The sequence below is a fragment of the Perca fluviatilis genome, chromosome 13 (assembly GCF_010015445.1).
Source record: "Perca fluviatilis chromosome 13, GENO_Pfluv_1.0, whole genome shotgun sequence".
Lineage (NCBI taxonomy): Eukaryota > Metazoa > Chordata > Actinopteri > Perciformes > Percidae > Perca > Perca fluviatilis.
Genome location: NC_053124.1, coordinates 32290145 through 32410144, shown reverse-complemented (window position 1 = coordinate 32410144; position 120000 = coordinate 32290145). Strand labels below are relative to the sequence as shown.

At 41.9% G+C, this 120000-nt stretch overlaps 2 protein-coding genes across 2 annotated transcripts in view; both read right to left on the bottom strand.

Moving 5' to 3' along the window:
- LOC120570932 (LIM/homeobox protein Awh-like) overlaps positions 1 to 1762 on the bottom strand; it is a 7280-nt gene extending 5518 nt beyond the window's left edge. The window contains exon 1 of the mRNA XM_039819629.1: positions 1637 to 1762. Coding sequence (XP_039675563.1) covers positions 1637 to 1762 — 126 coding nt within the window. The remainder of the gene's footprint in view (positions 1 to 1636) is intronic.
- Positions 1763 to 11402: 9640 nt separating this feature from the next.
- LOC120571106 (tenascin-like) lies at positions 11403 to 61862 on the bottom strand. The gene is given in 21 exon segments (XM_039819789.1): positions 11403 to 12664; positions 13025 to 13188; positions 14724 to 14879; positions 15425 to 15521; positions 16627 to 16778; positions 17997 to 18129; positions 20321 to 20463; positions 21250 to 21399; positions 22798 to 22917; positions 24459 to 24602; positions 27081 to 27203; positions 31524 to 34757; positions 35415 to 35684; positions 37105 to 37258; positions 46344 to 46459; positions 50351 to 50802; positions 50804 to 51530; positions 55384 to 55596; positions 55694 to 55751; positions 57673 to 57841; positions 61675 to 61862. Coding segments are annotated over 20 exon segments (6849 nt in total). The 5' UTR covers positions 57817 to 57841; positions 61675 to 61862; the 3' UTR covers positions 11403 to 12565.
- Positions 61863 to 120000: the final 58138 nt, after the last annotated feature.

Below are 120000 nucleotides of genomic sequence, written 5' to 3'. Positions count from 1 at the left end.
TTGAAATAACGGCTTCATTCCCCGTTATAAAGGGCTGTCTGACAGCTACGGTAAAGTGCTGAAAATATGAATAAAAAATAAATATGGCGTTCACTTAAACTGATATAGATGTTTTTTTGCACGACTGCATGTTAACGGGAATATTAGTGGAATATTCACTTTAATTAGCCATGTAAACAGCTTAGTCGGAATATCGTCTTTTTCGGGAATAAGGGCAAAAAACTGAATATTATGTGCATGTGAACGTAGTCGCTGACTATGGAGAAGTAGCTCAGACAACCACACTGAACAAACATCTGAACTATCCCTTTGTCCTGGAACAAAAGACACACAGTTCAACTTCAGTGAGATCGTTTATAATAAATGTTACAAATGGAGGCAAATCAATCTAAAGACAAAACCAAAAAAAATAACGCAAAACAAAGATTGTCAGTCTTAAAAATGAAATACATTTTTCACTCCTAGGGCCCTATTTTAACGATCTAATCCAAATATCTTCAACAGGGGCCCTGTGACCCCTAGGGGGTCCTTGGAGTTACTGCAGGGGGGGTCACCAAATTATTTTTGTTTGAAAGTTTCCGAGAAAATAAAAAATTTGTTAACATGAATCTAACATGTTACTGGTCAATATATATCTGCCTATATGTGAAACCCATTGATGATAAGTGTTCTGGCCTATAGATTAGGTATTCACTAAGATAGCCATCCACAGATATTAACATTTAATATGATTAATGAAATCATGTCAACAATTATTATTTTAATAGCTTAGTATTCTATATAAAATCGTATACATGTTATTGTAGGCCCAGTTTAATATACAACTTCATTTTTATACAATTTAATAAATTTTTTGGCGATGTATGGAGGTGGTCCCTGCTCCGTCTCTCTTTCAGTTAAGGGGTCCTTGGCTTAAAAAACGTTGAAGGCCCCTGATCTAAACATTAACGCAGCAGGAAGATTAACCCAAAAACATCAGCTGGAAGAGGAAAACACTGACAGGTGACATTTTACTGCACTATTACTTTTACTTTTCATACTTTAAGTACTTGTAATACTTATATACTTTTACTTCATTAAGGTTTCGAATGTACTTCACTTGCAGGGGATTATTCTCACAGTGTGGCATTAGTACTTTTACTCCAGTAAATGATCTGAATACTTCGGTGTTGCTCATGCTACGTTTACACGTGGCCGGCTATTTTCATAAACGGACATTTCAACCTCTCCGTTTTCAAAAATAACATCGTGCACATCTGTCAGTTTTCAGAAAAGTGTTCGTTTACAAGTACCGGTGTGTATATATATATATGCCGTCAATGCAGCCAAGAGCACACCAGACCTGTAGGTGGCGGTGTAAACAAGAAGCTCAAGCCCACGTTAGCCAATCAGAAACCCGAATATAGCAACAGCAGCAACAAATCACTTCCTCTTTCTCTCTCTCGGCTGCCCAAATCTCTGTTTGTCTCAGTTTACGTGCAAACGAAGATTTCAAAAATCTCCACTCTGGCCGAGGTTTTTAGAAAGACTCTGTTTCAGAGGAGAATTCTCCGTTTGCGTGTAAACGAAGGGCGCAAACGAAGGGAAATGTCTCCGTTTGTAAAAAATAACCATGTACGTGTAAACAGGGTCTCACATTGTCTGCAGCAGCACTTTCCTCCGTCCCCGCTGGGCCTCGGCTGCCTGGCCCCGCCCCCTCCCCCTCGTCACCAAGGTCACCGGCGTACAGCAGGTCCTCCAGGGCTCGGGCGTCTGGCGACATCATAATTGTCCTGAGGAGGTAGAGGGGAGATAATTATCAGGCCACTCGGTAATCACGGGCCTCATTAGAGAGCTAAAAACAGACTCACTTAATTACAGGTAGAGTAGGTGATGAGGATCGCTTACTGGTCAAAGTTAGCCCCGCCTCCCGAGAGAGAGAACGAGAGAGGGAGAGAGAGGGAGATAAAGAGAGAGAGAGACAGAGGGAGAAAGGGAGGGAGAGGGAGAAAGGGAGAAAGGGAGAAAGAGAGAAAGGGAGAGAGAGAAAGAAAGGGAGAGAGGTAGACAGAGAGAGAGAGGGAGAGAGGGAGAAAGGGAGAGGGAGAGAGGTAGACACAAAGAGAGAGAGGGAGGGAGAAAGGGAGAGAGGGAGAGAAAGAGAGAGAGGGAGGGAGAGAGAGGAAGAAAAAAAAAAAAAAAAAAAAAAAAAAAAAAAAAAAGGAACAGAAAAAAAAAAAAAAAAAAAAAAAAAAAAAAAAAAAAAAAAAAAAAAAAAAAAAAAAAAAAAAAAAAAAAAAAAAAAAAAAAAAAAAAAAAAAAAAAAAAAAAAAAAAAAAAAAAAAAAAAAAAAAAAAAAAAAAAAAAAAAAAAAAAAAAAAAAAAAAAAAAAAAAAAAAAAAAAAAAAAAAAAAAAAAAAAAAAAAAAAAAAAAAAAAAAAAAGAAAAAAAAAAAAAAAAAAAAAAAAAAAAAAAGAAAAGGGGGAGAAAGAAAAAAAAATAAAAGGAAAAAAAAAAAAAAAGAAAAAGAAAGAGTTATTTTTTATTTAAAAAAAATTTTTTTTTATTTTAAAAAAAAAAAAAGCATGAGTTGTCTTTCAAACAAAAAAAAAAAAAAAAAAAAAAAAAATTTTTTTTTTTTTTTCCAAACCCCCCCCAAACCCCCAAAATTTTTTTAAATATTATACCAAAAAAATTATATTATTTTTAAAAATAAAAAAAAAAATAAAAAAAAAAAAAAAAAAAAACAATTATGTTCCAAAGCACAGATAAACACACCTCTGTGGGGAAGGTGCCACGTTATCGGATTACGAGTGAGTGCAGAGCTTCACTCTGTGCGTTTTGTGTCAATCGGACTTGTACTTGATATGAGATGATGACGGTCAAAGCAACGGGCTGCACACCCTGAGCTTTGGCTGGGGGTTACGCACCCACGTTGGCCCTGAAAGACTCTTTGTTACCGCCCAGAAACATCCCGCTTAAAGGGATACGCACCCGTTTGTTAAAATAGGGCTTATCACGGTCTACCCTGGCTGTAGATAGGTGGGCCAACGCATTTTTTGTCTCAGTGCAAGTAATTAGGTTTTTTTGTCTTTTGTTGGCTCACTTTTACTCACAACATGCTAACCGGCAACATAGGATTCCATTCACTACGCTAAGCTAACTAGCGGCGGCGCTGCCGGTGTTGCACCGGACTAAAACGATGCATGCACAAAAAATGCGTTGGCCCACCTATCTACAGCTAGAGGAGACCCCCCCCTATCTACAGCTAGAGGAGACCCCACCTATCTACAGCTAGAGGAGACCCCCCCCTATCTACAGCTAGGGGAGACCTCACCTGTCTACAGCTAGGGGAGACCCCACCTATCTACAGCTAGGGGAGACCCCACCTATCTACAGCTAGGGGAGACCCACCTATCTACAGCTAGAGGAGAACCCACCTATCTACAGCTAGAGGAGACCCCACCTATCTACAGCTAGAGGAGACCCCACCTATCTACAGCTAGGGGAGACCGTGATGAGCCCTATTTCAACAAACGCTGGCGTATCCCTTTAAGGCGCTGACACACTAACCCGATTATCGGCCGTCGGACAGTCTGGCAAGGTCGGTGACTCGAGTCTGTTCGGTGCCGTTGTCAGTCCTTCATTTGGGCCGATTTGACTTGTTGAATCGACCAGTGGGCAGTCGGACTCAATGACCAATCTGATTGGTGGAGTGCTAGCCCTTGACTAGCGAATCAGTGCCCGAGAGCTGACAACGCCAGTATCTTCTTATTACTCGCCATCGTATTTTCTTCCGTTCAGCGAGCAATTACAACAACAATCCTTCTTGACTACCATAGGCGCCGGTAACGTGGGTGCTCTGGAGCTCGAGCACCCATGTGTGCCAGACTGCCAGTAGGCTACGTTCATTTAAAATGAAACATTGCCGTTGGCGCTAAATGGAGCGTCTGTCATAGTGGGATTGTTTATGTCGGTGGCATTGATTCTTAATTCCCCACGAAGTTGCTCGCGGTTACGTGTCAGTTAAACTTCTCATCTCCAATCCTATCTGTATTTGTGAGAAGTGGCGCTGTCCTGAGTTGAAAGCCTACTTTACGGCTTTATTATCGAGTTAATAGGCGTGTGTGTTCGTGTCGGCTGCTGTCCTGTTTTTGAAAACATAAATTGGCGCCTATGTTGACTACTATCAACCCTCTCTGATGAAAACGACTGACGACAGCGTGCTCTGTGTTTACTAGGTCATTTCTGGTTTTCATTTTGTTGGGCGACAATACAGATTAGCGCCGCCTGCTGTTATGGAGACGTATTACGTCTCGCGCACGCGCAGAACGTACGCTCAAGTCGGCGTCGCTTCGATGTGTTCCGAGGCACTTTTTTGAGGGACGGGAGCCAAGGGATCAGTCCGACAGCCTTTTTCTGCCGACGGTCGGCCGTCGGGTTGGTGTGTCTGAGCCTTTACAGCCAAATAAAAAGAAAAGAGAGAATCCAGGCAGAAGACAGGAGTCCCTGCAGATACAGACACCGCCACACACTTCTAGTGGGTCGTAATAAGTGATGATTGAGAGGGACTACTTTTGTATGAGTCTATACATTGTATTTTTTTGTTGTTGAGGAAAGCACTGCATATTATACTTTTAATGTCTCTAACTTGGTTTTTTCTGGGTCAAAATTTTAAACTAAAATTGGTCGACACTTTTTTTTTGCACTTTTTTATGTTTTTGTTCTTTTTTTCCCACTTTTTAATTATTTTGTCAATTTTTTTCAATGTTCAATGGTATAAAATTGAATAAAACACCCAAATTCAATGAAAGTAGTGAACTGATCGTTTATTTTACGGAACCATGCACGTTATTTTTTTTGAAAATGTGGTTGATAAATTTTCTGATATATAAACTTTTTGAAAACAGGTCAAATTTACCAAAACAGGAGGGTTTATTAACAACAACACAGATATGTTTAACACTCATTTTTCACAAGAATAATAATACGAATACTAGTAAAAATAAGAAAATAAAGGATACAAATTAAAAACATATGTGTAATGTAAGTATAAAAATGCTAAACTGTATATTGGCCCATGTGTGGGTGGACTGCAATTATTCAGTACATGACTATGTGAGATTTAACGATTCGTCAACTGTCCGATAATCAGCCACTATTTTGGCAATTGATGAATCATTGCGTCATTTTGTAAAAGAAAGAAATGTCCCCAAAAATATGATCTGGAACCAGTTTTCTATAATGTTAACATGTTCTTTTTTTCTGTGTTTTTATATTATTATAAATGGAATATCTTTGGGTTTTGGACGGTCAAACATAAGACATTTTGAAGATGGACTCTGGGAAACAGGGCTGTAGTCAAGTCCACCTTTGTTGAGTCCAAGACCAGGACTAGTCGAGGCCAAGTCAAGACCGAGTCAAAAGAAGTCCAAGTGCAATAAAACACTATGGGATCAAATTAAGCCACATTATTATTTACTTAAAATATAAAATGGAAATGTTCCCATTCTTGAACTTATTCCCATTCTTGTCCTGAAGAATCCATCCGGTACAAAGTGCTCGCTGACATCGTGTCTGTGGCCCAAATGAAAATGATTGATGATGCCTGATGATTGAGGTATATGATGCAGCCCGGCTGATCCAGGCGACCAATCACGATGCCCGTCCTAGATGGATTTTGTAATTAAACTAATACCTGTTTTTCTGAACGAGCGCGCTTCATCAACGGTTTTGTTTTGAAGGAAGAAGTTACTTTAGAACAAAAGCATAGTCGAGACCAACTAGAATATTTGGGGACTCCAACGGCCGAGACAAGTCCAAGTCCAAATACCAATGGGTCCGAGTCCGGACTCAAGTCCTACAGCCCAGCAGGGGAACGGCAACTTTTGTAATCATTTTGTAAGTAATAAGTCAATAATGAGTCATATCTTTCACCTGTTTTCATCCAGGTAGAAGTTTTTTTACTGTAGAAGTTTTTTAACTGCTCCCTACTCTCTTTTTGAAAATGGAAATCCTTATTTACAATAAGTTTGCTGAGGATTTAATTTGTGTTGATTTTCGTGCCTGTACTCAAATGTTTTAATGCTCTTGTAGATCTTTTATTCTGTTTATAACATGTTCAAAATAAAAATAAATAGCATAAAGGCAGACTAAGGAAGGAGGAGATTAATACATCTTACCTGGTTTCCTACTGAGCGCGCTCCGTACGAATCCTCCCCAGAAGATCTCACCTGCTCCGTGAGAAAAACCAACTTCTCCTAAACGCCTCTTTAATTGTCTGGATCTTTTGACAGATTTTCGTCCGTGACACTCGACCTCCCCTCTCGCTCCTGCAGGTTGTCTCCTCGGCCTCCGAGTCTTGTGGCTTTTGGGATCAGTTTCCACTCTTCCCTGGCAGCTCTGACCTGAGATCTGCTTCCCACCAATCACGTTCGCAGCACCTGTCCCTCTGCCGCCCCGTCCCATGAGACTCCGCAGGCACACACCTGTAAACAAGAGGTGGCTCAGAGAGCAGGTGATCTGATTGGCTGCCCGCCGAGCAGATGGGTGGGGGGGGGGTAGGGGCTGCACCCCAGGGGACCAATTAAAAAACATAACAAAGGGTGTTTAAAAAGGACGTCTGGGATCTGCACTCGAGCATGAAAAGACAACGGAGAGGAGTCAACTTTTCCCTCGATCCCTTGGCTGCGTTTCTTCCCCCCCGTTTAACTCAGCAAAGAGGCTTCAGGTACAGAACTAAACAGATCAGCCTTTTCATTCACGAAATAACTAAGACTTGAGTCCCATTGAAATAGGGCACAATGGCGTGCTGCGGGAGTTTAAGAAGAAGGGTAAAAACAGAAGCCAACCAAAGAAATAAAGACAAACAAATGGAGATAAAATAAGGATTTACGCGAAAGCTTGCTTCTAAAAAGAAAGGTTTTTAGTGCCCTTCTTGAACGAAACAGTGGATTGTGGAGCCCCCAGGTGGTCTGGGAGGGGAACTCCACAGGCGAGGAGCAGCTGAGCAGAAAGCCCGATCCCCCCAGGTGTTTGGGGGTTTTAAGCCCCCAACGTCATCTTCTAGGCAGCGCTGCCTGGAAGGCAGTAGGATTAGGCTATGGTTAGGGTTAGGGTTATGGTTAAGGCATACCTGCCAACACTCCCGTTTTACCTGGGTTTCTCACGTTTTTTTTTTTAGCCCTATCTCCCGGACCCCTCCCGCTTAGTTATTTCTCCCGGGAAACTCCCGTAATTGGCCCAATATGTTTGTCTAATGTTGACCAGTTGCCAGATTTTATATGAAACGCATCATATTCACACAATCCACACACCATATAAAATTTTCAACCTGTTTGTCACCTCAACCTGGCAACCTATAACCCAGTTGCGCAGTTGATCTCTGCGCAAGCGTAGCGGAAAGTTCAGACCCGAAAGCTAGCAGACAAAAATGGCAGGTGAAGGCGGGCGGTGTTCCCGCAAAGAAATCGAAATATAGCTGTAAATTTGTGCATCTTATGCATGCATCTTACCGTGTCATATCGACAACCTCCATGCTTTTTGTAAGTTGTATTGATTTGATTTGGTTGATTTTAATGTAGCGCACGGTGGGAAAAATGACATATAAACACAGCGGGTCTTACAGTACACTACACAACAGTAGCCCGCCCCCCCACCCATGTACTAAAAAGGTATGTGTAAAGGCTTTAAGCCGCCACACGATATTGTAGGCCCAGCTTAATATCCAACTTAATATGTAGTAGGGGGTCCCAGCTCTCTCTCTCTCTCTCTCAGTTAAGGGGTCCTTGGCTTAAAGTGCTCATATTATGCTCATTTTTAGGGTCATAATTGTATTTAGAGGTTATATCAGAATAGGTTTACATGGTTTAATTTTCAGAAAACCCCATATTTTTGCTGTACTGCACATTACTGCAGCTCCTCTTTTCACCCTGTGTGTTGAGCTCTCTGTTTTAGCTACAGACTGAGACATCTCACTTCTGTTCCATCTTTGTTGGGAGTCGCACATGCTCAGTACCTAGGTAAGGACTACTAGCCAGTCAGAAGCAGAGTATGAGGGCGTGCCCTGACAGTACCTAGGTAAGGATTACTAGCCAGTCATAAGCAGAGTATGAGGGCATGCCCTGACAGTAGCTAAGTAAGGACTACTAGCCAGTCAGAAGCAGAGTATGAGGGCGTGCCCTGACAGTAGCTAAGTAAGGACTACTAGCCAGTCAGAAGCAGAGTATGAGGGCGTGCCCTGACAGTAGCTAGGTAAGGACTACTAGCCAGCCAAAAATCACACTACAGGCTGTAGGTGGAGCCAGAGGAGCTGGATTTTTTTAAATGACCTGCTTCATGTAGTTCTACTGGAACATAGGGTCAGTTTCAGCAAATTTATGACAGAAAGTTAGTTTTAAGTCTTACCTACTGCATCTTTAAGTAGAATTTTCCCATATCTGTACTTTTCTTTATTTATATTTCCGGAAACTTTTACTCCACTACATTTCCCCCTCAACATAGTTACTCGTTTCTACAAAATAAAAATCAGAAGAAATTTGTCACACTGGAAAAAAGCAGGTTTGGTGAATCACTGCTCCTAGATTGCCAAGTTAATGCTGCCTCCATTCCAGTTGGTGACGTGATGCCTGTTTGTTGCCAAGCAGCAAAAACAAGCCAAAACTAAAGAAGAAGAGGAGGAAGCATAATGACTGCTAGTGTCATGGGAGCCCCCGGTGCAGGCTCTGCTGCCATGGTAACAGACAATGACCACCTCGACGACAGTGTTGATGAAGATAACGTTGCACACATTTATTCCATAAAGTTCATAATTACTGTTTACTTCTAATACGTCAGTAGATTTAATATCAGAACATTACTTTTGATACTTTAAGTACAGTAAATATCAGATACTTTCAGACTGGTACTCCAGTAGTATTCTAAAAAGTGATTTTAACTTCTACCAAATTCATGTTCTGGTCAGATACAAGTACTTTTACTCAAGTATTACTTTAAAGTACTTTATACAAGGCTGCATGTAGGCCTACAGCTCACTGATGTAAATAAACTAATAAAAAACTGTTTTAATCTTTTGTGTTGTCTTCCCCGTCGAGCGAGAAAACTTAATTTTTCTGGCTCACAATTTAAAATGTAAACTTTTTCAGCGTCTTTTTCTTAATTTTTTTCGACGTTCACATGAATTTTTTTCGAAGTTTTTGTAACATTTCTCGACGTTTTTAAAGATTTTTTTACCCGATGTTTGTCCCTTTTGTTTTCGATGTGCTTCTCACTTTTTTAAAAAGTTTTTTCTACGTTTTTGTCTCTTTTTTTTTTTAAAGTTTGTTTCTGCTTTTAAGTACTTCATACAAGACTGCCCGGTACATAGTCAGCAGAATTCTTTTGTTCATTTCTGCCCATCTCTATTTTGTAGGACAGAGATCTTAAACCCCTAGGGACCCCTAGGTAAGTAAGGATTTTAAATGCAGGACTTTTACTTGTAACAGAGTATTTTTCACAGTGGTATTGTTATTTTTACTTGAAAAAGATATAAGATAAAACAGTGTTTCTCAAATGGGGGTACTGCAGGGGTAACGTGTCCCCCTTAGGGGTACTTTGGAGGACTGCAGGGGGTACGTGTCCCTCTAGGGGTACTCTGGAGGACTGCAGGGGCTACATGTCATTTTTTGCAAAATGTTTTTCAGTAACCAGGCTTTAGTTACTTCTAAGGTCTTTTTTTTCTCCAAGTTTGTCGCTTTTTTTGAAGTTTGTCACCTTTTTTTGAAGGTTTTCTCATTTGTTTTGACCTCTCCTTGCCTTTCTTCCTTAGTCTTTACTGAAGTTTTTGTCACTTTTTGGAATTTTGTGTCCCTTTTGTCGCCCTAGTGTTGCCTTCCTTCTTTCTACTCAGTTTTTTTTCAAAGTTTTTATTACTATTTTCGACCTATTCTTGCCTTACTTCCTTCTTTCTACCGTCTTTTTCAAAGTTTTTGTCTCCTTTTCTCATCAGCATCTAAATGTTTTCCAGGTCCAAGGCTGTTGTTTAGTATTTATCGCTGACATCGCTGTATTCTTCCTCTTTATAGAGACTTTTTTTTTTCTACCAAAAATTATTCGCGCTGGTTAAGGGGTACATGGCTTAAAAACATTATTGAAAAAAGCTTGAGAACCGCTGAGATAAAAGATATAGTGTAACTAATTTGAATAACACCACACACAATCTTAAGTCTTCCACAAAGCTAAGGGGAAAAACAAATTAAACTCTCCATCACTCACCTGCTTGTTTCCATGGTTGCACCATCTGGTAAATCTTTTAGCGGACGACAGGTGGCGGTGTCGAGCTGTACAGCACAGCGTCATGAGTCATGATGAAGGGCCTCTCGTTTTGGTTTCATTTCAGGACGGATCAGACATAGCAAAGATAACTTTTGGAGAACTAACTTGTTTTCGTCCCACAGGATGAAGTCAGACATACATCAAGCTCAAAACAATCATTTATTTCCTGAATAGTAAACATTTGACAGAGGTTGTTGTTTTGCAACAAACGATACTAATGACTTTGTATTGTACTGCATGTATAACTCTTTGGCAACTATTTATTTACATCAAAAACAATGAAAAGTGGCAGTTTTGGATCCATTATAAAATGGTTAACCCTTGTGTTGTCTTCCCCGTTGACCGTTTTTGTTCATTTTGGGTCAAAATTTAAAATTAAAACTTTTTTTGGGTCATCTTTTTTAGACACTTTTGTCATTTTATTCCAAGTTTTTGGTCAATTTTTCCAATGTTTGCTGATTTTTTCTGCGATTTTTGTCGCCTTTTTCAACGTACTTTAAATTATTTTTTTTTAAATGCTACATCTAAATTCAATCAAAGTAATGATCATTTATTTTACTTGTGAAGAGCATTTTTTCAATTTGATTGAAAGAAACCCAAATTTCTGAGATAGGAACTTTTTTGAAAAGACAACAGTAGGGTTAAAGTGCTGCAACCATCAGCTACATTTCCACCTGTAAAAGCGAAGTTTCTGATGTCTCAACAACATCTCGGCACACGGAACCAAAACTACCGGCATGGGACGACGGTGTCGGAAACACACAACCGTTCACAGTTGTTTGCTATGAGCTATTTCTGCATTTTGATGCTTTTTCCTTCAAATAAAAACAGAGAGAAAAACAGTGTAATTTAGACACCAAATGAATTATTTACTTTTCAGGCGAGAGATGCTTAGGATTGGGTACCGGAAACTATGTAACCGGTTCCTACGCAACCAGTAGGAATTGGACCGTCTTAGAACACAAATTTCGGTTCCACTTAATGTATCGACTGAAATAGTTTCCCTCTGTCGCTCCGAAATGGACGTAAAAATATCACACTTTCTCTGTATTCTACCGTTAGCTAGCTACCGTGAATGTAGGCTACTTTTAAAATGCCATATTTCCCCTCTGGGCTCAACAAAACGGACGCAAAAGCATATTAACCATTCACTGCACGTGATCGCTAGTAAACATAGTCTAGTCTATTGTTAGCTAGCTAGCTTTTAGTGCATTTTAAATGCCTTAAGCCAAGTGGTTGAAAGTGTGGCTGTATTTCACAGCCAAGGATTCCGACATCGCAAAATGCAAAATGCAAAATGCAAAATGCAAAATGCAAAATGCAAAATGCAAAAATGTTTCAAAACAAATTTATTGAAAGATGCGGCGACACACATGTTGAAGCAGAGGGATGCACGGTGTTCGACGTCTTGCGGACATCAGTCGGTGACAGCGGGGAAAAGAGCCTTTCTTTGATGTCATTTTTCTGTTTTTCAAGAATCGGTTTAGGAATCGGAATCGTTTTCAAAGTACCGGTTCGGCATCGGAATCGTAAAAATCCAAACGGTACCCAACCCTAGAGAGCCAAAAAAACATTTTTCATGCAACTGGTCAATTTCGAGATTGTGGGCTAAACAGAAGGAACTTTGTCTCTTCCTGCCCTTTCAGTTGTCAGTGTGGTTGAACCATTGATTAGCATTTTGTCTCGTGTACAAACAGGGGCGTCAGGGGGTTGGGGGGGAAGGGGACTGAGTACCCAGGGCCATCATATGAGGAGGGACCAAAAAGATGCTAGAATGAATAGCTGTGGATGCGGGGAGGGGCCCATAGAAAATGCCTTTCTACAGGGCCCAGAATTTTGTGCTACGCCCCTGTGTACAAAACTACATAACATCTATTTGTAAAGAGGAAATTCTACAACCTAAAAGCATCAAAGAGCATTCAGACATATAGATATATATATATATTACTGACTGTAATCAGACTCTTTGGCAGCAGATTACAAAACCTTTGAACGGTTGTGTGTGTTTTTGTAATTAAGGTAAAGTGATCCTTTAAATATAGAGACAGTGGGAGCAGCTGAGAGAAGATAAAAACTGTACAATCTACAGTAACATACTGACATAACTGACCTCTATACAAGTGAAGAAATACGTCTTCATCTCCGCTGAAGTGAAAGTGAGGCTCCCTGTTAAAATGTGTGTGTGTGTGTGTGTGTGTTTGTTTGCACATGTATGTACACACTGCTGTCCATCATGCTTAATGTGTTAAGCAGTTCATTATCCTCTTTCTCGTCCTCATCCACTGGATGGAGGTCTGAAGGCGGCTGGCCTCAGCTTCATCTCAGTGAACGGGATGGAAACCTCTTTTCCTTTCCAGGAGGTCCAGATCACACCCTGAAACACACACACACACACACACACACACACACACACACACACACACACACACACACACACACACACACACACACACACACACACACACACTTAATCAGGTGACTGACAGCCGGTCCAGATGTGTTGATTTATGTTTTCTGGTGCCACAAAGAAATAACTGATCATTTGGTATTTGGTATTTATGCGTTCCTTTAACTTTAAAGTGCAGTGAGATCATGTTTAACGGTGATTTTACACTTTAAATATTTTTTTTTCCCCAAGAACTTAAATCCTGTCAAAGTGGCTGACAGAACCATGAAGTCCTGACACCCATCCCTTCACCTGTGACCTACCACAACCCCAGAACGGGTCTGGTACCTGGTGATGGACTTCGATGCCGTAGACGCCGTTGAGGTTGGCCTCGTGGCAGTTCTTGTACCACCAGCCTCCTCGGTACGATATGGCACAGCGGGTGATGAAGGGCGCCAGGTCGCGGTCTTTGGTGGAGAAGACCTGCTGGTTGTGGTAACTGAAGGAGTCACCTGAGACCAGGAACGGGAGAGGAGACAAGAAGGAATTAAAAAGTTCCTAAGCCTCGTGTTGTCTTCCCGTCGCCCATGCAACTTTTTGTTTTTCTACGCTTTCCGACGTTTTTGTTGCGTTTTAAAAGCTTTTGGTCGCTTTTTCAACGTTTTAGAAGCTTTTTAGACATTTTTGTCAATTTATTTTCAACATTCTTTTACAATTTTGTTTTTTTCAAATGCTATAAAATTGAATAAAACACCCAAATCCAATGAGAACAGTGAACTGACCATTTATTTTACTTGTAAAGAGCGTTGTATGGAACCACCCACGTTATATTTTTGACAATTTGGTTGAAAGTAACCCACATTTCTATATAGAAAACTTTGAAAATGGGTCATAATTGACCCGAGGACAGTTAAGAAGAACAAAAATAATGGGTAACTGTGGAATTTTTCAACCTGGACCCTATTAGCCCATGCATTGATGTCTACGTGACTAATGTAAACAACAACCGTTGAAATTGGTCAAGTATTGAGCGAGAACGCTCTAACCGGCAGCCATGAAACGGGCTGTGATGTAACCCTACGGGACAAATGTTCACCGTCAATTTCGTCGACTTAAAGGTGCTGTAGGTAGGATTGTGAAGATCCAGGACTTAGCCAAAAAAAATTTAACATTGAAAACTTCTCAGTCTCTCCCCCCTTACCGCTAAAGCCCCAAAACGGTCTCCTAAGCCCCTCCCCCCACAAGGGAGAATGAACGCGTGTGCATGAACAGTGATTGACATGCAGTTTGACACTCCCCCTGGCCCTGCAAATCACACTACAGGCTGTAGGTGGAGCCAGAAGAGCCGGATTTTTATTTTAAATTGCCTGTTTCATGTAGTTCTACTGGAACATAGGGTCAGTTTCACCAAATATAACAGAAAGTTAGTTTTATAAGGCTTACCTACTGTACCTTTAATGTGCTGTTTTTGCCGCTGACAGGCTCAGATTATTATTCTCTGTCTGACAACATTATAGGAAGGATCCCTACAGAGATAGACCTTTTAGTCAAGAGTAAGATCCTTTTTGTTTACCATGAAACAGTCCCGAAATCACCATTGCCAAACCCACCAGACTCCATGTAAATAATCAGGACTTTTAGCGTTTATAGAGCCATCATTTTTTCAATGTAAATGGGGGAATTAAGGATTTATTTCAACCAAACCAGAGTGGTGATTGTTTGAACACTGTAAGGACAAACCATGGTGGCTTTTTAAAGTTTTTTTTGTTTCTGTCGACTTTGAATGAAGTGTGTTTTATGATGATAAAATGACAGTTTATTTAAATGAAGTCTGGTGGGTTTGGCGATGGCGATGGCGGGTCTGTCTCCGCTGTAGGGATCCTTTCCATAATGTTGTCAGACACTTAGAATAATAACCTGAGACCTGAGAGAAAAACAGAACTTTGTACTATATGTGTATACATATTTTATACTAACACCTACCTGTAAGTTAGTTTGTATTCAGCACATTTTAATCAACGGCAGTCGACCCTTCGTTTCCTCTTACCTGCAGTGCCGCTGTATCCGCCCACATTCAGTTTGTAGTTCCTCTTCAACAGCTCAAACGTGGAGTATTTGGCGAACACCGCCTCGCCTTTGTCTCGCAGGTCCACACGCAGGCTCATCCTGGTCATCGCTGTCAGGTTGTACAGGCTCTCCAGGCCTGAAGCAGCCGGAGATAAAACCAGTTTAGTATTAGATAAAAATGACTTCCTGGTTGCATTTATGTTTAAATCAGGGGAACACTGTAGATGCATAGACTGTATAAGGGAAGCCAAAATATCTGAATCACATTGTGTCAGCGGTTTGAACATGGGCCAAACTAAACTAACTCAAAGTACACGTCAAATACAATTCCCCCAAAGATGTTTTCTGTCATTTTAGGTAGTTCTGATCAAGCTCAGGTTTTTATTAGTTATTTGATGTTATAAAAACAGGGTGTAACGTCATAATTGACAGCTGGGATTGACTCGTGATTGGTCGGGCTGGTGTATGGGCGGACAGAAGACCGCTGTCCGTGTGCCGCGTGAAACTAAAAGTCAATGTTGACTTGTGTAACCTAAATTTACGTAACAAACACACTTATTTTAAACCAAACCATCATCTTTTCCTGAACCGAACCAAGAAGTTTAGTTTGAATTCAATACGGTGACTGTGTATTCTTAAACTGTTTCAGTATCATGGGGAGTGTCTCTCTCTCTCTCTCACCCAGCCAAAACTCTCCACTCAGACTCCCAAATCCTTTAGTGTAGTCCTTCCACCCTCTGAAGAAATCCACCGAGCCGTCCTTCCTCCTCTGGAAGACCTGCAGACAGGAAACACACAGACCAGGTTTCTCACAGGAAAAGTTCAATATAACCTGAGACTGAGACTACAGGCTGGGGAAAAGATTTCAATAATAATACCACACCAGGGCTGTAGTCAAGACCAACTTCATCCAGACTAGATTCATGACTAGGTCCAGTTAAGACCAAGTCCAAAGGTAGTCGAGACCAAGTCAAGTCCAAGGGCAGTCAAGTCCAAGCCAAGTCCAAAGGTAGTCGAGACCAAGTCAAGTCCAAGGGCAGTCAAGTCCAAGCCAAGTCCAAAGGTAGTCGAGACCAAGTCAAGAACAAGCCCACAGACAGTCTAGTCCAAGCCAAGTCCAAAGGTAGTCGAGATCAAGTCAAGAACAAGTCCAAAGGTAGTCGAGACCAAGCCAAGTCCACAGACAGTCTAGTCCAAGCCAAGTCCAACGGTAGTTGATACCAAGTCAAGAACAAGTTAAAAGGCATTAAGTCCAAGTCTAGAGGTAGTCGAGACCAAGTCAAGTCCAAGTCCAAAGGCAGTCTAGTCCCCGTCCATAGGTTGTCAATTCCAAGTCTAGAGGTAGTCGAGACCAAGTCAAGTCCAAGTCCAAAGGCAGTCTAGTCCCCGTCCATAGGCAGTCAATTCCAAGTCTAGAGGTAGTCGAGACCCAGTCAAGTCCAATTCCAAAGGCAGTCTAGTCTAAGTCCAAAGGCAGTTGAGTCCAAGTCTAGAGGTAGTCGAGACCACGTCAAAGTCCAAAGGCAGTGGAGCCAAAGTCACGCCACTCCTTCTCTTCAGTCACTCTCTAGCTCGCTCCACCACATACCTTTCTCACAGGCACTCGCTGAGCCTCTGTCTAAAATTCTGCCGTTTCGACCAGTTGACAGTTTGTAACTGACTTTACCAGCTTACTTTGCTACAGGGTGTTAAAACCAGCCTATAGCCAGCCTCAGCTCAACTTAAGCAGGCTGAGTCACAGCGACACCATCAGCCTGCTTCAATCGAGCTGAGGGGCGGGCCGGTTCAGGCCGCTGAAACTTTCAGAAACGGTTACGTTTCATTTCGAATCTTCGGTGTGAACTGGGCTTAGTAAGCGAACTGGCTGAGTGATGTCACCGTACCGTCCAGCCTCCTCCGTCCGTCTCCATGTCGCAATAAACCATCATCGGCGTTCCGAGTTTCCCCTGAGGGAAGATCTCAACCTCGCCGGACGTCCTGATGCCGTTCAGCAGCTCCTGGGAGCAGTCGGAGGGGAAGGGGAACCTCAGGGTGCCTGAGGAGAGGAACACAATGTAACCGAGTACATTTACCCCACCACCAAAACTATTTCTTATTAGAAATATCTTCAGGCAGAAGGTACAGGTTACCAAACTGCAAGCTTAATAGGTAAAGTATAAATTCTCATTTGTGCCGCTTTCAATCAAATTAATGGATAATAAGAGATAAGATATGTGTGTGTGTGTGTGTGTGTGTGTGTGTATTGGCTGCAGTGATGTATGTGTGACTAATACTACTAAATAATATTTGTGGTACTTACCATTATGGTTATAGGATGTGCAATGCCTGATAGGGTAATGGTGCAATATTTGTATATATATATGTTAGATTTTATATGGTATTATGCAATTGGACATTGTGCAATACAGAAGTTATTGACCACAGCGTGAGTTAACAGGAAATGTGCAATCATTATCCAAATTATGAAACCAATAGTACGCGAATTGCAAACAATTTTCGGTAAAATATTACAGTATGCAATAATGTGAACTACGTCAGCATAAGTATCCCACAATGCAATGCGGTAGCAACGACAACATTCATAACAGACAAACGGACAGAGACCGAGGAGCTCTGGGACGTCAATAACGCTAACATTTACATTTCTACATTTTTAAACGACTGTTGGTGTAAGTTATTCACCTCTTTCAGTAATTTAAGCGTTATCTAGCGATTATCTTGCTAGAGCGGAGGATGGGCAGGGGTTACCATGGTTACACGTCTTCAAACGGCAAGGAGGCTCTCAGGAAGTGATGATGAAAATTACAGCTTAGTGCGTCCGAAAAGATACACACTACTGCTTATTTAAACAAAAGTACGTTGAATGATAGTTTACATGTTGAGTATGTAGTGCAGAGTATGAGATTTCGGACGCAACCTTTGCCTTTGTGAACTAGCTGGATGTGAACTCTAAACCCATGTGTCATGTTTGTGTAATAAAGAGTATGACTTGTATGACTATGTGATGTATTGCACTTGTAAATTGATAAATATTATTGCAAATTTGCATAGTTAAGCACAGTTTAGTGGTGTTTAGTAGTCTGATTGCAGCCAGGGAAAAGCTTTTTATCACTTAAAAAGTACATTTTACTTTTACCTGAGTAGATTTTATTCCGGTTTATTGACTCAGACTTGAGTAAAAGTTTATCAAAGTATTAGTACTTTTACTTAAGGAGAATATTTTTGTACTCTTTCCAACTTTGCGAGCTGTTACCGGTGGTGAAGTCGGTGGAGATGGCAGCCGTGTAGCGTCCCCCCTCCTCCGCCTGCAGCTGCACCGTGTACTTCGATCCGGGCTGGAGTCTGGTCAGGTTGAACTCTGATACCGAGGCGTCCACAATCACTTCCTGTGAAGACGAAGAAGCAGGAAGACAAGACAAGGTTGGTGGTCGTCTATTGAATGAGTTTACAGTAAAAAAAAGAAAAAAATAATTAATTTAGCAAACTCAGGGCTAGATTTATCAAACCGTTTGCGCCTGTTTCCAGGCGCTAATTGGTCGCAAAGACGGACGTAACCGATGCGGGCTATTTACAAACAGGGCGCACTTGGGTAAAATCGCAGATTGTCTGCCACATGAGCGAGAAGAGACAAGTTGCGCTTTCAATATGTGTTTGTGGGAGGGTCGTGGGGAAAGTGGGAGTTCCACCCAAAAAGGTGTGAGGATAAGCGCAAAGTGCACCTAATTATATATTCCGTGGTATTTACAAAGACTGTCAGTAAGAGCGCGCCTCTATTCTGCGGGGGAAATTCTCCGCCTCTTTAAACCAGCCGCAATCGAGTTTCCTCGTAGACCTTTGTGCCGCTGGTGGAATGGCAACAGTAATTTGAGCAAGACGAAGACATAGGCGAGGCTGAAAATATTTTTAACAGAAGAATCACACTTTGTCAGTGAACACAACATCATTTAGCGTTACAGATCGAGCAGCCATGCAATATTAGAGTTACTGGAAGAAATCAAAGATGAAATTGAATCTCCCACTCAGCGTTCACATCCCATTCCACCAGTTGTTAAACTCCTCGCTACATTACAAATATTGGCATCAGGATCATTTCAAACAGTCATAGCATCAGCAGTGGGAATATCGCAGTCTGCACTCAGCCGTATCATAGCACATGTACCGCTTTGCTACAGCGCAATTTACGGTATAGTGGGCGGAGAAAGACGCTGATTGCCTGATGGGTGTCAGGGTTGATAAATACTACGCAAAATGTGGAAGCATAGCGTGCGCTATTACCGAACTCGCATAAACGGACGCAGCGCAAACTGCGCTAGTGTTAGTAAATCTAGCCCTATGGGCCCTATCTTGCACCCGGCACAGCGGCAAAGTGTCTTTGCTAGTTTAAGACCGACGCAGTTGTCAATTTCCTGTCCAGCGCCCGCATCGCTAATGCACCTGCGCCCATCTTTGCGCTACAGGCGGAGCTAACTGGTAGATTAAACTCTTATCTACCAGAGGAGCTAACTGGTAGATAAAACTCTTAGCTACCAGAGGAGCTAACTGGTAGATTAAACTCTTATCTACCGGTGGATCTAACCGGTAGCTTAAAGTCTTATCTACCAGAGGAGCTAACTGGTATATTAAACTCTTAGCTACCAGAGGAGCTAACTGGTAGATTAAACTCTTAGCTACCAGAGGAGCTAACTGGTATATTAAACTCTTATCTACCGGTGGAGCTAACCGGTAGCTTAAAGTCTTATCTACCGGCGGAGCTAACTGGTAGATTAAACTCTTAGCCACCAGCGGAGCTAACTGGTATATTAAACTCTTATCTACCAGTGGAGCTAACTGGTATATTAAACTCTTATCTACCAGCGGAGCTAACTGGTATATTAAACTCTTATCTACCAGCGGAGCTAACTGGTATATTAAACTCTTATCTACCAGCGGAGCTAACTGGTATATTAAACTCTTATCTACCAGCGGAGCTAACTGGTATATTAAACTCTTATCTACCAGAGGAGCTAACTGGTAGATTCAATTTTTAGCTCCCAGCGGAGCTAACTGGTAGATTAAACTCTTAGCTACCAGAGGAGCTAACTGGTAGATTAAACTCTTGCCGTATCCGGTCGGCAAAACAGCAAAAATGTCCTTCTTGCAAAGGACCGATTGGAGCGCCATCTTCTGTTCCTCTTTTAGATAAAAAGCCAAGTCTAACTCGTTCACTGTAGCGGCCAAAGCCGTTTCTAACAACCGGCGTTCATCCGTAGCCATCTTGCAATGTTTACTTATGACTTTGACTTTGCAGCGCTGTCGTCATCTGTTTAGCTCGCCTCTGGCCCGCCTATATCAGATACACCGATGTGATTGGTGCAGCTCGGCTAAAAGAGCATAGTTAATGAGCATCATTGCTGAATGCCAGAGTGACTTGCTGAGCAGATTCAGATTGTGCTATGAGAGAAGCGTGGCTCCTTTAAGGAACGTCTCAGTTCTTAACGTGTACGTGGTGAGAGAGAGAGTGACGACCGTGAGGACAACATCTGGGATTTTAAAGTGGCAAACTTCACGTAGAACAAATGGATCAAACACTGTTCTCACCTTCAGTCCCTGACCGTCGGTCTGATAGGTCAGTCTGTAGCTGCCCGCTGGGTTTAAGGGTGGTTTCCATGACAACAGAGCGGTGCGAGGGGTCACGTTGTTGGCCTGGAGATCGCTGGGACCGTCCCCACCCGTCCCAGAGCCTGGAGAGGAGGAGGAGAGGAAGAGATTGGGGAATGACTCCTCTGCAAGTGTGTGTCTGTGTGCGTGTGTTTGTGTGTGTGTCTGCGTATGTGTGTGTGTGTCTGTGTTTTTTGTCTGTTTGTGTGTGTGTCTGCATATGTGTGTGTCTGTGTGTGTGTCTGCGTATATGTGTGTGTGTGTCTGTCTGTGTTTTTTGTCTGTTTGTGTGTGTGTGTCTGCATATGTGTGTGTCTGTGTGTTTGTGTCTGTGTGTGTGTGTGTCTGTCTGTGTTTTAGTCTGTTTGTGTGTGTGTGTATGTGTGTCTGCATCTGTTTTTGTTTGTGTGTCGGTGTATCAGTGTGTGTCTCTGTGTGTGTGTGTGTGTGTGTGTGTGTCTCTGTGTGTGTCAGTGTGTGTCTCTGCGTGTGTGTGTGTGTCTCTGTGTTTGTCTCTGTGTGTCTGTGTCTGTGTGTGTGTCAGTGTGTGTGCGTGTCTGTGTGTCAGTGTGTGCGTGTCTGTGTGTCAGTGTGTTTGTGTCTGCGTATGTACTTGCATGCGTATGTGTATGTGTGTGTATGTGTGTCTGCATCTGTTTTTGTTTGTGCGTGTGTGTCAGTGTGTGTGTGTGTGTGTTTGTGCGTGTGTGTCAGTGTGTGTGTGTGTGTGTGTGTCAGTATGTGTGTGTGTGTCAGTGTGTGTGTCCGTGTGTTTGTGTGTGTGTCTGTGTGTCAGTGTGTGTGTGTGTGTGTTTGTGCGTGTGTGTCAGTGTGTCAGTGTGTTTGTGTCTGTGCGTGTGTGCGCTGACCCCCGGTGGTGGTGAAGCTGGTGGAGGCCACCGAGCTCTCGGCGCTGCCCAGCTGGCTGCTGATGGTGACGGTGTAGGTGGTGGAGCCGTCCAGGCCGCTGAGCTGCTGCTCCGCTGCGTTCCCCGACACCGTGATCCTCAACTCGGAGTCTGAACACACAGTAACAATCAGCCACGCAGTTTCTATGACGACGCGTGTTAGCGACATCGTAGAATTTAAAAAATGTATAAATCACGGAGCCGAAGACACACCAAAGACGCTGTCGCTTGCCGTGTATTATGCCGGCAGCGGATGACCTCATCACATTACTAACAAATACTTTGCTACCATATAATGAGTCATATTCTACTATTTCCACAATTATTTGCAACAAATCCTCCAAACCATCCGGATACAAGGAGTGTCAAACTCAGTTTAAGTAAAGGCCTGACGCGTGTAGTGCTTTGAGAGAGAAGAAAGTCAAATATGTTGACTGTATTATTGCATGTTTCACATGACTTTCTCACTCACAGTTTGGGCCTCATAAAGCCCTAAAAAATTCGGGAAAAATGTCCCTCCGCCATCATAGAAAAAAGCCTCAAAAAAGTTGGAAAAAAGCAACAAAAATGACGGATATGGCGTGAAAATAGCACCAAAAACGGTGTAAAAAGTGACAAAAACACCGGAGAATTTGGCAAAAACATTGGCATAAGCCTCAAAAAACACCTCAAGCGTTGAATAAAGCACCCAAAACGTCGGAAAAAGTGACAAAAACTTTGAAATAATACTCACAATTGTCAAAAGAAGCAACAAAAACATTGAAAAAAGGTTAAAAAATATCGGAAAAAGTGGCCAAAAAATTTGAAATAAGCGCCAGAAACATCAAAATGCCGAAAAACCCGGCAAAAACATAAAAAAACGCCATCGGGAAATATTTACAAAAACTTTATGGGCCAATGGCCAAGTCAATTTTTTTCAAATACGCTGCACTTTCGTCGCATAAATTGCCGATTTCCGCGCAAAATATGCGGGGCTTGCATGATGTCATAATCCCCGCATTTTCGTTGCAAAAAAGTCACATAATATATCTTAGCAGAAAGTTGAAAAATGTTGCGTTTACTTCACACAAGAGCAGCCGTTTTCCCCTGTTGCCATGGGAACGTTATGAAGTGACGTAATTACGCGACGTCGAAAAGCAGGGTGTTGGGAATAACTGTTTTTTCTCTTTTACATCAAACTGCAGTTTTTGCAAGGTCGCCCAATTTTTGCAAGTTGCATAAATATCATATAGCATATTCCATCGCATTTTTTAAGAAAACGTGCCGAATAATCAAGGATTTTTGCACGCAACAATAACAAAATAAACTCCGCATTTTTCTGGAAGGACTGAGCTATTATGACACATGCAATAATACAATACAATCAACACATTTGTCTTTTTCTCTTAAATAAAAGCATGTCAATAAAGTAAACTATAATGACAAAAACCTTTCTACTTAGTGTTTCTTTTTAGCACAGAGACAAACTTCAGATTCTTGTGTGTTTTATGAGCGGAGGGCAGCACTCACCTGTCCCGGCGCCGTAAACGATGGCGTACTTATCGACGGCGGCCAGCGCTGGACGCCACAATAACAAGGCCTTGGTGTCGGTGACGTTCACGGCCCGCAGGTCCGTGGGCGGGTCGGGGACTGAGAGAGACATAAACATAGTGATGACAATGTTCATTTCATTGGTTTTGCACGACCCCAAAAAAAGTTGTTTAAAATAAGAACTAAATGATGACACAATGTTGGGAGAAAAAAAAAAAGGCCAAAAGTCCGCAAAGAAAAGCAGAGAGAGAGTTCCACGCTATGAGACAGATCCAGGTTTGGTTTGTCAGTGTTTTCTTGAAATAACACAGAGCTCGAAAACCAGTCCAGGATCAACCCCCCCTGACACCGCCACCAAGACTTCTGAATTACCAGCCCGGTCTCGTGGCAGTTTGTGATATGGTCACGTTATTGAATCTATTAAGTCGCGGACAGGACACGTAAATGTCATTTTTTTTTTTGGCGATTTACGAATTTTAAAGCAATGTATTTCAATGGGAAGCATATTTCGTGATCACAGAACGATGACGGTAGCGAGTAGTATTGATAAGGAGACCGGGGATGGCGACTAGGGGTGGGGGAAAAAATCGATACAGCATAATATCGCGATATTTTTCGTGGCAATACTGTATCGATACACAGACGCCAAGTATCGATCTTTTATTATATTTTATTATATTGGTCAGTTTGCCTGCTTGACAATCTGATTTTGCACCAATAAAATTGAAGTGAGATGAACAAGCAGAGAAATGTATCTTTTTACATAAAACAGATGTTGACAAAATTGTCCTTTCGGGACATCTGAAAATCTGAAGTTGGAAAAAAGGTAATACATTGCAATATATCGCAGAATATTTTTTTTAAATCGCAATAATATCGTATTGTGACATAAGTATCGGGATGATATCGTATCGTGAGGCCTCTGGTGATTCCCACCCCTAATGGCGACCGGCCTGTTGCAGTTCCTTTCCTAACCCTAACCCAAAATTCCTCGTTATTCTCTTCCTAACCACAACCGTCCCGTTGTTGTGGCGTTTCGTTTCCCCGTTGTTGTGCGCCCCCCGGGGATCGCGCCCCGCGAGTGGCGGCCCGCCCTGTTGTTGTGGCCGGCGCGTGGCGCCTCATTTCCACCATTGTTGTGTCCCCCCCCCCAGAGCAGGTTCGAAAATCGTGACCTGTACACGTTCAAAATTCGTGGCGTGCACACGAAATAAACGTCAAAATCGTCACCTGTAGACAAATTAATAAATCTAAATAACGTGACCTGGCGTGAGACCGTTTTGGAATTATATGTATAGAGGAGAAAAACTTAGATTTTAGAATTTTTTATATATAAATAAAGAAAACGGGACACTTTCTGCAAAGATTAGTTGATTAACTCTTGTGTTCTTGTCTTCTATTCGACCGTGTACTTGTCGTCCTGAAAATCCACACTGTTTGTGACGTTTTCCTCTCTTTTATCGACACTTTTGTCCCTTCTTTCATTGTTTTTGGAAAATTTGGAACCGATGATCGGATATCGAAACCGACATTTCCCCCAAAACGATTTCAAGTTAGAACCGGTTCTCAGTGCCCCCGATCCTACACCAGCTCAGCTGAGACCCAATCAAAAACAAAAGGGGGAAAGCCGCAGTACTCACGTGTCATGACAAAGTCTTTGATTGGATCGCTCTCGTCCAATCCGAGGATGGAGATGACGCTGACCTCGTAGGAAGAACCAGGCGAGAGCTGTGATAGGCCGACGGTGGAGTCGCCCGAGTCCACGGTCACCGACACCGGCTCGCCTGCGCAGACACACGAAAAGGAGATGGAAAAACTACAGATGTGTTTACTTTCCAAGATGAAATGTGCAGGATATTCACAATAATCGGACAAATCTAAATCACAAATTCCACTTCGCATCGACTGTCAGCGACTCTCCCGTCGATAGTGGCTGAACGTCGGTACTAGGGCATATTATATCGCCCGGTGCTGCGAGAGAAAGCAGCGTTTGGGAGCGTTCAAGAGCATCCCAACTGCACTACTGACGACTGGCTGCATCAGTTTGCATCGCCTAAGGCAGACGTTAGGTGCTCAATTCAGTCCTTCCAGAAAAAATTTTTGTGATTGTTGCGGGCAAAAATCCTTGATTATGCGGCACGTTTTCTTAAAAAATGCGACGGAATATGCGGGATATTTATGGAATTTGATGCGATGAAATTGCGGAATTAGCAAAAATTGGGGGAACTTGCAAAAACTGCGGTTTGATGAAAAAGAGAAAAAAAAGTGATTCCCCACCCTACTTTTCGATGATGTTCGCGTAATTACGTCACTTCATAACATCACTTCATAACGTTCCCATGGCAACAGGGGAAACTGGCTGCTCTTGTGTGACGTAAACGCAACATTTTTCAACTTTCTGCTAAGATATATATATGTGACTTTTTTGCAACGAAAATGCGGGGATTATGAAATCATGCAATTTTATATTATTTTATATATATATTTTGCGCGGAAATCTGCAATTTATGCGGCGAAAGTGCGGCGTATTTGAAAAAATGCGGCCCCCGCATAAATATGTGGACTTTGGCTGATTATGCGTTGAATTATGCAATCGCATAATCGCGTTTTTCTGGAGGGACTGATAAATAGCGTGCAAATTCAGAAAAAAAAAAAGGATTTTAATCGAATGCAGTGAACGTTAAGGGTTGTCCGATGGCCCGGGCCAAGTTAAACACCACTACAGGTAAGTACATTTAAGAACCCAGCTGCTTGTTCGGGCATCATCGTATCATCATTACTTGATTTGAATATGCTGTCGGCCAATCAAGAATTGAGGTGGCGCTTGATGCTTTTGACGTTTATTTTATATTTTTTTTTTTTTAAAGATTCTTTTTGGGGCTTTTCTGCCTTTATTTGACAGGACAGCTAGGTGAGAAAGGGGGAGAGAGGGGGGGGGGGACATATGGAGGAAATTGTCGCAGGTCGGATTTCGAACCCTGGACCTCTGTGTCGAGGCATAAACCTCCAAGTCGTCACCTTCCTAAAAATAATGGCCTAAGTCATTTTTTTTGACAAAAATATTTTTTTTTGGACTAAATCATCTCCTCATGGTGCTGGCCACCTCTGGTAGAATTGCCTACATCCTCAGTTGAACAGGTCATGTGATTCTACACCTTTAGTATAATGGCCTATGTCAAGGCCGTTCAGTTTTTTGTGTTTTCTGAAAAAATGACTTAGGCCATTATTAAAGGAAGGTGAAGAAGTAGCCTGCTCTACCCACTGAGCAACACGGCCACGTTTTTATTTTTATACTTTTGATCATTTCAACGTTTGCCTTTTTTTCAAAATCTTTTGTTTATATTGCTTAAAGCTACAGTGCATAGTTTCTGTCGCCCTGTGAGGAATTCTAAGTAATGACAACAAAACTGTCAGTGCGTCCACATGATACAAGCCTCCCGTGATCGTGCACAGCTGCTAGTAGCCAAGGAGGACACGGAGGATTAAAAAAACATGATGGACTCTTCAGAAGAGGTCATTATCTTCACTCGAGTTTCTGTGCGTGAAAGTCGCCAGACGCCACATTCTTCTTAACATAGTCCTACTGAGACATCCAGAGAGAGTTGTGTGGAGCTGATAGTCTTATTTAGCTTTGTAGCAACTCATTTGGCAACGGCTTGAATATAACGGACCTTCATTAATATCAAAAAGTAAAGTGTCAAGCTTTTTGAAATTTTTTTCAACTATTTTGTGACAGGTTTTTTTGACGTTTTTCATCGGAAAATAATTTTTTTTAAAGGTTTAATAAAGAATAGACTGCTACAGCTGAGATTAAAATAGTATTTATATGGCGATACGGTAACCACGTCTGTTTGAACTTCACAGAAAGTGTGTGGTCCGAAAAAAAAAAAATCCTTTTAACCCTTGTGTTGTCTTCCCGTCGACAGTGCAACGTTTTGTTATTCTGGATCAAAATTTAAAATTAAAACTTTATGGTCGTCTTTCGTATTTTTAAGCTTTTCCCGACATTTTATTCACTTTTTTCAATGTTCTTTTTTTTTGTAATCTTTTTTCAAATCCTATAAAATTGAATTAAACACCCAAATTCAATGAAAGTAGACTAGTAGTAACTGATCCTTTATTTTATTGGCAAAAGCATTGTAAGGAACCATCCACGCTATTTTTTTTTTGACAATTTGGTTAAAGAAAACCCCAAAATGCCTCAAATTTGACCCGAGGACAACAGAAGGGTTAATTAATAAAAGGTGGATGTGAGTTCTCACCATCATCTGTGTGGGTGTAGGTGACCTTAAACCCACTGATGGGAGTCTTGGGTTTGGTCCATGACACCGTCAGAGAGTTTTCCGTCACCGCGCTGAAGGCAATATCGGTCGGAGGCTCCGGGCCTGAACGGTACGAAGAATATACCGTGAGAGAGGTGGATGAAAGCGGGGATAAGGGAATAAAGAAGAAGGGAATAAAAGAAAAGGGGGCAGGGGGGAGACATAAAACTAAAACAGGAGGAAAATAAGATGAAATAAAAGGAAAGACACGTAGTAAAGAAGCTAAAAAGGAATAACTTTGGACAGATAGTTTGGTGAAAAGATGAGCAAAGTGGCCACTTAAAGAGTGAAAACAGTGTTTACATTATTATTTATTCATCCACACATTTGCTATTAGTGCTCAGGTGAGTTTCTGTGTATATATGTATGGTGCAAACATATATACAGTATACAAGTCATATACAGACGTCCAGTGATTCATTATAACAATCGAATGCAGACGGTGGATCCTGGACAGCAGCGAAGGAAAGAATGATGATGTGTAATAGTTAGCCGGTCGCTCAAACCTGAAAAAAAAAAAAAAAAAAAGAAGCGTGGTGGCGAGAGTGAAGGATGTCAAAACAAAGGAAGAAAAGTTACACAGGATGAGTGAAAACAAATACATTCAGATATGAATTCAACACAGAAGACTTGAGGCGTCGGAAAAGTATTTTGTGGAGATATTTGTGAATGATTTTCCAGGTGAAAACTACAAGAAGGGCTGAAATACATCCTTCTGTTAATATCGTAAAGGTCCCATATTATGTTCATTTTCAGGTTCATTCTTGTATTTGGGTTTTCTACTAGAACAGGCCCGGACACACAGAGCCGATAATTGTCCGTGGGACAGTCTGGTGAGGTCGGTGACTCGAGTCTGTTCGGTGTGTTCTGTGCCGTCGTCCGTCCGAGGGGCCGTCGGCGTTCATTTTGGCCGATTTCACATGTATAATTGGCGGGGCGGGCACTGCCGTCAGTCGGACTCAAATGACCCATCTGATTGGTGGAGAGCTAACCCGGAAACGGGAAGCAGAATGAGCGTGACTAGAGTCTCTCAAAATCTGAGGAACATCTTTTAAACTGACCTTTGTTGATCTGAAATGAAGACAGATTCAGCAACTGCAACGGCCTATTTCTCGCTTAAAATGTTTTCAGAAACACGTTTTCTGTGAACTATTTTAGTCCAATATGAGATCGTATTCTCAACGAGCCGCCATGACAGCCTGGCTTTGAATTTCCGGAGAAACCAGACCCCACGTGACGCGTTCGTCCAATCAGCTGCCGGTTTTCATTTTTGGGCGACAGTAGCTACAGATTAGCGATGCCTGCTGTTATGGAGACGTATTACGTCTCGTCTCTTCGGTGTGTTCTGATGGACTTTTTTGATCAACTCGGGGAGACTGATCAGTCGGACTGGCTTTACTGCCCGAGGGTCAGCCGTCTGGTCGGTGTGTCTGAGCCTTAAGGGCCACACTGGAAAAAGAGAATCACATCGAGGGCCAGACGTGTAGTTTATTGACATGCTTTGATTTCATCGTAAAAGTCAAATATGCCAAGAATGTCAGAAATCGTGACAAAAACATTGAAAATAGCACCAGAAATGTCAGAAAAAGCATTAATTTTTTTGTAAAAAAGGGCCAAAAATTTCGAAAAAACACGCCTTTTTTTTTTTTTTATCCCCAAAACATCTAAAAAAGCATCAATTAAATTGAACAAAAGCCCCAAAAAATGTCAGCAAATAGCACCAAAAAATGTCAATAAAAGCACCAAGACTGTTGGAAGAAGCGACAAAAACTAGGTGGGCAAACATTTACTGTGAACCTAAACTGATATGTGTGCCGAATCAATATATATATATATATATATATATATATATATATATAGTTGTGACATCACAACCGTACCGTAGTCCTGATGGCTCATTTAAAGGCACAGTTTCTGAATATGGGCTGTGTACATTTCTCTGTGGATTGAGCATTTAGATCCTTTCACAGTATTTCTATAGCACTTCGACCTGCTTTATAATAAAAAAGACAAGTAAATCTTACTTTTTACAATATGGGACCTTTAAAAATGGTGCTACATTTACACACATTTGTATTACAAAGAACTAGACTCTTCTTTGTAATACAATCTGATCCAGTAAAGTTAGATACAAACTGTTGATCTTGTTTTTTTTGACACCCAAACCTGTTGAATTTGAAAATATCTACATTTAAGTTTGATATGTTCTTTTCTTTTCATAGGTTTAAAACTTGAATGTAAGAGGTGAAGACGTACAGAGACCAGCCGTGGTCTTACCCGGGTTTGGGTGAGAGGTGAAGGGGTGTCAGTGAAGCTGGCTGTTAGCTTACCCTGAATGAGAGAAAACCAGAGCAGCAGTGAATGAATTGTGTTATGTTGTTACTGTTGAACTCTCACTTGATGTCAACTCAGTCCCTAAAGAGACACTGGATATAGTTCCCAGTTTTCTGCCATTCTGCAGTCCGGTAAAGTCATTTATCAATGAGTACGTTTACATGCATACATTATTCCGAATATGACAATATTCCCAATTTGATACAGGTCATGTAAACAGCATATTTCGTTTGGATATGCCGAATAAGGCATTTTTTTTTTTTCCAGGTATAGCATTTTCCGAGTAAGACATGTGGGATATGCCGGTATATTATTCTGTTTTTAGAAGCATTCTTTGGACATGTGTACAGCGCATTCAGAATCTACGTCTCAATCAGGGTTTTTACTGCAGTTTGTGACATTTTACGGCCTGTTTACGGCTTACGGTAGCATTATTATGGATCCCACGTAACTTCTAGGCATGTTCCGCCCTACGAAGCAGCTCGATTGGTTGGGGTTTGGCATTGACCTTGACTGGTTAAGGTTAGGATAGCCGATTGGTCAGGGGATAGGACGTGAACAAATCGGGTTACGTTACCTTGCGTGAGCATGGACGTCTGGCCAAGAGTAGTGTGTGAATGGCGGGTCTTGCCTAGAAGTTGCGTGGGTTCCATAATAACACCTTACGGTCAGCTCTGTGCGTTGCTATGATTGTTGTACACAAACCAACCAGCCAACAGTTTGCAGGGCTGTGGTAGAGATGCATGCACAAAAGAAGAGCCCACATCTCTGGTTGGAAGGAGAAACACACCACCTACTTGTATTTGCCTATTTAAAAGAGCTGCACACTATTTTTTGGATTACAAAAATAACTAAGTAAACAAAGTAACTAAAAGATGTCTTCAGCTTAACACATTTAACTGGCAGCTACCACTTTCTCACATACAAATCGACTTCTGCTTAGAATGGTGTAGAATTTACTGATTTAAAGGATCGGAGTAAGGTGATCGGGATGAGTGCCGACTCCTGATCAGTTAAAAAAATGCCCATATCAGCTCCGATCTGATCGGGACATCACTACTTTTAAACATTATGAAAGACTTGAAACACATGGCACTTGTGTATCAACAGGTTTTTGGATATGCACAAACATCGCAACGCTGACGTTTTCAAAAAGGTGGTTGAAGGAATGAAAGTCCAATAAGTCCACCACCGCTGGAAAACTTTGAAAAAATCCTGTTTTGCTGGCCTGAATATGTAAATGGGAATATTAGAAGGAATATTCACTTTCATTAGCCACGTAACCAGCTTAGTTAATATTTCTTTTTCCGAATAAGAGCAAAAACCGGAATATTATGTGGCTTGTAGCTGTTTGTGCGTTTGCTGCCAACATTTTGTTTGCAAGCTAACAAAGTTAGCCAACATGATTAAAGCAACATTTGCTAATGTTAACCTGCAACTACAAGCCACAACAAGCTAGCTAGTGCACAAGTTAGCTAGCCAACAATGTGACAAACTGTGAATGCACATCTGAGGTTTGACATCAAATAACAGTGTGTGTGTTATGGTTGAGAGAGTCATGATAATTATTATAATGCTAATTCATGAATATTTCTAATATATATTCATGGAAGCTGAAGAAAGAGTGCACAAACACAGGATTAACAAAAAACACAATAGACAATTTGGACATTAGGATCCACTGAAAAACAAAAAACATGTTACATCATTACTGACCAGGGATGAAATAAGAAATACATGGGGCAAAACTGTAAATCGAGAGCTTACAGTTTTCAAGAGCACCTCTTGAAATGAACATGGAGGAAGCATTTAGTTGGTGCGCAAACATTTACAGTCATACGTAACACAAGTGAAAATTAGTTAACAAATGAATTTTAAAGACGTGTGGCGCAGTAAAGACATAAGATGTGTGCTTGAGCAGTTTTTCATTCGAAGCTGATGGTGCGAGTTGAAAGAAGCAAGTTTTCTGACTTCAACATTGACATGAATGTTGTCGCATTCATTGTGCAGTAGTAATTAATACTGTTTTACTGTCACAATGGCTGGTACCTGTACTGATGACAAGCTTGTGCAGTCTGGACAGAAGGCCAGGACCCTTTCCAAGCAAAGTCACGGTGTACTCGGTCTGAGGAGGCAGATTCTCAAACTGGAAAGAGCGAGCTGAACCAGGAATAACTTTTTTGAAAGTGTTGTCACTTCCTGTTACAGCTTTGGCTTTTGTGCCACTTTGGATCCTCGGAACTTGTGTAGTGACACTTTCTGGTACTTTATTTTCATCTTCACTGCTTCCATTTTCTGAATGTGTTTCTTTGGTTGGTTGATGCGTAACTTCCTCCTCTTTATTGCCACCCTCTTTCCTTGAATCTTCTTTTTCTTCTTCTTGATCTTTCTTGCTGTCCTGTTTTGGCCCTTCATCTTTCCCAGTGTCTTTGCTTGTCACAACAAAGTTTTTGTACTTGTCTTCGGGTGAGTCCCATACGAGCGTAAATCCATCTGATGTCCGGTTTGTTACTCCCACATAGTCCAGAGGTTCCCTTGTGACTACGGAAGAAGGAACATCTGATCCCGTCTGAGGTTCAGAAACAATACTCTCAGTTTTACTCTCAAACAACCTTTTTGCATTATTATTTGTTTTGTCCTCTCTCCTTTTGCTCCCACCGTTGTAGTGTCTTATCTGGGTGGGATTCTGTGCGGTCATACTTCTTGTTGGTGTAGGTGGTTGTCTCTTTGGAAGTGGGACTGGTCTTGGGGCTCCATGTCTTGATTCAGACGAAGTTTGTTTGGGAGTTGGTCGACCTCGACTTGTAGCTCCGGTATTTTTGCCAGTATTGACTCTATCTTTATGGGTGTCAGAGTCAGAGTTTGAATCTAGGGTACTGGTTTCTTCTTCCCCAGATCTGGTAGTTTGGATTGGAGCACTTTCCCCCTCTTCTAATTTGTTAGTCTGTGGTCTGACGGCAGTGTCTTGGCCATCCATCTTTGCAGTGTCTTGCTCTTCTGATTGTCTAATTTGGACTCCTTGGGTAGGCATGGGGGCATCCTGCCCCCTTGATTGGTCATCTGGGATTTCAAGGGTACTATCCTTTTCTAAATGGCTAATTTGACTTCCAACAGTAATGCCTCCAGTTGGCTCTCTGGCTGGGAAAGGTTTGCGCATGGGACCTCTATGTGGATGTTGAGGTGGTCTTAGGTTTGTACGGGTTTTGTTTTGGGAACGTCCATCAGACAGCGGCGGCCGATGGAAGTAACTCCCCTTTGACCCAATAGCTTTGGTGGTTGGGCGATGGGTGGAAAGTGCTTCACTTCCTCTGAGGGTCTGATTGAACTTGGCGGACAAGCTTGTCACAACTCTGTCTTCATTCTCCCCTTCTTTTGGCCCTGTACCTTCAGCTGAATAGGATTCTTTGGCAACAGGAGAAGATAAAGTGGCTGACAATTCAGTGGAAGATACATGCTCTCTCCTTGTTTCTGATGCAGGATTCAAAGGTCGAGAGGGGGGAGGCAGCGGCCTCAAATTTGGACGGGTCTTGTTCTGTAGTGGTCCAAAGTTTTGACGACGCAGGTATCCCGACTTTGGAGGAAGACGACGAACTGGGACTCGTCCTCTTTCTGTTGGCATCTTCTCCTGGTTTTGTTCAACTCCAGAGGATGAAGGTTTAGTTGCGCCATCTTTGTCTCCACTCGTATCCCTTATGGATGCATTTACATCAACTGAGGAAGAATCCTCTAAATCAGATGAAGACGGTAAAGACGACAATTCATTTGTAGATGTAGGACTGGTCTCCTTCTCTCTTCTAGGGATGAGGTTCAAACGAGGAGTCGAATGGTGAGGAAGTCTCAAATTTAGACGGGTTTTGTTCTGAAATAATCCAAAGTTTGGGTGTGGGCGACGTACGTATCCATGTTTCGCAGGTGTGCGCTGGAAAAGAGGTACGCCACCTTTTTCTGAGGACGTTAGATTTCTGTCTTTAGGTGATTTAATGTCAGTCACACTTTTGCCGTTATTCACATCTGGTTCATTGCTTCCAACTGAACCTGATTTATCTGAGCTGGAAAGGGATGATGACGGAGGGGACGGTGAAGAAGAGGGTGATGCCATTAACAATGTTAGTGATGATGATGGCGCTGTTGATGAAGTTGGAGCAAGTGAAGGTGATGCTAAAGAAGATGGGGATAATGGCACTGAGGAGGATGACGGTGTAGCTGATGAATGTGATGATGATTGTAAGGTTGATGAGGACGATGACCAGGAAAAGGATGGCGACGATGGCTTGAATCCACTTACAATCTGCTTCCTCACTGTTTCTGCATCAAAAGAAAGGTTTGATGGTTCGGACAGGTGAACAGAAAATGTCTTGATATTCAAACTGTCAAAAGTGTCCTTCAGTAGTTTATGTAAAGGATCTGGTGTGTAGTCGAGGTCCGTCTCTGCAGACGAAGGTTTCAAATCATCGGTTTCGGAGGAACCTTGATCTGAACCCGCTGTCTTTCTTACCAGCACTCTTCCATCCCCTTTACACCCGCTGCCTCTGCCCTGATGGGGTAATCTGATGTGTGTCACTTTAACTTTATTCATACATTTCTTCTCTTGGCTTTGAACGGTCCCAGTTGGCTCTGGAGACACTGGAGCAGTGTCGTTTTCTTGGCCTGCCATGCCAACATCTGGTTGCTTTTTGGAGTCAACGGCAACACTTGGTTCTTCGGAGATACTTTGTCTTTTTGTATCTGAATCAGTCCCTGACATTATAGCTGGATTCTTATCATCCCTCCTCTTGGTGCTTGATGCGTCTACACTCGGATCTCTCACATGCAAAGCTATTGTCCTGTCTTCAATGGTGGGGACACCTGGTTTAGGTTTTTCGGGTAACATTTGTTCTTTCTTCTTCTGCCCCACTGGGGGCTTTCTCAAAGATCCTTGGCCAACGTTTCTCCACCCAGGCACAACTCTGGTTTTGTTGAAACGGAAAGGGCCATTTGGTTTCCTATACAATGTGGGCCTTTCAGCAACTTTGGGCTTGGTACCATTCATCGCCATCTTTCTGCTGACCAGAGGTTTAGTTCTTGCAGTCACAGAGGCTGTGGAGTCTCTGTTCGGTCCATCGGAATCTCCGACTTTTACAGAGTAAGCTTCGCTCCCATCCTCTCTCCTCCTCTGTTGGTCAAAGACTTGAACCTCAAGCGATGGTTTAAACTCTTGGTCTCCGTCGCCAATATTTTGTCCAGGTGCTAGTGTGACCTGCATGGTTAAAGCTGCCATGGTACCATCCCTTGGTAGCGTCTTCCCTAAAGATGTGACGGGAGTGAGCATTTGGATTCAATGTTAAATTCATCATATGGTGCTGTTGTTAATAATCCAGAAGAGCTCACGTCTAATAAAAGGACGAAAAGCAGTGTTAATATTCAAGATGATACTTTTCAGGAAACCTGATCAACAGTAGATTGTCAGTTATTATTCAAGAACAAACAACTCAGGCCAGTGGGATCCGTGTAGAACCTGCAAGGAGAAAATTGAAATATAATTAATGTTAAGCCTGGACAGAGGAATTCGACATCATGTTTGTGTCACTGTTGAGAGGGAATTATCATGACAGAGTTCAGGAAAACGGAGCAGTTTAAGGTATATTTTCTTCTGAAACCCATTATTTTTGCTCCTGTAGGCTTGAGGCTGCACCTCGCTTCATTAACTTTTGCTGTGACATTTCTCCGCAGTGTAATGTGTTTTAAATTATGTGTTCTATTGAATAATGAGGTGTCTGGACACAGCTGAAGCAAGTCAGTTCTCCCCGGAATACAATCTGGAAGAGAAACATCATATGCAAGGTCAAAGTATCCGTGAATGTAGCTTGTTTTGGAGATTTTTTTTATCTTGAAAAGGCATTGTACCAAGCTTAATAAAAAGCATTGACCTCAATAGTTCAGATAAACTTTGTTCCTACTCACCTGGAGTAGCCTGAGTGGTTGCCGGTTTGCTCCGACTCGGGCCCTTCTCGGCCACCAGCGTGATGTCGTACAAACGCCCCGCCACCAACTGCTGGATGTGGGCGGAGTCTTGGCCAGCTGGGACCGTCATTTCTTGACTCTTCCCTGCTCCGTCGTTGGGCGTGACGGTCAAACGGTACCTGTCAATCTCACCCTGGGACTGCTCCCATTGGACCACCGCAGACGTCGAGGTCGTCTTGACGACTCGAAGGTTGGCGGGACCAGAGATGACTAAAGAATAAGATGAAGAAGAAATAATACAATTTGAAGTTTTTACAGCCTCTATTCTGCCAGTTAACATATAGCTGTGGGAGTTGTCGTGATCAAAGAAGGTATATTTTTAGGATAAAGCCCGACATCCTGCGTGTCCCTTCACTACAGGAAACAACCTTCGAGCTAGCAAGCTACATGCTGTAAATGCTTGGTTCTTTCAAGGAATGATTGTAAAGATTTACAAAGAATATGTTTAGGGCATTTACTCTCTAACTGGGAGGTTTTGGGCCTGATTAGTGGGATTGCTGTAGACGAAATACACACAGAGATACACTGGTAAGAGCTAATGAGGTTTAACCATGTATCAGCTAATTTAAATAGCTCACGGTACTGTATTGTGTCAACAGTTAACTTAATTTAATATTGTATGTGGAGTTTTCTTTTGCGATGTGCAAATGTTCCACCAAAACAAGTTCCTTCCAGAGAGTATTTAGCAGAGCCAATGTCGCTGCGTCAGGAGCTTAGCGCCGCCCAAGTCGATTGTGATTGGTTTAAAAAAATACAAACAACCCAGAACATATTTGCTCCTATCCCTGAATGTATCTGTGGTGCAGCCAGATCTTACTCCACGCAGGAAAGTAGGTACATACACCTTAAATTTACCATGCAGACTTGGCTTTACGTTCCTAAACTCACAGTTACACTCCTGCAGGGCTTCCTGTTCGCAGCTACCCTGCAGCTGCCACAGATTACATCTTTCACGGGAAAGGCAGCGACAGGGTAATGTTTAAACTCTCCCTGCCAGTTTGGTGATTTGAGACGCTCACATCGGCCAAAATGTTGGTCAGAAGCTCCGTTTTCTAACCAGAAAATGTAGCTGTAAGCATTACTGTCAACTGCAATATATTCATGATTTCAGTTCCTGCCATATTTGACGAATGGGGCTTTTTACAATGCACATATTGTGACCAATGTTCTTGTATTGAGGCTGTAGCGTACATTTTGTACTGTCTATCAATATCCTTCATTTAGAAATTATATAATGCTTTCTATTTTCCTGAAAACTATCTCCTCTGAAAATACATTATTACTGGAAACAAGTTAAGGTAACATTGTGAGATAAATTCAAGACATAAATGATATGTAAGATAATAAATGTTATTAAAAAGGTCATAAAAACATACACAGGAATATATTCTATTCCTTGTTATTTGGGTCATCCAGGTGTTTTAAAACTATTTTTATGTCAGCTTTATTTGCCTTTGGGTCATCCAGGTGTTTTAAAACTATTTTTATGTCTGCTATATTTGCCTTTGGGTCATCCAGGTGTTTTAAAACTATTTTTATGTCTGCTATGTTTGCCTTTTTTAGAAGTAAACAGATTCATATGTTTGACTGTTTTAATTTAATAAAGGACATATAAATATAGACAACTCACGGGTCATGAATTCAGCGGAGGTCTCGGCTCCCCTCTTGCCGCCGATCTCTCCAGTGATGCTGGCAGTGTAATCCTGACCGGCTGCCAGGCCCGTCTGCGTGAAGGTGGTCAGGCTGCCCTCCACCTGCACACTTATCTGCTGGTCACTCTCCTTCTGCTCGGGCCAGACACACAAAAAACACAGATGAGAGTCAGTACAAATCTGAACGAATGAATCACTCTTTGAAGTCCACTGACTTAAAGCTGGTAAGACGTAGACCGAGGTGTGCAGGGGCTCTGCAGCTTTGTGAGACCAACACTGCGGAAACATCGGTCATGAAATATTCTTTATTCTGGTGGTGAATGGGTCAAACCAACACAGGACTTTCACCCCAGGAGACCAGGGCTCGCGTCCTGTTTGGAAAATAAAAGTCAACAGCAAGCCTTTACAGAACAAACGGAGCTACGCCACATTCTGCGTCATGTTTGTTTGGTGGCTGAGCTGGTTTACAGTTTTTTGCCCATTGCTTACACATTGAAAACGAATGCTTAGACCAAAGCCTCAACACCTAAACTTCTTGCGGCATACCTTAAACACAGTGTAACCATAGCTTAAACACATTGTCAACCTTGCACTTTGTTTGAAATTCGGTAACACACTTATTGCGAAACACTACACACGCTTTCTTACATTGGACACTTTGTTCAAAAACGAAATCTCCTAGGCAATTTGTAGGCACTTACTTACACACCTGAAAACACTTAGACAGAAAACAGAACACCAATCGGTCTGAGCCTTGGCACTACAAATAGGCCTCAGGTAAGCCATTTTGAGAACTTTGCAAGCATGGACACAATGAGAGTCAGAGTCAGAGGAGGACAAAGAGAGAGAGAGAGGAATCGGATGTGGCCTGTGATGTTGACGAGGTCTTGTGGCCAGATCTGAACAGAAGGCGGCATCCATAATGAATTTTTTGGGAAAAACTCTTGTTTGATTACTGCACAAATTCTACTTTTGAGTTTTACAGAAGACTGAGTCTGAGAAAATGACAATAAAAATAGAAACACAAAGACTGCAGTGTTTTATAGAAAGCCCATCAGCGTGGTGCTGGTCATATGAAAGACTCATTCAAATGGTGCTTGTGTGTATGGTTTTGTTGCAAGAATTTCATTTTTAGAAAGGAGTGTTAAGTTTTGATTGCAGTGTTTCATTTTGGCATATATGTGAGTTGTTAATCTCCAAGTGCTACGTCTGATTGGCTTGTGTGTAGAGTTTTGACATAATGAGCCAAATTCTGCCAAAAAGTGTATAAGCAAACTGTAATACAAATGCAAAGGCTACAACACCAAAAAAGCCACAACAGAAGTTAGTTTTTTTACCTAAAACAGGAAGTGAACATCTACCGAGCCCGGTGTAGCTTGTGCATTAGTGTTGTGGCTTTTGTATTTGTGTTGTAGCTTTTGTATTTGTGTTGTTGCTTTTGCATTTGTGTTGTAAACTGCAACATGACTGGTTGGCAGAGGCACACAGCCGTGAGAACATAATTAGTTTCTGTTAAGCACTTTTTAACCTTGTTAAGAAAAGTGCTATATAAATAAAGTTTATTATTATTAATATTCTTTTAAGACTTACAAACAGGCCTGTTTCTGGGCTTTTCCGCAGAATTAAAAACATGTTTTTTTCTGCCGTCTAATTAGAAAACTAAATATTCTATGAATGAGTCTTGTATCTCTGATTATTGCTGTGTTGTTAGACTCTGTCGTCATCAGTCAATGTAAATTATTCACATCATTTCAGTTAGGATCATTTCCACAAAGTCCCTTATTATTCAATTTATCTGTTGGAAAGCCCTGAAACTTCCCATGAATTAAAAGCTTACTCACCAGTTACTGAACTGGGAGCGCTGGGCTGGCTGGCGTCTCTAATGAATGGAGACCGTGTTGTAAAGCTAATGGAGCACAGCTGGTTGCCACGCTGGTTGCCTGGCGATGGAGCCTCAGAGGTCGTCCTGGTTCAGGGTCCTCGTGTCAAAAAACGCTTTTCATCCATTTCCATATGAATGAGGGTGACATCATTAAAACTTAGACTCCAATAAATTCACGATACGCTTTAAAACAAGGAGAAGCACTGTGGCGTCTCTGCGGAGCGTTCAGGGGACCGTGGTTCTTACCGGACGACGTAATTACTCCCAGTGGTTGTTGATATGTTGATATATTCTGTTACACATTATCAGGGGCGATTTTAAGATCCGACCTTTAGGGGGGCTCAGCCCCCAAGGAGAATGTGACACGGATGTAGTGCATGCAAAAGTGTTAACACCCCCTGCTAAATAAGTGATTTCATTAGCCAATAATCTCTGACCTCAACCTCACAGGTGCGTAGCATTGGGTACAGCGACAATGGATATTAAACCTGTTACTAGCCCTGTAAACCTGTAATTGTTTGTCCTCTGTCACTACCAGACAAGTTTGCAACTCTAACTTTAAGCACAAAAATAGATTTTTTTTTTATTATTATAATTTTTAGGGGGGCTGAGATGAAACGCTTTTTTCCCCCTTCCTTTTTTTTTTTTTTCTTCTTTTTATTTTTTTTTTTTTTTTTTTTTTTTTTTTTTTTTTTTTTTTTTCTTGATTAAGTTATTATTATTGACCCTAACCCATGCCTAGGCATGCAACGTGTTGTTTTACTAAACCTAACAAATGATTTTCATTGGAAACACTTGAAGTGCCCATATTATTATTATATTATTTCTGGGATTTGGGTTGTTATTTTGTGTCTTTGGTGCTTCCACACGCATACAAACTTTGAAAAAATCCATCCATGGTGTTCTGAGTGAGATACGGTTTCTGAATGTGTCCTGCCTTCAGTCTCCGAGTGAGCTGGTCAAAATCTGCACGGCTTTCTACGTCACTATCCGAAACAAGGGGCCTAGGGGGCTAACCGTTAGCATGCTAGCGCAAGCTACCTGTTCTGCAGGTATTCCACGCAAAGTTGGAAGTGCGCCCTCGTTTAGAAGAAGTCTCCCGGCTAATCCTGCCTTGTACAGGCCGAAGTTGGATAAACAGCTAGCTAGCTCATGTAGTCCTTACCTAGCTACTGAGCATGTGCGACTGACAACAAAGATGTTACAGAAGTTGAGAGGTCTCACTCTGTAGCTAAAACAGAGACCTGACACAGGGTGAAAAGAGGAGCTGCAGCAATGTGCAGTACAACAACAATATGGTGTTTTTGGAGAATTAAACCATGTAAACCTATTCTGATATAACCTCAAAATACAATTATGAACCTGAAAATGAGCATAATATGTCCACTTTAACTAGTTCCATTTCAAAACGTTAACTTTGTGTTTAAAAATGTCCACCGCGGTCGCATGTTACGGTCATATGTTTAAAACAGCCATCGTGCGACCCCCCCCCCCAGCCCCCCTTCCCCTCATTTTTCTTAGGGTCCAATGACAGGGAATGTTCGGTTATTAAAAAAAAAAGTCAAAAAGGAAATGTCAAGATCGATTTTAAGAGTCATCTGAGAACAATATGTCTATTATCAGCCAGATGGTCTCCTCTTTCCTTCTTTCTTATATTCTTTCTGTCTCTTTCCTTCATTCTTTCTTTCTTTCTTCTCTCTTTCTTTCTCTTTCTCTCGCCTCAGAAAACCCCCCCCCCCCCTTCTCAGAGACAAAACTTCACAGCCAAATTCTGCTCTTTGCCATTTAACATCTTCTAACGCATCTTTAAATATCTCTTGTCTCTTTCTTTGTCTCTTCTCTCCTCTCTCTTTTTTTTTTTTTTCTCTCTCTCTCTTTTTTGTTGTGCACAGCTGTGGACCGCTGGTGATGTCATCCCTCTGGCAGCCGCCATGTTTTTGACTGTGTTTACACACTTCCGTAGCAACAAGCATCCCACATCTGCATCTTTTCCTCTCCGCCTCGCAGCGTTCACTGCATTCGCTGACTGCTCGTCTGTTTTCCTCTGATCCGTTCTGACGGTCTGAGCTTCATCTGTTCTCTTCTTTTTGATCTATTGTCTTAGATTTTGTCTCTCTCTCTAACTTAAAGGGATAGTTCAGATGTTTTGAAGTGTGCTTGTATGTTGTGTTAGCTACAGTAGATGGAAAAGCAGGCAGTAGTACCGACACGCTAAGCAATGTCCTGCTGTTGGATGGAGGCAGCAGCTAAACACATTTTTAACACCTAAAAAACATCTATCAGTTTATCAGTGGATGCTATATGTAGAATATTTTCAGCGCTTTACCTTGCTGTTGGACAGCCCTTTACGACCGGGCGACGCATTCTCATGAATGGGTTTTTACGATACAGTACGCACACCGATATGTATGATATCCTACGAGACTAGGCGACCGCCAGCTGGTCACGTGACGCTAGCGTTGGGTACCGAAACCCAGTTCCACTGGGGAACCGGTTCCTACGTAACCAGTAGGAATCGGACCAAATTACAACGCAATTTTTGGTTCCTCATTTCGGTTCCACTTAATGTGTCGACTGAAATATTTTCCCTCTGTCGCTCTGAAATGGACGTAAAAATATCCCCCCTTCTCTGTAGTCTACCGTTAGCTAGCTACCGTAAATGTAGGCTACTTTTAAAATGCCATATTTTCCCCTCTGGGCTCACCAAAACGGACGTAAAAGCCTTTCTTTGATGTCATTTTTCAAGAATCGGTTTAGGAATCGGAATTGTTATAAAAGTACCGGTTCGGCATCGGAATCGTAAAAATCCAAACGGTACCCAACCCTATGTGGCACTGGCTACAGAGGCCGGCTACAGAGCTGCGAGCACAAAGTTGCGAGCGAGCGCATGCTAGACGCAGCGACGTAGGCTAGCTGAGCGAGCGAGCGGCAGTTGCTAGTTTCGTGTAGCAGCAACAGAGCTCCGTCGTATCAGCAGTAGTTGGTAGTTGAGTTCACCCGATAAAAGGTGATGAGGTTTGAGTCAGTTAGAAAGCACGCTGCCGGTTGTTTCGGCGGACATTACAGTTAAATTTAGGCGACAAAAAGTGAGCGTCCTGCAGCAACGACAGTAAGGGTTAGGCTAAAAACGGGTTAGGGTTAGGAAAAAGATTGAGGTTTGGATTAAAACACTCCCGAGGAACGAACACGTGTTTCCTGGGTGAAAGTCCTTTGTTTTCCCTCGGGAAGTGAATTCTGCTCTCAGGCTTGAAAGGGCTTTAATTTATGACCCAAAAACATTCACCCCGACCACAACCCTCCGCGGTCCACAGCAGATTACACACATTATGTGTTTCACGTTATGTGCGGATGGTTGATGAGAATAGGCTTGACGGGGGAACTGAAGCCCTTATTTCTGCTCTCTTCAAAGCCACCGGAGTCTTAGAAGTAAAATTTATGTTTTTTGTCAAAGGAGTCTGGTGCACCGCTTAAATCTTAAAATCGAGGCCTAGTGACGGGACCACCGGTGATCTGTTCCATGCTTTTCTTTTTGTCTTTTTCGTTCTTTGGACGTGGACTCCAGTCAGCGTCGTTTCTCCTCTCTGTGGGTTCGCAAAAGAAAATACATCCTCATGAAGTCGTCTTGATGTTTTCATTACATCCTCTCATTACTTCCTGTCTTATTCCCTCTTCAAGCATCACTTCATCTCTTCATAAATCCATCCATCCTTCCTTCCATCCATCCATCCATCCATCACGTCCATCCATCATGTCTTCTCTCTCCAGTTGTTGGCGGCTGTGGATAATTCCTGGTGTTGTTAGTCCAGTCCAAACCTCTCAGAGTCATTATGAGGCTTAATCCCTCGATGATGTCACCGCGGGGAGATGGATCACTGCTCTGTTTTGTCGAGGTGTGTGTGTGTGTGTGGGAAAACATGTTTTGAGAGGAAGCCAGGACATGTGCGGTGAGGTGATTCCTCCTGTGTGTGACTGTGTATGTGTGTCTGTGAGTGTGTGTGCACGCACGTGTGAGTTGGTTTCTTTTCATCTCAGTGACAGTTTAGATTTTGACTGATTTAGAGAGTGTAGTTGAGAGTGTTTTCTTTGTTTGGCGACCCACTCTCTCTCTCTCTCTCTCTCTGTCTGTCTCTCTCTCTTCAACAGGACTCGCACAAATACCAACGCAATTAGTAATTTTCCACTTCTTTAATGCCTTCTGCTGCTGATTGATCGCACATGTTTGAAGACAAGTGAATCAGAGGTTAGTGGTTTATGGAGCTAAAGGACAAACAACAGTTAATAAATGATGGTGGAATGTAACTAAGGTACTCGGGTACAATGATTGTGAAATGGGCCATTTTTTTCCGTTTCGTACTATTTTAGAGACTGTCCCACGAAAAACGCCCATAAGTTTGTTCAAGCTAGGTTTATGGTCGTAGCGGTGTTCCCGTCGCAGCTGTCGTTGCCAGCGTGAAGTTGTCACGGCGCGTGGTTGTGCGCCTCTGAATTTTTGTAACTGCGGGCACTTTCAGTTCAACATGGTCGGCTGGGAAGACAGGCCGAGCAGCTTCGCTACGAACATCTGTATGATTCTTCATGTACAGACCACAGGGAGTCACACATCTGTATGATTCTTCATGTACAGACCACATTGAGTCAAACATCTGTATGATTCTTCATGTACAGACAGAGAGTCACACATCTGTATGATTCTTCATGTACAGACAACATGGAGTCAAACATCTGTTTGATTCTTCATGTACAGACCACAGGGAGGCAAACATCTGTATGATTCTTCATGTACAGACAGAGAGTCACACATCTGTATGATTCTTCATGCACAGACCACATGGAATCACACATCTGTATGATTCTTCAAGCACAGACCACAGGGAGTCAGACATCTGTATGATTCTTCATGCACAGACCACATGGAATCACACATCTGTATGATTCTTCATGCACAGACCACATGGAGTCACACATCTGTATGATTCTTCATGCACAGACCACAGAGTCACACATCTGTATGATTCTTCATATACAGACCACATGGAGTCACATCTGTATGATTCTTCATGTACAGACCACAGAGTAAAACATCTGTATGATTCTTCATGTACAGACCACAGGGAGTCACACATCTGTATGATTCTTCATGCACAGACCACAGAGTCACACATCTGTATGATTCTTCATGTACAGACCACAGGGAGTCACACATCTGTATGATTCTTCATGTACAGACCACAGAGCAAATCTTCTCGATCAGTATAAATCAAAATGTATATTCTTAATGTACAGACCACAGGAGTCACACATCTGTATGATTCTTCATGTACAGACCACAGGGAGTCACACATCTGTATGATTCTTCCTGTACAGACCACAGGGAGTCACACATCTGTATGATTCATCATGTACAGACCACAGGGAGTCACACATCTGTATGATTCTTCATGTACAGACCACAGGGAGTCACACATCTGTATGATTCTTCATGCACAGACCACATGGAGTCACACATCTGTATGATTCTTCATGTACAGACCACAGGGAGTCAAACATCTGTATGATTCTTCATGTACAGACCACAGGGAGTCACACATCTCTATGATTCTTCATGTACAGACCACAGGGAGTCACACATCTGTATGATTCTTCATGTACAGACCACAGGGAGTCAAACATCTGTATGATTCTTCATGTACAGACCACAGGGACTTTTTCAGTCTGTTCAAAAGATCTCCGGCAGTTTAATATTTATCTATTTAATAATGTAACTGGGAGAAAAAAAAATTTCAATTGGATTTGCAGAAAAGAAATGACTTCAATTCTCGCTGAATAATTCATCACACCTTCTTATTTCCTACCGGGTCCAAAATCCCCCGACATTCCTCCGAACGTACAGATGAAACTTTTGCTTTTCTGACTCAGATTTCGGTGGATGAGAGATACAGTAGATACAGTAAAAAAATTATCCTAAAAAAGGAAAATTATACACTCTAAATGTTACAAAATTACTATTTCCGAATCGTTTAAGAGACCGTGAGCTTCACTTTGCTCTTAAACCAACCTCCAGCGTACGGCTGGAGCCGTATTAATAAATCATGAAGCCGCTTTAGTCTGTTGTTTGAATTCATAGTTTGTCGTCTTCTCAGCGGGTTTTTTTTGTGGTGATCCTCGTCGTCATGGAAAAGATACACGATCTGCACGGAAAGCAGCCACTTTAAACACAGTCATCATCCAAACCCTCACGGAATTCATTACATCTGACCTGGCAATTCAAATCAGATTGTTTCTCTGAATAATTCCTTTCCCAGTCTATGCAGATCCTCAGGTCCCGTTCTCAGATTGCTTCTGTTTCTCTCGTGCAAGAGCTTTAAAGAGCTCTGGTGGTGAGATCTGCAGGTGAAAGGTCAGATGCTTTTGATTGTAATGTTCTCTGACAAGTGGAGGTTGTTTAATGTGATGCTTTATGCCTCCCTGAGGATGGCGAGTCTTTTGTGAGCGAGTGCCAGGACACATCTGCTGTCTGAATTATTTCTACAAGTGTGTGTTTGTGTTCTTTTTTAAATTTGTTTTTTTAGTATTGTTATTGTGAATATTTATTAATTTTGATCCTTTGTTTTTTATTTTCTTCTTCCCCTGTGATCCACCTCAAGCCCATCAACATGTACGCACGCACACACACACAAGACACACGCACACACACACCGACACACACAAACACAGAGACACACGCACACACACACACACACACACACACACACACACACACACACACAGGGACACACACACACAGAAGACACACAGAGAAGACCTGACTGTGAACAAATTAATGAACACACACACACATAAACAGAGACGCACGCGCACGCACACACACACACACACACACACACACACACACACACACACGACACACATGGAAGACCTAACTGTGAACAAATGAATGAAATGTGAAAACTAATCTCCTGTCCCGTAGGCACTGTTCCTTGTTTGTGTTGTTAGGTTTGTGTTGCTCTGTTAATGTTCCGTGTTTGTGTTGTTAGGTTTGTGTTGGTCTGTTAATGTTTTGACGACGGACACAGTTCTGCAGTCTGAATTATTTCAATAAGTGTGTGTTTGTGTTAATCTCTGTTGACTGTGAACCCGGAGCGGGATTTAGACTTCTTCACATGAAGCAAAAAGTCCCGATTCTGGGTGTTAATGTGTGGCACGACTTTTCCAAATGTATGTTTTTTACTTTCATGCATCTCTCCTTACTTTTAGAGTTTCCTACCCTGCCTTCACTTTCATCTAGAGCGGATCAGAACCACGGACAGCATTGGTGCAGGACGGACATGTCGGTACCTGGCTGCTGAAGGTGATGTGGTAGGTGTCGTACTGGACGCCAGGCGGAGTCCAGAGCAGCGTGACGGACGACTCTGTGACGTCCCTGGTGCTCAGCTGGGAAACCCCCGACATGGCTGAGAGAGAGAGAGAGAGGGAGAGAGACAGACAGAGAGAGAAAGAGAGAGAGACAGAGACAGAGATAGAGAGACAAAGAGAGATACAGAAAGACAGAGACAGAGCGAAAGAGAGACAGAGAGAGAGAGAGAGAGAGATACAGAGACAGAGACAGAGAGAGAGAGAGACAGAGAGAGAGAGACAGATAGAGACAGAGAGAGAGACAGGCAGACAGAGACAGAGAGACAGGGAGAGAGACAGAGACAGAAGATCTGAGTACTTCTTCCACCGCTGAGACATTGTTTTTTCTTTAACGTGTGTGGGTGATAAAGTTGTGTTCCAAATTTCTCCAGTCTATCACAGTTTATGATTCTTTACGACCGAGAGAATCATTTTATTTTCTGTCACGTTTTATCTCCGTCTCATTATTTACTCCTCGTCGTGAAGTGCAGTTCCTGAAACCACAGAAACGTGAAACATGTGGCAGTGCGTTCACGACTGCACAGAGTGAACGCGATAATAATTCACAGGTTGGTTTTACTGCACGAGTTTCTCATAAAACGAGGGCTGAAAAATTCACGGCTCAGACCGAGCGGGTCACTCAGAGTCTGACGTCACGGTTCCTGTTACCAAAGAAAACTCAAACATGAGGCACGTGCATTTAGAAACTGTTTCAAACAATTTGACACGAACTCCGTAATAAAGGAAGGTGTGAGAAAAAGCAGATCAGATCAGATCTTTTCCATCAACCCGCTTTTATAGGAAGATTCTCAAGATGTTGAAAAAAAATGGGGTGTCAAACTCAACTTCACTAAGGGCCACACTGGAAAATGAGAATTACATCCAGGGCCAGACAGAGTTTATTGGCATGCTTTTATTTAATTGAAAAAGTACAAATATTTTTGACTGGTGCGATTGCATGTCCCATATATTTTCACTTACAGTTCGGTCGACATTAAAGCCCTTAGTATAGTCAGCAAAAGTCAATGAAAACCATAATTCTGAATGCATTTTTAAAAGCCAGTCATTTCATGGATCCAGGATACTATGCATCCTGATAAAGTTCCCTTGAGAGGTGATCTTATGGAAAGTACCCCACGCCAATCTCCAACACACCATACCTAGAGATTGGCATGGGGTACTTTCCATAAGATCATCTCTCAGTGCAAATCAAACCAGCTATCAGGCTAACTGAAATAAAACCATGCCAATCTCTAGGTATGGTGAAGGGTATGTGATGATGGGGGGCTATTTTAATTCCAAAGGCCAAGGGAACTTGATCAGGATGCATAGTATCCTGGATCCATGAAATAACTTGCCTTTAAAAATAAAAATCTGCCTGCCTCTATGGGAATTTAACATAGGGGTGTGTATACTTAGGCCCCCTGTATTTTAAGGAAGAACATTTATTTATTCACGATACATTATTCATTCACAAAGGAAATTGGTGCCCTTAATGGTTGGTTTTTTTTAATTAAGGCATTAAGATCAATTTCCAAAAGATGACTTTTTTATTCCTCTTTTTAGTCAACTTTAGCATGGGTGTGTAAACGTATGAGTGCCACTGTACAAACTCTCTGCTTCTTGGGGAATTTCTAAGTCTCAAAGTCGACAAATCTGCCAAATTCTGCTTTGAGTGTCGCGTAAACACACGTTTCAAATACGTAATGGACCTTTTTCACAGCAGACATTTTGACTTGTCATAGTAGGAAAAGCACAGCTAAAAACTGATAACCTTAACGATGGCTCAGTTCCATCAAGTGTCCCAGGAAGATTTCAGTGAGTCAGCATGCCGAATACCAGGGCCTCTCCTAAGTGGAATGCAGCCATCAGTAATGGTTTAATACCAGGGTCTCTCCTAAGTGGAATGCAGCCATCATTAATGGTTTAATAACAGGGCCTCTCCTAAGTGGAATGCAGCCATCAGTAATGGTTTAATACCAGGACCTCTCCTAAGTGGAATTCAGCCATCATTAATGGTTTTGAATACACCTGTGCTTTTCCTACTAGGACATGTCAACATGTCTGCCGTGAAAAAGGTTTATACGTATATACGTTTTTTGGCTTGGCGCACAACTAGGTGGGACAAAATTCATTGTGAACCTAAAGTTATATGCGGGCCGGATCAATACGTGCGAGGGGGGGCCGGATTCGGCCCGCGTGCCATTAGTTTGACACATATGGTTAACACTCTCGTACACACATGTCCTGTGTCCGCCGTGGCACAGAAAGCTGTTTATGCAGTAGCGGCCTGAGCGAGTTTTATGGGCAGCAGATCTGGATCCTGTTGCTCTGTTAATGAAACACTTCCGTCACTGGAAGCCGCTTCCAAAACAGACAAGCTAATGCTCTAACGTAGCCGCGGCAACAACAACGACGACAAAAAAAAGGGAAACAAAACAGCAACACGGCTCACTCACACGACGTATCAGATTCAGAGTTATTAATTAATTTTAAATTGTCAAAGAAAGTAACGTGGATGGTTCCATACGACGCTCTTAACAAGTAAGTACACTCTTCATTGAATTTGGGTGTTTTTTTCTATTTTATAGCATTTGAAAAAAAGAAAAAGAAGGTTGAAAAAAATGACAAAAATGTCAGAAAAAGCTTCAAAAATTTGAGGAAAAAAAATTGACAAAACCATTGGGAAAAAAAAGTACAAAAAACTTGGAAAAAAGTGACAAAAAAATTGGACATCAGGAAAAGTGACAAAAACGAAAAAGAAATGTTGAAAAATAGTTTTAATTTAAACGATACAGCATTTAAACAAAGTTTTGTGTCGGAGTTTGTAACATTCGAAAATCTTAATTCTGACTTAAAGATTTTTATTTTCACTGTAAATGCATATCGGTTCCAAATATCGCTTATCGGTTTCATTAACTACTAATAAAAGGTATCGGCCTTGACAAACCAGTATCGGTCGACCCCTACTTTTTAGGCTACTTAAAGTACTCATATTATACTCATTTTCAGGTTCATAATTGTATTTAGAGGTTGTACCAGAATAGGTTTATGTGGTTTAATTTTCAGAAAACACCATATTTTTTGTACTGCACATTGCTGCAGGTCCTGTTTTCACCCTGTGTGTTTAGCTCTCTGTTTTAGCTACAGAGTGAGGCATTGCATTTCTGTCCCATCTTTGTTGGGAGTCGCACATGCTCAGTAAGTACTGCTAGCTAGTCAGAAGCAGAGTATGAGGGCGTGCCCTGACAGTACCTAGGTAAGGACTACTAGCCAGTCAGAAGCAGAGTATGAGGGCGTGCCATGCTAGCAGCTAGGCGAGCATTATAACGTGTGTTACAAAGTGACCCACGTTTGTCTCTGAAGTAAAGGCTGGACTACAATAGATCTGTTTGGAGCAGTTGGTGAACAGTGTTTTCTGTTGGAGATGGTAAGTCCCTTTGGGGTGGACTTTGGGCTTTTTCACTTTGTTAACCTATAACATGCACAAAAAAGATATATAACACAATAAAGGAAAGGGGAAAAGCCAAAAAGCACAATATGAGCACTTTAAGTAAAAGTACTTTGGTTAAAATAATAAATTCTCCATTTAAAAATCCATCTGTTAGAGTGATCTGATATTGATTCAGGAAATCATCGGCGATACCCAGTCCCATTCCAGACACAGTTCAGTTTGTCTTCTTGACAATCCCCATTTTGCAGCAATAAAATTGCAGTGAGATGAACAAACAGAGAAATGCATCTTTTTAGATGAAACAGATGTTGACAAAGTTTCCTTCTGGGGACATCATTTTGAAATTGGGACAAATTTGAAGTTGGAAAAAAGGTAGTATATTGCAATGTATCGCAGAATATTGCAATAATATTGTATCGTGACATAGGTATCATGATGATATCGTATCGTGAGGCCCAACCCTAATAGATAGTGTAATTTGTTGGCTTTGACTCACCGGTGTCACAGTTGGGTCCGGTCATGCCGTCCTCACACTGGCTGCAGTCCGCTCCGGTGAACCCTCGCCGGCAGACGCACCTCCCTTTGACGCACCGCCCCTTGTTGTTGCAGTTACCGGGACAGCCTTTGGCGCCGCAGTCCGGCCCGGCGTAGCCCACGTCACAAACGCACTTCCCGTTCACGCACTTCCCGCGGTTGCTGCAGTTGTTGGGACAAGCTTTGTCAGAGCAGTCCACCCCGGTGAAGCCGTCGTTGCACACGCACTGCCCGTTAATGCAGCGCCCCCTGCTGTTGCAGTTTCCCGGGCACGACTTCTCAGAGCAGTCCGCGCCACTGAAGCCGCTGTCGCACACACATTTACCGTCCACGCACCTGCCGCGGTCGCTGCAGTCGTTGGGGCAAGTTCTTTCAGAGCAATCCGGTCCGCTGAATCCATCATTGCACACACACTCCGTCGATGCAGCGCCCCCTGCTGTTGCAGTTTCCCGGGCACGACTTCTCAGAGCAGTCCGCGCCGGTGAAGCCGCTGTCGCACACACATTTACCGTTCACGCACTTCCCGCGGTTGTTGCAGTCATCTGGACAGGCCTTCTTTGAGCAGTCCGGGCCGGTGAACCCAGGGTTGCACACGCACTCTCCGTTGACGCAGCGCCCCCTGTTGTTGCAGTTTCCCGGGCACGACTTCTCAGAGCAATCGTCGCCGGTGAAGCCGCTGTCGCACACACATTTACCGTCCACACACCTGCCGCGGTCGAAGCAGTCATTTGGGCAAGTTCTTTCAGAGCAGTCAGGACCATTGAATCCATCATCGCAAACACACTCTCCGTTGACGCAGCGCCCCCTGTCGCTGCAGTTTCCTGGACAGGAGTCCTCAGAGCAGTCCGCACCGGTGAAGCCGCTGTCGCACACGCATTTCCCGTCCACACACCTGCCGCGGTTGCTGCAGTTGTCGGGGCAGCCTCTCTGCGAGCAGTCGGGGCTGGTGAAGCCAGGGTCGCACAAACACTGTCCGTTCACGCACCGTCCGCGTTCGTTGCAGTTTCCGGGACAGTTGGACTGGCTGCAGTCGGGTCCGCTAAAACCGGGGAAGCAGACGCACTTTCCGTCCACGCAGCGACCCTGATCACTGCACTCGTTGGGACACTCGCCCATCTCTGGTTTGATGGAGCAGCCTGCACCTGAAGCAGAAGGGACAGACGGGTTAAACGAGGGAGATGACACACAGAGACACATCTTACTGGGGCGTGAATTTCATCCAACAGTTGGGAGAACCAGTAAACATAGAATTTCTCAAGAGCAATTTATGAAGGTGACAAACATAACACAGCCAACGTTGCACTTGTACTTGTACTTGTATAGGAAATGTTTACACAGAGTAAAGCCGTGCCATTAAAATAGGGCCCTGAGTCTTATTCGATGAAAAAGGTGACTAAACTGACCAAAATACTGAAGCGATTCAAACTTTGTTCGTCTTGAGACGACCGGTCACAGGACAGTTAAGTTTAGCCGAGAAAAGGTGAAGTTACGGTAAAGTCAGAGGCTGTTGCAGTTGAGTTCAGCAGACTAAAGGTCAGCGTCATTCGGCGACGACAGTTAAGTTTAGACACCAAAATTACTAAGATCAGAAAATTATTTAGTTTTTTAATTACGTTTTTGTCCATTTTTTCCGCTTTTTCCAACAAATGTCACTTTTTTCAACGTTCTTTTGTCATAGTTCTGATATAGAAAGTTTTTGTAAACGGGTGGGAGGAGGGTTAAACTGGAACTGAACTGCTCTAGAGTTTGTACTAGTATTCTTATAGTAGTAGAGCTAAAGTTCACCCTGAGCTCCACCAGGGCAGGGACAGAAGCTTTGCTTTGCTGCAGTTTCATAATCTACTTTAATTTGAAACATGTCTTGAATTATTTGGGACAGTCTCCTGTTCCTTCTGTAGTATTCAGAGGGGGGTGATGGTTGGAGGTCTAATCCTCTCTCATTAGAGTGTAACGCAGCCTTGTTTCGACTAATTAGACAAGGGTGGAGGGAAGCTGCACTGCACTGGGAGGAGACGGAGACTGAGATCACACTGGCACAGTGAGCTGAGGACACACACACACACACACACACACACACACACACACAACACACACACTTAGCTCATGCTCTGAGCGCTGCCAGTTTCAAATGGGATCAATCCTGAGGTCAGCTCCACTCTGACGGAAGACGTGAGTGGTGGACTGAATCGAACGTAAATCTGTCAAAAGTAATTTAACTGACAGCACAGCAACTAACGATTATTTTCACTGTAGACTAATCTGTAGATTATTTTCTCGATTAACCGGTTAGTTGTTGGTCTCAAAAATGTCAGAAAATGGTGAAAAATGTGGAAAAAGCCAAAGATGACGTCCTCAGATGTCTGTTTTGTCCACAACTCAAAGATATTCAGCTTACTGTCAACAGGGGAGAGAAGAAACTAGAACATACTCACATTTAACACGCTGCAGTCAGAGTATTGAATTATCAAAACAGTTGACAACATCGATTAAATGATTCATCTTTGCCGCATTGGTCCATGTTAAAAGAAAAAAAAAAAAAGGTGAAACAGCCAGTATAAGAGTCTCATTCTGCCCTATTCTCTCAAAAAATAAAAATAATCAGAATGTAAAATTGTCATCTGTCTGCTGCAGCAGGAGGTCACGCTAGTAATGCTGTGTGTGTGTGTGTGTGTGTGTGTGTGTGTGTGTGTGTGTGTGCAGGATGAGTCAGTGGAACAGGGGAAGCAGTGAAGTAATGTGAACTCATGCGATCGGCTGAAACAAAGACATGTGCAGACGATTGGGCAGATTGCGTCTGAATGAGTCGCAGCAGGACAAGATGACAGACGAGAAATAAATGGGCTGCGAACTGTGAGTCAGACCCAACATTATTATATTGATTCATGTTTTTACAATTATTTATCTGAGGGAACGCTCGGCTTCATATTTCATAGAGGTTTTAATGTGGACCGCCGCAGCTTGATGTCTTTAACTCTCCTGTTGTCCTCTGGGTCAAATTTGACCCATTTTTAAAAGGTTTCTATATAAAAACAATTGGGTTTCTTTCAACCAAATTGTCAAAAAAAAGTAACGTGGATGGTTCCCTACAACGCTCTTCACAAGTAAAATAAATGATCGGTGCACTGCTTTCATTGAATTTGGGTGTTTTATTCAATTTTATGAAAATTTGAAAAAATAAATGATAAAAGAACGTTGAAAAAAGCTTCAAAAACATGGGAAAAAAAACCAAAAATTCAAATAAAGTGCAGAAGAAATCGACAGAGACATCGAAAAAAGTGACACAAAACTTGGAAAAAAGCAACAAAAACGCAGGGAAAAGTGACAAATGTCGAAAAACAACCAAAGCTATAGTTACGACCAAAAAAAAAGAAGTTTTAATTTTAAATTTTGACCCAGATAAATTTCAGGTTGCACGGTCGACAGGAAGACAACACAAGGGTTAACTCTCTTTCTGCTCCATCCATCCGTATATCACGAGTCCCGTATGGGTCTTCCTGCTCGTCCTGGTGACCGAGCCTTAGCAGCAGTTGCTCTGCCGCTGTTGAACGCGCTTCCTATTGTCATACGATCTTAAAAAGTGGCGATGACTGTTTAAACTGGCTTTTGTCTTGTGTTTGTAAATGTGTCCGTTTTAAAGTTTAAGTTTAAAAGGACAATTCCGGCGCAAAATGATCCTAGGTGTTAATAACACATGTGTACCGAGTCGACCGTTCTCTGGGATATGTTTTCATGCTAGCTTATAACGCTAGCCGTCGGGGCAGAGGGTAAAGTCGAACGCCGAACGCCCTGCAACCAGTAACACAGCTCAAGCACGGCGTTCTGCGTTCGACTGGTTGCGACTGTTTTCCCAAGATGGCGCATGCCTGTATACGTGAAGGATACCGTCTTTCTAAACTATCTTTTTAATAAACTGTCTGTACACTTACAAAGTTCTCAGTGCTTCGGTTTACATGTAGGGACCCTCGTTATGCTACCGTGGAAGTGTGGCGCTATTTTGAGCCTTGTTAGTGGTATAAAATAGAGATTTCTTTTTAATTTACCCTCTGCCCCGATGACTAGCAATATAAGCTAATTAGCGGTTTGCGCTAAAACTGGTCACATTCGATTAGCATGAAAACTTTACTCGGTAATCATGTGTTATTAACCCCTAGGATCATTTTGCACCGGATTTGTCCTCTAAGTTTTATTTCCATTGTCATTTCATATTCTTTTTTACTTGTTCATTTTACTGTTTAAGGGTTATGTGGGCCCCTTCGCCGGCCAAACATCTGTAGGAATAAGGCAATAGACTACCAGGAGCAGGAACATCTGGATTTTTTAAGTGTCGACAGAAGAAGGGGAGAGGTGGTAGAGGTCTACTCGGTCTTCTCCAGTGTAAAATAAAAAGTCCAATTTCTCTTATGAAGCATTTTGTGACTTTGTCTATAAAATTTGCTATACTAAATACACTTATTATTCCTGTAAATGCTCTTTATCACATTATTTGTTTTTGGCTATGGGAGACTAGGGAGACAGCAATCAGTTGTATGACGGATGACCACTTTTTGGCAGGACACCGGTGAACCACAATCAATGAACCTTCTAGGGATGTATCAACTCCCCACCCCCTGTACACACACACACACACACACACACACACACACACACAGTGCGTTTCACTATCTTTGTGGGGACCCATCATTGACATAATGCATTCCCTAGCCCCTTACCCTAACCTTAACCATCACAACTAAATACCCAACCTTAACCCTTACCCTCAGCCTAACCATAACCTAATTCTATCCCTAATCCTAAAACCAAGTCTTAACCCTCAAACAGCCCTTTAAACTTGTGGGGTCCAGCATTTTGGCCCCACAAAGTTGTCCGGACCCCACAAGTATAGTTAAAGAGGAACACACACACACACACACACACACACACACACACACACACACACACACACACACACACACACACACACACACCTGAGATGATGGTGTGTGTGTGTGGTTTTACCTTTGCTCTCCTTGGAGGTGCAGCAGCCTCCCTCAGCTCCTCCACACTTCTCCCTGAGGGACGACACCTCCCTCTCCAGCCTCTCCAGGCGCTCGCGCAGGGCAGCGAAGTCCGCCTCGCAACCACAAGACCCGGACCCCGAACCCGACGGGACCAGTTTGATCTTATGGGTCAGGATCAGAGGGGAGCCGGGGGTCAGGTCGATCTCTTTACCTGGTGAGACCAACAGGTTGGGTTAAAAAACGTGGGGGGAAGGAGACGGAGACTGAACTTTAGATGCCCCCTCCAAGCCCGACTGAAGTCCTGTTACCTCCCCGGCTGACATCGGATGACTCCCCCTGAGTGACGCAGCCTTCTGAGATAACCACCTGAAACAGAGATAATGTGAAAGGTCAACTCTACTGTGTTATTGTCAGTCCTTCCAGAAAAATCCTTGATTATGCGGCATGTTTTCTTAAAAAATGCGATGGAATATGCAGGATATTTATGCAATTTTATGCGATGAAATTGCGGGAACTTGCAAAAACTGCGGTTTGATAAAAAAAGAGAAAAAAAAAGTGATTTCCCCCCCCCCCCACACCCTGCTTTTCGATGATGTTCATGTCGCGTAATTACGTCACTTCATAACGTTCCCATGGCAACAGGGGAAAATGGCTGCTCTTGTGTGAAGTAAACGCAACATTTTTCAACTTTCTGTTAAGGTATATGTGACTTTTTTTGTAACGAAAATAAGGGGATTATGAAATCATGGAAGCACCGCATATTTTGCACGGAAATCGGCAATTTCTGAGGCGAAAGTGCGGCGTACTTGAAAGAATGCGGCCCCCGCATAAATATGCATACTTTGGCTGATTATGCATTGAATTATGCGATCGCATAATCGCGTTTTTCTGGAGGGACTTTATTGTGCTATCTTTGCTGCATCTGTTAACTATTTGTCTGGATCAATGGAAGTTCATTTCCAAGATGAAGCCCAATCTCTGTGTGCTGCCGTTCTCAAACTCCCTTCGCTATCGGAACCAAAAACAAACTTTGAGCAATTAAGCGACAAGATTTACAAACATATACAGTAAAGTATACCCACTGCAATGCATTAAGACAAAAAAGAAAAAGGCAGTTGGGCTGATCAGTCTCCCCGAGTTGGTCAAAAAAGTGCCTCGGAACACACTGAAGAGACGAGATGTAATACGTCTCCATAAAAGCAGGCGGCCCAAAAAATTAAAACCGGCAGCTGATTGGACGTCACGTGGGGTCTGGTTTCTCCGGAAATTCAAAGCTAGACTGTCATGGCGGCTTGTTCAGAATACGATCTCATATTGGACTAAAATAGTTCACCGAAAACGTGTTTCTGAAAACATTTTAAGCGAGAAATAGGCCGTTGCAGTTGCTGAATCTGTCTTCATTTCAGATCGATAAAGGTCAGTTTAAAAGATTTTCGTCAGATTTTGAGAGACTCTAGTCACGCTCATCCCGCTTCCTCGTTTCCAGGTTAGCTCTCCACCAATCAGATGGGTCGTTTGAGTCCAACTGCCGGCAGTGCCCGCCCCCGCTGATTATACATGTCAAATTGGCCAAAATGAACGCCGACGGCCCCTCGGACGGACGTCAGCACGGGACACACCGAACAGACTCGAGTCACCGACCTCGCCAGACTGTCCCACGGCCGATTATCGGCTCGGTGTGTCCGGGCCTTTAGACCAGCGGTTCTCAAACTTTTCAATAATGTACCCCTTTTGAATCGTACCCCCTGACCAGCGCTAATCATTTTCGGTAGGATAAAAAAAAGTGTATATGAAGAGGAAAGGTACAGCGCTGTATGCCAGCGATAGATTTACTAAACAACAGCCTTGTAACTGAAAAAAACAAACATTTAAATGCTAATAAGAAAAAGAAACAAAAACTGTAAAAAAAAGAAGACAAAAACTTGGATAAAGACGGTAGAAAGAAGGAAGGAAGTAAGGCAAGAATAGGTCAAAATAGTATCAAAAACTTCAAAAACAGTAACCTAAGAAGAAAAAAGCGAAAAAGCGAGAAACTTGTAAAAAGTAGAAGAAAGGTGAGATTAGGTCCAAAGAAGGAGACACAAATGTCACATTTTTGGTAGGAAAAAAAAATGTTCTACATGAAGAGGAACAATGTTCTGGACAACAGCCTCGTAACTATTAAACATTTTGTTAAATATCTCATGTACCCCCTGCAGTCCTCCAAAGTACCCCTAGGGGTACACCTACCCCCATTTGAGAACCACTGCTTTAGACTATACCACTGTTTTCTATGTGTTTGACTCACCTTGATGGAGTCCTGCCTGGTGTCCCTGGGCGCCCTTTGACCTCTGACCTGTAACTGGGAGGCTGACGGAGTCATGAGGGCCGGAGCAGCCAGGACCAGGACCAGGACCAGGACCAGGACCAGGGAGGGGACGGAGGGAAACATCTCAGAGGTCCGAGCGGCGAAAAGTCTTCCTCAGGTTGTTCAGGGAGAACAAAAAAAAGAAAGAGGAAAAGAAGAAGAAATCTAAGCAGATTGAAGCCATTTGTTTGGTGGAGTTGAACAGCAGTGGAATGTAACTAAGTACACTTCCTACTTCTACTCCGCTACATTTCAGAGAGAAATATTGGACTTCTTACTCCACTACATTCATCTGTTACAGCTTTAGTTACTCCACTACATTCATTAGTTACTAGTTACTTTAGTTACTCCACTACATTCATCTGTTACAGCTTTAGTTACTAGTTACTTTAGTTACTCCACTACATTCATTAGTTACTAGTTACTTTAGTTACTCCACTACATTCATCTGTTACAGCTTTAGTTACTAGTTACTTTAGTTACTCCACTACATTCATCTGTTACAGCTTTAGTTACTCCACTACATTCATTAGTTACTAGTTACTTTAGTTACTCCACTACATTCATCTGTTACAGCTTTAGTTACTCCACTACATTCATTAGTTACTAGTTACTTTAGTTACTCCACTACATTCATCTGTTACAGCTTTAGTTACTAGTTACTTTAGTTACTCCACTACATTCATCTGTTACAGCTTTAGTTACTAGTTACTTTAGTTTCTCCGCTACATTCATCTGTTACAGCTTTAGTTACTAGTTACTTTAGTTACTCCGCTACATTCATCTGTTACAGCTTTAGTTACTAGTTTCTTTAGTTACTCCTCTACATTCATCTGTTACATCTTTAGTTACTAGTTACTTTAGTTACTCCATAAAATTACTCCACTCTTTTTTCATCTTTAGTTACTAGTTACTTTAGTTACTCCACTACATTCATCTGTTACAGCTTTAGTTACTAGTTACTTTAGTTACTCCGCTACATTCATCTGTTACAGCTTTAGTTACTAGTTACTTTAGTTACTCCTCTACATTCATCTGTTACAGCTTTAGTTACTAGTTTCTTTAGTTACTCCTCTACATTCATCTGTTACATCTTTAGTTACTAGTTACTTTAGTTACTCCACTACATTCATCTGTTACAGCTTTAGTTACTAGTTACTTTAGTTACTCCTCTACATTGATCTGTTACAGCTTTAGTTACTAGTTACTTTAGTTACTCCGCTAAATTAATCTGTTACAGCTTTAGTTACTAGTTACTTTAGTTACTCCACTACATTCATCTGTTACAGCTTTAGTTACTAGTTACTTTAGTTACTCCTCTACATTCATCTGTTACATCTTTAGTTACTAGTTACTTTAGTTACTCCACTACATTCATCTGTTACAGCTTTAGTTACTAGTTACTTTAGTTACTCCTCTACATTGATCTGTTACAGCTTTAGTTACTAGTTACTTTAGTTACTCCGCTAAATTAATCTGTTACAGCTTTAGTTACTAGTTACTTTAGTTACTCCACTACATTCATCTGTTACAGCTTTAGTTACTAGTTACTTTAGTTACTCCTCTACATTCATATGTTACAGCTTTAGTTACTAGTTACTTTAGTTACTCCACTACATTCATCTGTTACAGCTTTATTTACTAGTTACTTTAGTTACTCCTCTACATTCATCTGTTACAGCTTTAGTTACTAGTTACTTTAGTTACTCCTCTACATTGATCTGTTACAGCTTTAGTTACTAGTTACTTTAGTTACTCCTCTACATTGATCTGTTACAGCTTTAGTTACTAGTTACTTTAGTTACTCCGCTACATTCATCTGTTACAGCTTTAGTTACTAGTTACTTTAGTTACTCCACTACATTCATCTATTACAGCTTTAGTTACTAGTTACTTTAGTTACTCCACTACATTCATCTGTTACAGCTTTAGTTACTCCACTACATTCATTAGTTACTAGTTACTTTAGTTACTCCGCTACATTCATCTGTTACAGCTTTAGTTACTAGTTACTTTAGTTACTCCTCTACATTCATCTATTACAGCTTTAGTTACTAGTTACTTTAGTTACTCCACTACATTCATCTGTTACAGCTTTAGTTACTCCACTACATTCATTAGTTACTAGTTACTTTAGTTACTCCGCTACATTCATCTGTTACAGCTTTAGTTACTAGTTACTTTAGTTACTCCGCTGCATTCATCGGTTACAGCTTTAGTTACTAGTTACTTTAGTTACTCCACTACATTCATCTGTTACATCTTTAGTTACTAGTTACTTTAGTTACTCCACTACATTCATCTGTTCCAGCTTTTGTTACTAGTTACTTTAGTTACTCCTCTACATTCATCTGTTACAGCTTTTGTTACTAGTTACTTTAGTTACTCCACTACATTCATCTGTTACATCTTTAGTTACTCGTTACTTTAGTTACTCCACTACATTCATCTGTTACAGCTTTAGTTACTCCACTACATTCATTAGTTACTAGTTACTTTAGTTACTCCGCTACATTCATCTGTTACAGCTTTAGTTACTAGTTACTTTAGTTACTCCGCTACATTCATCGGTTACAGCTTTAGTTACTAGTTACTTTAGTTACTCCGCTACATTCATCTGTTACATCTTTAGTTACTAGTTACTTTAGTTACTCCACTACATTCATCTGTTCCAGCTTTAGTTACTATTTACTTTAGTTACTCCACTACATTCATCTGTTTACAGCTTTAGTTACTAGTTACTTTAGTTACTCCACTACATTCATCTGTTTACAGCTTTAGTTACTTTAGTTACTCCATTACATTAGCCGACAGTATAACGGACTACAAGTCCAGCTGAGATCATTACATCATTAAACAGACATCCTTTACACTTTCTACAATGGGAGGAATTTTATTTACTTTTAATAATTTAAGTACATTTTCCTGATGATACACAAAAACACTTAATTCTTTCTTTTTTTTTTTTTTTTTTTTACATTTTTGACAAATTTTCTGACATTTTTGTCCCTCTGACGTCTTTGTCACTTTTTTTCCACCGTTTTTCGACGCTATTTTTCAGAAACAACTTATTACAACTAGTTTTACTCTTATTTTTGGAATTCATGGTCAATAAATCTCATTTAGAGGAAATTATACCTAATTTTGAAATGATGAATTATTTTGACTAGTATTCGAGGAACGTATGTCGATGGATAATCACAGACGTGTGTATGGCAAAGTTTAGTCTGGAGACTGTTTTAAGTACTTGCTATTGTACTTAGGCTACTTTTGGGGTAATTTGGTCAAAAATAAACCCATATTTCTGATATAGAAGTTCTGAAAACGGGTCAAATGTGACCCGAGGACAACATGAGGGTTAAATACTTTTACTTATAGTGCTTATGCTTTTTGTCTTTTTCCCATTCCTTTATTGTGTTATATAGTGTGCCATGGCACACCCTCATACTGCTTCTGACTGGCTAGTAGTCCTTACCTAGGTACTTTCAGGGCACGCCCTCATACTCTGCTTCTGACTGGCTAGTAGTCCTTACCTAGCTACTGTCAGGGCAGGCCCTCATACTCGGCTTCTGACTGGCTAGTAGTCCTTACCTAGCTACTGTCAGGGCACGCCCTCATACTCGGCTTCTGACTGGCTAGTAGTCCTTACCTAGCTACCGAGCATGTGCAACTCCCAACAAAGATGGTACAGCAGTGAGATGTCTCACTCTTTAGCTCAAACAGAGAGCTCAACACACAGGGTGAAAAGAGGAGCTGCAGCAATGTGCAGTAAAACTAAAATATGGTGTTTTTTGAAAATTAAACCATGTAAACCTATTCTGGTACAACCTCTAAATACAATTATGAACCTGAAAATGAGCATAATATGAGCACTTTAAGTGACATTTTCCATGTAGGACTTTTAGTTGTAACAGAGTATTTTTTACAGCGTGGTGATAGTACTTTTACTGAAGTAAAAGGATCTGAATCCTTCTTCTTCCACCACTGGAGTTGAAGCTGATTGTTCCCAACGATGAACAGATTAGTAGCACTTGAAGCGAAGGTGAAAGAGAACTCCGTGTTCGGTGAGGACTTGAACAGGACGTTTTTATTTCCCCCTCCCGTCTCTCCTCTGCACTCCAGGGATTTTTCCCCTGTGGAACAAAAAGACAGAAACACAAATTCAATCCAGGGCTGTGCAACGAATCACATTTTGATCGCTATTTCGGTTCCCAACGATCACGATAACAACGTAATGAATAAAAACTCTTATTTTGTCCCGGTGTTCGGATTCTGAATGAAAAACCAAAGTTCAAACGGGACGAGTGTGAAGGGAAATGTCGAGATGAGTTCAAGGTGTTTTCACTGTTTTTTTGAACTTCGATAAATGCGACATCTTTCCAAAAGTCACTGAGGAATCGTGGTAAATAATAGCGATTTCGACATTGACCAAAATATTTGTGATTAGGATTGTTTTCCCGTGATTCATAGCCCACCCTAACGTTTCACGTCCGCTCAGCAGATTCCACTTTGCTCACAATTAGCAGCACTGGGGCCGTTGGCTGTTTACGGGCCCGTCGGTGTAGCGTGTCGGCCAATAAACCACAACGAATAAAGAGTCCTTACAGGAGGGTCTTATTTACTTTACATGTGTGTGCGTGTGTGTATTGAAGGTCCTGGCAGAGGTCCTGGCAGATAGATAAAGAGATGCCAGGATGAAGCCTGGAGGCTGAAATGAGTGTGATTTGGCCGGATGATATCTAATAGCAGACAGATAATGCATTGGAGATGACACGGTTAGCTTATTGGATAAAGGCTTAGGCCATAGACTTTCTGGGGGTTTATGGGGGAAAAATCTAAATAGTTTAATATTTGTGTTAGATACAGAGTTTATTTCTGTTTCCCCTGATTGCCAAAACTTGGGATAACAATTTCCAAGAGCCCAAAGGTTTTGGTTATTATTGTTCTCTGTGTGCTTTCAATGCATTTCTGTGAGATTCCATTTCCGTTTAGGCTTTTCTTTGGTCTTTATAGTCAAATAACAAATAATGTATACAGTCGTGTGACATCCCTGCAGCATATGTATCCTGATAGCCTAGGTTCTCCTGAAAGAAAGGATGTGTATAACTTGATTGAACAGGGTTGAGGTTAGAGCTGGGCAATATATGGATATTGTGATATGAGACTAGATATCGTCTTAGATTTTGGATATCGTAATATGGCATAAGTGTTATCTTTTCCTGGTTTTAAAGGCTGCATTACAGTAAAGTGATGTCATTTTCTCAACTTACCAGACTGTTGTAACTGTTCTATTATTCGCCTTTTACCCACTTAGTTATTATATCCACATTACTGATGATTAATTACCCAAAATCTCATTGAGTAAATATTTTTTGAAAGCACCAATAGTCACCAATCCAATATCGTTGCGGTATGGATATCGAGGTATTTGGTCAAAAATATATCTGATATATTTGGAGGATAGTGCGATTGATACGACCTAAATGAGGCAGGTGTGAAAGCCCTAAAGGCGTTAAACTTTTAAAACATGAGCGGCAGATCACCCCCAACACCTGGAAACACTCGCTGATGTGGAAAATCTGTGGAGTTCCCCTTCAACAACATGAATGTTACGTTAAGCGTGAACGTTGGTCCCCAAAACAATCTTAACTCAAGGTCCACTTACTGGCTTTCTCTGCAGCTTTTGACTCTGGAAGAGCAAACTCAATCGCCAGAAAAGGACAAGTGGAAAGACAAGTGTTGTGCAATCAGATAGTCAGTAGACTTTGAGTTTAGACTTTTCAGTCAAATATAATTTTAGTGGTATGAATGTGTGCGTGTGTGTGTGTGTGTACAGTATGTGTGTGTGTGTGTGTGTGTACAGTATGTGTGTGTGTGTTTGTGTACAGTATGTGTGTATGTGTGCAGTAAGTGTGTGTGTGTACAGTATGTGTGTGTGTGTTTGTGTTCAGTATGTGTGTATGTGTGCAGTAAGTGTGTGTGTACAGTATGTGTATATATGTGTGTACAGTATGTGTGTGTACATAATGTGTGTGTGTGTGTGTACAGTATGTGTGTATGTGTGCAGTAAGTGTGTGTGTGTACAGTATGTGTATGTGTGTGTGTGTGTGTGTGTGTACAGTATGTGTGTGTGTGTACAGTATGTGTATATATGTGTACAGTATGTGTGTATGTGTGTACAGTAAGTGTGTGTGTACAGTATGTGTATATGTGTGTGTGTGTGTGTGTATACAGTGCCTTGCGAAAGTATTCGGCCCCCTTGAACTTTTCGACCTTTTGCCACATTTCAGGCCTCAAACATAAAGATATAAAACTGTAATTTTTTGTGAAGAATCAACAACAAGTGGGACACAATCATGAAGTGGACGAAATTTATTGATATTTCAAACCTTTTAAACAAATAAAAACTGAAATATTGGATCCAAAATTATTACTTAAGTTAATACTTTGGCCCACCTCATTACAGCTGTAAGTTCGGTAGTCTCTATCAGTTTTCACATTGAGAACGCATTGCCATTCTCTTCAAAACACTCGACCAGTGAGGTTGATGGACTTTGTGAACAGCAGTTCAGTTCTTTCCACAGATTGTCGATTGATTCTCTGACTTTGACTTGCCATTCTAACACCTGATATGTTTATTTGTAACCATCCATTGTAATTTTTTATTTTGATATTTCTTGTTGGAAGACAAATCTCTGCCATCAGTCTTTGCAGAATCCATCAGGTTTCTTCCAGAATGGTCTGTATTTGGCTCCATCCATCCCCATCAATTTTACCATCTCCTGTCCCTCTGAAGAAAACAGCAAACCATGATGCTGACCACATGTTTGACAGTGGGATGGTGTGTAGTATGAGTGTGTTGCTCAAACATAACTTTTGCATTGTTGCAAAATTGATTTTGTTTCATCTGACACAGCACCTTCTCCACATTTGGTGTATCCCCAGGTGGCTTTTGGCAAACTTTAACGACACTTTTATGGATATCTTTAAGAAATGGTTCTTCTCCACCTCCATAAACAATTTGTGCAGTATAACTGATTGTTTCCTATACAGACCCACTACTGTAATCTCTGCAGTTCATCCAAGTGATCATGGGCTCTTGCTCATCTCTGATCAGCTCTTTATGAGCTGAAAGTTTAGAGACGGGTTTGTAGTTCTAACCCCATACAATGGAGAAGCTGGGAAATCTTTATACAAACGCAAACTTTCCACAACAGTATCTCACTGCTGTGTGTTCTTGTTCTCATGATGTCTCTCCTACACCTCTGAGACTACAGTGCCTTTGAAAGTATGCTTGACTTTTCCCTCAACAAAAATATAAAACTTTTTTGTAAAAATCAACACAAGTGGGTCAATTATGAAGTGAAAATTATTGGCTATTCAAACTTTTTAACAAATAAAACTGAAAAATAGTGCATTATAGCTTTCACACTCTCAAAGTCAGTTAATCAATGTTATAATCTATGATGATAAATAGAAATGTGTGTAATCAATCTCCGTATAAAGACCTCTCTGTGATAGTCTCAGAGGTCCTGTAACAGAGAGCATCATGAAGAACAAAACACACAGGTCGATACTGTTGTGGAAGTTTAAAAGTTGATACAAAAATCCCAGCTTTAAACACCCAAGCACTGTGCAAGCGATAATATTGAAATGGAAGGAGTATCAGCCACTACAAATCTAAGACCCGGCCTCCTCTAAACTTTCACTCATACAAGGAACTGATCAGAGATGCAGCCAAGATGATCACCTGGATGAACTGCAGAATCTACAGCTGAGGTGGGAGACTCTGTCCATGGGACAACAATTAGTCATTACTGCACAAATCTGGCCTTTATGGAAGAGTGGCAAGAAGAAAGCATTTCTTAAAGATATCCATAAAAGTGTCGTTTAAAGTTTCCAAAAGCCACCTGGGAATACACCAAACATGTGGAAGAAGGTGTGTGGTCAGATGAAACCAAAATCGAACTTTTGGCAACAATGCAAAACGTTATGTTTGGTAAAAGCAACACAGCTCATCACCTGAACACACCATCCCCACTGTCAAACATGGTGGTGGCACATCATGGTTTGCCGCCTTCAGCAGGGACAGGGAAGATGGCTAAAGATTGGAATGAGGAGAGACACTGGAAGAAACCTGATGATTCTGCAACCTGCTACAGTTGCTCACACAATTCCAAACATACAATGAATGTACAAATAAATAAGTGTTATGCAACAAATCACCTAACAATGACAATCTGTGAACGAAAACTGTCACAAACGTTCCCCCTCACTGCTGTGTTTTGCAGGAGGAATGGGCAAAGTTCAATGTGCAAAACGATAGACAACCCCAAACAATGTAATGACAAAAGGTGCCTACAAAGTATAACTAGGCTGAATTTTTTGCCCTATTAGTTTTATTTGTTTAAAATTTAAATATCAATAAATTTTTCACTTCATATTGTGTCCCACTTGTTGTTATTCTTCACAATACATTTTATATCTTTATTTTGGTGAAATGTGGCAAAGTCAAAAGAGGGCAATACTTCAACACTGTATCACAGAGCAGGTGATTTATAGCTGATTAACATATATTAAATTTTTTGTCAAATATAAGAGATCCTCACTCCTGGGGAGTCTGCTACGAAGTAAGGGCTGATTTTTCCCATTTATTTGTTAAAAAGTTATCCATGATTTCGTTCACTTATAATTGGGACCACTTGTTGTATTCTTTACAAAAATTACAGTTTTATATCTTTATGTTTGAGGCCTGAAATGTGGCAAAAGGTCGAAACGTTCAAGGGGGCCGAATACTTTCGCAAGGCACTGTATATACAATATGTGTGTGTAGTGTGTGTACAGTGTGTGTGTACAGTATGTGTATATGTGTGTGTTTGTTTGTGTGTGTGTGTTTGTTTGTGTGTGTGTATGTGTGCAGGTGTGTGTATGTGTGTGTTCGTGGATGATTACTAAAGGGTGACCATACAGATGTTTTTTTTATGTTATCTGTTGATTGTTGGAGCAGACGATGCAAGAAATATTTCTGTATCTGTGTATTTGTATAGCACATTTCAGCAACAAGATGGCGTGCTGCAACGCTTTAAATGGCTCTTAGTGATGTAGTGATTGACACATAGGCGGAGGACCCCCCATACCCCCCGTTTCCCCAGGTTATAATGTAAGTTGAACCATAACCTACGCCCTGGGATCGACAGGCATCCCACGCCTTCGTTAACGAGTATCTGAAGTCTGACCAGCCAGACGGAGACACATTTCAAAAAGCAGGCCGAGGTCCCTGGGACAACACGCAACACTATGAAATCATTTGGAAAAGAAAAAGAAGCTCAGTCACTCACGGAGTTTGTGGTTTTCACATAAATTTGCATCGATTTTCATCCTGACCGCGGGTACAACTCCAACCTGCGACCGTTTTCTGCATGTCATCCCCCTCTCTTTCCCCCCTTTCAAGTCTAAACTGTCCTGTCGGAAATAAAGGCCTAAAATGATTCCAAAAACTAGTTTTAGGAATCTGCAGGCATAATTTTTTGGGGATATTCCTTCAACAATCTGTCTCGTTTCTGTTTAGAATATTTGATCAGGCTGAAATGAACTCAAAACAAACCATCATTACAGCATTACATAAGAATATTCATGTTTTATGACTCACGCTAAAGACAAAATCACATGCAGTCACAAACAAGTGTGCAAAAACGATTACATTTTCATTATATTTTTCGTACCGTGCAGATTAAATATTGTATTCTGCACAGCGGAGAGGAGCGAAGAAACTAAATATTCACATTTCACAAGCTGCAATCACACAAGTTTCTCATAAATAAAATGACTCAAACCGATCAATAGCTAATCAAAATAGTTGGAGATTAGTTGACAACTCATTGATTCATCTTTGAAGTGCGACCTGGGAGTGATTTACTGGAATAGTTTGAAGATACAGTGCATTCACTTTTTTCACATTGCGATGTTGCACATATTTTTTCACATTTGCACACAAAAAACTTACAACTATGAAAACAAACTTTTAAATCTGATAAAATTACTGAAATATTGAGAATATTGAATATATATTAGACAAAGAAAAGCAGAGTGAAACAACACGGCAATAATCAGTTATCAAAATAGCTGAAAATAAATGCTTTTGTGTAATCGTTTCAGCCCTAAATGATTAAATTGCAAGTTAATTTTGTATCTCCGTACACTGTAAAAATCACTCAGCAATACATCATGTTGTGTCAACAAAATAAATATTTTTGTCCAAAGGGACATGAAACATTGCTTTGTTCTGACTTATTATAATTGCAAGTTGCAAGTTGATATTAGTTGTTGGGAAAACTTGATATGAGTTCTTATAAAAACTTGATATCAGTTGTTATCAAAACTTGATATTAGTTGTTATAAAAACTTGATATTAATTGTTATAAAAACTTGATATTAGCTGTTATAAAAACTTGATATCAGTTGTTATAAAATCTTGATATCAGTTGTTATAAAAACTTGATATCAGTTGTTATCAAAACTTGATATTAATTGTTATAAAAACTTGATATTAGCTGTTATAAAAACTTGATATCAGTTGTTATAAAATCTTGATATCAGTTGTTATAAAACTTTGATATTAGCTGTTATAAAAACTTGATATGAGTTGTTATAAAAACTTGATATCAGTTGTTATAAAATCTTGATATCAGTTGTTATAAAAACTTGATATTAATTGTTATCAAAACTTGATATTGTTATAAAAAACTTGATATTAGCTGTTATAAAAACTTGATTTCAGTTGTTATAAAAACTTGATTTCAGTTGTTATCAAAACTTGATATTGTTATAAAAAACATGATATTAGCTGTTATAAAAACTTGATTTCAGTTGTTATAAAAAATTACATGATTGTTGTTATCAAAACTTGATATTGTTATAAAAAACATGATATTAGCTGTTATAAAAACTTGATTTCAGTTGTTATCAAAACTTGATATTGTTATTATAAAAACTTGATATTAGGTGTTATAAAAACTTGAGTTGTTATAAAAACTTGATATCAGTTGTTATAAAATCTTGATTTCAGTTATTATAAAAAGTTGATAGGAGTTGTTATAAAAACTTGACATCAGTTGTTATGAAAACTTGATATTAGCTGTTATAAAAACTTGATGTCAGTTGTTATAAAAATTTGATATTACTTGGAGGGACAAATTATTTTTTGTACCCTCAACTATTATCATATTACAGCGCAATCCAGAAAGAGTTGTTGAAACTCAAAATAATTAATTCAACTAGTTCACTCATTATTTTAAGTTGATTCAACTAAGAACTTTTTGACGGTGATTGCATATTGAATATCCATAACATAAATGCACTTATGTCAACTTCTCTGACCGAAATGAACGGGACATTTTAAGAAAAGGAACTATGAAAACTGATACAATTACTTAAAATCTAATAAAAATACTGGATTATTTAAAATATTAAATATATATAGATACATATATAAGACAAAGGAAAGCAGTGAAACAACACAACAATATTCAGTTATCAAAATAGCTGCAAATAAATGTTTTGCGTAATCTTTTCAGCTCCAATTTATCACTCTGCAAATTGAATTTACATCTCGGTATGCATATTGAATATCCATAACATAAATGCACTAGTCTTAGAATGAAGAAATTAATTATAATGACTTGATCTTCTATTGACTGAACAGCAGGACCGGAGAAGACAGAAAGAGAAGAAAAAAAAAAAAAAAGGAGAGAAAGAAAAAAAAAAAAAAAAAAAAAAAAAAAAAAAAATTCTCTTTCTCTCTGATGTAATTCTGTGTGCTTTACAGGTCCCTGCAGGGCGGAGGACTTGCGATGGAAAACATCTGAATTTTTAACATGTTTTTTAGGGAACGCGGGGGCTCGAAGACGTCTCTGTCCTCGCCTGGACCAGTGGGGGTGTAACTAAGTACTTCTACTCCAGTACTGTACTAAAGAACACTTTTTCATCCCACTTTCTACTTCTACTCCACTACATCTCAGAGAGAAATATTGTACTTTTTTACTCCACTACATTCATCTGTTACAGCTTTAATTACTAGTTACTTTAGTTACTCCGCCACATTCATCTGTTACAGCTTTAGTTACTAGTTACTTTAGTTACTCCGCCACATTCATCTGTTACAGCTTTAGTTACTAGTTACTTTAGTTACTCCGCTACATTCATCTGCTACAGCTTTAATTACTAGTTACTGTAGTTACTCTGCTACATTCATCTGTTCCAGCTTTAGTTACTAGTTACTTTAGTTACTCTGCTACATTAATCTGTTACAGCTTAAGTTACTAGTTACTTTAGTTACTCCGCTACATTCATCTGTTACAGCTTTAGTTACTAGTTACTTTAGTTACTCCGCTACATTCATCTGTTACAGCTTTAGTTACTAGTTACTTTAGTTACTCCGCTACATTCATCTGTTACAGCTTTAGTTACTAGTTACTTTAGTTACTCTGCTACATTCATCTGTTACAGCTTTAGTTACTAGTTACTTTAGTTACTCCGCTACATTCATCTGTTACAGCTTTAGTTACTAGTTACTTTAGTTACTCTGCTACATTCATCTGTTACAGCTTTAGTTACTAGTTACTTTAGTTACTCCGCTACATTCATCTGTTACAGCTTTAGTTACTAGTTACTTTAGTTACTAGTTACTTTACACATTAAGAGTCCTGCACACAGAACACATGTAGTTTATAAAATCTGATATTTTATTATGAATGAAACTAGCCAACGATGTAACAGATACAGATATAGACGGAGCACAAAATACTATCATAGTAATAAGAATAATATTCATTCCGGCTCACAACAGTGTCGGCGAGGCCTGTGTGTGTGACGGCTCTGAGGATTTCATCACGGTGATAATTTATGTCGCATCCCAGCTTCGGGAATTGTTGCTAAAATGACAGCAGAAAGATATTTAGTTATTTTAATTGCGAGGGGGCAGAACAATTCAAACCATGTGTGATGCGTCGGGCGTCACATGAACATTAATCATCGTGTCAACTTCAGTCTCGCTTTGCCAGACCGTCCTCCACGGCGGCGCGGAGGAGGGTCTGGCGAGTCCACACCGCATACCGGGGATGGGAGAGAAACATGCTCTGGTTAATTGGCATCTCTTTAAACCAATCACAATCGTCTTGGGGCGGGGCTAAGCGCCGGACGGAGCCACGGCTAAATACTGTAGTCTCGGGAAGGAACTTGTTTTGGTGGAACGTGTGTGTGTCAGTGTGTGTGTGTGTGTGTGTGTGTGTGTGTGTGTGTGTGTGTGTTTGTGTTTGACTGATGTGTGTTTGTATGTTGTGTGTTGTGTGTGTGTGTGTGTTTGTGTGTGTGTGTGTGTGTGTGTGTGTGTTTGTGTGTGTGAGTGACTGGTGTGTTTGTATGTGTGATTGACTAGTGTGTTTTGTGTGTGTGTGTGTGTGTGTGTGTGTGTGGGTGTGTGTATGAGTGTGTTTGTGTGTGTTTGTGTGTGAGTGTGTGTGAGTGTGTGTTTGTGTGTGTATACTGGTGTGTTTGTATGTGTGATTGACTAGTGTGTTTGTGTGTGTGTGTGTGTGTGTGTGTGAGTGACTAGTGTGTGTGTGTGTGTGTGTGTGTGTCTGTGGGTGTGTGCATGAGTGTGTTTGTGTGTGTGTTTGTGTGTGAGTGTGTGTTTGTGTGTGTGTGAGTGACTAGTGTGTGTTTGTGTGTGTGTTTGTGAGTGTGTCTGTCTGTGCGTGTGTGTCTGTGTGTCTGTGTGCCAAGTCTCTCATTGCCAGACCTTCCTCCACAACGCTGCGGAGGAGGGTCTGGCTAGTCCACACAGCATTCTGGGGATGGGAGAACAACATGCTCTGGTTTATTGCCATTTCTTTAAACCAATCACAATCGTCTTGGGCGGTGCTAAGCGCCAGACGGAGCAAAGTAGCCTCTGGAAGGAACTTGTTTTTGTGGAACATGTGTACGTTCAAATGTTGTTTTATTCGTGCAACAGAAAACTCAGAATGGACAGATAGTCTAGCTAGCTGTCTGGATTTACCCTGCAGAGATCTGAGGAGCCATAGTCCTCACAAATCAGCCGGACGTTAGAACGCCAACACAAGGGATGAGGAAAGTGACAGCCATTTAATGGAAAATCAGTGTGGATTTTACACCCCAGATAAGACATATTTACAAGGTAACATTAGTTAATTGTCCCGTCCCAACCCACAGCAAAACTTAACCTCTGCCATACTACAATCAAAAATCAAAAAGGGGAATGTGACAGTGTCACAGTAGCAGCTCTCCTATGTCGTCTTCTTTGACAAACCGGTCAAATGGCCTCCAGATTTTCTCATACACCCCCCAATTTGCCCCTCAATATATACAGTATGTCAGTTTCTCCAGTCCATGGACATACATTACGCCATATTCTCAGAGGTGTCAAGTAACTAAGTAGAAATTTTGGGTATCTATACTTTAATGGAGTAATTATTTTACAGCAGACTTTTTACTTCTACTCCTTTCATTTTCACGCAATTATCAGTACTTTCCACTCCTTACATTTTAAAAATAGCCTCGTTACTCCTATTTCAGCTCGGCTTGTTTTCATTCCGGCTTGTAATCGTTCAAAAAAACGCAAAAACGTATCCAGATAAATTGCGCTATCCGGATAGAGTGAATTTGATTGTGGTTGGATGAGAAGTATCAACATACAGTTTACCATTCCGACACCCTATTGGGTTTGTACGCGATCCATCGCACGTGCACATGACACAAATCACGTCACATCCCAGCAAGGAGATAGCAGACGTACGTAGCCTAGTACGAAGATGTCCGAGGCAGAGACTCAAAGAGAACTCGAGCGAAATGTCCCAACCGAGCACCAGCGAGGAGGTTGGTAGCCAGGAAGACCAGCCAACCCTTCTACATCCCCTGGCCGCACCTGGAAGAATTTTTCGAAATGGATCGGATGCAAAAACAGCTCCTTTCAAATGCGCTGCAAGCTCTGCGTACCCGAGTACCACGAGCTAATTACAATACTCATAGGCAACTAGTCATCATATCTTCCGCTCCATGAAACATGTTAATGCTCAGTAGTACACATATATGGTTCTTTAATGTATTTGCGTTGTACTAAAACGCGTTCATTTTCAATGGGCATAAATGCGGCTGAAATCGGTGAATCCCAAAATTTTCAACATTAACATCTTAGTCATTATGGCCTTTAGAAAACTTTTTTTTTGTGGAGGTGGGGTAGTGCACTATATGGCGTGGCCTAAGCTTTTGTCCTTAATGGCATTTTTTCCCCTTACATTACTTTTACTTTTATACTTTAAGTAGTTTTGAAACCAGTACTTTTACACTTTTACTTAAGTAAAAAGCTTGAGTTGATACTTCAACTTCTACAGAAGTCTTTTTAAACCGTAGTATCTATACTTCTACTTTAGTAATGAATGTGAATACTTTTGACACCTCTACATATTCTTGATCCAAGCACCAACTGTAGTTGCCTCCATTTTCTTCCCAGATGAGAGCTAAAGTGCTTTTTTGGCCGTAGTATAACAAAACCAATACATTCATATTCTTGAGGTTTCAGATTCAGATTGGTTGGATACAGGTGCACGCTACCTAAATGTATTAAAACATTTTTGTGACGTGTGTTTGTACTCTTATAATGTAAAACGAATGAAATATTTGTCGCATATAGTACCTCGTATGCTACAAAACTAAAAATACAAAATAAAGTAAATTTAAACACACAAAATACTTGTGACCGCATTTATTTTAATCCTACAAAAGGACAAGAAAAGAAGTCCTTTGTGAACGACATTCAAAACTTGTTGAATATTAAATTAAAAACTTTTAAGACCCAGTTATTATTAGCATTACCAAAGACGGACTGGCCACCTGGAATTTGGGCCGCTACTGATAAAAACAATAACTTGTCTATTGGTTCATCTTGAGGAGTTATTTTATGCATGCAGCCACAAATACTCGAGATAGGCCAAAACTATACTGAGTTGCGTTGAAAGATGCACTCGGAAGCCAGATTTACTAATTTCCTAAACTAGGTTACTCACACTCAATGCGTTCGCTACCCAGAGGCCATTAATGATCCCCCAGTGGTGTAGTCTACGTGATATGCAGGTATGCACAGTATACCCACTAAGAAAGCTCCAGGATTTCCATATACCCACTTAAAAATGTGCAATGACATATAACAACATACTTTCCATTATATGTTTAACGTTTTACGCTCCACATTATATATATATATGTGTGTGTCCCATCGTTCGCTCGACACTCTCCGATGTGAAATTGTTGTCGACGTATGTTAACCCTCCTGTTGTCCTCGGCTCAAATCTGACCCATATTCAAAAAGTTTCTACATCAGAAATTTGGGTTTCTTTCAACCAAATTGTCCAAAAAAAATAACGTGGATAGTTCCGTACAACTATCATTGAAGCACTTTCATTGAATTTGGGTGTTTTATTCAATGTTATAGCATGTGGAGAAAAAAATATGGTAAAAGAATGTTAAAAAGAGTGACAAAAATGTCAGAAATAGCTTCACAAAAAAAAAATGTATAAAAAAACTTTGGTGAAAAGCGACAGAAGTGTCAAAAAAGACAACCACAACGTTGCTGCATTCTATGGGATGGGGGTTGAAAATAGGGCTGGGGGGTGTTCCAAACGCCAGGGCCGGTTGTTTGATCCCAGACTGTCACTGAGCATTGCTGATGATTATTGGCAGACCGGTTTCCCCAGGGTCCTGTCAGCGCCTGCTGCACGTTGTGGGGCTGTGAGATGCGGACTGCGGCGGTTTCGGGCTCACTGATCAGAGGTCAGAGGCCGATCGACTTTACGGTCAGGTTTACGGGTCGACCCTAAAGCCTGACAGAACCCTCCGGAGGGCAAAAACACTTAAGCGCTCCCCCGGGGGCGTCAGAAGACAGTAGCTGGCACGCCACGCTGCATTCTTCACTCTCTGAGGCTCTCTCTTTACATACCGCTGCTACACCTGGCCGAGTGGATTCCTAAAAAATAATAAAAAATTGGACGCTTGGGCAACGCAGGAGCAACAATGACAATGTTCATGTTTTCCAAATATCGCCTTTTATGCATTCTGTGTGACGCACTCCAGCAAAAAATAAGAAACTAATATATTAACAAAAATGTTATGTCTTAATACATATGAACTATTTATATTATAATAGCAGTACACTGCACTTTTATTCATGTGTTGGAACATCATTTGTGATTTTCCCCTCCCTTTTTTTTAAATATCTATAGTCTATGTGTTTATTAACACGTTTAGTTTGGTTTATTTTTGATTCCTGCGTCATGCCATGGCCGAGTAGTTATGGCGGGAGCAAAGCAGGAAGTAAGGTGAGGAAGGTTACGAGCGGCAAATGTCCGGGGCAGGTTTGGGGGAGGGGGGAGGGGGGAGGGTGGGTGGAGGGGTCAAACAAGCACAGGACTTTGACCCAGGGGTCCAGAGTTCGTGACCCTAACACTTGAGATCTGCCCCAACCCTGTTGTTCTTTTAAATCGAGGCTTCAAACATTCCTGGTTGCCACTGCTTTCCCTGAAGCCATTTCCTACACTTTTATACTTCTCAGTCCCTCCAGAAAAACACGATCACGCGATCGCATAATTCAACGCATAATCAGCCAAAGTCCGCATATTTATGCGGGTGGGCCGCATTTTTTCAAATACGCCGCACTTTCGGCGCATAAATTAGCGATTTCCGCGCTAAATATGCGGGGCTTGCATGATTTCATTCCCGCATTTTCGTTGCAAAAAAGTCACATATATCTTAGCAGAAAGTTCAAAAAAGTTGCGTTTACTTCACACAAGAGCAGCCATTTTCCCGTGTTGCCATGGGAACATTACATTATGAAGTGACGTAATTACGCGACGTGAACATCATCGAAAAGCAGGGTGTTGGGGGGGGGAGGGAATCACTTTTTTTTCTCTTCTTCATCAAACCACAGTTTTTGTAAGTCCCCTGCAATTTTTGCAAGTTGCCGCAATTTCATCGCATAAAATTGCATAAATATCCCGCAGATTCCATCACATTTTTTAAGTAAACGTGCCGCATAATCATGGATTTTTGCGATCCCAAAAAAACTCTTTTCAGGAAGGACTGGCTTTTAAACAAACGTTGAGGTAGCGAGCTACAAACTGAAAGTTGCAAGTTTTTTGGTGCATTTTAGGCCTTTATTTTATAGGACAGCTGAAGTCATGAAGGGAGAGAGAGGGGGGAATGACATGCAGCAAAAGGGCTGCAGGTCGGAGTCCAACCTGCGGCTGCTGCGTCAAGGAATAAACCTCTATATATGGGCGATATATTTGGCAGCGTGCTCTACCAAGTGAGCTACCCAGGCGCCCGAAAAAGTCAAGTTTTGCAGAACATTTGGATGGTGCATCAAGGCAGACCTGCTCGGTTCTTTCAGGGAATGATTGTAAAGATTTATAAAGAATATGTTCAGGCCATTTCCTCTAACTGGGACGTTTTGGGAGTGATTGGTGGGATTGCTGTGGACCAAGTACACACGGAGATACACTGGTAAGAGCCAATGAGGTTTAACCATGTATCAGCTCATTTAAATAGCTCACGTTACTGTATTGTGTCAACAGTTGACTTCATTTAATATTGTATGGGGCGTTTTCTTCGCGGGGTGCAAATGTTCCACCAAAACAAGTTCCTTCCTGAGACTATTCAGCAGAGCCACCGTCGCTGCGTCCAGAGCTCGGCGCCAATCCAAGACCATTCTGATTGGTTTAAAGCTTTAGTGCGGTAACTTTTTGATATTAATGAACATCCGTTACATTCGAGCCGTTGCCAAATGAGTTGCCACAAAGCTAATTAAGACTATCAGCTCCACACAACTCTCTCTGTGTTTCTCAGTATGACTATGTTCAGAAGATTGGGGCGTCCGGCAACTTTCGCGCGCAGAAACTCAATGTCCAACATGTTTTTTTTTTTAAATCCTCCTGGTTCTCCTTGGCTACTAGCGACTGTGTGGAGGAGGTGTGTGATCACGGAAGGCTTGTATCATGTGGACCCACCGACGGTGTCATCATCATTACTTAGAATTCCTCACGGGGGCGACAGAAACGACGCACTGTACCTTTAAAGGAATGCAGACCACCCAGAGCGCTGTGGAAATGCGAGACTGCTGCTTGTGTAAAGCTCTAATTGCCCGTGTGTCTGAATTGTGCTGTAAAAACAAACTGCCCTGCCTTCCAGTCTTAAACAGAACAATCAGTAAATGATTGCTAATAATAAAAACAACAATGTCCGGTGGCTAAACCAGTCCCCTGTCACCTTTACACCTCTACTTAGCAGCTCTTTGACAGTGTATGAAGCGAGATCTTCACACCTCTGGGAAGATCCCAGCATCCTCCTCCGGGCCTCTCAGAGAACTAATCAGCCGAACTAACTAACTTTAACTGGCGAGCTCTGAAGCCTTTTTACTCTGCCCCTGCGGACTCATCAACGGGACTTATACGGTTTCTCAGGGAGCCCCCCTGAAATGACTGAAATGCCTCAGACGCGCGGACACCACATGCACGGCGAAGCGAAGCCTAATTGCACCATGTGTGCTTTTCAAACCGAGCCAAGCCGAGTCTGTTGGAAAGACGAGAAAAGGCACAACACACACACACACGAAAAAATAACGAATGCATGGACGTTGTAAAGCTGGAAAACGCTAATTGAAGTTGACGCTTACGGCTTGATTGCCCTGTCAATAACTGTGACGGATGGAGTTTGTGTGTGCGACCGGGGGGGAAACAGCCACTTCCAGTGTGGGTCGTTTGTTTTCGTTCTTTCCGACGTGGTTTCGGTCGGCTTTTGACCCGCAAATGGCAAACGTGCGAGGCTGAGAGCCTTTCTGGTTTCACTCAAACTTCAAGCGAAAAAACGACTTAAGAAACAAACAGACGGGCTGCGTGACAGTATCGCTAACATCAGGTGGTTTTTAGTTGTTGGAATTTTAATCACGTCCATTGAAAGAAATTAATCTTTTGTTTTTTGAGTTTATAAAACTGTAAGAGCTGCAAGTTTAGAAATACACAGCTGTGGTTGCCAAAGAGATGACGTCCTCCACAGTAGGTTCCATAAAGCCATTAGTCACTTGTTACGAACGCCGTCTCCTGGGATTGGAAGGGGGAAGGGAGGTGGGAGGTTGCTGGTTCAATTCCAGCTGCTGTCTGACATGTTAAACGGCTGTTTTTCTATCCCGCAGAGTGGCGGCAAAAGTGCTGCTGCAGCCACACGGAGCAGAGTCCTCCTAATGTGAGGAAACAGAGGTGCTGTTGAGGGCTACCAGGAGTCACACACTCACACACACACACACGCACACACACACACACACACACACACACACACACACACACACACACACACACACATAACGTGAGCTATTTAAATTAGCTGGATACATGGTTAAACCTCAAATTCACCATAATGCAGGAAAGGAAGTGTTTAATGCTCAAATCCTCGGACTTTGGGTTGCCAGGCCAGTTACGATTAGGCAACATTTTCAACGTGATATCATGACTTTGCGTTAACTTACACGGCCACTTTCTTAAGCCAAGTGGCGTGTTATCTGTACGCATTTTGAGCTATCCGCGTGGATGTCTACGTTGTATACAGATCCGCGTGTGGATGTAAACATACACGCCACGTGGCGGCGTGTTATCGCGAGAAGAAAGCCACGGTTGAGTTTAGGAACCGTGACACGCGGGACGCGATCCGACGCGAGGCCAAAACGGCGTTGATATACACGCTAAAAAGCGAGTATGTGTCTTGATAACACGCCAACAATGGCATACGAGTTGGCGTGTCCTTTCTCGAGATCAGTCTGAAATTTTGGCGCCATCTAACTAACATCTACAAACCGGGCGGCTAAAATGAACTTGCACCGGCTATTAACAAGCTCGGCAATCGCTGTTTTTCATTGCGTTCAGTTTATTTAAATGAGTCCGGGCTAAGCCCCGAACCTTAAAGGGATATACCACCGTTTGTTGAACTAGGGCTCATCCTGGTCTCCCCTAGCTGTAGATAAGTGGGGTCTCCTCTAGCTGTAGATAGGTGGGGTCTCCCCTAGCTGTAGATAGGTGGGGTCTCCTCTAGCTGTAGATAGGTGGGGTCTCCCCTAGCTGTAGATAGGTGGGGTCTCCCCTAGCTGTAGATAGGTGGGGTCTCCTCTAGCTGTAGATAGGTGGGGTCTCCTCGGGTGCGTAGATAGGTGAGGTCTCCTCTAGCTGTAGATAGGTGGGGTCTCCTCTAGCTGTAGATAGGTGGGGTCTCCTCTAGCTGTAGATAAGTGGGGTCTCCCCTAGCTGTGTTAGGTGGGGTCTCCCCTAGCTGTAGATAGGTGGGGTCTCCTCTAGCTGTAGATAGGTGGGGTCTCCCCTAGCTGTAGATAGGGGGTTCCCTCTAGCTGTAGATAGGTGGGGTCTCCCTAGCTGTAGATAGGTGGGGTCTCCTCTAGCTGTAGATAGGTGGGGTCTCCCCTAGCTGTAGATAGGGGGTTTCCCCCTAGCTGTAGATAGGTGGGCCAACGATTTTTGTGCATGCATCGTTTTAGTCCGTGGCAGCAACGCCCTCCGCTAGTTAGCTTAGCGTAGTGAATGGAATCCTATGTTGCCGGTTAGCATGTTGTGAGTAAATATGCGCCAACAAAAGACAAAAAAACAACCTAATTACTTTCACTGAGACAAAAAATGCGTTGGCCCGCCTATCTACAGCCAGGGGAGACCGTGATAAGAACTATTTCAACAAACGGTGGCGTAGTCCTAGAAACGTCCCTGCTTACAGATCTTGTCAGCTTTTTTTCGGTCTTCTAAATGAATGCGATAGGTCAATAAAGGTCGGCATCTCGCAAACACGCGCAAAGCAGAGAAACTAAATGACGTTTCCATCCCCGCGCGTCCAAACGTTTCCAAACTCAAAAGCTAATCATCGTGCCGTCGTAGTTCCCATTTGTAGAATGAAGTCTCCAGACTTCAATCGGCTTCCTCTGTGGGCTGAGTGCTTTTTAGGAGAGCAATAATGTTACTCCCCCCCCCCCTTTTCTCATCCCCCGCCACTTAATGACTCCGTTCTTTCTATTCCTGCAGCTTGTTTCAAGCCCCGGACCTGATCCCCAGAGTCATCTGTTGGACTCGTTTCATTCTCGGCCAAAAGCACAGACCTCTCGGCTTTTTGACAAATGCTGTGCGAGTGCGAGCAGTCAGCCAAATTTAGCAATCAGGACTTTGTGTGCACGAGTGTACGAGGGTGTGTGCCGTTCGCACACGTTATAAACAGCTCCTTTTTTGGGGGGGGTCCTGCGGGTCATAATAGACACATAAAACGGACTATCACGTCGTGTCCCTCATGTCACTCTGTGTGCAGCGTGTGCAGGTGGGAGGTTGAAGTATTTTGTCAGCCGTCAACCTGTCGAACTCATTCACACGTTCATAAACCACACACAGGCCTCCGCCGGTTTTCGGAGTCGACTGAAACAGACTGGAAACGAGATAAGGACCGCGAAGGAGAAATATTTTTAGGACAGGATTTGCACTCGAAATAGTACGGAGCCCCTAAAGCACGCAGGGCCAAGTCCGGCGCCTCGCAGATTTTGATCCAGCCCCCGCATATGGATTTAGGTTCACAATACATTTTTGACACATCTAGTTTTTGTCGCTTTCTCCAAAGTTTCTGTAATTTTTCACATTTTTTTTTTCCCATGATGGTTGAGGAACATTTTTGCCGACTTTTTCAGGGCTTTGCGTCGACTAAGCTGTAAGTTGAAAGACCGTATAAGCCGTGCAATAACACAATCAAAGATATTTGAGTTTTTTTTTTTAACCATAAACACCACTGGCTCTAGCCGGTTTGCTGCTTCCTGTTTGGTGCTGTAAGCGAGCGCTCCCATTGGTTGTTGAAAATGTTCGCAGGATTTAACTTCACCACCAAGACCCTAACTCTCTCCTGTTGTCTTCAGGTCCAATTTGACCGGTTTTCAAAAGATTCTATAACAGAAATTTGGGTTTCTTTCTACATAATTGCCCCCCAAAAATAACACGGATGGATCATTCCTTAAAACGCTCTTAGGATCAGCTCGGTACTTTCATTGTCTTTTGGGTGTTTTATTCAATTAAAATAAAAAAAATTAAAAATAAATAAGGTTTACTTATTGACCATCAGTTCCAAAAATAAGTGTAAAACTAGTGGTAATAAGTTGGTTATAGGGGTGTATATACGGTACTGGTGGCAGTAAAAAAGTGATTAAAAATAAGCGACAAAAACGGCGTGCGATAAAAACGGCGTGCGTCAAAAACGGCGTTGGTTTTGACCCGGAAGGACAACGCAAGACTTCAAACTTAGGATAATATCAAAGACGGGAGAAAGACCGACTGGGACTGAGTTTTATGACCTCACACCAAACGATGGAGACGACAGGATTACAGTCAGATATTGGACATCAGTCTGCGACAGTGCAATCGCTTCAAAAGTGGTTTGGTGTGAGGTCGGCATTAGACGCCAGAACGTGCATCACATCTTCTCTTCGCGCTTTGCATCGCAGGCTAATTTGCAGCCCAATCACACCTATACATATATACTATATTCTACTGCTCTTCATCCTGCATATATTACTCTTATAATGTTACTGTTTCTGCACTACAGTGGTACTGTTACCACACTGCACATAGCTGTACATATCCGTCTATATGGTTCATACTGAATATCCATATTTATTTAGTTTTTCTTATAATAAAACACTGCATATATCTATATTATTACTACTCTTATAATGTTACTGCTGCTACATTGCACATGTGTACATGTTGTTCATACATTGTTCATATTACATAGCCATATTTATCCTGTTCTTATAAGGTAACTGCTAATACACTGCACATATTTATATTTAATTTATATTACTCTAAACCACCAACTGTACACTACTGTCTACACTGACTGCACTACATTTATTGTCCTGCCTATGCACCACCTGTCTATACTTTGTATATCACATTGCACTTTTCTGCTTTTTTTGCACTTCTGGTTGGACGCCAACTGCATTTCGTTGTCTTTGTACGTAGTCAACGGCAGCTCATCATCCCACTTGAAGTGTACTTTGAAGGAGAGGCGAGGGAACGAGAGAGGAAGCATAGTCAACAGAAGAGGTGAAGTCATTATGACAACAGAGGAAATGGGTCGTTAGCTGAGAGAGAGAGAGAGAGAGAGAGAGCTGGCGCGGCCAAGTCGTTAGAGGCAGAAGAAGAGAAGAGGAGAGAAAGAGGGATCGAAAGAGCCGAGAGGAACCAAAATAAATAAAAAAAAAAAAAAAGGAGAGGGAAAAAGTCATTAGAGAAGGAAAGTGAAGGCTTGTAAAGTGCTCGGTTAGTGTTGGCGAGTGCTGGTTAACGTGCCTCGCTGAGCATCCAACCGGCTACCAGCCGCTCTGCAGAAGCGACATCTCTTTTTCTCTTCATCCTTTCTTTTCCATTCTTCCATTAAAAGGCAACGGAGTTATGTTCTTTGAGTTGTAAGCATCGTCCAGTAGCCTGGAAATCCAGTCCCAAATCTGAATGATTAAGGGCCAAGGGGTACGTGTCCCCCTAAGGGTACTTTGGAGGACTGCAGGGGGTACGTGTCCCCCTAGGGGTACTTTGGAGGATTGCAGGGCGTACGTGTCCCCCCTAGGGGTACTCTGGAGGATTGCAGGTACGTGTCCCCCAAGGGGTACTCTGGAGGATTGCAGGGGGTACGTGTCCCCCTAGGGGTCCTCTGGAGGACTGCAGGGGGTACGTGTCCCCCCTAGGGGGTACTCTGGAGGATTGCAAGGGGTACGTGTCCCCCTAGGGGTACTCTGGAGGATTGCAAGGGGTACGTGTCCCCCTAGGGGTACTCTGGAGGATTGCAGGGGTACGTGTCCCCCTAGGGGTACTCTGGAGGATTGCAAGGGGTACGTGTCCCCCTAGGGGTACTCTGGAGGATTGCAGGGGGTACGTGTCCCCCTAGGGGTACTCTGGAGGATTGCAAGGGGTACGTGTCCCCCTAGGGGTCCTCTGGAGGACTGCAGGGGGTACGTGTCCCCCTAGGGCTACTCTGGAGGACTGCAGGGGGTATGTGTCCCCTTACGGGTCCTCTGGAGGACTGCAGGGGGTACGTGTCCCCCTAGGGGTACTTTGGAGGATTGCAAGGGGTACTTGTCCCCCTAAGGGTACTTTGGAGGACTGCAGGGGGTACGTGTCCCCCTAAGGGTACTTTGGAGGACTGCGGGGGGTATGTGTCCCCCTAAGGGTACTTTGGAGGACTGCAGGGGGTACTGTTGTCTTCCTTCTTTCTACTCTTCTTTTTGATGCTGCCTTTCTTTAAATAATTGTTCATTTCTTATACTGAAGTGGCATCGTTCAAACTGTATGACAATCTATATAAGCATATAAAAAACATTAAAAAGTAAGACCGGTGGGACCGGCCCGTTCTGGGAACGGAGAGGATTGCGGGTGGATTATGTGTATAGAGCAACGGCTTATACATTGCCCCACACTAGCAGCCTAAAATCTCATATTTTATCTGCTTTTACATTTTTAACTGTTTTTAACTGCTCTTTAATGTGTAATTTCTTATACTGCACTGTAACTTTTATTCTCGTATTTTATCTGTTTTAAATTTTTTAGTTTTTATGTAAAGCACTTTGAATTGCCCCGTGTCTGAAATGTGCTATAGAAATAAAGCTACCTTTCCGTGTTTATTTTTTCCAAGATTTTTATTACTATTTTTGACCTACTCTTGCCTTCCTTCCTTCTTTCTACTGTCTTTTTCGCCTTTTTTCATCAGCATTTAAATGTTTTCCAGGTACAAGGCTGTTGGTTTAGTAAATCACTGTATTCTCCCTCTTATAGACTTGTTCTTTTCTACCAAAAATTATTCGTGCTTGTTAGGGGGTACATTATTGAAAATAATAGTAGTATACCCACTACAATGACACCGTGTAGGCTTCCACGGACGGCGACTCTGAGTCAAGGCTTATTGAGGGGAGGTCAGTTTGAAGAGGGATGTGGTGGTGTAGGTGGCCTGATCCTGCTGAGCTGCAGTCGCAGTGATCACTGTGGTTTTCAGGGTTCATGTGAAAACGGAAAAGCCGCCGTGTTGGTTGGTGGTTGAGTGCGCGAGGTTTTCGTTTTCTGTGTTTCCTAACCGCCGGCGGTTGAAATGACTCACAGCCTCTTCTCGCTTCAAACCACAAGAACCACATCTGAGCAGCACGCCGAGAACCTGCGGTGTGTGAACGAGCGTTTGTTTATGAACTTCTCTCAAGTTGTGTGTGTGCTGTGTGTGTGTGTGTGTGTGTGTGTGTGAGTGTGAGAGAGAGAGAGAAGCTCAATGATCTTTGAACAGGATACGATATAATACGATACAACTTTATTGTCAGCCAAGGCTGAAATTCTTTGTGCATCCCTGGGTAGCTCGTATAAAAGAGTGGACATACACATACATAAGATTAATAACACCAACAGACATACATGAAAAATTACCACAAATGACATAAACTTCCAAGTAGGAAAATGAAGAAAACATGTATAACAACAGAACATGACATGAACATACCCACAGACAATGTCTTGGTATTGCACTGGATTTAATGTAGCTGGTTTAACAATAGGATAGATTGATGTATGAAAGTTTGTAAGTCTGATGCCATTAATTAAAGAAACATTGTTTTTGCAGCGGGGGAGTTTTTATATATGATTCAGCATTTCGACCGGACATTAAAACACATCTGAGACAATGCAGTATAGGGCTGCACAATGAATGGTTAATGTTATCAAAAATCAAAATATGGACTGGTAAATATTTGTTAAAGGCAAAATATGTGTCAAACCCCCACCTTAACACAAAGTAAGTATTGTGGTGCTGCAGAGACGTCCCCACCTACAAACCCCTTTCCTACAGACTAAAGAAAAGATCTTTGGCGCAGATACTTCCTCCACAGCGCTGCGGAGGAGGGTCTGGCTAGTCCACATAGCATTCAGGGATGGGAGAACAACGTGCTCTGGTTTATTGGCATTTCTTTAAACCAATCACAATCGTCTTGGGCGGTGCTAAGCTCCGGACGGAGCCACGGTGCCTCTGCTAAATAGTCTCTGGAAGGAACTTGTTTTGGTGGAACATGTACGTTCAAAGGTTGTTTTAGTCGTGCAACAGAAAACTGAGATTGGACAGATAGTCTAGCTAGCTGTCTGGATTTAACCATTTAGCAGTTAACCGTTGTCCTCACAAATCCACCGGAGGTTAGAACGCCAACACAAAGGAAGAGGAAGGTGGACGGACATCCGGCGGCAACGGGGCAATCCGGGGAAGTGGAACGTTCCACCAGCCGCGCCACAGCACGTCCCAGAAGGGTGCGCAAAGCGGTTCACCACTCCGCCAAAGATACGCGCCGGGTATATTTCCACGCGAGCCGAGGGGCGTTCGGGCAGCCGGGCAGGAAGTGAAACAGCGAGAGCATCCAGTCCGTTAAGTAAAACTACTAAAACTACTAAACCACGAGAAAGCGTGCGAGGCAGACAGCCGCGGTAGTGCCGTTTTATTTCTCTCTTGCAATATTTGAATATAAACGTTCATATTCGACTGGTTCTTTTCATAATTCGAATATATATCCGAATATAGAGACATTTGTGGACCGCCCTAGTTGGCACTGGAGGTAAATTGGGCAGAATGACTAACCAACATGACTGCAGTTCCAAGAGGAAAATGGGGGCCGATGCAGCCACATGTTGAGTGCCCTCATACACGTTACACGCATCCACGCACATACATCTGTCTGTGTGTGTGTGTGTGTGTGTGTGTGTGTGTGTGTGTGTGTGTGTGTATATACAAGGGGTCCTCGTTGTGGTCCTCAAACTGCCAGCTGCTGTGAAATACGACGGACCAGACTGAGAATCTATTAGAGACGAGGCGGATCTAGCTCGCTCCCCCCGGTTCTAGGTACGACACCGATGCAAAGTGACTGCAGCATTACCTCAGGAGGGATCGGGTTTTCATTAGCGCGAGTAGATCATGTACAACAAGCCCGTCCGGACCCGTCCGTCCGTCTGTCTGGCTGCAAAAAAACACACGCGTAAGGGGGGAAAATCAGCCCACAGAAACACATATAAACTCATGTGCTCTTACCTGCCAAACCCCTCTGACCTAATGGCGCGTTACGCTGTTGACCGACGCCGCGAGGGTCCGGGCTCTGCGATTTTAAAAGGACACAAGACGACGTTCGTAAATCTCTGCGGCGTGGAACCAGATTTTCTGAGCCGTTAGCGAAGACACAAAATCCTGCAGCTGGTGCTACAGAAAGACGGCGAAGATATAAATTATGTCAAGAGAATGTGGCAGGGGTGTAATAGATGACTGCAGGCCGTGTCCCTCAGCACGCACTCCGGCAGTTTGCTGTTGAATGGGAAGGATGGGGGATGAGATGCGGTGCGTAGAAACCGAAAGCTGCTTCTGCACGGTTTTGGTTCTGACTAAGGTTGGGCATCGTTTGGATTTTAACGATTCTGATTCCAATTCCGATTCTTCCTTTGGATTCCGGTTCTCATCGATTCTAGATTCCGATTCTTTGAGTGGTGGAGCTGAAACGGGTCACGTGCTTATTTCACAAATAAGAGGAAAGTTTTATTTGGATTCAAAGGTGGGTTGCAGTTTGACGGGGCTTTTTCCATGTAAAATAAAGCCCCACTAGAGCGCCGCTTACTGTGCTCCATGGCTGCAACACAACAAGCGCCTGGCCGCTACGGAAACCTAAACTTGCGCATGTTAAATTTGGAACCCGTGATCAGATTTGAAACCAACGATGCCAATAAAGAAACGATTCCGATGGAATCGTAATTTTTGAACCGATTCCAAGTAGGAATCGGTTCTCAATCCCCAACCCTAGTTCTGACCCTGCTGACGGCGACCAGGCCTTTTTCGCGGACGATCTAACCCCCCCGATCTGTGCCGCGTTCTAGCTGCGCCGCAGGTTTTTGTTCCATCCTCCGTCGCGCGCCGTACCACATCGGGAGCGTCTCATGATATGAGTCCAGTGTCGCCGTCATTTCCACTGCTTCCCGTACATTTCTATGGGAGCAGCTGTGCAAAGCATTCTGGGAGCGTCGCGGGGACTTTGGAGAAGCGAGGTGTCGAGTCGCCCAGCTCCTCATTTGCATAAAGTTGCATCCAGCCAACTTTATAAAGCGCTGAGGACTGGGGCGATGTGTTCACATTTCAGCCACATTTTGAATACGCTGCAGTTGTTTAACCCTTGTGCTGTCTTCACCTTCGTCCATGAACGTGTTTTCCGGGTAAAAATTGAAAAATGCGTTTATTTGGGGATTTTTTCACGACTTTTTGGATGCTTTTTTATGCTTTTGGTGCTTTTTTAAACGTTTTTGTCCCTCTTCTCAATGCTGTTTTTTTTTAAATTCATGGTAAATAAATCTAATAAAATGAAATTATACCTAATTATTGACTTTTGAAAAAAAGCAGATATTATGAATAATTTTGACTAATAGAATAGTTAAGATCAGCGGATGTTAAGTGAATCAAAGACTGGTTTATGTCAAGTTTTGATCAGGATGCTGTTTTTTTTAAACCATTTAAAAAAAAAATTTTTTTCAAATGCCATGAAATTAAATAAAACAACCAAAATTCAATACTCTTACCTGCGAAGAACATGGATGCATGGATGTATATGTTGCATTGGTTCCATACAACAAATACATGTTGTATATGATGTATATGTTGCACGTAGGGCTGCTCGATTATGGAAAAAAATATTATCGCGATTATTTCGGTCAATATTGAAATCACGATAATTTAACACGATTAATCGTTGACTTCAGGAAAGATGTTGCAATTATTGAACTTAAAAAAACAATAAACAAAAATAATTTTTTCATTCAGAACACAAGAGAAAATAAGACTTGCAAAAATCATGAGTTAATAATTGTTTTTCTCGATTATTCTGTTTTTGTGATCATTGGGAGGCAAAATCATAATCACGATTACATTTTGATTAATTGCACAGCCCTAGTTGCATGGGTTCCATACAACAAATACATGTTGTATATGATGTATATGTTGTATGGGGCAATTTGGTTGTTAAGAAACCCATATTTCTGATATAAAAAACCCCAGGACAAATCACCTACAAATGTGCGAATCAAAAATGAAGGGGTTCAGTTCAGAGTTCCTTCTACTATGTCAGAGAACCGTCCCTAAAAAATAAAAGAAATGGCTCCAAGAAACACAGCTGAGCTTGACGTCTTCCAGGTGGCGATGGTGACAAGCTTCAGCGCTCCTGCCGACGGGGGGTGAGCCGTCGTCTGAACCGTAAAACTGTCGGTTCGACAGTGTGAGTCATGTGTCAGCTTTATGGGACGTGCACTGTAGCACCTTTAACATCTTTCCAAAACAAACGGCGCTGACATGTTGCTGAAACTAACACAACAGACACACACACACACGTGCTGGAAGGCTGCAGCTGATCCCACACACGACTGAACCGAAGGCTTTAAAGCCTCCATGCTTCACACATGACGTTGACATTTTTACACGTCTATTTATTCTGTTAGTTCAGACGTTTTAAAGTTAGTTTGTTTTCCCCTTCGACCTTGAACTTGTTGTCCATTCAGGTCAAAAGTGAAATTGAATTTCTTTCAGCATTTTTGGCTCTTTTTTTAATGCTTTTGACACTTTTTAAACCGTTTTTGTCCCTTTTTTCAACGTCATGTTTTAAATTCATGGTCAATAAACCTAAGACATTACACCTATTCTTTGAGTTAAAAAGACAGAAATTATATATTATTTTGACTAATAGTTAAGATCAGAGGATGTTGAGTGACTCACAGACTGGTTTATGTCAAAGTTTAGTCACAAAACTGTTTTAAAACCGTTTAAACATGTTTTTCAAATGTTATAAAAATTGACTAAATCTCCCAAAATTCAATGAAAGTGATCATTAATTTTACCTGAGAAGAACATTGTGTGGGTTCCATACAACGTTATATAACATATATGTAAGTTATATTTAGGCATTTTGGTTCAAAGAAACCCATATTTCTGATATAAAAAACTTTGAAAACGGGTCAAATTTAACCCGAGGACAACACAAGGCCTAAAAACATAAAAGTGGTGTGTCGGTTGTCGTCTGCTATCACACTTAGGGTGCGATTTCCTGGGGAGATGCATGGGATTTCCCCCTTTCTGGTCTATATATCCCTCTGGTGATCAATGCTACTTCACCAATAGACCATTATACACCTAAAATAGAAGTATTTTAAACGAAGTAAAGCGCTGTAACGTGAACAGATAGTGCCATAGAACGATCAAATCTGAACAGCAGTTGCTGGTTGTATATAGCCGCTACAGAGCTCCGGGACGCTGGCTACCAGCGGCAGTTGTTTAGCCGCCAAAGGGTGACTGTGAGCCGGCTACAGGCACCGCCAGATGACTGCCCTCTCAGGGGCCAGGGTTGGTAGTGGAGTTTAGCCAGAAAAAGGGAGCGGCATGCAGCGATGACAGTTAAGTTTAGGCACCAAAACGACTAGTTAAAGGAGAACTCTGGCCGATTTTTACCTGAATCATTATCTCTAGATATCTCCAAGTAATGTTGATAGGGATAAAAAACTCCCAAAATCGGTGCTAGCTAAATGGAGTTGCTGCAGCTAATGGCCAGAGCTCCCAGACGCTAAAATGCCAGTTGTGGGGGTATATTGTAAAGAGTGCCTTTGTGGCTCTTAGCAGACACAAAATGCAATTAAAATTTCTGTGCAACATGAACAGGTCCCTTACGTGACAACAAGATGCGTTTTCAACTCCGACATTGTGAAGAAACCGTTTAAATTCAAAGTTTGTACTGTCGCCTACCTTGTCCCTATCCTGCCGGTAGCTAGCTCGGCCTGCTAGCTGCTAGCTGCCATCCGGGATGAGGGGCTTCAGCCAGGTTTCGGTGCTAATAATCACGCAGCAGTTCTGTGTGCAGTTGTTCGTTGCTATGCTGACTTCCAGCTCATCCATTTTGCATGCGATGGATCTGGCTTCGGTGAGTAGGAGGCTTGGCAGTGGAGGTCTGTGTGCTAGTTTCCTTAGCCCGGGCTAGCAGGCCCGACCGGCATCCTCGCTTCTGCTTTCTCTCCCGTCACCTTAAAATTTAGGAAAAAGATTGTGGTTAAAAAAACTCCCGAGGAACAAAAGCATTTCCTGGGTGAAAGTATTTTGTTTTCGTCGATAAGTTAACTCCGCTCTCCGGGCTTGAAAGCGATGCGTTTTATGCTGTCACCACGTTGTGCTATTTTTGACATTCCTTTCCATTGACCACCGAAGATCATAAATAAGCGTTTTTGCGTAGCTGTCCGAGTGCAGCTCTACGTCCATGGTATTAAAAGGAGGATTTCATTACAGTCGGGATGATATTGTGTAGTCTGAACCCAGCTTTAGACTGAACAGGTGTACCTAATAAAGTGGCTGTTGAGTGTGTATTTAATGCATACGGTCTTGTTTTTTTAATTCGTTTGAGTTGGGGAACCCACATCGACACATAATCAAAGAATTACATTTTAAACTTTTGAATCCCAGAATTTATTTAAAAAGACTTGCGTCATGTTTGCGGAGAGGGAACCCTGAGCCTGAATGCCTCCCGCTTTACAAAGTCATGCTGGAATCCTTCACATGGCAGGTTAACAGTGCGTGACTTTAACGCATGCAAACGCACGCACACACACACACACACACAACGGTGTGAGACGGGCACATGTCGGCCACACAGAGAGCCGGTCTGACCGCTGACTCACAGTTTCCACGGAAACACAACCAGCTTCAGCAGCGCGGATGGTTCGAGGTGAGCGATATCCTCGCCTTGGTTATGTGCGTACAGCACGCACGCACACAAGCAAGCAAGCGCACACAAGCACACACACACACACACACACACACAAAATGGACAAATGGAGTCATATAAAACCTCTCAACCAATCAGCTGCCTGCCAGACTGGGCAGATGTGGAGACTCTTTCGCGTACGTGCCAGCTTTAGCCAGATAGATTTGCTCCATATGCTCTTGGGGGGGGGAGGTGGGGGGGTGTTAGGTTTCTGTATATTATAGACCTACTGTAAAGTGCCCTGAGATAACTTCTGTTATGATTTGACACTATGAATAAAATTGAATTGATTTCACAATATATATACGATCTACATCGTATACACTTCTTGCATCAACTAAACGATTGCCGGCTTTTATCTCCACAGCGCTGTGGAATAAGGTCTGGCTACACCACAGATGCATTCTAGGATAGAGAACAGGAGAAGAAAAAACACTCTGGGTTGTTTTGCATTTCTTTTGCATTTCTTGAAACCAATCAGAATGGTCTTGGGCGGTAATCTCCAGACGCAGCGACGGTTGCTCTGCTGAATAGTCTCAGGAAGGAACTTGTTTTGGTGGAACATTTGTACCCCGCAAAAGTAAACGCCACATACAATATACCCTTCCCTTTTCCACCTTTTTTTTTTCCCCAAAAATGGCCCCCAAACAAACCAACACCCACCAACACCAACCCACCCCACAAAAAAACCACCAAACCACCCCCCCCTCCCCACCCCTTTCTTTTTCCACCAACCAAAAAAAAAAACCCCCCCCCCCCCCCCACCCCAAAACCCCCCCCACCCCCCCCAACCCCTTCCCACCAAAAAAAAAAAAAAAAACTTAAATGAAGTTAACTGTTGACACAATACAGTAACGTGAGCTATTTAAATTAGCTGATACATGGTTAAACCTCATTGGCTTACCAGTGTATCTCCGTGTGTACTTCGTCCACAGCAATCCCACCAATTGGTCCCAAAACGTCCCAGTTAGAGAGGAAATGACCTAAACACATTCTTTGTAAATCTTTACAATCATTCCCTGAAAGAACCAAGCAGGCCTGCCTTGTTGAACCATCCAAATATTCTTCACAACTAGACGTTTTCAGCGTGTAGCTCGCTAGCTCAAAGTTTGTCGTCGTTTCCCAAAGAACAGAGTTTGAGAACGGCAACACACGGAGAGAGGAAGTCAGGCAACTATCCTGGAAATGTACCTCCGTTGATCCAGACTAATGTGACGAAGACCCATCGAAGACAGGAAACCAAACAGAGGTGAGGGAGGGATGTCAACACCGAGGACTGCTGCAGGGCTTGTTTAAATTTCATTCATTGTATTACACCCTAAGAAATATCTGTGTATTAACAGTCTGTATATTTAGACAGAGAGAGAAAACCTCTATACTGGATATGGAATGCAGTATAGAGGTGGATGAACAGTGTCTTTGTCATCATGTATAGTGAATGAGTGCTGTATGACTGCTGGATGTCTTTATGTTAGTCTTATGTCACCTGCCTAAGGGACTGCAGATGAAAAGGAGTTATTTTTACTAATTCTGGCATATTTACATGTTTTTTTATACATCAATGTTCATAAATAATCATGGCCCCTATCAAATAAACCAATAAAATAATCCAAAGAAAGAATAGAAAGTTGGTTTTGGGATATCCAAGAAGTACACGTTGTCACGTTTGTCGTTTCTTTCGACATCTAGAATTTTCCCCCCAAAGTTTTTGTTGCTTTCATAAAAAATGTTTTAAACCTTTTTGACAGTTTTTCCAATGTTATGCCTTTTTTCTACGTTTGTCGCTTTTTCGAGAGTATGAGGGCGTGCCCTGACAGTGCCTAGGTAAGGACTACTAGCCAGTCAGAAGCAGAGTATGAGGGCGTGCCCTGACAGTACCTAGGTAAGGACTACTAGCCAGTCAGAAGCAGAGTATGAGGGCGTGCCCTGACAGTACCTAGGTAAGGACTACTAGCCAGTCAGAAGCAGAGTATGAGGGCGTGCCCTGACAGTGCCTAGGTAAGGACTACTAGCCAGTCAGAAGCAGAGTATGAGGGCGTGTCCTGACAGTACCTAGGTAAGGACTACTAGCCAGTCAGAAGCAGAGTATGAGGGCGTGCCACGCTAGCAGCTAGGCGAGCATTATAACGTGTGTTACAAAGTGACCCCGTCTGTCTCTGAAGTAATGGCTGGACTACAATAGAGCTGTTTGGAGCAGTTGGTGAACAGTGTTTTCTGTTGGAGATGGTAAGTCCCTTTGGGGGGGACTTTGGGCTTCTTCACTTTGTAAACCAATAACATGCACAAAAAAAGATTTATATGACAATAAAGGAAAAGGGAAAAAGCCAAAAAGCATAAAATGAGCACTTTAAGATATAAACAATTATGAACATAACCAAGTCTATGGTTGTGTCACTCCAGACATATCCATACACAAACGGCAGCAGCATCACGCTGTGATTTATTTTCCTGATATTTTTTAAATCCAACTCATGCTTTTGCTTCCGTGACTTTAAAGCGCTTTGTGCCAAACCGGTTGAAACAGTAACTTTTTTATGTGATAACCTCAGATTTACGTGAGGCCAACCTGAATCCGACAGCAGTTTTGTCAGAGCCGTTGTTGTGTCGTCTTTGTTTTGGTGGTTTTTCCGCCGTGCGTTAGCGACCGGAGCGGCCTCCAAACCTCTGGTTTGTCCATCTCGCCGGCTGCGCCTGGAAGAACATCAAGAACCAGCCGAGCTATCGCCCCTCCGAGAGAGAGACGCAGGTACGGAGAGGGACGTGGGGGGAAGATTTTCTTTTTACAAGAAATGTCTGAATACCTTTTTTTCTTCTCTTCCTCGCCATCATTCCTTCGCCACATGGGGCTCCGAACCGCTCGTCTCATAAAAAAGACCGGAGGACAGACGGCTGGAGCAGCCGGAGGTGGAAGACATGACCTGTGGAAGACAGAGAGCACCGAGGGAAAATGTACTAAAACAGAACAAGGTCGAAAAGGAGTTCCACTCAAGTCATATGGGACTTAGAGCAGCAATAAAAGTGAAAAAAGGGCCACATTTTTTTTGATTGCAATTAAAAAAATTGCAATACTTTAAAGTCACTTTATTTGTTGTCGTAACGTTGTTAATATCCGTTGTCAATTGTTCTGTTTTCCAAACAGTTTTCTAATTAAAGCTATAGTGTGTAACTATATCGGTGCAATTTACGGCACCCCAATAATGAAAATTGGGTTTTTACTTAACTTTTTGGGACATATTTGTTGCTTTTTATCGACGTTGTTGTCGCCCTTTTGATGTTTTTGCCCGAGGTTTTTGGCTTCTTTCAACATTTTTGTCTCTTTTTTCAAGTTGTGTTTCTGAATTTTTGGGATATTTTTGTCTATTTTTCTCCTGCGGTTTTTGCTGACATTTTTGTCCGTTTTTTCAACGTTCTTTTGTCATTTCTTTCCCTCGAAATGCTATAAAATAGTAGCCTGACGAGCCAGACCCACATCCAGATGTTGGGTCTGGGAACTCACCATTGGCAGGGCTCAAAACGGTTGTCTTTCAAATTCCCTTTGCACGCAATAGGATAGCGCTACAACCAACCAGAGCAACGCTAGCTGATAGATTCAACTTTTGCCGTATCCGTTCGGCAAAACTCTGAACACATCTTCCTTTTTTTTAAGAATAACTTCAGTGCCGTTCTTTGTTCTTTTCTCAAAGAAAAGCTTAACTCCAAGTCTTCCTGTTCGCCAGTTGCAGCAGCCATCCTTATGTTAAGGGTGTGGTGATGGCGCAGTGGATATGCCACATGCCTTTGGTGCGGGAGACCCGGGTTGGATTCCCACTGCTGATACTGATACATAAAGCACTATGTCAATGAGCAGGACCCTTAACCCCTAGTTGCTCCAGCGGAGTGTGACCCCTTACATATATAGCAATTGTAAGTCGCTTTGGATAAAAGCATCAGCTAAATGACATGTAATGTTAAACCCGCCTACCGACTCTATACACGATGTGATTGGCCTGACTAGAGTTTGGCTTGTCCTGCTCGCAAGCCAACGGAGAGTTGCTAGACCTGACCCTGGGGTGCGTCTAGACTTCTAGGCTAATCGAATTGAATAAAACACCCAAATTCAATGAAAGTAGTGAACTGATCATTTATTTGACTTGTGAAGAGCGTTGTATTTAACCATCCACATTATTTGGTAGAAAGAACCCCCAAATCTCTGATATGGAAACTTTTTGAAAATGGGTCAAATTTGACCCAATGACAAAAGTCCCTATGACACAAAAACATGAGAAAATAGATTGAAAAATACCAAATTTACCCTTTAACATCCCTCATTTCTACATGAGCTTTGTGCCCATTGTGAGTAGGGGGTCAGTCCTATGTTCCCACAGCCCTACGTTCCCACATTTCTACGATTTTTCTTAAAATTAGGCCGTTATGTTAGGGTTACATTCCATCTGTAGTCCATTGCTACTAGATAATAGGTTGGGTGTAATTGGCTGCCAAGTTTGGAGAAAGGGGGATACAATCTGATATAAATTTATGAAAAAGGAAATGTGGGAACATAGGGCCTAATTTTGGAGAAAAAAAATTAGAAATGTGGGAACATAGGGCCTAATTTTGGAAAAAAACTTAGAAATGTGGGAACATAGGGCCTAATTTTGAAAAAAAACAGAAATGTGGGAACATAGGGCCTAATTTTGAAAAAAAAAATTAGAAATGTGGGAACATAGGGCCTAATTTTGGAAAAAAACTTAGAAATGTGGGAACATAGGGCCTAATTTTGGAAAAAAAACTGAAATGTGGGAACATAGGGCCTAATTTTGAAAAAAAAAAACTTAGAAATGTGGGAACATGGGGCCTAATTTTGGAAAAAAAAACTTAGAAATGTGGGAACATAGGGCCTAATTTTGGAAAAAAAACTTGATATGTGGGAACGTAGGGCTGTGGGAACAAATGGCCTAATTTTGACAAAAAATCTTGGAAATGTGGGAACATAGGGCCTAATTTTGGAAAATAATCTTAGAAATGTGGGAACATAGGGCCTAATTTTGGAAAAAAAAACTTGATATTCTTAAAATTGGGAGAAAGGGGGATAAAATCTAATATAAGTTTATGAAAAAAGGAAATGTGGGAACATAGGGCATAATTTTGAAAAAAAAAAAAATTAGAAATGTGGGAACATAGGGCCTAATTTTAGAAAAAAAACTTAGAAATGTGGGAACATAGGGCCTAATTTTGGAAAATAATCTTAGAAATGTGGGAACATAGGGCCTAATTTTGGAAAAAAAAACTTGATATTCTTAAAATTGGGAGAAAGGGGGATAAAATCTGATATAAATTTATGAAAAAGGAAATGTGGGAACATAGGGCCTAATTTTTGGAGAAAAAAAAAAATTAGAAATGTGGGAACATAGGGCCTAATTTTAGAGAAAAAAACTTAGAAATGTGGGAACATAGGGCCTAATTTTGGAGAAAAAAAACTTGATATGTGGGAACCGTGGGGCTGTGGGAACAAATGGCCTAATTTTGACAAAAAAATCTTGGAAATGTGGGAACATAGGGCCTAAGTTTGGAAAATAATCTTAGAAATGTGGGAACATAGGGCCTAATTTTGGAAAAAAAAACTTGATATTCTTTGGGAGAAAGGGGGATAAAATCTGATATAAGTTTATGAAAAAGGAAATGTGGGAACATAGGGCCTAATTTTGAAAAAAAAAAAATTAGAAATGTGGGAACCTAGGGCCTAATTTTGGAAAATAATCTTAGAAATGTGGGAACATAGGGCCTAATTTTGGAAAAAAAAAAAACTCTGATATGGAAACTTTTTGAAAATGGGTCAAATTTGACCCAATGACAAAAGGTCCCTATGACACAAAAACATGAGAAAATAGATTGAAAAATACCAAATTTACCCTTTAACATCCCTCATTTCTACATGAGCTTTGTGCCCATTGTGAGTAGGGGGTCAGTCCCTGTAATTTCCCACAGCCCCTACGTTCCCACATTCTCACGATTTTTCTTAAAATTAGGCGTTATGTTAGGGTTACATTCCATCTGTAGTCCATTGCTACTAGATAATAGGTTGGGTGTAATTGGCTACCAAGTTTGGAGAAAGGGGGATACAATCTGATATAAATTTATGAAAAAGGAAATGTGGGAACATAGGGCCTAATTTTGGAGAAAAAAAATTAGAAATGTGGGAACATAGGGCCTAATTTTGGAAAAAAACTTAGAAATGTGGGAACATAGGGCCTAATTTTGAAAAAAAAACAGAAATGTGGGAACATAGGGGCCTAATTTTGAAAAAAAAAAATTAGAAATGTGGGAACATAGGGGCCTAATTTTGGAAAAAAACTTAGAAATGTGGGAACATAGGGCCTAATTTTGGAAAAAAAAACTGAAATGTGGGAACATAGGGCCTAATTTTGAAAAAAAAAAAAACTTAGAAATGTGGGAACATGGGGCCTAATTTTGGAAAAAAAACTTAGAAATGTGGGAACATAGGGCCTAATTTTGGAAAAAAAAACTTGATATGTGGGAACGTAGGGCTGTGGGAACAAATGGCCTAATTTTGACAAAAAAAATCTTGGAAATGTGGGAACATAGGGCCTAATTTTGGAAAATAATCTTAGAAATGTGGGAACATAGGGCCTAATTTTGGAAAAAAAAAACTTGATATTCTTAAAATTGGGAGAAAGGGGGGATAAAATCTGATATAAGTTTATGAAAAAAGGAAATGTGGGAACATAGGGCATAATTTTGAAAAAAAAAAATTAGAAATGTGGGAACATAGGGCCTAATTTTAGAAAAAAAAACTTAGAAATGTGGGAACATAGGGCCTAATTTTGGAAAATAATCTTAGAAATGTGGGAACATAGGGCCTAATTTTGGAAAAAAAAACTTGATATTCTTAAAATTGGGAGAAAGGGGGATAAAATCTGATATAAATTTATGAAAAAGGAAATGTGGGAACATAGGGCCTAATTTTGGAGAAAAAAAAATTAGAAATGTGGGAACATAGGGCCTAATTTTAAGAAAAAAAACTTAGAAATGTGGGAACATAGGGCCTAATTTTGGAGAAAAAAAACTTGATATGTGGGAAGGTAGGGCTGTGGGAACAAATGGCCTAATTTTGACAAAAAAAATCTTGGAAATGTGGGAACATAGGGCCTAAGTTTGGAAAATAATCTTAGAAATGTGGGAACATAGGGCCTAATTTTGGAAAAAAAAACTTGATATTCTTTGGGAGAAAGGGGGATAAAATCTGATATAAGTTTATGAAAAAGGAAATGTGGGAACATAGGGCCTAATTTTGAAAAAAAAAATTAGAAATGTGGGAACCTAGGGCCTAATTTTGGAAAATAATCTTAGAAATGTGGGAACATAGGGCCTAATTTTGGAAAAAAAAAAACTCTGATATGGAAACTTTTTGAAAATGGGTCAAATTTGACCCAATGACAAAAGTCCCTATGACACAAAAACATGAGAAAATAGATTGAAAAATACCAAATTTACCCTTTAACATCCCTCATTTCTACATGAGCTTTGTGCCCATTGTGAGTAGGGGGTCAGTCCTATGTTCCCACAGCCCTACGTTCCCACATTTCTACGATTTTTCTTAAAATTAGGCCGTTATGTTAGGGTTACATTCCATCTGTAGTCCATTGCTACTAGATAATAGGTTGGGTGTAATTGGCTACCAAGTTTGGAGAAAGGGGGATACAATCTGATATAAATTTATGAAAAAGGAAATGTGGGAACATAGGGCCTAATTTTGGAGAAAAAAAATTAGAAATGTGGGAACAGAGGGCCTAATTTTGGAAAAAAACTTAGAAATGTGGGAACATAGGGCCTAATTTTGAAAAAAAAAACAGAAATGTGGGAACATAGGGCCTAATTTTGAAAAAAAAAATTAGAAATGTGGGAACATAGGGCCTAATTTTGGAAAAAAACTTAGAAATGTGGGAACATAGGGCCTAATTTTGGAAAAAAAAACTGAAATGTGGGAACATAGGGCCTAATTTTGAAAAAAAAAAACTTAGAAATGTGGGAACATGGGGCCTAATTTTGGAAAAAAAAACTTAGAAATGTGGGAACATAGGGCCTAATTTTGGAAAAAAAACTTGATATGTGGGAACGTAGGGCTGTGGGAACAAATGGCCTAATTTTGACAAAAAAAATCTTGGAAATGTGGGAACATAGGGCCTAATTTTGGAAAATAATCTTAGAAATGTGGGAACATAGGGCCTAATTTTGGAAAAAAAAACTTGATATTCTTAAAATTGGGAGAAAGGGGGATAAAATCTGATATAAGTTTATGAAAAAGGAAATGTGGGAACATAGGGCATAATTTTGAAAAAAAAAAAATTAGAAATGTGGGAACATAGGGCCTAATTTTAGAAAAAAAACTTAGAAATGTGGGAACATAGGGCCTAATTTTGGAAAATAATCTTAGAAATGTGGGAACATAGGGCCTAATTTTGGAAAAAAAAACTTGATATTCTTAAAATTGGGAGAAAGGGGGATAAAATCTGATATAAATTTATGAAAAAGGAAATGTGGGAACATAGGGCCTAATTTTGGAAAAAAAAAAATTAGAAATGTGGGAACATAGGGCCTAATTTTAAGAAAAAAAACTTAGAAATGTGGGAACATAGGGCCTAATTTTGGAGAAAAAAAACTTGATATGTGGGAACGTAGGGCTGTGGGAACAAATGGCCTAATTTTGACAAAAAAAATCTTGGAAATGTGGGAACATAGGGCCTAAGTTTGGAAAATAATCTTAGAAATGTGGGAACATAGGGCCTAATTTTGGAAAAAAAAACTTGATATTCTTTGGGAGAAAGGGGGATAAAATCTGATATAAGTTTATGAAAAAGGAAATGTGGGAACATAGGGCCTAATTTTAAAAAAAAAAATTAGAAATGTGGGAACCTAGGGCCTAATTTTGGAAAATAATCTTAGAAATGTGGGAACATAGGGCCTAATTTTGGAAAAAAAAAAACTTAGAAATGTGGGAACATAGGGCCTAATTTTGGAAAAAAAACTTGATATGTGGGAACGTAGGGCTGTGGGAACAAATGGCCTAATTTTGACAAAATAAATCTTGGAAATGTGGGAACATAGGGCTTAATTTTGGAAAATAATCTTAGAAATGTGGGAACATAGGGCCTAATTTTGGGGAAAAAAACCTGATATGTGGGAACGTAGGGCTGTGGGAACAAATGGCCTAATTTTGACAAAAAATAATCTTGGAAATGTGGGAACATAGGGCCTAATTTTCAAAAACAAAATTAGAAATGTGGGAACATGGGCACGCTCCCATGAGTTGTACAATAACATCTGTCCCAGCAGTCTGACGGTGCAACTGAATTATTTCCCTGACAGACAAAGGCTCAATGTGTCTCAGTGATGTGACGTCTGTCCGTGGGGCTGGACGGACGCCAGTGGCGATGGTTCGCCTTTGTTTTTGGCTGAGTAATGCTCTGGGAAAAGACTTCCTGTGGGCCGACGCGGGGATGCTTGTAACGTTACTCAAATGTCACCGAATCGCAGACTTTTTCTGGGAGTCAGCAGTGTGAAGAGGTTTTCAGCCCCCGTGTGATTTTCAGCATTTTTTGCACGTTTTTTGCACTTGACGTAAATTATTCTGCATACAGATCTCGTTCTGCGGCACTCTGGAGAGGTGTCCGGAAAAAAAACTAATTATTCATCACATAAACTTGCACGTTGGACCGTATAGAGTCACATTTGGACACATTTTGTTTGCTTGAGCTACAAAAGTTCCTCTCAGAACTCCTCTCTTATTGTATTTTTTTTGTGTGTTTTGTGCAATTAGGATTGCCTTTCTTTCAGGATGCAATGTAATTCCCACAGTTTAATACAACAAGTGAACAGCCTTCTTCTGTATTTGGAAACACAGACACAGATAAGTCAATGAGGACAAATGACGCATCAAAATTCAGATGTTGAAGGGAGGGGGAAGGGGGGGAAGGCTGTTCCCCGGAGGCTGAGAGCAGCCATTGTAACAGCGGAAAGGAGGGGGGGAAAAAGGGATTTTCCTCTGTGGAATTCAAACTATTCAGTTACAAACGGAGCAGGAGAATGTGAATCATGCAGAGAATCACACGGAGTGGGCAGTTCTACTTTGTGTCTGACTGCTTAGTCGGAACTAGGGCTGTCAATTGATGAAATTTTTTAAATCACGAGCGTGATCCGTTCTAAATGTACTTTAAAAGGGAAAGCGAGAAAGTCTCCAAGTTGGCGACACCGTCCACAGCGGTACTAAAGGAATTTACGTTAACTCGTCATTATCGAGTTGTCTTTTTCGGAATAAGGGCAAAGACCAGAATATTACATGCGCAGACTGATCTCATAAAGTGGCGTACAGTCATGTGAAAAAATTAGGACACCCATGCTAAAGTTGACTAAAAAGAGGAATGAAAAAAATCATCTTTTGGAAATTGATCTTAATGCCTTAATTAAAAAAATGAGGAAAAATCCAATCTTTAAGGACACCAATTTTCTTTGTGAATGAATAATGTATCGTAAATAAATAAATGTTCTTCCTTAAAATACAGGAGGCATAAGTATACACACCCCTATGTTAAATTCCCATAGTGGCAGGCAGATTTTTATTTTTAAAGGCCAGTTATTTCATGGATCCAGCATACTATGCATCCTGATAAAGTTCGCTTGGCCTTTGGAATTAAAATGCCCCCCCCACATCGTCACATACCCTTCACCATACCTAGAGATTGGCATGGGGTACTTTCCATAAAATCATCTCTCAATGCAAATCAAACCAGCTATTAGGCTAACTGAAATAAAACCATGCCAATCTCTAGGTATGGTGAAGGGTGATGTGATGATGTGGGGGGGCTATTTTAATTCCAAAGGCCAAGGGAACTTTATCAGGATGCATAGTATCCATGAAATAACTGGCCTTTAAAGATAATAATCTGCCTGCCTCTATGGGAATTTAACATAGGGGTGTGTATACTTATGCCCCCTGTATTTTAAGGAAGAACATTTATTTATTTACGATACATTATTCATTCACAAAGATAATTGGTATCCTCAAAGATTGGATTTTTCCTAATTTTTTTTAATTAAGGCATTAAGATCAATTTCCAAAAGATAATTTTTTTATTCCTTTTTAGTCAACTTTAGCATGGGTGTCCTAATTTTTTCACATGACTGTATGTATGACACGTCAATTCGTATACTGTTTTTGCGTGTTATCAAGACGCCTAATCGCATTTTAGCGCTTTTATCAACGCCGTTCGGCCGCCATTGACCTACGTTACGTGTGAATTTTCGCCATAGCGAGTAGTATGAAAGGACGTAAGCCCATGGAGGTTGGTTGGACACAGGACCTTCACCCAGGAGAGCCGGGGTCGCGTCCCACGTGTGGTGTTTGTCAACGTTATTTTGTATTTACAATTTTTTTAAGCCTTCCCCAATGTTTCTTTCCTAAACCCAAACTAACTACCGAACTATCCCTTTAAAAATGTATAGTAGCAATGTAGAAAACACAGTAGTAGTAGCAGTAGCCTGAGGGACTGCAGAGAATCTGGACTTCCTGAATGTTTCCAGTCGAGGTCCAAACGTGGAACACAGTCGTGTCACCTGAGACCGAAGTCATTAAAGACACAAACAGTCCTCGTGTTTGTCGGAGCCAACAGGAGCAGGGGTGGGGGTTGGGGGGGGGGGCAGTAACTCAGTATTTGGATTTAAGTGCTGCTGGAAAAAGAGCAAACGGTGATGTCATGCAGGTTCAGCAAAGCGGCTTTACCAAATGCATCATCATCATCATCATCATCTCTATCGTTACTGCTGCTGTTGTTGGACAAAACTCTTCGTTTCGGAGATAGAAAAATAAATAAATCGCCTACACACACTTGTCCTCAGAGTCAGGGGGCTTGGATCTTTGTTCTCTGTGAGATATTCTGCGGATAGCTGCAGGGAAATAAATCCCTCTCTAGGTCACTGGTCACATTTTCACGAATACAGGAAGAAGAAAATTCGTCAAAGTGGGAGCCAAACCCCCATGGCCACATGCACTTTAGATGCACAGTTGAGTTTAAACTGAGCTAGAAGCGTCGACATTTGGGGATTTGGATTGTCTCTCCTTAAAAGGAATAGTTCAACGATTTTGGATGTTTATTCACTTTCTTGCAGAGAATAAGATGAGAAGCTACAAGCGGATATTTAGCGTAGCTTAGCATTAAAGCTACAGTGCGTAGTTGCTGTCGCCCCCGTGAGGAATTCTAAGTAATGATAACAACACTGTCGGCGCGTCCGCATGATACAAGCCTTCCGTAATCGTGCAAGAAAACAGTCTCCGCCTTCGTACAACTGCGATGGCTGCAGCTGATTGGACGAGCGCGTCACGTGGGATGGGTCTGCTCCCGGATTTCAAACCGTCCATAATGGCGGCTCGTTTGAAATACGATCTTGTATTTACGAAAATAGTTCATCTAAACGTGTTCTGTCTTCATTTCAGATCGACTAAAGGTCAGTTTAAAAGACTTTCGTCAGATTTTGAGAGGCGGCGAGCCGAGCCTGCTGCTCCTCATTTGCATTTTTGTTGGCAGGTTTCTCTATAGAACTCCCCCTACAGGTTTCTCTATAGAGCCCCCCCCTACAGGTTTCTCTATAGAACTCCCCTACAGGTTTCTCTATAGAGCCCCCCCCCTACAGGTTTCTCTATAGAGCCCCCCCCTACAGGTTTTTCTGTAGAGCTCCCACTACAGGTTTCTCTATAGAGCCCCCCCTACAGGTTTCTCTCTATAGAGCCCCCTACAGGTTTCTCTATAGAGCTCCCCTACAGGTTTCTCTGTAGAGCCCCCCACAGGTTTCTCTATAGAGCTCCCCCTACAGGTTTCTCTATAGAGCCCCCACACGGTTTCTCTATAGAGCTCCCCCTACAGGTTTCTCTATAGAGCTCCCCTACAGGTTTCTCTATAGAGCTCCCCTACAGGTTTCTCTATAGAGCTCCCCTAGGTTTCTCTATAGAGCTCCCCCTACAAGTTTCTCTATAGAGCTCCCCTTACAGGTTTCTCTATAGAGTCCCCCTAAAGGTTTCTCTATAGAACTCCCCTACAGGTTTCTCTATAGAGCTCCCCTTACAGGTTACTCTATAGAAGCTCCCCTACAGGTTTCTCTATAGAGTCCCCCTACAGGTTTCTCTATAAGAGCTCCCCCTACAGGTTTCTCTATAGAGCCCCCTACAGGTTACTCTATAGAGCTCCCCCTACAGGTTTCTCTATAGAGCTCCCCTACAGGTTTCTCTATAGAGCTCCCCCTACAGGTTACTCTATAGAGCTCCCCCTACAGGTTTCTCTATAGAGCTCCCCTACAGGTTACTCTATAGAGCTCCCCCCTACAGGTTACTCTATAGAACTCCCCCTACAGGTTTCTCTATAGAACTCCCCCTACAGGTTTCTCTATAGAGTCCCCCTACAGGTTACTCTATAGAACTCCCCCTACAGGTTTCTCTATAGAGTCCCCCCTAAAGGTTTCTCTATAGAGCTCCCCCTACAGGTTACTCTATAGAACTCCCCCTACAGGTTTCTCTATAGAGCTCCCCCCTACAGGTTTCTCTATAGAGCTCCCCCCTACAGGTTTCTCTATAGAGCTCCCCCCTACAGGTTTCTCTACCTTGTACCTCTACCTTGGCTACCTTGTTAGCCGGTTCCTGAATGGGCCGGTGCGGTTCGCCGGCCAAAAGTTGCAAGGGTGGTTTTTCCACCCACAGGCGCTATAGGGGGCAGCGAGACGACCACCATTCAACCCGAAAAAAAAGTCAAATAACCATTCCAATGACTCCAAAGCTGTTCAGTTAAGGTAAATTAAGCTAAAAAAAAAAAAAAAACTGCATGGTTCCCCTTTCAAAAGCACAAGTGGAAAGGTTCTCCCCCTCCTGACGTTTGGATGTGTGTTTGTCTGAGGTTACGGTGTCTCTCTTAGCTCACAGAACTCCTTTTCATATCCAAAGTAAGGAAGCTGATTTACATTTTTAAATATTTGTTCGTTCATTTCCGCACACTTCTCCAACCAGGGGCAGGGAATTTCCTGCTCAAATAAGTGAATTAAAGCACAGGGCAGGCTTTTGTTTGAATCAAGACAGGGTGAATAGAACTAAGGCAACCATCGAGGTGCCCCCAGGTTTCCACAAGTTAAAGTTAAAGGACAAATCCAGCGCAAAAATAAACCTAGGGGTTAATTACACATGTGTACCGAGTCGACTGTTCTCTGGGATATGTTTTTATGCTAAACGAATGTGACCAGTTTCATCGCAAACCGCTAATTACATACAGGCGGGCGCCATCTAGGGAAAACATTCGCGATCAGTCGAACGACGAATGCCATACAAGCAGTAACCAGTAACTGACGCCCGCCTGAATACGTGAACGGTACCGTCTTTATAATATATCTTTTAATAAACTGTCTGTACACTTACAAAGTTCTCAATGCTTCGGTTTACACGTAGGGACCCTCGTTATGCTACCGTGGAAGTGCGGTGCTATTTTGAGCCTCGTTAGTGTTGTAGAAATAGAGATTTCTTCTTGATTTACCTGTGGCCCCGACGACTAGCGTTATAAGCTAATTAGCGGTTTGCGCTAAAACTGGTCACATTCGATTAGCATGAAAACATATCCCAGAGAACGGTAGACTCGGTACACGTGTTATTAACCCCTAGGATAATTTTGCGCCGGATTTCTCCTTTAAAGTGATGGTTCGGAGTAATTTCACCCTAGGGTCCTTTGCACCATGACCTCGAGCCACACACCCCCCCAGAAGCTTTTTTCACCTGGGTCTAACATTGGGAGAGTTAGCGTAGAGTAGCGTTATCAGCTGAATAGCTTAGCGCAGAGGCTAATGGACCCACGTTTGTATCTCGTAAGTTACCCCACTAATAATGCCCGAAATGATACCAAAGGTCTACACTAGTATATATAGGTTATGCATTCATAAAACGATGGATTGGAAAGTTTGTAAGTACACCAGAAGTTTATGTAAATAACACTTGCCTGCTGGCTTCTGCTCTCTGCTGTTGTTGTTGCTGCTGTAAGACGAGTGCTTAGGGACGTCTACAAATTACAACACCGAAAAGAGATGCAACAAAAATATTTTTTAATTTAACTTATTTTTTAAAGTAAGTGCTGTAGTATAACTAGCAGGAGACAAGTAATAATTGAGGTAAGTTTGGAGACATTACCTTATTTAATCATTAAATTAATAAATATTTTTGTTGCATCTCTTTTCGGTGTTGTAATTTGTAGACGGCCATAAGCACTCGTCTAACTGCAGGTAGCAGCAGCAGCAGCAACAGAGAGTTGAAGAGAGCAGGCAAGTGTTCATAAACTTCTGGTGTAGTTACAAACTTTCCAATCCATCGTTTTATGAGTGCATAACCTATATGTGCTAGTGTAGACGTTTGGTATCATTTCGGGCATTATTAGTGGGGTCATTTACGAGATACAAACGTGGGTCCATTAGCCTCTGCGCTAAGCTATTCAGCTGATAACGCTACTCTATGCTAACTCTCCCAATGTTAGACCCAGGTGAAAAAAGCTTCTGGGGGGGTGTTTGGCTCGAGGTCATGGTGCAAAGGACCCTAGGGTGAAATTACTCCGAACCATCACTTTAAAGCTTTCTGATATTAATGAACGTCCGTTACATTCGAGCCGTTGCCAAATGAGTTGCTACGAAGCTAATTAAGAATATCAGCTCCATACAAGTCTCTCTTCACACTCTTCTTAGTACGATTATGTTCAGAAGTTTGTGGTGTAGGGGGAATCGCTGCAGTTGGCAGCGGCGAAACAAGCTACAATGTAAGTTAATAGTAATTGTCCAGCTTGTATTTACCTTCACAAAAGTGCTCGTTTTGCCGCTGACAGGCTCAGATTAATATTTATAGTGTCCGGGATAATCTTCAAAAACATCTGGAAAAGTGACAAAAACATGGGGAAAGCTTAAAAAAAACTTTTAAAAAAGCACAAAAAAATATTGACAGAAATTTCGAAAAAAAAGTGACAAAAGTGTTGAAAAAGACGACCAAAACGTTGGAATTTTCTTTTCTTTTTTTACATTTTGACCCAGAAAAACTAAAAGTTGCATCACGGTCGACGGGGAAGACAACACAAGGGTTAAGAAAAAAAGTATTTAAACATAAGCTGATTAACTAATAATTCATATAACAGAAGTGTGAACACCAGACAGTGCATCAAATGTTTGGGATTTGTTTGGGTGGAACAGGCCTATATAGTGTTCATGTTACTTTCTTCTTCGTATGAATGAAGATGATTCAAGTTAAACGGGTGTAATAAGCTCAGGCTTCAGCCTACACCTTCTCGGTCCGGTTTGTTTCTTATATATTAAATTATATATTTTTTTATATAATATTTATTATATTATATATAGTATATATTTTTTTTGTTTTATTTTGCAAGTAAAAGCAATAATGTTATGTCTAAGTTCTGTTTATTACCAGTGCAACTAGCATGTGAGATAGGGCATTTTTTATTTGTGCTGTATTCATGTGGTGTCGGAAAATAATTGGAAAAATGAGTTCCCAACTGGGAAAACTTCACACTTCATTAACATTTTTGAGACGGGGAACGTTTTGGCAGCGGCCTGCGCTCTCGTTGCCCTCGTTGTTGTCTCTGTTATCGATCACGTCGACACTACATATGTCGTTCATTTTGGGTCTCCCGCTGAAAGCCAGCAAAAACAAAATATTTCATGTTGTTTAAACCAAACGCACAAACACAACGCGTCGCTGTGTGTTCAGATTCCTCCGGCTGATCCAAAGGTGACAGACAGACACTAAACTAGGTTTTAAGTTGTGCGTTTTGAGTGTTTAAAACTGGGAAAAGGAAACAGACTTAAGGCTAATATTTACTTTATCTGCTGGACAGCTTGATGAATAACATATTTGTTGCACACGCACACACACACACACACACACACACACAAACACGCACACACACACACACACACACACACAGACATGCACAGACACACAGACAGGCACGCACGCACGCGCACACACACAGACACACACACAAACACAGACAGACATGCACAGACACGCACACACAGACAGACAGATACACGCACACACACAGACAGATAGACGCACACACACAGACAGATACACGCAACACACACACAGACAGATACATGCACACACAGACAGATACATGCACACACACACACACACAGACAGATACAAGCACACACAGACAGATACATGCACACACACACACAGACAGATACAAGCACACACACAGACAGACAGATACACGCACACACACAAACACTCAGACAAACACACACGCACACACACGCACGCACGCACACACACACACACACACACACTTTGCGGTGTGGAGGTCTAAAACAGGGGTTTTCAAAGACCAAGGTCTACATCCAGGCCAAACGGCGAGTCGATCCGGACCTCGTGTTATGAATACAAAACTAATAAAAGACTTTAATAGAAACACTTTCTCTTTTTAAACACATTTTCTATCAATTATTTAACGGTCAGTAACGTTGAATATACAGCAGCGTTTGTAGGGACGGGATTTATATTTGTGCGGAGTGAAAAATGTTCTGAATAAATAATATTTTTTTTTACAGAATTCCAGGTACAAGAGACCTAGACTTGAATGTATGTTACTTACAAAGTTATACGGAAGTTGATCATATGTTGTGTTGTTGTTGCCAATCGTTCCGGACCTCTGACCTTAAATAGAAATCAGATTGGGATCTTTTGAGCGATACGTTTTGAGAAGCCCCTGATCTAAAAAAGTCCAACATTTGGATTATTATCAGCTGCGAAAAAACACAAAAATCATATTTGGTCTTCCCCATATTTGGTCTTTGGCACAGCAAAAAATTGAACAAGAATTGTATTTGACTTCCTTAAATGTGAAACATGTTAAATCCATGTTGACACTGAGCAACACAGAAACATGTAACTCTACTGAACACCCACACCCACCCACCCACGCACGCACGCACGCACGCACACACACACACACACACACACACACACACACACACACACACACACACACACACACACACAGTCGTCTGCAGGTTCCTGTGTTACATTAGAGATGCATATTTCACCCCCCCAGCTGTTAAAATCATCAGAGCAAACCTCAACATCTGGCTGAGGGAGGGGAGACACACATTTATTGGGGACACATGACTGCATCGCACACCCCCCTGAAATCTCCCCGCCCCCCCTGGAAACACAGCTGTCAGGCTAATGGTTCCCAGGTGAACAAAACCAACAGTCTCTAGCAGGGGCGATTCTAGGATCAGACCTTTGGGGGGGTGGTGGGGGCGGGGGGGCTCAGCCAGGTACAGTGGCCCCCCCCCTCTGCTAAATCAGTAATTTCATTAGCCGATAATCTCTGAGCTACTGAACAACAACGTCAGCTAACGTTTTTTGACGCTACGATTGGACTAAACACTTTCTAAGTCCTTTTTTAAAAGATTATTTTTTGGGGGGGGGGCTTTTCCCTTTAATTGAAAGTGGAAAGATACGAAAGGGGGAGAGCGATGGGGGATGACACGCAGCAAAGGGCAGCAGGTCGGATTCGAACCCTGCGCCGCTGCAGGACTCCGCCAACATGGGGCGCGCGCTCTTACTGGGTGAGCTAGAGGCCTCCCCGATAACGACCAATGTGACCCCGATTTTAGTTGCTTACGTTTTTAATTTGGGTTCTAATCTGCGCCACGAAATGACCCAAATTCTTCTTCTCTGGGGGACTACCAAGTAGAGACTCAGCCAAAGGGCGGGAGTCTGGCACAACCACCTCTGATTGGCCGACGCTACGTTTCCTTGACGGGGGTTACAGGTGCGTAGCATCGGTGACAGCGACACAGCATATTAAACCTATTAAAAAATATTTTTTTCTACTACTATGGGCTAACGTGGCTATGCTGCCGTCTGCTGGTAGGGGCAGTGAATTACAACTTGACCCACTTTCACACTTCGGTGCCGTAAAGTCTGGACTCAATCACATCTGCGTGATCTGCGGAGTGGAAGGTTTGCCTGTAACAGAGCGACAGTAATAACCTAATATACCATCATTACTGAGATTAAACTACATTCTCCGTTAGGTTTGCACTGAATAACCCATTCAATAAAACAGAAACGTAACTTTTGCAGCGCACATGAACAGATGCGCAATATTAGCCCACACATAAAATAGCACCCTCGTGAGTTAGCCTACTGTTGCTATGGTACATTCACGCCCTCATACTATGCTTCTGACTGGCTAGCAGTCCTTACCTAGGTACTGTCAGGGCAAGCCCTCATACTCTGCTTCTGACTGGCTAGCAGTCCTTACCTAGCTACTGTCAGGGCACGCCCTCATTCTGTGTTTCTGACTGGCTAGTAGTCCTTAACTAGGTACTGTCAGGGCACGCCCTCATACTCTGCTTCTGACTGGCTAGTAGTCCTTACCTAGCTACTGAGCATGTGCAACTCCCAACAAAGATGTAACAGAAGTGTGATGCCTCACTCTGTAGCTAAAACAGAGAGCTCAACACACAGGGTGAAAAGAGGAGCTGCAGCAATGCGCAGTACAACAAAAAATATGGTGTTTTTTTGAAAATTAAACCATGTAAATATATTCTGATAATATGAGCATTTTGAGCAATGTTGGAGCGTAGCCTTTTCTCCCCCGCTTCAATATCGCTCTTGCGATTACGCACGACTAAAACAACTTTTGAACGTACACATGTTCCACCAAAACAAGTTCCTTTTTAATTTTTTTAAAAGTGTCTAATATAAGCTTAGCCACAAAGATCACACAAATCTGATTACAATCCATCTTGGTTTTTTTCCAACCTATAGATGGAAACGTCCATTAAAGTTTCCTCTCTTTCCGCAGATTTCTTATAGCCTTGGTGGTCCAATCAGCGAACAGAGGGAGTGGCTGAGAACGATGATGTTAAGGTTTTGTACTAGTTTCAGTTGTAGTTCCGTAATGGCAGCTAATGGACCAGAGTCTGGTAGAACCAGGCTAATGGACCAGAGTCTGGTAGGACCAGGCTAATGTACCAGAGTCTGGTAGGACCAGGCTAGTGTACCAGAGTCTGGTAGGACCAGGCTAATGTACCAGAGTCAGGTAGAACCAGGATAGTGTACCAGAGTCTGGTAGGACCAGGTTAATGGACCAGAGTCTGGTAGGACCAGGCTAGTGTACCAGAGTCTGGTAGGACCAGGCTAGTGTACCAGTGTCTGGTAGGACCAGGCTAGTGTACCAGAGTCTGGTAGGACCAGGCTAGTGTACCAGAGTCTGGTAGGACCAGGCTAATGTACCAGAGTCTGGTAGGACCAGGCTAGTGTACGAGAGTCTGGTAGGACCAGGCTAATGGACCAGAGTCTGGTAGGACCAGGCTAGTGTACCAGAGTCTGGTAGGACCAGGCTAATGGACCAGAGTCTGGTAGGACCAGGCTAGTGTACCAGAGTCTGATAGGACCAGGCTAATGGACCAGAGTCTGGTAGGACCAGGCTAATGGACCAGAGTCTGATAGGACCAGGCTAGATTTCTTAACCACCTGTGGTACATTTGTTTGTGCTTTGGTATATGAAACACTTTGCAGTACTCCGGTCTTTCCGTTTAATCAATGTTGAGGCAACTTGAGGTAATTTCCACATTTAATGAACATAAGGGCAGATGTGGTTTTCCGGATAATAACGAGGCATGACGGAGCAAGCTCTGTGATGGGATGAAATAGTTTGGTTTTTTTTTGGGACATTGAAGTGGTCACGGTGGCTGGAGCGGCAGTGGAAAATGAAAGCACGCGGGTACAAGCGAGGTGGCTGCGGTGCGATGACTTTTATTGGACGGACAGTAATGGGCAGAGCCGTGCGCCTGCCGTTTGGAAACGTCCTGCTCGTCGCGGTAATGATGCATGAGATGGGGAGAAGCATCGGCGGAGATTAGAGTGAATAATAAAAGCAGCTGAAAGGGAGCGAATGGGCTTTTGAATGGCTTCGTAATGGGATGGAGCCAATTTGGTCGGGAAACCGGCGCCATGAAATGAAGGGGATTGTTCCATCGCGAAGGAATAAAAATAAATGACATCTGCTTGTACACATTGGCTGGTAGTATAAAGTCAAACCTAATCACAGGGTTTTTTTAAAAGGCTGTTGTGGAGAACATTATTTGAAATAAGAGTTTAGTTGCTCTGAATGATGAGCCACATGCAAATTGCTTCTGTAAAGTGGAGACACTTGAGACATCTCGAATATATCAAGAATAACTCCAGCGTTAAATTCTCCATTCGCTTAACGTTCAAACTGCTTCCACAATGCAGAGACCTTATTTCCATCCAGCCAATCATAGCTGCAACATCCTTCTATCAAAGGCAGAATAGACAGTTTTATGTACAATTGAATAAAACTGTAAAAAAAAAAAAGAATTTATATTCTAGCAGCTGCGGGACCAAAAGAATACTGTATAAAATGAAAAAAATGACTTTCTTGTGTAACCAGGAGATATTATAAACGCACAGACCCTGAATTAACGGGAAACAGAGACTGCTATTCAAAACAATAGGCTATAGATGTTATTAACGTCACAGTATCAGTGTAAACTGCGGTAGGGGGTTACAACCCCATACAATAATCAAAACTGGGCTTTTTCCCGAGTTTTTGTTGCTTTTTATGGACGTTTTTGTCACCTTTAAAAAAAAAAGAATTAGACATTGTTGTAACGTTTTTGTCGCCTTTTTCAAGGTTATTTTGGACAATTTATTTCAACGTTTTTATCCCGTTTCAAGGACGTTTTTTGGACAATTTTTTTTGAAGTTTTTGTCGCCTTTCTGGAGGTTTTTTTTCAAAGTATTTTTCGCCTTTTGACATTGTTTTTTTAAAGTATTTTTTCGACAATTTTTTCGAGGTTTTAGTAACTTTTTTTCAATACATGCAGACATGTAGAGAGTTGGAGATCCCCCAATGTTGAACCCAAAGTTACGCCCTTGGAATCCAGGCCATACAAAGTGATGGCAAAGCCACTACATAAATCATCAAAAATTAAATAAACTAATAAAATAAAATAAAGAGGGTTATGTTAAACTGCACTATAAGAAGGACAAATGTAGAGTTAAGCACCAACTAAAAGAATTTGTAACAAAACATGAAGGTAATTTATAGATAATGTAAAGAGACAAAACAATTGAAACTGTTTTACATGCTCACATTGCCCATTTCACAACCCATTAAGGTAGCTGAAACCACAAGAAACACGCATGCACAATGTTCCAGGACTTTAGAGAAAGGGCGCGCTGCTTGTCCGCTTCTCATTTGCATAAAGTTGAATCCAGGCCACTTTATGCAAATCAGGGGCGTCCAGGTCAATTCGCCGCCTCTGAAAAACTCCTGACATTTTTTAAAACTGACTGTTGATCTATAATTAAGACATATTTAGCAACTCAACGTGTTCTCATGAACAGTTCCTGATGATGTAGTACGAAAATGTATGCACAGCAATACGTACGATATCCTACGAAACTAGGCGACTGCCGTCTGGTCATGTGATGTCGGCTACAGTGGCTGGCTACAGAGCTCCATGACGCTGAGCGGAAGTTGCTAGCTATGTTTAGCCACCACAGAGCTCCGTGAAGCTGAGCGGAAGTTGCTAGCTATGTTTAGCCGCCACAGAGCTCCATGGCGCTGAGTGGAAGTTGCTAGCTATGTTTAGCCACCACAGAGCTCCGTGACGCTGAGCGGAAGTTGCTAGCTATGTTTAGCCACCACAGAGCTCCGTGACGCTGAGTGGAAGTTGCTAGCTATGTTTAGCCGCCAAAGAGCTCCGTGACGTCGGCTACAGAGCTCCGTGACGCTGAGCGGAAGTTGCTAGCTATGTTTAGCCGCCACAGAGCTCTGTGACGTCGGCTACAGAGCTCCGTGACGCTGAGCAGAAGTTGCTAGCTATGTTTAGCCGCCACAGAGCTCCGTGATGCCCAGTGGCAGTTGCTAGCTGTGTTTAGCTGCCACAGAGCTCCGTGACGCTGAGCGGAAGTTGCTAGCTATGTTTAGCTGCCACAGAGCTCTGTGAGGACGGGCGGAAGTTGCTAGCTGTGTTTAGCCACCACAGAGCTCTGTGACGCCGGCTACAGAGCTCCGTTGTATCAGCGGCAGTTGGTAGTTGAGTTACCCGAAAATAGGAGACTTTGAGCCGGGTACAGGGCACCGCGAGCTGCCGGTTGTCTTGACAGGAAATTACTTGTGCTAGGCTTCCCGTTTTTTTTTTTTAACGGTTTGATATTTTCACGTTTTAAAACAAAAACAATACAGGAAAAATCTGTTAAATAAAATGTAATAATTCCATAAAATTATTAAATTACAGTTTGTTTTTTGTTCACAGTTTAACTTCCCTTTACCGCCATGAAACCAATGTAAAGGCTCATGTATAGTTTGTGTAAACTCCTCCTCGGGTTGTTAAAACACCTAAATTCCCAGAAATAATTACATTACATGACCTTCGTGGTACTACTCTACAGAAATCGTCATGTTATTGTTACAAAGCTAAGCTAACCTGGGCTCCTTTCCCCTGCATGTTGCGTACAACGTGAGAATGAGACTAAACTTGCCAGGATGATTGCAGGTCTTTCCTACTTCTAGAGGGGTTTTGTGCTGTGTTAAACTGACTCACCCAGCCGATGTTTTGTTTCCCTCCCGTTTTTCCTTGTTGTTGTAGTATCGCGTGTCGTGTCGTTTGCAGCCACCGAAGTGCCATTTCCGGGATTGTCTCCAGCTGGAAACAACCTCCTGAATGAATTTCATCCCACACAGCTGCAATGGATCAGCGTCACAGAAAAAAACGCTCCCTCATGTCACGTGTTAGCACTTGCCCTGTTAGCTAACTACTCAAAAAATGACACTAAACTGATGGTCACGCATTGCCAGACCTTCCTACACAGCGCTGTGGAAGTCGTTCTGGGCCCTTCTTTGTGAAGGCCGTCTCAAAGCTCTTAAGGCCGTTTTATGGTTGTGCGTAGAATCGACGGCGTACCCCCGCAGACCCCTCTGCGTCTACGTCATGGCCTGACGTGCACCTATCGAAAAAAGTAACTACACATCGCAAAGCCGTTGCTTGGTAGCATTGCATATCCCCCAACTCATTTCCTGGTTCTCCTTCTCCATAAACAACATGAAATCAAGGAGAGGGTTCACTTTTCCTGCTCCAGATTTCCCACCGTGGTCAGAAAACACAGAGGAGACTCTATTAGACTATGACTCTAGAGTCGCTACTTGCTCTGAAGCTAATCGCCGTCACTCTATCACTTCTCCCTCGCTCTACCACACACTCCCCACACACACACACGGCTCGACGCACACACCAGCGCACAAGTATAAACATCAGGCCACTTACGTAGGCTACGGCGAAAGCTCTGCGTGGAGCCTCCACAGAACTATAAAATAGGCTTTATTCCTCCCCTGAGGAGGGAGGATGGAGGAGGGATCTCCGAGGAGCTATGAGCGAGGATACACGAGAGCAGCCTTCCCGGGAAGCCATGCGGCTGAAAGCCGTTGCTAACTCCGCCCCGCACAGCTGACGAATTCCCTCTAAAACCCATTTCCTCTCTCAAAGCACGGGAAGCAGCGGGAAAACGCAGATGCAATTTGAGAACCGTAAGACACACATAGGGAACGTTCAATCTCAAAACGCTGTGCACAATTTTGCTAAGGTTTCCGGGGTTGAACGACACGTTTCCTCGGAACGGTGCGGAATGAGCTTGACGTACGTTTTCTCTCGTTTGGGGGGGGTGTGTCACAGGTGAGGTATGCTCGTGAGAATAAAGAGGCAGAGCGCTTGCGGGCACAACAGGGTGTTCAACGTACCCCCCGTTTCAGTTTAAATAACCAATTTTTCTTGAGTTTTCGGCAGCTGTGCAGGTGCAACAGTTTCCCTCCCGATTGCACGCTTGTGTCACTTCTCTGTTCGCTCTGACAGCTTTCGCACAGAAATGTCCACAGTTTTTTTATACATTAGTTGTGAATAAAATTGACTAAAATGATCCCAACACGAGGTGATTGCCTTGAGTTTTCTAATACCACCATGGTGCGGTTGTTTGTTTATTGAATCCCTTTCAGCGGGAAACACGTCAGTTTGTTTTGTGCTTCGCAACACAAAACCCCGCTCAAAAAAGGAGCGTTTTAGCTTCTTTTTTCACTTACTACAGACCTGCCAAAGGCAAAAACCTGCTTAGAATCACTGCACTTTGGAGTTGGATTGCAGGTTCAATCTCCCGCAGATGACCTGTGATGAGTTTCTTCTACAGGGCAGGAAAAGATCGGACTTAATTTGTCTTTTAAAAGCCCCGGGGAAAAGATTATCGCTGATTTACACGCTCCTGCTGCCAGACACTCACTGCCTTCTTTTCCACACACTTTCTTACTCTTTGTGGCTCGGTAAATCCACTTTTCATATTGCTGTGACAATAATATTCCACCTCAACCTAAAAAGCAGAACATCTTCTTCTGTCTTTTTCATCACCGCAGCAGATAAGTAGCTCCGGCGATTTCCACAACATCAATTAGTCTGATCTTTCCACCGTTGCCAGAATTAGATTCCTTGGTTGTTTATTTCCAGCAGGAAATGTCAGATTGTCAGCAGCTTTTGAGGAGCTCCAGGCCAAGGATTAAACTGTCCCAGTTAGCGTCACGCTGCGAAGAGAAAAAAAAAACAACCCACTGGAGTTCTGCAGTTTAACTTAAGGCATTTAATGACTAAAAAGTATTCCGTCTTCATCAAACGGTCCATTGTTAAACTCGGCAGATAGAGTCCAGTAAAGACCTGGAGGCCGGACTGGTTTCTCACTCGTTACTGGTAAAACTGAAACAGAGCAATAAGGTAGAAAGACATCACAACCGTACGTTTAAAATGTTGCCATTTTTACATAATCAGGGTTCCCACGGTATATCAGGGTTCAAGTGGCGGATGACAGACAATCATAGGCGCCGATTTATGTTTTCCTCCGTGGGTGCTCACAGGCGCACGTCCAAAAATGTTTGCATTTCAGAACCTTAGGAAACGGACAGCGGCCGACACGAACACACACACTTTTATTAACTTGATAATAAAGCTGTAAAGTAGGCGAACTTTCAACAAATACAGATAGGATTGGAGATGAAAAGTTGAACTGACACGTAACCGCGATCAGCTTCGTGGGAAATTAAAGGGGAATTTCACAGAAAAGAGAAGGCATGGAGTTTAACTGTAGAAGTGCTTGGAGTGGAAGGTAGATACTACCTTAATAAACATGTCACTGTTCTGTAAAGTTCAAAATAAAAGACAAAAAAGATGTATTCTGCGAGTTGGGCAGGCAAGACGACGACGCAGCTGGAACGCAGCACGGGCGTGCCCAGTGGAAAATCTGGGTTTGTTTACTGTGACCTGAAACGCTTGTTTGTGTGTGGACGAAAGGCAAAACGCCGAAAAATCTACGTTCTTAACTCTCCTGTTGTCCTCAGGTCAAATCTGACCCATTTTCAAAAAGTTTCTATTTTAGCTTGGGACTGCAGCTGAAAATGAGCCTATATGGCTAAATTTCGCACATTTACCTGTTGGACCTTGTACTCATGTTGATTAATGTGAGTTGTCCCTTTTAAATAAAGAAATAAAGAAATGTGAGTTTCTTTCAACCAAAATTTTAAAACAAAGTAACGTGGATGGTTAAATAAATGATCAGTTCACTACTTTCACTGAATTTGGGGGTTTTATTCAATTTTATTAGCCTCGTGAGACCGTCCTGATCTCGCAAGCTCCAGTTTTCCACTCGCAGATCAGTCTGGCATCTTGAGATAGAGAAAATTTGGAGCCGTTCGCCAAACGACCGACCAATCAGCGTTGGTTTTGAGGCGGGTTTAGGTGTGATGCAACAAGAAGCGACTGTTAAGTCTAAACAACGTGGCGGCTTCCGCAGATGAGATGAGCGTTGCTATCGCGCAAGTTTTATTAGAAAGTCGAATTAGAAAGTATTCCTTCATTGAAAGAAGAAAAAAAACGCACTGGAGGCTTTTCTCAGAGGAAAAGATGTTTCTACTCTTCTCCCGACTGGTTTCGGCAAGAGTTTGATCTGATTGGTTGATTTAACCCATCTATCACCAACTATAGGTGGTGATAGACGGATGGTTTATCGAATCAGCTAACCAGGATTTTCGCCCCTTCCCAAAAGTTCTCCAACGGAAAGTTCCCAGATGGATATGCCGAGCTAATGCGAAGCGATCCATCTGGCGGAGTCAGGTTACAATTTTATAGCACGCAAAGAAAAATTGATAATACAACGTTGAAAAACATAGGGAAAAAAAAGACAAAAACATCAGGAAAAGTGACAAAAACTTGGGGAAAGCTTAAAAAAATATATAAAACGTCAAAATAATGCTTTTTTTTTACATTTTGACCCAGAAAAACAAAAAGTTGCATCATGGTCGATGGGGAAGACAGCACAAGGGTTAAAAACACCACGTGCACGTGGACTAGGCCACCGTCTCTTACTGACAGACTGCGTTTTATTTTGTCATTTACTCGTGTCTCCACTTCTGTTTATTCCTTCATCGTAGCGTCGTCCTCTCTGGCCTTCCTCTCCTTCCCGTTCCCCACATGACGACTTTGTTGGAAATACTGAAGAGCGCCTAGGAAACTCAGGACGCTGAATTGTCGTTCAGGTTGGTGTCCGTTGATGAGTTTTTCATCTGAGAGACACACACACACACACACACACACACACACACACACACACACACACACACACACACACACACACACACACACACACACACACACACACACGTAACCAAAAACATGCTGAGACGGTGAGGTAGAGTCCAGCTACAAGGCCTCTGTGTGTCCATAAAATATCTTTTATTCAGGAAGAGACAAACTGTTCTCTCCTGTTTATAAGCACTGTAAAAGCTGCTGCATAATTTCCCATTTCTAACCATTTGCTAGAATGGGAGCTTTCCCCTGCAGCAGACCAGTGATCCCACTGAGTTTAGTCAGAATGATGGTTTTGATACAAGTGCCCCCCAAAAACTAGAGCTGTTCCCATACCGACTGTAGTACTGTAAGTACTGGAGTTAATGCACCGATCCGATACCACGCAATTTAGACCACAAGTAATCTCGCTTTGCCAGACCCTGCTCCACAGAGCTGCGGAAGAAAGTCTGGCTAGTCCACACAACATTTCGAGATGGGAGGAAGAGAAAATCGTGACCTGTATACGAATTAAATGAGAAAATCGTGACCTGTACACAAATTGAAAGAGAAAATCGTGACCTGTACACGAAATAAACGAGAAAATCGTGACCTGTACATGTAATAAATGAGAAAATCGTAACCTGTACACGTAATAAACGAGAAAATCGTGACCTGTACACGAAATAAACGAGAAAATCGTGACCTGTACACGAAATAAACGAGAAAATCGTGACCTGTACACGAATCAATAAATCAAAATAACGCGACTATTTACGAACTGGCGTGAGTCCGGGTTGGATATAGACTGGACCAGAAGAAAATATACGTTAAAGTACTAGTACATTAATGCTCTTTTTCCCGTTAAGACTCACTTGCAAACTGGATAATAACAGGAAGTCCTTGGCGTTAATTGTTTGTATTTGTTCACGTTTCACAAAAAGTTGAACCTGAGCCGAACAACACGAGCCATGTTTCCATCTAATTGCCAAGGGAATTTTAAGCAAACTTTTAAAATGTCGCAAAAACAGAAAATGCGAATTAGAAGCGCTTCCATCAACCGGTTTGGAGTGAAATAAACTAGACAACGCCAAGCGTAGTCTCGTCACAAGTTGAAGTCGCGCATATTCCTTGAAAATAACGCGTACATGGACACGTACCGTCAGAATGTGTTGCCCGGCCACACACGCTGACGTGTTACATTAATATGGTTCCCCTTTAACTTTATGGAAGTGCAATAAGTGCTGGAGTACATACATGAGTATTAGCATCTGGAACTCAGTGCCTTTTCTCTTTGTCATTGTGATAAACTTAATAAATAAAGAAGACAAAAAAGTTGATTATTTTCTTAGTATCCAATAACTACAGCTCCCGGGATGTTTATTTGCTCGTTTGGTTAAACTGCAGCACGTTTATCACGGAAAATATCTAACACACTAACACACACACATACACACAGATTGTAGCTGCCTGTCATGAGGTAATCATTTCCTTAATGGCTGTTCATAAAGAAATAATTCTCCTAATTACCAGCATGTGAAAAAAAATAAAGAGCAATTAAAGGGGTTAAGGGAGAGTTTGTGGCCTCTTCAATTGTGTCTTCAACATGCTGACGGTGTAGCTGAATCACGCCA